Raw genomic sequence first — 131,974 nt, 5'->3', positions numbered from 1 at the left:
AAATACCAATAACTTTTGAGGCTGAAATTTTCTCTTTTTCTCACTTCTTTCTCAACAAACGAGACTCTGAAATGTTTGCTTTTTAAACGTAAAAAGAACAACTTTTGTCCTGCGTTCTGACTGTGACTATCCGTTACTCTGTATTTTTATTCAAGAAAGATATTTGTTTTTCATAAATAATATATTTTAAGAAAATAAAAAAATATTATTTTTACAATTACAGAAGAAAAAAAATCATTCATTTACAACTGTAATGCAATATAATATAATTTAAAAAATTATGTCATTTTAATAAAAAATACTTTTCTTTCAATTATAATCCAATACAAAATTATAGCATATCAATACTCAAACTAAGTTTGTCTATTACAGGAATGTTGACACTCAAAATAAGTTTGGTCTAGAAGAACTTTATTTTCTCAAATCCCATTAAATATTTGATTTTTGTAAAATTAAATTTTCACCTCAGTTTTAAGTTCGTTAACCTTTACCTTTACTAAAATGTAAACTTTTAAATTTAATATAATTTTATAAAATAAAATTTATGTTTACTTATATTGATTGATATCTCACATCGATATTTCTTTGTGTATATATGGTATATAGTGGATACGAACGTTACCTCATGAATCGATTTTATGTACCGATTTTATAAGATTGAGTTATTTTGATTTGTAATATGGTATCAAAGTTATTTTGAGTCTATCTTATCGAATGTTTATTAAGTTTATCAGACCATCCGGATCACTTATAATATATTATCTCATAAATTATTTTATAATTTTTAAAAAAGAATGTTATTGATGTAAGATTTTTCAAGAAAGAAGTGTATTTTTTAATTAACAAAAACATTAATATTCTTTAAAAACCTAACTAATAAATATAATTTAATTATAACTGAGAGAAGAATGTGGATTATTATTAGTGTTCAGAATGTGCAGAGTTTGAAAGAGCACAAGGTGATTAATTTGTTGACCCATTGACTGCAATAAGTAGCCACTCTTCCTTGAATGAAGCATAGAGGATAATGTGAATGAATAATTGATGATTTGATAAATGAAGAAGTGGGTCCATTTCTGAGTAAAAATAAAAGATGCATTATGTTTAATCATTCAAAAAGGAATCCTATGAAAATAATAATAATTCTGGTGATATTGCTGCATGCACATAACATAATAATAGTGCAAATCTCTCAGAGAATCACCATCTCATTAATCCTTTCTTAAACCACAGACAAAGATTCCTTTGTTCCAATTCTTAAATATGTTTTCCTTTTCAATCCTGTTCCATTATTTTAGGAATCCTGCTGCAGTTCCACCTCATCCAATTCATTTTCAAGAATCAACTTTCAACTTCATTGCCATTGATAAAGTAGAGTAAATATAATAAAGAAAATTTACCTATTATCTGAAAGTTGAGTTAGAACTTGTAATCATAATGAACACAGATTTTAGGTTTTTATTTTGACTCTTGAATAATTTCTAATATGGTTCTTATATTTTATGTTTGTTACAAAAAATCATTTTGGTATAATTGTGTTGCCTTTACGTATCAAAACTGGTGATAATATATTCTATGAAAATGAAAGCACTAGTTTGCAGATCTTGCTGACCACGTGTTCTTTGGAAAGTAGATTTATCAAAATAGTTTTTTATTCACTGTGTTTTCCACACAAAATTAATATAATTTTTGTTAAAGAAAGCATGTTTTGGGACTTATTGGCGCATTTTTAAATTAAAACGAAAAAGAAAAAACATTTAACGCCTTAAACTTTCTTTCGTTTATAAATACATATTTCAAACTTTAATTTTACATAAACTTTCTTTTATTTATTTATAAATAAATATTTTTGTCCTGCACTATACTAAAAGATTTGGTATTCCATTTGTTCGACTGACATGTTCAAGTTAAACTGTACGAAAAAATTAGGTAATACGTTTTTAATAATGATCCAAACTTTAATCTGGTCCAACGGTCCAATAATAATGGATCATATAAATAGTCACAAATTTTAAGAAAGATGTAAGTCATCATCATACATTAATTGCACTGAATACTTACTTAAGTGTCAAAGCACCTTTTGCAGGTGTCATTAACTGAATGCCTACAAAGAAATAATAGCTTAATTAGAGTGGAGGAACGATAACAAAAGAAAAAAGAATAAGTCAAACTAGTATGAAAAGTGCAAGGAGAAGTGTGAACCCACGTGAAAGAATAAATTGTATGGTAGGTAAAGTTCTTTCAGTCTCTTTTATACGAGAACAACTTTTTTTTCTCTAATTCATTTTTTAAATTTAATTTGTTCTAAATAAATACCTAATTTTCCAATTTTATTATAATTTTTTAAAAATATTTTTTTTAAAGTTGAGTTAAATAAAAATAATAACAATATAAATAAGTAAGATTAATAATGATAGTGTAACATATCCATCTATTTACCACATAAAACTATAAGATACATTAAATATCAAATAAATATTTACATGCATATACATATTAATTATACACTATTTCAAAATATATCTCTCTTCATACAAATTTTTATTATATATACACATTTGTTCTGCTCACAGCAGAGTTATAGTTATGCTTATGTGTAAGTACATCACAAATAAAAAAAACACCAAACAAACAATAAGGTAAATTTGTTATTTTTAAAATCTCAAATATAAATATAACTTAAACTAACAAACATAAATGCATTCATCCTCATATTTTTTTTTTAACAAATCAAATATTTATAAAATTCATAATTTACATTTCACACAATTGCATACTTCAGCAATACATCATTAACTCACAATCATGAACTCACATCAAAGTTTAAATATTTAAAATAATTTAATATATATCACAAATTTTACATAAATACTAACTTTTAATCACATAATTAAATAAAAATATAAAATTATAATCAATAACAATAAAATTATTATTAGTAGTGAAGATAGTAACTTAAAATTTTGAAATGATAAAAAGAATACATTATAAGGATTAAAACCAAACTTCAATATTACAGTCAGTTTTTATAAAATTTACAAAGATGACCAAATTAAATAAAATTATAAAAATTGGAATAGAAATTTAAAGTATACTCAAGCCAATTTAGAAGTGAAAGTAAAAAGTGAAAACTTTCTAAAAGTGGATGTGTATATATATACAAGAGGGAGTAGAAAAATATTAAAAACCATTATATATGACAAAATCATCACTTTGACAAATCCCATTATGTAGGATAGAAATATTACTTTCTTATTATTTTTCTAAGAGGACAAACAAAGGAAAAAAAAATCACATGGGATTTTTAAAAAAAGTCTTCTCGTCAAATTAACATGCAATGCAGAAGAAATAAACACCTCTATTTTGCAGTTATACATTTTTTAGTTTCTTAAAAAAAAATTACTCTTTAAAAAATCCCATTTTAAATTTATTATAATATTTATTTATTTTCACTTCACTCGTCTAAAAAGGTATAGAGATTTTTTTTTTTTCATTTTTTCCATTCCTACAAACAACATATTTTTTTTATATTAATAGTATATTTTTATTTTTTTATATTCAACTTTAGCTGAAGTGATACTTTCACCACCACCCATTTTTTTTTCCAAATTAATAATGCAAAAAATAAAATTCACCAAAAGAGTTTTTAAGACCTTTGCACCCAAATAAGTGAGATTATGTAATTTTATTCTATTTCTTTTCGTTTTCGTTTTATTTAAGGTTATTTCCATTTACTGAGACGGTATTAAAAAATACCATTCCCAAACAATTATGTTCCATCAGAATAAAAGACAACTAAAACATTATTAAAGTAATTAATTATTAAATAATTTGTACAATAGATTGAAATTGGTTGCGATTTAGTAATTTGCATCTCATATTGATTGTTAATGCATCTAATTTTCTGTTAAATATGAAAATTAATTCAAGTTATTGTCACACGAAGAGTATTATAACGGATAATTATTACTTAGGGTTGTAATTTTCTTTTTATCAAACATGAACATACCAGTTTACTTTTACTGTTTCAATTAAAAAAATTAATAGAATGACATCTTTTGAAAAAAAAAATCATTATCAGCAGTAAGTATCTGCCTATAGTCAGATTCGGAAAAAAAGACCATAATAAAAAAAAAACATTAGAGATAATCTTCCACGTATTTCATAAATTAATTAATTAAATCTACTAAATTATAAGAAAAACATTATTTAAAATTATAAAAGATAAAAAAAAATAACAAACATAAAACACAGCACACCTTCTTCAATTTTTCATCGCTTTATTAATTTATGTGGTATAGATTATTAGTAAAACCATGATAACTTTTTTTAACTAATTTTATGTTTAATATTAAACAACATCATCATTCATATATATACCTAATTTTTATTAACTGTTCTTAATTTTTTTTCCTATTTTATCCTTATATTAATATTTAATTTTATTATTGTATTATGGTCATTGTGTCATTTCTTATTTCCCTCTTAACTGTTCTTAATATTTTTTTCATTTTATCCTTACTTAATAATTTATTGTATTAATTTATTTTGGTTATTTGGACATTTTATAATTTTAAAAATTAATAAAATATTTTTTAATTTTAAAATTTATTTTATTTGTTATTATTTAACTGGAGAGTGGAGAGAATGTAGAGAGTGGGGAGAGTGAAGAGATTGATTAATTACTTTTCTATTTTAAAGATCTTCTTCACTATTAAATAAAAAAATTAAATTAATATTTTGTGGACCACTTTAGCAGGAGAGTGAAGATTTGGTACGTTACTTTTCTGATTTAAACTGATTTTTTTTTTATTAAAATTGATTTAATAAACAAATTTTATGATTCTCCACTACACATAACCCATATATCCTACTTTCCACTCTCTCCTATATAGGTACCTATTTTCCATTTTCTCTCTCCACTACTCTTTAACTTCTCATTTTAATGTTATTAAGAGAAATTGTTTTTGAAAAATAAAAAAAATACTAAAGAAATAAAAAATGCGGATATTCCCGCTAGTAATAATAGTCACAATCCCATATTACGTGTATACATACATTACAATATCGTACAAATATTTATATACAATATTTATGACATACCATACATATTATTATCATCATATATATATTTCACCAATTAATCATTGTGGGTGGAGAGGAGACTAATATCAATTTGTTTTTTAGGTGCCGAGTTGTTTGGTTATTATGAAATCATTGTTGTGCATGGTTGAGAGCGTGCAGAGGGTGTTTCACAACGTTCAATTGTTAATTTTTTTTTCAATTTAGGATGAGCAATGCGCCTGCTTCGGTAAATGAGGTTTGGAAAGTAATTTGGATCGCAATAGTCAACGAGATTTGGAATCATAGAAACAAGATAATCTTTAAAAAATGAGTAGTAAATGTACTGGAAACTTTTGCTTTAGTTTAATTAAAAGCTTGGTCATGTGTTACATCCAAGTCACAAACTACGCACTTTTCATTTTCTGATTGTTGCATAGATTAGTTGGTTTGTATGAGGATAATCTCATTATGTATTAATTTGAGTTGTATGATTGTTTGCCTCAGGTGTCTTCCTCTGAATTAGCTATGAGAGTTCTGTATAGATAGACATGAGAGTAAGTCTAATAAAAAAAATTATGGTTGAGTTCATGTATAAGGATTAGATTATCTTTAAAATGATTCATATTTATTCATTTGTTTATTATCGATAAAAAAAAGCAATTAATCGTGATAACATCAAAACATACATCACAGTTTGGACAACCTTAACCCCTCAAACAAGTAAAGATTTATTTTATTATAAAAATAAATTTGCAGCTAAGGTGTTTGAGTTTTGGTTGAATTGCAGCCAAGGTGTTTGTGAAAAAGCTTCAATACGGAAAAAGGATTATTGAATTCTGCTGGCACCGCTGGCATGGTGACATAAACTACTGTTGCAAAGCTAGTGTAACTTTTGGTGCAGTTTTTGTTTAACAAACTGATTTAAAAAAAAAGATTATACAACAATGGGATTTCGACATTCATTGGTTTGGATTAAATTCTTGTTTAGAAAATTGATTCTGGTGCAGTAGAAAGTTACTAATATGAGATTTAGCACTTGGTTGAAGTTAAAATTTCATTAGCAACATTATGGTGGGGAACCCACGCGATAAGAGAAGAAAATTTTGATACAAGGTTTTCCATTTTGGTCCATTGACACCATTTTTGTGAGGCTACGATTATGTTAAATTAATAAGTTGCCTAAATTTTTGGCTTCATGGGTCAATGATAAATTCTTGTAATATTCTATGTGATATCTTGCAGCACACATCTTCGTTGGTTAGTTATAAGCAATGCACTATACAATTTTTTTTAAAAAAATACCCAAAATACACTTGTAATCTTGATTTGAAACACAACAAGAGTGTGAAGTTTAGTTGCTGGCAATGGTTGATTTCAGCGTAAGTGGAGGCATTAAGAATGAGTCTTTGAATAAATAAAATAATTAATTAGTTTTAATAATTAATTTATTAAAATAATAAATTCTGTCAGTATAATAATTTATTATTTTTTTTTTCTTTTACTTTCCAATTTATCAGTTCATCGATGTTTTTTCTCTTTAATGCTATTGTAACAAAGTAAATTAAAAAATATTAATATTTAATATTTAAAATCCAAAGTTTTATTTAAAAGTGGAGTCATCACCTTATGGATATTTTCATAAGTGAGCTCAATGTTATTGTTGTCAAGCCAAAATTCAGCAGCACTTTAGTGTCGGTTATACACAACAAAACTTATGTGTCCACGTATCTAAAGCTAAGCCCACACTTTATTCTAATTACACTCTTTACTCAAAGCTAAGCTCTCACTTTATATTTATAATTTTATTGCCTCCTATCCACGACTAAGCTCACACTTTATTTATAAATTCATTGTCCCCTCCTCTACGACTAAGCCCACACTTGTGTAAATAAATAATATAAATTATAATTTTGTTCGGGCAACTTATAGGCTAGGCCGACGCAAAAAACATCTATTGTAATGCTCATGTGACTGTCTGGCCAATGGTAATTGTGTCCCAGACACCTGCCAAGTTTTTGCGTTGAGGATATTAGGTTCCCAAGTTCGGTAAATGCAAAGGTCACGCTAATTACATCTTTGTGTCCGCTATTTATAGCTAGTGTCTGCTTTTGGCCCATCCTAATAAGCATATTTTTTGGAGTGTATGAACATAATTGGAAAAGTCAAGGAAGACGCTAGGCCTTTCTTTTTTTTAGATTTATGTTTGATGGTAAGTGCATTTTTTATTTTTGTTTTCATGTCTAGACTTGTGATTATTGTGATGTTTGCTTGTGTATCACTAATGATATGTATTATATTGTTAGTAAAATTAGTAAATTATTATATTGATTTAGTAAAATTTTGAAAACTAGTATAGTCATGCCGCAAAATGTTGGTTTTCTGATACTTTTGTTCAAAATGACGAATCTTCACTCAAGTGAAAACATAACATGAAAATTAGCAATTGCCTTTGAATCGTATCTATGTTAGAGTCAAAGTTTTTCACTTCAGCAAAAATGGAGTAGGAAATCAGTTTTGCTCTGAACCCTATTTCAGCTTAAGCAAAATTTGTTTCGCTCAAGCTTAAGTAAAACATAAATTCAATCCTGCTTCTACTATATTTTCTTCCAAAGGCATAAGTTTTCGTTCAAACGAAACAGTTTTCACTTAAGTGAATATATTTTCACTCGAATTAAAAAAAAATATTTTCTTTTGGCGCTCTAGTGGATTAAATGTGGATGTTAAATGTAAATATAAATAGAATATTGATCACACACACACACACATATATATATATATATTAAAATAGTTTTTTCCATTGAGAGAATAATGCATTAAGATATTTAAGTTGGGTATTGGATTTGACTTTCGATATGAAATATTCTGACTCTATCAATATTAGACTCGCATAGGTGATGAGAGTTAAAAGAGGTTCCTATGACCTAGTATGCGGTGTTAAAATGACTATGTCTGGTAGGTCATAAGGATTTTCTTTGTCATACGAGTGTACTATGTTTCTATTGTGTAACTTTGTTTTCATGACAACTTAGTGAAAGTGCATGACAAGTCCATTTAAGCCTAATTCAATATTCTGATTCAATTTTATAAATTCAGTTTATAAAGTGAAATTTAAAGTTAGTTATATAATTTGAAATATCTTGATTTCTAGTGGATTTGAGATATTTAAGAGAGTTTCTCATGCTAAGACTGTCAACTTATATTTGAACTATATAATGAATAGTTTAACAGTAGATGATCTAATCAGTTAAACAAACTCTCGCTAATATAGATTTTAAAATTAAGAGATAAATTTTAAATTTAATTCAATATTATAAAATCGATATATAATGTGAAGTTTACACTCACTTATATTATATTATATACTATAAAATATCACTTCAAGAAAATCATGAAATAAAAACCAATTTTAGAAACAAAAAATAATTAATTACTATAATGACTAAATTAGAGACTATTTTAGAAACTAAAAAAAATTGATTTTTAAATTAATTTATATTATTATTAAATACTTTCTAAATTATTATCTAATTAACTACCAAGTTTTTTGCTACCAAATTTAGAATCAAAATAATTGGTAATTAAAACTCGTTAGTTAATTAAATACCAATTTAAAAATTATTTAACAATGATAAAAATTAATTTAGAAACCAAATTTTGATATCTCTAATTTAGTTACTATAAAAACTAGTTATTTTTAGACTTTAAAATTAATTTATATTTTGTAGTGTATCTTTATCTCTAATTAATATGTTAAATATCCTATATCCTTAACCAAATGAATATATAAAATGAAATAATGTTAAAAACCGATCAAAATTTGGTTTATGAAGAGTTAAATAATTTTGACAAAATTCTTTTGACATAAAAGTATATTTACCCGTAAAATAATTTTGGCATAAAAAAAACATTTGGATATTTATGAAAAGGTATTTGAGATGTCATTATCATTATCCACTGAGAAGCAGGAGCAGGATTCAGTGACAGAGGTTTGGTCATGTTGCATTGCATGCTCATCACTAACAATTACACAAAACAAATAAAAGAGTTTATTTGGACCCTTCAACCCAATCTCATCAGTACCCTACACGTGTACCATCACCCATCACACGCACATCACAGACGCGCCCGTGATACAATCCATCACTGTACGGTTCGAGGCGCTCAAATAAAAAATAATGTAAAATGCAAATAAATTACGCAACGGTACAATGAATCTTCGAAACTCTCAAAGGGAATCCAATGTTCTTTGCTCATTCAAACATTAACCATTTTTCTGCATTTTTAAAATGTTTTTTATTCCCAAACTTTTTTTTACAATTATATACTTAAACACTCTTAACATATTTAAATTGTCTAATGATTGTAAACAACTTTATCTTTAAATGTGTATTTCAAGATTTAATCTCTATTTTGCATTTATAAAAAAACCACATTTGGTAGAAAGATTATTCCATGAATAAAATTGTTACTATCTTGGAAATTTGAGGCTCAACAAATATATTTTTTCATGTTTCACTTACCTTTTAAAAGATCACAATTCTCAATTATGTCAATAATTTCTAACTAAGCTTCAACAAAAATAAATAATCATATTTTAAAAAAAAAATCGAACTAAGTTTTCTATGGGTGTGTGAGAATATTGCATTATTGTTATTAAAATCCTTTAATGTATAATAAATTAAACATTTTATTCACATTTTTATTCTTTGATTTATTTTTTAAATCATGGTACTAAACATAAGTTGAAAATATTAGTTTATACACAAGCGAAAACAAAGTCAAGAGTGCAGAGTTTAAATAAAGAAAGTTTGTATAAATTAGTTTATATGGGAATTAATTTTAATTAGGTCTAACATGAAGTTTGAAAAAAATATTTAATTTATGATAACTATCACATCTCATACACCCATAATTCATTCGTAATCTTAACTTATAAACATAACTTTTATAAAAAATTAGCTTGAACTTATTAACATGTTAATTTATTTTTTATTTTTTATAAGTCCTTATGAAAAAATTGTTTATATTTATAACTGAAAAATCTTATATATAGTATAATTATATTGTATTTAATGACACGTATCCTCGTTTTCCTAATTATTTTGTGAAGAAGAAAATAAGTAAAGTCTACATTTTTTTTATTACTTGACACTTTTACCGGTATTATTCACTTCATCTCTTTTGTTTCTTCTTCCCTTTTTTAGTTTTTATTTCTTATCAAATTCATCATAAGTGAGTTATTCTTGCTCCTAATCCTTCAAATTCTCATACCTTGTTGATGAGAAATTATAAAATTTCAAGGTATTTTGAATTAGTTCGATTTGAATTAGTTCGATTTGTATCTAAATTTATGAAAATTACTTTAATTTATAGGATGTTACCATATTATTTATCATTTATCTTTATTTATTATTTGACGTGACTAGTATTATAAAGTGAACTTTAAACCTAACTTATTCTTATAAAATCGGCTAATGAGATAAGGTTTGTCTTCACTTTATATAATGAAATACTCTAATTTTTATCCGATTTAAGCAACCACTAATTCGACTCGATAAAATTAAGGATATATATATATATATATACTTACATGTACAATCTTTTATTTCTTTAATCACGCAATATACAAAATACAAAAGAAAATGCAACCTTTCATACATAACTCCAACACATGAATTATAGAACGAACCAAACAATAGTCATATTCTCGAACCTTCTGTCTATCTTGAATTTTCCATAGTAATGAAATATAATTAAAAACTATAGCATTACTAAATGAAATAATTAATTTAGTGAAAATCTAACCTAATTAATGAAAAAATTAGGTCAATTTAAAACCTTCTGGCCCCTAAAAAATGTAGGTTTTGTGGATTGAAAAACACTTAATTTGACAGATTAAGCGGTGAAATTAAGTACCCAATTATTTAATAAGAAGGAACTTTCGTTTCATTTGATTCTTACAACTATGACATAAGAAATTTCTCTTTCTTCTTCTTTAAGCCTCTTTTTCCTTTTCATATTTTTGCTTAAACAACTTTATCATCATTGTTCCTTTACACCATTCCTTTCGATGAATAAATGAGAAAATGGTTTGTTTTGTATAATAAAATTGTGCATGAACACCTATATATACAAAATGTTGATTTTTCAACATCACCTATAATGCACAAACATATCATGTTCTTGTGTCAGTGTCGGTGTTTCCTCCAAAGGACACAACACTGCTTCATATAAAACCACATTTATACAAACAAAAAATCATTACAGACTATTTTGATCGAATTTAGAAGAAAGAAAAGTTCGAACTAATAATTTCTGTTAGTTTATTTTTTTGAAAATTCAATTATACATACATGATTTCATCATTAAACCTCATAATATACAAATATACAGTGGATATTAACTTTTAAATATATGATTTAACTAGTTTAATCTAGTTTGATTGGATTATATATTAAAATTAAAACATGAAATAAACACTAAAAAAAATTATTAAATCTAAAGACAAAAAATAATTAATCAAAAAATTAAAAAAATTATTAATATATAATTTTTTTATTAATAAAATTTTATAAAATAGTTTTTAAATTTGTATTTAAATTAATTACCAAAATTTTACTTACTAATGTTTTAGATTTTAATCTTAAAAAATTAATAGAGACTAATTTACAATATAAAATAGTTAATAATTTTAATTTAGATGGATAATAATTAAATATCAATTTAGAAACTATTTTAATTTTTTTTATTAATATTATAAAGTATTTTACATGTCAGATTCTTTATTTTAGTTTATAAAATATCTATAATTTAATTAATATAGTAATTAATTATTTTTTAAAAAATAATTTTTATTTAATAATTTTCTTATAATATGAATGAATTGTTTTAAGTTGGATTCTTAAGTTAATTAAAACCCTTTAAAAAAACAAAACATACACTGTTTAAATATTTCAAATATTGTAAAGAAAAATGAAATAAAAAAATTAGACAGAGAAAAGAATTAAAGCAAAGCCGTAAAGGTATTGACACAAAATCGACTTTATAAAATTATTGTGCTTTTAGGGTTCTATAATGGTAACCAAGTTGGAGACTTTTTCAAAGGGTCCTAGAAAAAGCTTGAAGGTGGGATTGAAATATTGTTTTAGAAAAGAATGTGGCATATGGAAAAAGTTTAGGAATGCATAAGCTGGAAAATTTGATCATAATAATTGTTTGGGGTCTACACTTTTCCATCTTTTTGAGTTTGCAAAGTATGGTTTTTCTTTTACCCCAAAAAAAGGTTTATAAGGAATCATGATGATGGTGTGTTGATGGTTATATGATGATTACAAAATGCATTTGTACTAGAAGATATTGGAAAGTAGCAAAGCATTTGAACAACTTAATTATTAGCAAATATGGTAGGTTTGGTTGGAAATGAATGAACCAAAACAATATTCTTCTTCTTCACATAGGATGTGGACATTTTATTCTTCATATCTATGCTATTTGCATTAATGTTACTGGAATAAAATAAAAAATCGTTTTTCAAATATTTTTTTAGCAAAAATGTTAATGCTAAATAAATAAAGAAGTATATTGTGAAAGAAATGTATTACGAAATGGACTTTAAGCCTAACTCAATTCCATAAAACCAACTCATAGGGTTGAGGTTTGCACTCACTTATATATAATGAAAGGCTCTAATTTTTAGTCGACGTGGGATCTCTAACAAAATATACAAATGGGTATTTTTTTTTACTAGATTTTAATGTGTACTTTGGTAGATACATGCTCCTAAGAGGCAAATAATGTTATGTTTATAGTTACTTCAATGATTCAGCAAATGACATTCTAATTAATAGAAGATAATTACATCATTAATAGACTAGATTTGTGTGTGTGATAAATCTTATGGGGTTTTAAACGAAAATTATTAAAAAAAATCAAATTTTGTTTGTAAATGTTATACAATTTAAGAATATTGAGCAAAAGAAAAAGAAGGTAAAGTGAAGTAAAAGAACGAATTTTATAAGCTTTTAGATAGAAATATGATCAATATTATATTTTAATTGGTAATATATATTTATATTATTATTTTTAATTTTGACTTTTAATTATTGTGAGACTTACCATTAATCACATATTAACATTTTTCAAAATTAAAAAATAATTATAATGCTAACATTAACTTGGACTTATATATTAAAATAATATTTTTCATGATGTATGAGAAATGATATATTAATAGTCAGAACTAGGTCAAATGTTAGAGAATTAACAAAAAAGAAAATAGTATTTACTCATAAAGTTTATGGTTGATTATTTTTCCGAAATGGTGTATGATTGAAGTTGAAAAGGCACATAAAGTTAAGAAATAGTTTTTGAAAGTTTTGGATTGATGAATTGATTTGGTGTGTGAAATGCGTAATTGGTGGTACCCATTCATTCGCATTTCATAGTCAACAAAGTCTTGGGACTCACCCCACCAACCAGAGACAATACTTACTCTACTTTAAAACCTATTCTTTGTAAAACTTTTTTTATTAAAGTATATTATCATTATATTCGATTATAAGAATAAAAAAAAGTATTATATGCTAACAAATATATTTTTTAATAATTAAATAAAACATTAATAAACTATTGTCATACTCTTCTCACATATTATACTAAATTTAAGATTTATGGAGTTATTATTTTATTTTAGAAATATATCAATATTTTGAGCGGTCAAAATATAGTTCTACATTTTTTTCCTTAACTTACTGAGACATCTTTTAAAGACAAAACTGTGACGGAACACCGACTTCTAAAGCGGACAATACATTGGATGTAGTGATTGACTCTAACGATGTTATCTTTTGAATTTGAGGTTGGAACATTGGTGTCGTATGTGGGAACGGAAATGTTCCTTAACCCTTCAACTAAGGGGAAGCCACTCCCCTTAGACCTCGACTGAGGGACTTGTTTCGGTACCGCCAATATAGTCTTATATCGTTCAGGAGTCGAGGCCAAAGACAGTCTATATACTCATTTCTCCTCCAATTCACTAAGACACCTTTTAAGGACAAAACCGTGATGAAACATTGACCTCCAAAACAGATATTTTTCATAAAAAAGTAAAAATAAAAATAATATAACAAAATGGATTTAAAAAATAAATTAAAATGAATAATTTATAGAGTGACATATATAAATAACATGATGATAACCATAAAAATAAAAGATTTAATTAAACATATAAATACAATAAACATATATACATATATTCCACTCATAAATCTGATGAAATATTACAAGTTTTTTTCACATAATAATAGTTTAATGTTTTAAAAAAACTATTATTAAGTTTAAAGTTACTTTCTAATACTGTGATCAAAATTTGAATACTTCATACTTATATCATATAACAAAATTTTAATAAAACATTTCCTCATTATTCTTTATACATATATTAATCATAGGATAAATATCACTTTGATTATTACTTCCAAAATTTTACAAATTTGTTTCTTGATTATTATTAGCTTACTCAAACATATTTTTAATGTTAGCAAAAAATATAATATAATATACGAGTGACGATATATTCTTTACTTAAGCAATACAGTATATATCTTGAATGACATCTCAACACTTCAGTGTCTTCTCTCATTCCTTAATTGATACTTCAAAAAAATGAAAGAAAATTGATTCACTATTAAACGAATTTGAGGGTCAAAAAATAAAGAGATAATCAACACAAACTATTGTTCACTAAAACATAATTTTATCACTTAATGTCTCAACTTTTGTAGCACGGTCCAAAGTTCTAAATTCTGCTTGCATAACCAAAATATGTATGTTTTTTTTGCAAAACAAACCTAAAATCTCAATACCAATTATTAAAATAAATCAAAACAATAACTATACCATTAATTTCTTATTATATTTTGAAAATCTTAAACGAGTCCAAAAGAACATACTACCTCATTTAAAATCACACACTTACGAAAATTTATTCTTATACAATTTTTGTTGTAATTTCGGAAGAGATATGACAAAAGATATCACTTTTATATGTGAACGTTTGTACATCGAACGTGGATATCGCAAGTAGATTGTCATTGTTGCGTCTTTTCTGGCAACCTCTTTGCACATGTTCTGATTTTCTTGGAGTGTTTTATGGACATGAGATCCTCTTCCACAAGTCTCGATCTCCCTTGGAGTTGGATCTTCGATGCAAGATCCTGTCTTTTGAATCTCCTTTGTTGGAACTGGATTTCATGCGCTTTTGAAATCGGGAATGGATCAACGACAATTGTTTTCTTCTCCCTTTATAAAAGAGGTCTCCTATGCCTCTTCAACACATCTCACTCATGACTTCCTCTTTTCTTTTTCACCCCTTCATTCTTTTATTTTACTTTCTAATATTTAAGTGTTATGAGTTCTTATTCTATAGGAGTTTATTTACTTGTTTTGGTACTCGGTATTATTCAAGAAGTTTATGTTATATCATAAAAAAATTTGTGCAATACATCGCATATAAGTTTTTATAAGACAATAATCACTCACACCTCAAAAAAATGATTTTTGTTTTTGGTTTTTAAGTCTATTTTAACTACAATTTCAATAAATACAATTACTTTAAAACAACATCATTAATCATTAATGCAACTACCCTTACATTTACAATTGTTTGTTTTCCAATCAATAACAAGTCCAAATTGGAATTGGGAGAAAGAATTTAAAAACTTTCAAAGTCCTCATAACTATAAGTTATACCATATAGATAACCAACCAAAACATTAATTAATGAAAAAATAGACCAATTAAAAGAAAACATTTTCACCTTGTTAAACATGTGAAACCCTAAAGTATTATGAGACAAGCCCAATTAAAAAAAAACATTCTTAATTGGTTAAACATGTGAAAACCTAAAATACTTGGACATAAAGTTAAGAAAAAAACATATCCTAAGTGGATCTAATCAATTAGGACCAATCTAATATTTTTTTTCTAGTATAAAATATTTGATGAAAAATATAAAAAAATAACTTAAAAAAACAAGAGAGAGAAAAAATAACATAGAAAACTATTAGTTTTAAAATTAAATAATTAACGTTTCACATTTTATAACTTTTTACCTTTATATGTTTTAATGTCCTCTCTACTTATCTAGAAATGCAAAATCCGTATGTGCATTATTTTAATATATATATATATATATATATATATATATATTTTTTGCTTTGTACTTCCTTTTAGCACACTGTATTGACCACTTGATTTAAAATGTAAGTATTAATATTTTAGTATACGTTATTTTAAAAGAACTAATCTTAGTTTCTTTATACATTTTTCGTTAAAAGATCTACTTATATTATTAATAGATTGCAAGTCATTTTATTGGCAATTTTCGTATCATATTTTTTAAAGTATTATTTTGGTTACGTTTAGAGAGAAAAATCAAAACAGTTTTTTTAATAATAGAAACTACAAAAGATTAATTTTGAATTTAGAAAACTGAAATAAATTTATCAAAAATTTAAAATACCAACAAAATATTTAAAACTACTAATATTAATGCAGATTGCTGAACAATATGTAATTTCATAGGACAATCCTGAATAAAACAGTTACATAAAATGAAATTAAGTCTATGTTTAGAATTACAGAGACTTTATGGAAGGAAGAAGAATATTGTTTCCTAAGTTTTGTATAAATTACACGTAAGAAGAAAAAACTTAGCATAGAGTGCGATCACCATTTATAAGTTTCGACTTTTTAAGAAGATTATAATTATATTTTATTTTTTTAAAGTTAGTTCTAAAAACTACTTATTTTATTTTTAAAATAAACCAATTTAAAAAATTCCAAGGGTATAATGCTATATAAAAATAATATTAATGTCGTCACTTTTCTTTCAAATAGTATCATAAATCATAATTGTTAATCAACAGTTTTAATTTTTGCATAACTAGATAATGAGAGATATATAATGACAATTTATAAAACCCGTCAGTTTTAATGGATAAAAGAGTTATTATACTATATTTTTAAAAATGGAGGAACTTCATTTAATCTTGAAAAAGTTCTATGCTTATACTTTTAAAACTGAGAGATTTAATTAAATATTTTATTAATAAAAATTTTAAATTGGAGAAAATAAATTAATATAAGGAAGAATAATTAAACCTAATTTTTAATTAGACAATAACGTAAAACTATTTTATTCTATTTCATTTTTTTACATTATCTTCTAAATCTTACATATAGAAGCTAGATCAGTTCTCACTCAATAAAAAAATGAAGTTTGGGTTACCTATTTGTTGGGCTGAGTCCAATAACACACATAAATGGGCCTATTACTGTACATATTAGCCTTAAGGGTATTGCATTCCGCACCCCACACATTATAGAATTTGAAATTCCAAATCTATTATTATGAGGCAATTACCTCCTGCACCCGATCTGCTTCCTGTACCCGATGTAACTTTTTAAACCCAACTTTGCCCTTGTCACAAATTTGCTTATGGATATTAATATCCGAAAGTGACATATTTGCTTATGGACATCAATATCCAAAAGTCACATGCCTATGGATATTGACATCCGAAAGTGTCAGTTTTGCCTATGGAATATTGACATCCGAAAGTGTCAGTTTTGCCAATGGACATTGGTATCCAGAAGTGTCATGTTTGTCTACGGACATTGTCATCCGAAATTGTACTATTTAACTACGAACATCTTTATCCGAAAGACACTATCATACTTCCGAATATACATATTCAAAAGTCTATAATTTTGGTGTTTTTAATGGATTAAAACCCACTAAACTAAACAAATTTAAAGAATTAAGTTTTGGACTTTAATAAAAAACCATTAGAAAAGACAAAATAAAATTGTGAAACCATGTGCCTAATTGTCATTGAAGTAGCAAACCAATAGTTTGGTAAGCACTCTCGAAATTCTTGGATGGAAGTGCAATGAAAAGAAATGGTTACATTCCTCAAATCAATTAGGCCAAGAGAGTGATGTTTGTAGAACCTTTTATCCCCCAACGAATGTGTGTCATGTGTTGGGAGGGGCACATGAGATTCAAAGAAAAAGTTAAAGGGGTTGAAAGGGGCACATTCCGAATCTTTTTTATTCAGAACAAATCAAGCAATATATATATATGGAAGCCAAAAATTTTACTGTTTTACTAGATGCAATTAACTTTAGGCAATTGCTTCTTGCACCCGATCAATTGTGACTGGCACCCGACGTTTTTTTTTTAAAAATCCTATTATGCCCATGTCTTCTTCACTTTTGAAAATATTGAATGGTGAATGTGCTACGGATAAAGATATCCAGAAGGCAATGTGCTACGGATGAAAATATCCGAAAGGCATGAAATGTGTTACGAATGAAAATATCCAGAATGCATGGAATGCGCTACGGATGAAAATATCCGGAAGGCATGAAATGTGCTACAGATGAAAATATCCAAAATGTATGGAATGTGCTACGGATAAAAATATCCAAAAGGCATGGAATGTGCTCCGGATGAAAATATCCAAAATGTATGGAATGTGCTACGGATGAAAATATCCAAAATGTATGGAATGTGCTACGGATGAAAATATCTGTAGCTCAAACCATCAATTATGGATAAATATATCCGCTATCCAAAGTTGAATTCTGGATAAATATATCCGGTAGGCACAAATGAGTTCCAGATGAATATATCCGCAGGCATACATGAATTCCGAATAAATAGATTCGCAGCACTTACCTTGTCTTCTTCGACGATGCTTCCTTCTCCGAAGTTCATTCCTGGGTTTCGCTGCCTCAGAGGTCCTGCTTTGCCTACGACGGTGCTGCCTGCAACGGTAGCTGTGATGGACGAAGATGAGTGTTGCGTCGTAAGGTTCACTGTAGAAACGAAGAGGTCCTGCTCTCCCTACGACGGTGCTGCCTGCAACGGTAGCTGTGACGGACGAAAATGAGTGTTGCGTCGTAAGGTTCACTGTAGAAACGAAGAAGAGAAAAACGTTGGGTGCGTGTATTGGGTGCAAATCTCTCACTAACCTAATGTCAAGTTCATTAAGAATAATTTAGTTTTCCTGTTTACAATTGGGTGCCTATTCAAAATAATCGAGTGCAGGAAGAATCAACCTTCTTCTGAAAGTAAATTATCAATATGTTCTCATATTCCAGATTCAATATTGTTCTCATATTGCAGATTCAGTTTAGGGTTTAGGAGTATGCAATCTGCCGACTTATTTTGAAATATATAGTCCAAAAATAAAAAATTGTTTTTTAAATTTATAATCCGGAATACAATTTTTTATTTTGAAATGTCCATTCTAAAATATAAAATTTACAAAGAAGAAAATAACATTTGTCCTCTCATTTTACCTCCCATTCAAATTTTTCAACTAAATGCTATATATATATATATATATCTTCGAACCAAACACAGTAAAGAATACTGCACATGAATATTGTGATAATATTTATTTTATTCTTTAGCTTCGTGAGCAGATGAGCCTTATATATGATATACTAAAGGAAAGAAGCATGAATATGTGATGAGAAAAGTATATACTGTATACATATTTACTAAACAAAGTTCAGTTTTGAACTTATATCACAACACCCATTTCAAGGGCACCTTAAAATTATCTTACCACTCACAAATCACTCTTTACAAGGGTATAAAATGTGAAGAGATGAATCAATCAACTGCAATCATCTAAGTGTAAAATATGCTTTTATACAATGGAGGCAGCTTGAACACTTCTAAAGTCCTTGGTGTCATCTTATTCTGAAAAAGAAAAGAAAAGAAAAATATTTCACCATCTATTACCACAAGGGACTGAATGAAAACCAGAGACAGCAATTGAGGATCTCGTGTCTTACCACCCAAAGTCTAATTACATCACTTCATACAGATAATTAGCAGGCAAATTCCTATCCAAAGGGCACAAAGCGTGGTCAGTAGAGACACAATCAAAAGTCTAAGGATGATAACTTGCAGCAGATGATCTCAGAATTTGTACGACCAACCAAAAGTCCTACTTGTATCTCTCACAATCTAAATTCCCAAAAGAACTTTTCATCGAACAATCAATGGTAATATATAAACTCAATTTCTAGCATGTCTAAAGTTCTGACTTCTAAAATTTCGCTTAACTGCCGGAGTAATCACGACAACATACATCTATTGAGTAATCAACAAGGCGAACACACATTGCAGACTATTTGATAAAATTTTCAACCATAAAACAGCAGCTCTTGTGATAATATTGACAATACAATAAAGGAAATGGTATTCTGTGGATTTGTATATGAAACTATTAGCTAACTTTTGGTTCACTGGAATGGTTTTGACGGAAAGAAAATGAATGCACTTCTCACTCCTCTTATTATCTTTGGTATGGTCAGGAAAATAATCATTCCGAAAGTTGCCTCGGTGGTGGTGGTCCTGACTGTGGTAGTGAGTGATGTTGTTATCTAAAGAAAATGTACCGTGGCAATTGAAATGATTCCAGGAATGGTATTCCCTTATTCTGAGGGAATGAACTCAAGATAACTACCAATTCACTATGAAAATTTTCGAAAAGTGGAAGTCAGAGATCTTATGCCGTCACTGGATTACTAGTGCAATTTACTAAAAAATTCTATCTTTCTGAGAAGGCAATAGATGAACAAGGATTGACTTTATTTGAGAATAGGAATAAATCACTGGATTGCTGATGCATTTGCATCAAATTCTTATGCTAACTCGAGCTTCATAATTGAATAAAGTACATAAAATCTAGCCAACGGATCTTAAAAATGCTAAAATGAGCCAAACTTAGGCATGAAGAAATTCTTCCTGGCAGAGAGGATAATAGAAAGATTCATCTTGCACCATACTGACAACATCAGGCACAAAGAGAAAGCTTCCCAGATCAAACCGGACACTGTGCCTCCAACCCTCTTCCAAAAAACTATAAACTAAAATCTTTCAGAGGCACAGCTCACCCCGAAAGAAGAGACAACATACACGCTAACCTAAAAACCTTCAATATAAAATGACACTACACTCTTTTCCAATAAAAGTTGTTAATTTCAACATCGTTCTACAATGATAAGTTTCATCTCCTTCACACACCTGATAATGGAATTAGAGTAAAAGTAGGTGTGCATCAAATAGAACTATTTTTGGATAAATTTGAATGCACAAAATATATTTTCTTTTGCTGATAAAAAAAAAAACCAAAATATATTTCCTGGGATCAAAGTTACATATTCCCCTCCCTCATGAACAAACAACAAAGCTTCTACCTTTTCTTTTTTCGTTTGTTTTCAACAAAACTTAGATGCAATTCCTTTAAAGAGTTTTTAGCATTGCTCTGTAATCCAAATTACGATCTGTGTGACTAAATAACAAATACTTACACAAAGAGAAATAAAAAAAGTTCTCCATAAATTAAAATTAGTTTTTATATAAACGAGTTTGAAACAAACTCAATTTCACCACAACTAATTTTAGCTTATGATTCTATTTATTTTTTTCATTTTGGATAATTTTATCCAGAAATATCTCTATGTTCGGTTCACCTCGATAACTTAAACACAGACTTTTACTTAGCAAACTACCGAAAAAAAAGTAAAAATAATGCCAAAATCATATAAAAAACCACATCTAAGTTTTTCTTGTATTTTATCTTCTCCTCGAAAAAAAAAAAGATAAAACCGTAAAGACTAGAGAGAAAGTAAAATACCTAGTCTTATGATAATCCTAATTTCAGAGTCTAATTTTCAATTATCGAAATACAGCCAAGCGTATCCCTAGATTGCAATTTGAAATTCATGAAACGAAGAAACACACATTCGAATTGCACAAAATCTTGAAGCAAGCATTTGCCTAATCGAGATAAACGCCGGTAAAATTCTAATCCAAACACAGCGTAGAGAAATCAGATATAGCGTTTGCGTGAGAGTGAATGAACGAATAAAACAGAACGAATAAGAAAACAAGCGGAAGAAAATTGAAATAGAAGGAATACCTATTGAGTTGAGTCGGAATAGGATTGGTAGTAGTAGTCGAAACGAGAATAATCATCATCGTCATCGTCGTCGTCGGAATCAGAAGGGAAATAGGAATAATTGAAGTGAGGAGCGCAGAAGAAGGAGTAGAGACAGAGAGCGAGTTGATGCAGAGGGAAACAGCAAACCAGATCCAGAATCTGGTCACTGCTCAGAGGCTCCGCAATGCATTCCCAGGCTTCCGCTGACGCACGTGCCACCGCCAACACCACCATGCTGTTCCACACCATTTCCGATCGTTATTATTCCCTTTCCTTTCACTCAGTCTCACCATCACAATCAATCCACCACCATCATCCCAATTTGACCTACCCAATCTCTAACTTCGGATTTCATCCTCCCACTTTATTCTTCACGTTTCTTCCATGGAGTTGTTGACTAGTCTCAATGGTCGCACTTTAATTAAACACTGTACATTCTAATAATATTACTTATTATACTCTTTTATTTCAAGAGTATTCGTAATCGATTTTAATCTTTTATTTTTTTTACATAATTTCAGGTAGACTTATCTATTTATCTTCGTTTCACTAGTAATACAATATTTTCATTTTTTATTAGCAGTTTTTAAAGAACAATTTTATTATTTGAAAGAAAATATACGAGAGGATTCATTCTAACATGTACTTATTTTTGTCCATCATAACTTTTTTTTTTATTCTTAAACTTTTAAAAAAATAAAAAAAAATAAACGAACAAAAACACAATCATCAATTAAAAAAAAACACTATAAATTTTATTTTAATTATTATTGTTCGCCACCAACTACCATAAATAATCACTATTTAAAAATAACAAGAAACCGCCACATTCTCCAACGTCCTTATAAGGGTATTGTTGAAATTAAAAAAATAAGAAGATGTATGAAATATTTGCCAAAAATACTAATGCAAGTGTGACCAGACACAAATGTGTGTCTTTTAAGGTCCATAGCAAAAAGTCCATAATTATTTATTTCCTCTTTCTATTTGTATTTCACGTCATGGGTGGTTGAAAAGATACTCCTACAAGAAATACCCGAACACCCTATATATCAAATACATCACCAAGAAACCGAGCTGCTAAGATGACAGTACAACTTCCTAATCTCGAGTCGAGTAAACGAAGTGGTTTGCGACTGTCTTTCGAGAATTCCTACGAAAAATATCCAAATATCCCGTATGTGAGACATCTCACCAAGAAATCGAACAAGTTATGACGTAACATACTAATTAATTAAATTTTACAAAATAGGAGGGAAGTTTTTATTTAAATTATATAAAAAGGAGATAGAATTATAGATTTTAATATTTATTTTTGTTGAATCAGTGTGGTGTAAGGTGTGGTATGTAATTAAGGATAGAAGATTTATAGAAAATGGAGAGTCAACGAATGGATTGTGACCACATATATAGAAGGGAAGGGGGGGTTTGAATTAAAGGTAGATTCCAAGAAACGAAAGAGAATGGTTTACAAATGGTTAGGTGTGGTGGTGATCTTGGCTTTATGCATCACATTGGTTCATGGGGCTGAACAAGTTCTTACCGGAAGGATATCCTTCTCTGCATGCTTGGGAAAATGCATGAAGATATGCATGCGCATTAAATATGCAATAAGGTTAGAGTGTCAAAGTGGCTGCAAAATGGGATGCAAACAATTGCAAGGCAAAGGTTCTATATTCTACAGAACTATAGCTTAATCCATCAATCTTTTTACCTTTATACTTACCTCTCTTCTGTAATCTCCTACTCCCATTTCATCTCCATATATTTATACTACATCATTATCTTTCTTTTTCTTCTTCATCATTTTCACATCTTTATAATAATAATTTCCTTGCATAAAACGTTATTAATAATCTCATCTGGACAAAATTATCTGATTTTATCTTTTATTTTCTCCCTTCACACACAAAAAACATCACCTCACTTTTTAAAATGTTTTACAAAAGCAGCAAATATATATTAAAATCAATCAATATGTATTTTTATTCTGTTTTATCATCATTAGTCTAAAAAATACCTAAAATCAATAAATAAAGTATATATTGAAATTACAGACAAAAAAATATGTTCTTAATTTCTTATCCATTAATAATTAACAACACCCTTGAAGATAGAAATTGTTAACCATTGCACATGACACCACTTTATGATAAGTGGTAGAGAGCAAAACTCCATCATCACGTGTCTTTGCAACACCACAGAATAATCTAAAAAAAAAAAAACAAACACTACTAAAGTCACCATTTAACACCACAAGGTTAGTTATGACATAACTTTTCATATCACCAATTTTTAAACAACTTACATTTCAAGAAAAAAAATTCTATTTTCTTTTAAATGATTCCCAATTTTATAAGCGTATATATGTGGGTAAGAAAGGTTTTGTCCACAAATATATATATATTTTTTTTACACTTAATAGGTTTGACTATTGGTTTTTAGTGAGAGGAGGAATTCTTGTAAAAGATTATCTGATGTTTAAGTTAATAATCGATATTCGATGGTTGAAGATAATCAATATGACTAAGTGTGTACTTTTACTTGACGTTAGTCAATCTATTTTTAAAGATGAGTTGGATCTAAGAGGTGTTGAGTTTAATTAATGCTAATATTGTTAAGTATTCGTATTAATCTAATATATGATATCTAATTACAAATTAATTATGTGGTTAAAAGATATGAACGAGATGTGTACTTGACAATAAAGTGATACACTCTTATTATGAGTGCAGTCGGCCACAACTCAATCATAGAATACTATATATATATATATATTCAATTTTAAGTAAAATATTACTTTTTTTCTTAGTTAAAAGTGTATTTTAAAAAAATTAACAAGTCTAAATATTATATTAAGAATGATTTAGTAAAAGAGTTGGCAATTCAAAATTCAAAATTTGTTGAAAAAACTCCAAAATATGGGCCTCAAGAAAAGAGACGATGATGGTCTTGGAATCCCACTAAGCGTACTGTTCTATCCTTAACCCCCATTTTCTTTAGTGCTTTCTTTGCCTCCATTTGTCGGTTCACCACAGGTATACAATTTCTGTAATGCATGTATACTTCTGTTTTATTCTTCATCATTCATTTCCAAATCATCAAAATATAAATTAAATATTATATCTGTTCCTATGTTTAACATTAATATTTAGAACACATAATAATCACACTAATAAAGATTTATTCAACTTTTTTTCTCATTGTCATAATGTCTAGATACCAGATTAAAGAAGGTAAATGACTGATTAAATTCATTAAGACATATGAAATCTTACTTACTGATGAAATAATGACATGCAAACAGTAAACCAATTATAATATTTTGGAATTAATTTGCTCATTTTATACATTTAAGAATCATATTATATTTATGCAAAAAATTATCATGATTAAAAAAAATATTATTAGACCTGTATTTCTTTTTTATTTTGAAAAAAAAGAATACCTTGACATCTTATTTAAAAATTCCAAATATCTGTAGATCTAGTTGACCATTTTAAAGAAAAGAAAACTGCTATCAATCATTATATAAATAACATTTTTCTTAATTTTTTATTTATTTTTAAACCTTAATGGTCTGCCATGAGGACTAGTTTGATGATATAATATTGAAGTGTCACTTTCTTGTTTGGTGATTGGAGGACTAATTTTTTCTTTTAAAAAGTTCAGGATGAAAATTAACTGAAATTGCAGTTCACAGTTGAAGTGCTTGTCAAATAGTTAGAAAGCTTGAAAGTGTAAAAATGTCATGTTATGATTGAATCACATATTTGCCATAAGCTAAGTTTTGAAACTTTTTTCTTTTATATATATATATTCAGTCCTATTCCATAGAGCAAGCTCTCTTTTCTCTTTCATCCATCTTACATCAAAGTTTTTCTGCTTCCCCCAATTCTCTTTCTTGCTCTCTCTGCTGTGTTGTTCCCTACATCAATAGTTAAGGTCTTAAGGACACTAAACTTTATGGAGGTGACCAATATGGTAGTCTTGTCAGCAGTTTTGGCATTCTTTGTGCTTTGTCTACATTTCATCACAAGGAGGGTCAGACTCAGAAACCTGAATCTTCCTCCTGGAAGATTAGGGTGGCCTATTGTTGGAGAAACCTTTGAGTTCATGCATGCAATGCTTGAGGGAAACGTGTTAAGGTTCCTAAAAGAGAGAGTGGAGAAATATGACTCAAGGGTGTTCAAGACTTCAATGTTTGGAGACCCTGTTGCTGTGTTTTGCGGACCAGCTGGCAACAAGTTCCTATTTAGCAATGAGAACAAGAATGTCCAAGTGTGGTGGCCTAGTTCGGTGAAGAAGCTGTTAAGGTTGTCCCTTGTTAACAAGGTTGGTGATGAGGCAAAGATGGTGAGAAAGTTGCTCATGAACTTTCTTAATGCAGAAACACTCAAAAACTACTTGCCAAAAATGGATAGAATTGCTCAGCACCATATAGACACTTATTGGAAAGGTAAGACATGTAACACAATACCTCAATTTGTTTGCTTGGTCATATGAGAATTGTGCTACCAAAATCAGATAGTTAAATGATACTTTGGTGATTAAATATTTGAATCAATGATCAAGGGAAATCTTGGAGTTGGTGGTCCTTTTTCAGTTTTGGTGGGGAATACCACGTCTTTGAACCTTATTGGAAACTGTCATATCCTCTCTTACCATGCTTACATAGTTACTAGTGAGTGTGAACAAGTATCACAAACAAATCCTAAACAATTTGTAGTGGTAGCCCAACTTGCCTACTGACACTTACACAGATGAGAAGTGTCAAATTTATGATCAAAACAAATCTAGCCAACTGGACTTCTTACTGTGCAATCTCTAATAGGAATCTTACATATTTTTTCAAATCTCTCATCTTTCAAATACATCCTATACCCTTTTGAATATCTCTCACATATATTTTGTTAGTAAAACCAATCTTACATATTTATCAGTATAATAGTAAGGATTTAGCTCTGATAATACACAAAGAAAGACACCAATAATCATTTAATTGAAAATACTGTAAAATCAAATATATATGTATATATATTGAAATATAAAATTAATCACAATCTCAACTTTTAACTTTTTTTATTAATGTTTATTATTGCACTTTATGTTTTAAAAGACACTTTTCCCACTTAGAAAAAGCCAAATCCTATAGCAAACTATGGATAACAATCTTCAATGAAATTTGGGTGAGATCCAACACTTGCAATTGCATAGGATTAAGCATTATACATAAGGTTATATTCTCTTGGATCAGAGCTAGTCTTAATAGAGGCTACCTATTTTAAAGCTTTTCTAATGATTAAAAGTGTTGATTGGCTATATTATTTTGTTTCATCAATAAAAACAGGTTATTCATTGGAAACGAAACAGAAAATTTATGCTTTGATCAATAGTTTAATACTTTTGTTGACTTGCAATTTTGTAGGAAAGGAGCAGGTTTTTGTGCATCCAACTGTAAAGCTATATACGTTTGAATTGGCTTGTTGCTTATTTTTAAGCATTGAAGACTCTGATCAAATATCAAAGCTTTCGTTAAAATTTAATGCATTTCTGAAAGGGATCATTGGCTTCACCCTCAACATTCCTGGAACAAGGTTTCATCGTGCAATGAAAGCTGCAGATGAAATTAGGAAAGAAATTAAAATGATTCTAGAGAAAAGAAAAGGGGATTTGGAGGAGAAGAGGGCATCACCTACTCAAGACCTTCTATCACACATGCTTGTTACATCTGACCCAAGTGGAAGGTTTATGACCGAAATGGAGATTCTTGATAACACACTTCTTCTACTTTTTGCAGGACATGATACTGCTAGATCAGTTTTATCATTGGTCATGAAGTATCTAGGACAGTTGCCTCATGTTTATGAACATGTCTTGAAAGGTTAGTAATAAAATCCTTAACCAGTTTATTTGGACAAGTTTTTCCATAAACACTTTTATAAAAGAAAATAAGATGAGAAAAAAATAAATTTCTTCATAAGCTAAAACTAGTTTATAAACAAATTAAAAATAAGAATTTAAAGAAGATGTGTAAGAAAACTTATGCAAATTAACTTATACATAAACTAATTTTAACTCATGGATCATGGAGAAGTTCATCTTATTTTTCTTGTTCGAACACACCCAAAGAAGATTGTTATAGCAAACTGTTGCTGCTGACAACTATTTTTCAGCCACTCTTATCTAAAACATGATCAGGATAAATGTTGAAGTTATTTTTATGACAGAACAACTTGAAATTATTCAAGGGAAAGAGGTAGGGCAGTTGTTGCAATGGGAAGATATTCAGAAAATGAAATACTCTTGGAATGTTGTATCTGAAGTCATGAGGCTGTCTCCACCAGTCAGTGGTGCTTATAGAGAAGCTATAAAGGATTTCACCTATGCTGATTATAACATCCCTAAAGGCTGGAAGGTATTTTTCCTTTCTTTTGTAGAACTTCCTTTGCTATAACCATGCTTTCTTCACTCGGCATTCATTGGAATCACTTTTAGTTCTTGAGACTTGTGAAAAACTTGTCTGTGATTGCAAATAGCCAAATACTATTCCATCTTAAACATTGTTAGAGAACTGTAAAGAAGTATAAATAAGTGTAGAGATGTTGAGTTCAATTGGTTTGAACTTTTTGTACGATAATGGATTCAAATATTACTCCACGTATATGATTAGTATTCTTTTCTTACATCGACCAAAAATTGTTTTAAATCAAACCACTAATTCAGTTCATGTTCCATTTAACCTTGTTTCAATCTCTTTATTTTTTTTGTCCTGTTTGTTTCCATGAACTACTTGAACTGTCTAATGTTAAATTAGACCAAAAGCTTCCTTCATTTTTTGAGACTCAACAATACTTAAGTCTTGCCTTTTCAAGACCATTGAAAGAAGTTCTTGTATGCTAAAGGAGAGAACCTTGTCTGATGTTGATCATGTTATCTATGATCTTTTATGACAGTTGCATTGGAACACTGGTTCATCACACAATGATCCAACAATCTTCTCGAATCCCGAAACTTTTGATGCTTCAAGGTTTGAAGGATCTGGGCCTACACCCTTTTCACATGTTCCATTTGGAGGTGGCCCCCGAATGTGTTTGGGGCAAGAATATGCTAGACTAGAGATACTTGTGTTCATGCATAATATCGTGAAACGGTTCAAGTGGGAATTGGTGATTCCAGATGAAAAGTTGAAGTATGATCCCATGCTAGAACCAGTAAAAGGACTTGCAGTTCGACTTCATCCTTCTAGTTCCTAGTCAAATAACTGGGCTATAACATAATGCATGGTTTAGAAGCTTTCTAAGTAGTCATCTTATTTTACTATATTTGAATAAAAAAAATTTGCTTCTTTGTAAGTTTTTTGTATCTGCTTCCATGATTATTCTGTTCTGTATTCAGTACACATATAGTTCATGCCTATGCTTTGTGATGCCAGCGTTTTGGAGTTGTTTTTGTATGGGAGCAAAAATCTTAGTTGATAATTAGACACCAATTTAAAAACCATTTAACAATAATAGAAACTAATAAAAACCATTTAACAATAATAGAAACTAATAAAAACCATTTAACAATAAAAACCATTTAATTGATTTTTTTAGTCTCTAAAATGATCTCTAATTTAGTCATTATAGCAACTAATTATTTTTTGTCTCTAAAAATTGGTTTTTATTTCATGATTTTCTTGTAGTGATTTATAAAATATGTAAAGTTTTAGAAGCATATGGGATTTTGTATAATGAATTAAAAGTTGAAATCAGTAAAAAAAATTTGGCAATCTTATAGAAAGGTAATTGTTGATGGTTGAAAACAGCTACGTGAAACATCATTGAAAATAGTAACTTCATCAAAAGTAAGGCAAAATCAATGCAATTTCATCAAGTTAGCAGTTAATAATGATTTTAAGAATCACAACCTAGCAATAAAAAATACAACTTCAGAGTACAGTTTAATTGGATCAAACATATTTTGAGGAATCAATATTATGAGAAATTCAAATGTAAATTCACAAACACATACTCATTGTGTTAAGGTTTTGGTATACGATCTCTTATGTGGATTGGCTCATAACTCCTCGTATTCAAATCTTTTGGATTAAGTATCAGACATTCTTTTTGGTGTCATATGAAGGAAGCATGCAACAAAGTAGAAGGTGATAGAAATGCACAATTTTATTGATCATAATAAGCTTCTTAAAATTTTGCTTGATTATACTAGTAGTACATAAAGCAAAATCCCAGTGCAGGGACAAAAAATGAGGAACCTGTGTAATTAAACTATAAAGTTATACATACACGGAAAATACTTACCATATTGCTCAACCAACCCCTTGGTCAGCCAAACAGTGTGCTTGTGTCCACACAACAGGTTATTTCTTACCAAATCCAAAAAGAGATTTAATGGCATTGATGGCATTCTCATTGATAAAAGATTCATCAAATCGTTTCAATAAAGGATCAAATTCCTCTGACGCCCTGGCGTTAGCCAGGTCAGGATCAGTTCTCAGTCTCTGTCAAAATAACAACAATGTTAGATGGGTTAGCCAATATGATAATGGAATAGCTTCAAGTAGGTTGATCACCTTGAAGTCTTCAAAACCAGAATTCAGGGCTTCTTCCAGTGAAGAAAGTGCAGCTTGAATCTGTTAGAAATTTATTACTCTCTATTAGTGTAAAAATAAAATTTAAATCCAGGAATCAGATGCTTTTTGTAGAGATCAACAAGGTGAACAAAAGTAAGATAATTGGAGACTTAATTTTCACAGGTTTTGTTTGGGATGGATTGGTCAATGGTATGGAACTTTGGTGAATCACTTAACCTAGAAGGTGTACGTGTGTTTGTGCGTGTGTATAAGATTTTATCAGAAAATTTTACAGCTAGTTTTGATAAGTGGATCAGTCCCAACCCAAGACAAATTAAACAATTACGTCCTTCATTAGTCTAAAAGTCTGATTTGTTAGTCCATACACATAATTATGTCCTTATTTATACATGCTAAGAACTGATAAACTTTTAATTGATTGGGCAAATTAGTAAGACACAGACATATATAAAGGGATTGCATCTATTCAGCAAGAATAATAAGGAACTAATCCAAAATCAGGTCAAGTTACATGTTCCAAGTAGCAAATGGCAGGAAACATATACCTGGTTTAGCTTAGAGTAACAACAAGCAACGTTGTAACTTGCAACTGCTGTTTCCTCAGGTTCTGGCTTTGATCCCAAAATAGACTCAAATTTCTCTAGTGCTTCGTTATATTTCCCACTCCTTCAGCATTTAATCCAGCAACAGAGTGCACAATAATAGTATCAGTGAGATAGCATCACTTGTAAGACTTTTAATTAAGATATGGAGCAAATTTAGCGTTTGGAAAGCAAAGCAAGTCTTTTCTTTAACCAGTTGTTTAGGCCAAGGCCATAATTAGATCAGGTTTCAATCAGTTAGACAAATGACTGAGAAACAGAACAGCATTTAGGATTCAAAACTAAAATTCCCAAAAGAATTGTTAATGAAGGACAATATATCAATTATCAATTTAAGACCATTGCCAGATACTAAATGCAGATTAAAATTTTATATATAAACCTTTTTTGCCCTACCATGTCTCTTGTCAAAATAAATTTCACACATGGTGCAAAGTGCAATAATTACAGCTATTGAATTACAATTGGAGATAAGATGTTGCATTTCATCCCTTTGGAAGAATAGACTAACATTCTGAGATGTTAAGGGCTAGATAAACAAAGGACAGAAAGGTTAATCCTTACTGGATACACTATAAATGGTAAAAAATAATGATTTGATTTGTTAATCCTTACTTATATAGTTGCAATCCTTCTCTCAAATCCTTTTCTCTGCGTTCTTTTTGTTCCTTTTTCCTCGAAGCATTGAGCATCTGAAATTTTGCAAGTTTGAGAATTGGCAATGAATATTTGTACCCGCACGTAGCAGTGACATGTCTATGTAGAAATGAAAACATCTCATACAAAATGGTTGGTGAATGTAAGGACTACAATTTTACAGTTTAATCATTACGATAAAACTTACTTGAATTTCTCTCACTCTGTTGCTGATTACCCCAGAGTTCCTCTCAGCCCTGATAATCTCTTTTTCAGTTAACTCACCACCACTATCAATACTCTTTCCTGTCAAAATGAGAAACCACGGCTCTGAGATCACGAGCAAATTTCACAGGTGTGGTGTCTACTCACTATAGTAGAACTCAAACATAGCAAAATTAACACATTGAACTAACCATATCTCTTCTGCATTTTCATGAGCAATGGACCAATTCTTTGGCGAATTGTGTACATTGTCCTTCCATATTCCGCAGCTGGCCAAATTTCAGTCCCAAAAACTGCACTGCGGATATTGAACATATTGGCCATATCTCAACGACTCAAACACAATGAGACAAACATAAATACCACAAGTTTACTTCTCAAAAGAATTTCGAAGCACATGATATACATGTAAACTTTACATTAACAGTGACTATAAATTAAACTCATCAAAATCCACATCCATAAACCAACCAAGAATAAATAAGACCTCCAATAAGTCTCTTAAGCATGAAATGAAAACAACCCCTAAACTAAAAGCTATACCACATCCTCCATAAACCTTGTATCTAGTTCTCCAAATAAAGAAACTTACAGAAAGAGAAAAAAAAAACATGAAGAGCATACCTGGTGGCAATTACTTTATCCCCAACAGTGAAAACTCCAGCCTTATCAGCTGATCCTCCTGGTGCAATAGCATCAATGTAAGTTCCCCCATCCCTACCCTTTGCAAATTTGATTCCAAAGGGCTGCTCAATTTCCACCTCGTACTCTTCATACGGTTCCTCTTCTTCTTCACTCTCCTGTTTGGATGCTTCTGACCCAACTCCGGATGAGGCCTTGACAGCAAAAAGCAACGGTCTTGACAAAAGGGTGTTTGAGAAACAAAAGGACACACCCGAATACAAGGGGCTTCTGGAAGAAAAGAACTTGGTAGAGGAAGAAAACAAGGTTGGGTGAATTTGGGTGGTTCTTGGCAATGTTAGTGCAGAGTAAAGAGATGAGTGACCACTAGTGGTGGTTGGTAATGACATGGTTTATGGTTATGCACAAGACTTTGAAAGTGCCAGTGCTAGTTTCTATGTTGAGTTTCTTCTATGAGTGGAACATCCCTTAGGTACTTGGAGTTGTGCTTGTGCATAGTTAACAAATGGAGGTTGTGTTGCTGGGGCCACAAAGACATGGATGAGAGGTTGTGAATGTAGATTGCTGAAGTGGTTATGAAGGCACATCCATTCAGTTCACTACAATGATGCCACGTGTACTTTTCGATTTTGCCATGTTTGCTACCTCTTCTACTACTCCAACAATTTGCCCAGAGATATGGAAAATTAAAAACAAAAATCAAGAACCTTGATCATTCTTCCAGGAATCTATTGATACATAATCGATATTTGGAATGAACAAAATACTTCAAATAATAACATAAAATTAATATTATAATTTTGATAATAACATTTTGTATAGACAAATTTAAATATTTAATAATATTATTCAAATATTAATTATCTTATTTATCATATCAAGATATTTTTCAACATTATTAAGACTTTTTTAGGTGTTTTTTACAATTTTTATATTGTAATAAAAAAACAGAAAAACTAACTACACTTTTTTTGCGCGGAAAATTGTAAAAAAATGTTTAAGTGTTTTTTCATGCAACACAAAATTTGTTTGAAAACAAGCTAAACATTTTAAATATTATAAGAATATATCAATGCAATTAAGGAAATGGTAAATTTTTTTATTGAAGTTATCGCAAATTTTGCAAGAAAACGACAAATTGATAAAGAAATCTACAAAAATAGACACACACAAAATTGTAAGTTCAGTTCATATTGCATAAGTATTTCCATACAAGAAGGAGGTTATAAGAATCATAGAAAAATTAAAAAGATAAATGGTTTATATTATGAGAAAATCAGTAATTGATCAAATGCATAAAAATTGCATTAGAATATGTTTATACAGATCATACAGTAATCCAGTTGCCTATATGTCATGTTTATAAACACAAGTTAAGGCAAAACCTCTCTCCCAATGAACATGAGAAATGAAACTGAGGAGAACCTAACACAACACCCTCTTTAAAGTCATTTTGCATCTTTCATTTTCAGACCAGATTCAGGAACATCACTGATTATGGTCAGTGTTTTAGGGGCCTCTGTGTGTGCCTGCAAAGGCTCCAATGAGTCCACAATATCTCGCATCAGAGGCCTTGCTTTTGGATTGCGGTTCAAGCAATGATATGAAAGCATTGCAGCCTTGTGAACTGCTTTAATTGGATAATCTCCATCCAACCTTGGATCAATTATGTTTAGAAATTTCTTCTTTTCCTTGAGCAAAGGAATAGCCCATTCTGTGAGGTTCTGCTCTCTAGCAGGTCTTAACTTGTCTAAAGATTTTCTTCCTGTAAGAAGTTCAAGAAGAACAACCCCAAAACTGTAAACATCACTTCTAGGAGTCAGATGACCTGCACAACAACGTATGATTATGTTGTCAATTTTTTCAAACATATGATAGTATTTGTGACTGATAAGTTTGTTGATTTTTACAAAGATTATCTTAAAACTCTTTGTTTATGACTAGTGAAAATAATGAGTGGGGCATCCATAATTTCTCTACATTGATCTTTGTTTATGACTAGTGAAAACATGAACTTGGTTTCACATGAATCCAGAATTCAGAATATACTTTACCTGTCATTATGTACTCAGGTGCTGCATAACCATATGTTCCCATTACTCGAGTAGAAACATGTGATTTGTCTCCAACTGGTCCATCCTTAGCAAGGCCAAAATCAGAAAGTTTTGCATTGTAGTCCTGTTTTTGAAACATAAATGACCAAGATGGTTAAAAGCTGGCTTATTTTGGAACCACTGGGGCTTTAAAGCTAAATGCTTTCTGCTTGAACACCTGAATTCTAACCATAGATATCACAGAAAACTAGCTTGTGTTGTGTATGAAATCATAAACATCAAAGGTGATGGAAATCTAAATAGTTTATCATTGAACTCAATAACCAACATGACCTCAACAACAATATTCTACAGTTTAGTGGCCTTGTAACATTGAGAAACTTTGCATTCTTAACTATCAAGTAAGAACTCCAAAGAATCAATGAAAAGCACTATTTATCCACCTCCTAAAACATACTCAAATGGCCATAATTTAAATCTGTGTAGTTTCTACACAAAATTTGCTGACCTTATCCAATAAAATATTTGATGTCTTGAAATCACGATAGATGACAGGTTTCTCTGCTTCATGAAGAAATGCAAGTCCCTTAGCAGCACCAAATGCAATCTTCATTCTTATGGACCATGGCAGGGGAAGCAAGATTTCTGGAACAATTAAGTGAAGACACATTAGATGTACAAACAAAAACACCATAATAAACATTAAAGTGTCTCCTTTTGTTGATTAAAGACACAAATAGTCTTGATTTTTTGGTATAAGTAGTGGATTTTATGATTATAGCGTTCGTGGTGAGGTCCTTGCAACATTAAATCTTAGTTATCTTCCTCCAAGAAAATAACATTATAAATTCAAGTAGCTAATATTTGATTATATAATGCTATATGAAAATTACACGGTAAAAGTTGTAAAAAACAAATTCAATGTGAGAGTATTTTAAATTGAGAAATAAAAAAATACACATACTTTTGAAAAAAAAATTGATTAATATTCCTTACATCAATTCATTTAAATAAAACGACTTGTCCAAATTAAAAAAAAAATAAAAAAAATATATATATATATCAACTTTTAAAAAATAAATAGAAGTACTGAAAATTTTCATAAAAATTAATTATTTAAAAAAATATAAAATTATAATTACATGATAATATACTTTTGTCTCAAAAACACAAATTTTATTTATATAATCAAGTTTATGTGATTTTATATTTTTGTCATTATACATTTGTGAATTAGTTAATCAATTAATTTAAAGAATATTTCCAATATAATAAATTAGACTTATAAATTAAAATTTATCATCTAGAAGTTATTAATTTTGGCAAACAGATTCTTTAGTTTTGTTACTTTGAAATTTAAAGTCATGTACTCAAATCCTAAAAATAGTTAGGATTAAGACGTCTCCTATTTTTTTCAATTATTTATTGGTAGGATATTTTGTCTAATTCAAACATAACCGTATTTTTAAAAGAATAACATTAAATAATGCTTTAAAAATTGTATATTTAAGCTAGTTATTTTTTTATTTATGCCCAGGAATACTTCGACATTTTACCTCTCATTATGTGTCACTAGGGAAAATACAAATTTCTGGATGTCTGATTTTTATCATACTACTTTATTTTATTAAGTTAAAATTTAATTGTTGTAGAAAAAATTATTATTTTACATATTAATTTTAAATTTAATATATATTTATTTATTTTTTATGTTGTTTTGTTTAAATTTGAGATATTATTTAACAAATTTAAATTTCAAGAGTCATGCTAATTTTTTCAGTGATTAAACCAGTTATGCTTATCCTTGGAATTTAAAGTTTGTAGACTGAAGTTAAATAGCTTGGGTATCCATATAACTGTGTGTTTCAATGTAATAATATTAACTAACCATTTCTTCAAAAAAGTATTAGAAGAATATAATTTGTAATTATTGGACAGCATTTAGTATATAAATACTTAAATTATTATTTGATATATGCAAAGTTGTAATAACCAAAATTATTTTTAAAAAATATATGCTTATATACGTATGAACTAATAATTTAATTATTCAAAAGATCTTGTGATAAACCGTGATTGATTAAGAAGTTTTTTGGATTAAAAGTAGCTTCTCAAAAGATGTAGGTATTATGCAAATATAAGTGATTCTACCCAAGAGAAAACCCTTGTTTAAAGGGCAACCTCAGTGACCCTTTGATCCCAAAGAAATAGTAACTCAAACATGAATAATCTAGAATAAAATGGTTCTGAAAAAGTTGTGAAAGCAGAAAACTTTGCAGCTAAGTGGTCTTCTGAGCACATGAATACTTCTTGGTTCATTGTATTGGACAATTGTGTAGGACCTACCAAAGTTTTACACTAAGAAATCTCTCAGATGCTCACTGAGGTAACTTCTATTGTTTCCTTATGTTTATGTCAAACTTATGTCCTTATCAAACCATCTAAAGCACATGTCTTGGTACTAGGTAGTTTTCCACGAAGCTACCAAATGGAACCAAAATCACTTCATCTTTAAATTCCTCACTTTAAATGTCAACATTGTCGGAGAAAACATAAAAGGGAAAGCAAGTAAAAAGTAATGACAGATGCTTCTACAAAACCAAAACAACATTTTTCTTTACATTGGTTAAGCAAAACCAAAACAACATTTTTCTTTACATTGGTTATATTAAGAATGGTAAGGCTAACTCAATCTTATAAATTGCACTTACTTATAATATGAAATGTTTTTATTTTTAGTCGATGTAAGATCTCCAACCAATTAAACGATTAAACAGATAAAACAATGTCTGGATAAGGTTAATAAAGGTTAAGAAGGGATGATATACTTACTTGAGAACAAGTTGTGCTCCACACTTCCCCGGGACATGTACTCGTATATCAGTACCCTATGTTGATCCTCGCAGCAGTATCCAACTAATTTGACTAGATTTGGATGTGAAAGCTGCCCCAAAAATATGACTTCTGCCTAGAGAAACCAAAATCTTAATTTAATCAACCTTACAACAAGAAGTTTGTTTTGTAACATTAACAACTTCTAATAGTATGTGCCAGTAGTAGAATAAACATAGCATGTGAAGCATCATGATTTTGCAGCTAGATAATTGTACATAAAGACAAAAAGTATACCAGCCATTCTCTGTGCCCTTGATGACTATTGTCACCATCATGAACCTTAACAGCAACAGCAAGGGTAGGAAGACCCTGCCTTAACTCCTCAGAAATGAACCCTTTGTACACACTTCCAAATCCTCCTCCCCCCAACACACGATCTGGCCTAAAATTTGCAGTGATTGTCTTCAACTCATCATAACTGAATACAATCAATGGATTTGCAGCTGAGTCACGGCGTAGGTCTTCTACTTCCTCAGGGTTTGATGGTAACTTGCTATCATAATCATTCCTTTGCTTGGTTACCTGGTTTTGTTCTTTTCGTGAATCAATAAGAGAAATGAGAACAAAAGATGATATGCACATTTAAACTATGAAAACAGATTAGTTATTCTTCTTATTCATATCTACGTTCATCCTTTTTCTCAGAAAAACTAACCAGATGTTACATTAAGCAGTCAAAACAAATGCAATGGTATGATATATAGATCACTGTTATTTTGTTCTAAATAAAAAATTTAAACACTGCTTGGGGACTGAAAGAGGAAAATGAACACTGTAACGTGCTCAATATCATGCAAAAAGATTAAGAAGTCTGCATAAACATCTTTTCTCTTATTGTTGGATGAAGAGAAGAAAATTAGTATACTGTTTCAAAAGCAATGGATGGTGGAAATATATTATAATTGTGAAGGAGTGAACTATATTTTAAAAACCCTCAACCAATTTCTTAGAAAATTTAGTTGAGATGATACTGAACCAACTAGAGTTAAGAGTTTTCACTAATCACGTGTCGACCTACTTTTGAAGTAGACACATCAAGAAAAGGTGATTAAGGGTCATATTAACAGATTCTACAATAGAAGTGACTTTAGAAAAGTTAAAAAGATTTAAAGACAACATGTAACTCATATATGCAGATTTTTGTTATGTTTTGTTCTCTTTGTCTTTCAATGATCTGCATAATATCAACTTGCCTACAAGATTGAGATATATGAAGCTAACACTAGATTCAAATGATTTAATAACCTCAACACACAAATTTTCAATGAAAAAGAACCTGATGAAAGGGTGATCAAGAAAACCAGGAGGGAAAATTGGAAGGTTCCAAAACATGAAATCCTTGAAAACATCATCCATCAAAGACAAAATAGTGTAAAATAAAGGAAGATAAGAGATGAATAAACAACTTTCAAAATAGAACGAAATCCAGAAGGAGGAAAACAAGGTTGTACCATCCACCAAAAAAAACGATTTTGCTCAAGAACTCAAAGAAAACATGCACTAAAAATACTTGCCCATTCAGGAAATGATAAACAATAAAAATAAACACCAAAATCATAGAAAATATCCAAAACAGAAAAAGGAAAGGTTTTTTTTTGTTCGTAAACCAACCTGACTTTACATTGGATGAAACTCTATAATCTGATGACTCCCATCTACACCAGCAATTACCCATTATACCAAAATACAAACACACCCTTTGCAGCAGCAGCACCTCCTTTAGCAACCCCCCATCACAAAAACCAGACTTTTTGACTTCTTTTTTCTTTTTTGTGTGTTGCTATCTCACTCCTCCTCAAGAAACAAGGCTTAGATTTAGGAGGAAGTAGAGACAGAAATGAGAAAAGCAAACAAGTACAGAGGAGAAAAACAACATGGTATCTGCTATCTAGTGGTTAAGTGTTGTGATCAAATGTGAAAGGGGACAAGTCTTTTGGTGACAGAAAGGTAGGAGTGGGGGATAATTCAGAGATGGCAATGATGTTGATGAGTTGGGTGTTGGCTTGGCTATGGGGGAAGATGGAAGGGCCCACATGAACTGAGGTGTAGTGATTCAAAATGTGGCTTGGTGCACTTTGATGCTAGTGCGCACATAGAAGGTGCATGTTTATGATAATGCACACCCACCAATCTTTTTCCATCACTCTCACTCACTCTTAACCCTTGTTTTTCTTCTTCTTCTTCTCTTTCTCTTTCCCTTTGTCTTTCTTCTCACTTCTCTCCAATTACTCCTTCATCTCTTCCACACACAAACTTGCAACCACCACACCCAACCACCCTTTTTTTCATTCTCAACCTTTTGCTTCCTTTCATAAAATATATTTTTTTCTTCTTTTGTGCTAAGCCAATCAAAAGGACCATGACTCATAAAGTGGTTTTTTTGGTTAGAAAATGGCATTAGAGTATCTGTTAGTATCATCACTTTCATTAAATGCTTATATTAAAAACATGTGTCTATTAACTATTGTGTTCATATTGTGTTTTTCCCCCTTAATTCTTATTAAATTGTTGCTCTTACAACATGCACTTTTATGGTTTATCCTTATGTAGCCAATGACATTTAATAATCTTTATATATTAAATGTAGGACAAAAAACATATGGCTATTAATTATTATGATGGTATTACATTTTTGCCTTAATTGTTTATTATAATGCTTCTCTTAAAATATACACTTTAATGGTTTATCCTTAGTACCCAATGACATTTAATAATATATATATATATATATATATATATAAAACTTACATACATGTATCGTGCTTTTGCTGTAATTGAGGGTTGTTGAAATGACAAAAGTTAAATACATGCACTGTATAATCAGTCCAAAAAATCATGTACTATATAAAATTAATTTGTATTATTCATTATCTATTTATTAGTATACTGATGTTTCAACTTGTGACAGGGCGGTGATATATATACTTTTATATATAAAATAAAAAATATTATCTTTCAAAATAAATGTAATTATAATAATAATATTTTTAAAATTGATAGGATAAATCACAATTATAAAAAATTAGGACATACAAGTGAAGTGCTTTTAAATAAACATTTTCAAATATAAATTTTAAAGTTGTACCTACTCTTTTAGTTAAAGTTTTGAGGGTGTTGGAAAATAAGTTAGCCACTAAGGCTAACTCGGAAAGACTGGAGATCACAGTTGCAAGCTCCACGTGTAATCTTTGTGTAGTCGAGGAGGAGACTAACACTCATTTGTTTTTTAAGTGCAATTTGCTTGGTTATTGTGAAACCATTATTGTGTATAGCTGGGCGAATAAAGCGTGTGTGAAACATCCTTGTTAAATTTTTCCCAGTTTAGAATGAGCAATGCGCCTGCTTCGATGAATGAGGTTTGGGGAGTTATTTAGAAAACAGTAGTCAACGAGGTTTGGAAGCATAGAAACATGTTAATTTTTAAAGGGAAGTAGTGGATGTACGGAAAACTTTTGCTTTGGTTCAACTAAAGGTTTGGTCATGGATTACATCCAAGTCACACTTTGCGCATTTTCCTTTTCTGATTGGTGCATAGATCCGGTTGATTTGTATGAGGATGATCTCATGACGTATTCATTTAAGTTGTATGATAGTTTGTCCCAGATATCTTTCTTTTGGGTTAGTTAGGAGAGTTCTATATAGGCAGACTTGGAAGTAAGTCTAGTGAGAAAAATTATGGTTAAGTTCATGTATAAGGGTTTGATCATCCTTAAAGTAATTCATATTTATTCATTTTTTATTGTCTATAAAAATATATATATATATATAAACAAATTTTAAAGCTAATTGATGTAGTTCGGTATCACTTTTTTTTTCAAGTTCGTCCTCTTCCAAATTTTATTCTGATTTGCAGCACTAATATAATAATACTTTATTTTCCTTATTGTATCTTACATTTATACATTTATAAAATTAATCTAGGTTAGATTAATTGACTTCAGTGAAACGTAAATTTCTTCTCTTCTTACCCAAACAGGTCATTAGTTTACCGTAGAAAACGTAAATACCCGAGCACCAAAAAAGCGCGTTACGAATACCTTTCACTAACTTAATTCCTTCCTTGGATCAAATTATTTTTATTTGTTTCTCACAACAAAAACTCATTGACCCAATAGCTTTTTAAAGCTTTTAAAATGTATTTTCAGCACCCCTCAGTCAAACAGTGCCCATGGCATCCCCATTTACCAACTTTTGCCTAACAAATATCTTCACATTGCTACTTTATTAACCAATTAAAAAATTATTATAAAGGTCGTTAAACATACCACTGTTATCAAAAATATGTTACTTTTTATTATTTTTTTCAGAAAAGTGAAAAATACATTTTTCTTGATAATATGAAAAAACACATATAATCACGAATCAACCGCAGAAAATAAACAACACAGAATTTTTATTTTTGTTCTGTATTACAAGTACAATGATATTTTTAAATAAAAATTATAAAGAAAAACTCACTCACTAAACATAGTGTTTAGTCAGTCTATGGCTTCATACCCAACCCTTGACTCACTTTCTATTCCCGTTGAAGTTAGGATTGTAATAAAAAAAACAATGATATTATGTACAAGAAATTTTGAATATATTGATAAAGATAACATAATTTTTACACTTACTCATATGAAATATTTTTATTTATAATAAAGATGAAATATGCAACATATTCTTTCATATACTTAAATTTGTAACTATATATTTATGGATGGTCTGATAATAAGTGATAAGTCCAACTAATTATTGTTACGATAAATTCTAAATGGTTCTAATATCATCTTACAAGATGAATCTTAGATCTAACCCAACTTTATAAAATCGGTTTATAAAAAAACTTAAACCAAATAAAAAATAAACATTCATATAGTTTGAGTTATATTTAAATGATTTAAATAATTTGTTTTCATGATAACTATAGGAAAAAAAATCTGCATTAACCTACTCATATTAAACAAGATAATCTGTTTGTGAATTCTAACTTCATCACCAAACTAGTCGTAGGAACTGATTTTTTAATGATAAATAAATAGATAGTCTATAAAGTTAAATATATTTCATTTCTAACATTCTAAAATCGATTATAGTCTTTAAAAAAACATTTTTGTCTTTTTAATTTGAAAATACAATTGTAGTTATAAAAATTTACGCTATTTAAAAAATAACAACAAAGCTAACTAACTATTTTATGATTTTTTTTAGACTTAAAACAAGGTTTAATCATGATTTAAAGTTTTGAAATAAAAGTAACAATTACGGATAATTTTTAATTAACACAAAATAAATAAGCAATTTTAAAAAAACTTGTGAATATTAGATGACAAAATTGGTGACATGTTTAATCTATCTTTACCTGTTTTGTCAAGCTCATTAGTCCACTGAACCATAGGAGCAGAGTAGGTTAGTCCTAATCCATTTATATTATTTATTTATTTATTTATTTATTTATTTTGTGTATTTAATTTTATTTATTAAAATTAAGATATTTATAATGTTTATACTATATTGTTTGAAAGGTGTAGATTTCCAATAAAACTATAATTTAAATTATAAATACTTATAAATTTAATTTAATTATTAATTTAAAATAAATAAATAAAAGTTAAAAATATATTTTTAATATATATATATAATTCAAACAAGATTTTAAAATGTGGTGTATCAATCCCTCCTACTCTCTAGTGAGGCAAGTAAAAAATAAGAATGAACTTAAATAAAATATATGAGCTCATTTTCTCATTTCCAAAAAAAATGTCATAAATATCCATTTAATTAAATAGACATGTGAATTATAACAAACTTCTGGGATATGTTTTACTTTTACTAGTTAAAAAAAACAAGTAGAAACAGAAATTTAAAAAACACACTTAATCAATCTGCAGAAAATTGTGGAAGCGATTTGCATTTCCATTCTGTTAGAAACTAAATCACAATCCCAACCACAAAGATTCGTCAATATAAATTTTTTAAAAGTTAAATATTTTAGAAATTTAATGAAGACGTGAAATTTTTTTAAAAAAAAAAACTCAAGTAAACATTTTAATTTAATTTTTTTTAATAGAATGAAAATTGTTAAATGTTTTCATCTCTTGTATAAAAATATTATATTTTTTAATGCTAGATCTCTATTTCTTTTTTTTCATTCTCTCTCTCATATTTACATTTTTTTTTTATTTTTAAGTTTTTGTTGTGCCTTCTCTTTGTCTTTATTTATTCAAACTTTATTTCTATGAAAATTTGGTCTCTCCTTAAAGAAGTAGTTAGACAACTAAGGATTGATTAAACTTTAATATTTTTATGGTTAAAATTTTAAAGTGTTGTTTCTCTGTTTAAACTAAAAAAAATTTATAGAGTGAAAAGTTTCAAGTAAGAGAAGCTATCCTAAATTATCTCAATCGATGAAATTGATATAAAGTTTTTTTTTTTGTAAAGATTTTAGTAGAATGATCTTGTGTTACATGTTGAATGTGAAGTTCGTAGGTTACATATAAGTCAAAGGCTCTTCAACTGAGTTTGAAGATCTTTTGTCGTGTGTGAGTGTAATGTTCCTTAGTTATATGCTAAGTTTGAAATTCATTTGTTGCATGTAAGTTTGATGTTCTTTAATGGTATATGTATGGAGTTCAATTGTTGCATGTAAATATGTTCTTCGATTGTGTGTAAGCTTGAAGTTCACCCATTGCATTTGAGTTTGATATTCCTCAGTTACATATGAGTTTGAAGTTCATCTCTTACATGTAAGTCTGATGTTCTTCAATTATACGTGACTTTAAAGTTCATGTGTTGCACGTGATTCTAATGTCCTTTAAGTGTGTGTGAGTTTGAAGTTCATTTGTTACATGTGAGTCTAGTGTTCTTCAACTATATATGAGTTTAAAATTCATATGTTTTTAGGGGTTTTAATCTCAATGAGGTTTTAGACTCTCTTTTCTAACTCTATCATTAACTCTCTAGAAAAAATATTTACAAATAAATATCACCAACTATTCATAATTTATATGTGCGTGAGTTTCAAATTTTTGATAAATTTTTAATGAGTTTTTTTATGTTTATCTCAAAGAACTTGAAGATTAAACAAGTTTTACTTGTAAATTTATAGGTTACTTACTAAGATTAATTTAATCTAATATTTAATGTTTTTATTTTTATTGATTGTACATATTCTTTTAGTATGCTGATGTTGATATATAAATAAATATTAAAAAAATTGACGTCTTTTTGTGGATGGATCTACCCATTTAAGTGACTCTAATTCTAATTAATATTAATGACAATTTTAATAATAGAAGGATTTAAGTAATAAAATTATATAAAAAAATAATATATATATATATATATATATATTTATTTATTTATGAAAGTGTATACAAACTCCGTTCATATAAAATAGAAAATAAAATTTTAGGGAAATACGAGATAATCTTAATTAACATGAATATAAAGTTTACAATTAAACAAAAGTAAATTTATAGATTAAAACATTTAAGCAATATATTCAAAGTCTAACTGGGTTTGGTATTTTTTTCACATTACTCATTCAAATTGAAGTATTAACTATTTGCAGATAAAAATAGACAATAAGGTCCTATGGTCTAGTGGTTAGGACATTGGACTCTGAATCCAGTAACCCGAGTTCAAATCTCGGTAGGACCTTTATTGAAACACTACGTTTTTTTTTGTTTTGGTAATAACAAATATAATTAATTTTAAAATACTAATGATCAATTAATACATTTTTTACCTATAAAAAGATAAAATAATTTGCCAATTATATTGAGTAAAAATAATTTTGTCTGTTATTTAACTTTTTATACTTAAAAATAATAATATGCTTATATTTCTATATATGTGATTTAAATAATCACTGAAGTTAGGCTTTTACAAATTTCATTTCTATATATATTTAAACGATGTTTCAAATATCATTTTAGATTTGTGATATTAATTTTATATATTTCATACATGTATATATTCATATCTATTTTTATAGTTATTTACATTATATATTTATCAATAAACCTATTTTCAAACATCTCCCCAATATTCTCAAACAAATATAAGATTGTGGTACAAATTATATTGTTGAGTGAAATTAACTTATAAAATCATTTAATTGCTTTAAATTAAATTCACTGTACGAATTTAAATCTATTAAGTATAATTTGAAAAATCTACTAAGGATATTGAAATTCATTGAGATGATTCCAATTTGAGAGTAAACTAAGTGAAATTTTATTTATGGAGCAAAACTATGCCAAATAGAAGGGAAAAAAAATATGCATGACTTCATTTTCCATAATTTTAAAAACTAACTCCAATACTCAACTCAATAATTTTACACATTATGATAAGTTTAAAATATAAAAATACTATGATATATACATAAATTTCATATCCCACAAGGTTTCAAAACCAAAAATATCATTCAAATCTCAAGTTATACTTCTTTTTCTAATCACCACTTTACCACTTACCTACTACTTATTACCTACTACCTGTTATCTACTACTTGTTACATCTTACATGTTACCCCTCACCTGCTAGCAGTTACCTCTCACCTGCTAGCAGTTACCTCTCACCTACTACCTGCTACCTACTACCTACTACCTGCTATCGGCTACCGGCTACCTGTTACCTATTACCTGTTACCTGCTAGCAGTTACCTCTCACCTACTACCACCTTATACCTGCTACCCTTTACCTGTTACCTGCTAACAATTACCTGTCACCTGCTACTACCTGCTACCTTGTACCTGCTACTTTTTACCTGCTACCTTTTATCTTTTACCTGGTACCTGCTACATGCTACCTTTTACCTGCTACTTGCTACCTGTTACCTCATACTTGCTAAATGTTACCTCCTACTTGCTACCTGTTACCTCCTACTTGCTACATGCTACCTACTACATGCTACCTGTTACATGCTACATGCTACCTGCTACCTTATACCTGCTACCTTTTACCTGCTACCTGTTACCTACTACCTGCTACATGTTACCTGTTACCTGTCACCGGCTACCTGTTACCTGCTACCTGATACCTGCTACCCGTTACCTGTTACCTGCTAGCAGTTACCTCTCACCTACAACTACCGCTACCTTGTACCTGCTACCTATTACCTTCTACATGTTACCTCATACATGTTACCTGTTACCTGCTAGCACTTACCTGTCACCTGCTACTACCTGCTACCTTTTACCTTTTACCTGCTACATGCTACCTTTTACTTGATATCTGCTACCTGCTACTTGCTACCTATTACCTCCTACCTGCTACCTGTTACCTCCTACCTGCTACCTGTTACCTGTTAGCAGTTACTTGTCATCTGCTACTACCTGCTACCTTTTACATGCTACATTTTACCTTTTACCTGCTACCTACTACCTGTTACCTGCTACCTTTTTCTATTACCTGCTACTTGCTACCTTTTACCTACCTGTTACCTACTTGTTACTTGTTACCTGTTACCTACCTATTACCTATTACCTTATACATGCTACCTTTTACCTGCTACATGTTACATGTTACCTCCTACCTGTTACCTGCTACCTGTTACCTGTTACCTGCTACTAGTTACCTGTCACCTGCTACCTTTTACCTGTTACCTTTTACCTTTTACCTTTTACTTTTTACCTTTTACCTTTTACCTTTTACCTCTTACCTGCTACCTGCTACCTGCTACCTTATACCTGCTACCTTATACCTGCTACCTTTTACCTGCTACTTTTTACCTTTTACCTGGTACCTGGTACCATTTACCTGCTACCTTATACCTGTTACCTTTTACCTGCTACCTGTTACCTCTTACCTGTTACCTCTTACCTTTTACCTATTACCTGCTATCTGTTACCTGCTATCTGTTATCAATTACCCATTACCTGTTACCTTTTACCTATTACCTGCTACCTGTTACCTGCTACCTATTATCAGTTACCTATTACCTGCTACCTGGTACTTGTTACCTGCTACCAGTTACCTGTCACCTGCTACTACCTGCTATCTTTTACCTGCTATCAGTTACCTCCTACCTGATACCTGCTACCTATTACCGGTTACCTGTTACTAGTCACCTATTAGCAGTTACCTGTCATCTGCTACCTGCTACATGTTACCTACTACCTGCTACCTGCTAGCAGTTACCTCTCACCTACTACTACCTGCTACCTTATACCTGTTACCTTTTACCTGCTACCTGCTACCTATTACCATTTACCTGTTACCTCCTACATGCTACCTGTTACCTGTTAGCAGTTACCTGCCACCTACTACCTGCTACCTTATACCTATTACCTTTTACCTTTTACCTGCTACATGTTACCTTTTACATGTTACCTTCTACATGTTACCTGCTACCTTTTACCTGCTACCTCCTACCTGTTACCTGTTACCTGCTAACAGTTACCTGTCATCTGCTACTACCTGCTACCTTATACATGCTACCTTTTACCTTTTACCTGCTACCTGCTACATGTTACCTGCTATCTACTACCTGTTACCTGCTACCTACTACCTACTACCTGTTACCTGATACCTTTTACCTACTACCTGCTACTTGCTACCTTTTACCTGCATGTTACTTGTTACCTACCTGTTACATGTTACCTTATACATGCTACATGCTACCTGTTACCTCCTACCTGCTACCTGTTACCTGCTAGCAGTTACCTGTCATTTGCTACTACCTGCTACCTTATACATGCTACATTTTACCTTTTACCTGCTACCGGTTACCTGCTACCTGCTACCTTTTATCTATTACCTGCTACTTGCTACCTTTTACCTACATGTTACCTACTTGTTACCTGTTACCTACCTATTACTTGTTACCTTATACATGCTACCTTTTACCTGCTATATGTTACCTGTTACCTGCTACCTGTTACTTGTTACCTGTTACTAGTTACCTCTCACCTGCTATTACCTGCTACCTTTTACCTGTTATTTTTTACCTTTTACCTTTTACCTGCTACCTGCTACCTTATACCTTTTACCTGCTACTTTTTACCTTTTACCTGGTACCTACTACCTTTTACCTGCTACCTTATACCTGTTACCTTTTACCTGCTACTTGTTACCTCTTACCTCTTACCTCTTACCTTTTACCTATTACATGTTATCTGTTACCTGCTATTTGTTATCAATTACCCATTACCTCTTACCTTTTACCTATAACCTGCTACCTGTTACCTGCTACCTATTATCCGTTACCTATTACCTGGTACCTGTTACTTGTTACCTGCTACCAGTTACCTGTCACCTGCTATCAGTTACCTGCTACCTGCTACCTGCTACCTGTTATCGGTTACCTGTTACTAGTCACCTATTAGCAGTTACCTGTCATCTGCTACCTGCTACATGTTACCTACTACCTGCTACCTGCTACCTATTACCTGCTAGCAGTTACCTCTCACCTACTACTACCTGCTACCTTATACCTGTTACCTTTTACCTGCTACCTGCTACCTATTACCATTTACCTGTTACCTCCTACATGTTACTTGTTACCTGCTAGCAGTTACCTGTCACCTCCTACTACCTGCTACCTTATTCCTATTACCTTTTACCTTTTACCTGCTACATGTTACCTTTTACATGTTACCTTCTACATGTTTCCTGCAACCTGCTACCTTTTACCTGTTACCTGTTACCTGCTAAGAGTTACCTGTCATCTGCTACTACCTGCTACCTTATACATGCTACCTTTACCTTTTACCTGCTACCTACTACCTGTTACCTGTTACCTACTACCTGTTACCTGCTACCTTTTACCTACTACCTGCTACCTGCTACCTGCTACCTTTTACCTGCATGTTACTTGTTACCTACCTGTTACATGTTACCTTATACCTGCTACATGCTACCTGTTACCTCCTACCTGCTACCTGTTACCTGTTACCTGCTAGGAGTTACATGTCACCTACTAATACCTGCTACCTTTTACCTGCTACCTGTTACCTACTACCTGCTACCTGTTACCTGCTACCTTCTACCTACTACCTGCTACCTGCTACTTGATACCTGCTATTTGTTACCTGTTACCTACCTGTTACCTGCTACCTTTTATATATTACCTACTACCTGTTATCTGCTACCTGTTATTAGTTACCTATTACCTGTTACATGCTACATGTTACCTGCTACCTTATACCTGCTACCTGCTACATGTTACCTGTTACCTGCTACCTGTTACCTGCTAGTAGTTACCTCTCACCTACGACTACCTGTTACCTTTTACTTGATACCTGCAACCTGCAACCTGCTACCTGCTACCTTTTACCTGTTACCTCCTACCTGCTACCTGTTACCTACTAGCAGTTACCTGTCATCTGCTATTACCTGCTACCTTATACATGCTACATTTTACCTTTTACCTGCTACCGGTTACCTGCTACCTGCTACCTTTTATCTATTACCTGCTACTTGCAACCTTTTACCTACATGTTACCTACTTGTTACCTGTTACCTACCTATTACTTGTTACCTTATACATGCTACCTTTTGCCTGCTACATGTTACCTGTTACCTGCTACCTGTTACTTGTTACCTGCTACTAGTTACCTCTCACCTGCTATTACCTGCTACCTTTTACCTGTTACTTTTTACCTTTTACCTGCTACCTGCTACCTTTTACCTACTACTTTTTACCTTTTACCTGGTACCTACTACCTTTTACCTGCTACCTTATACCTGTTACCTTTTACCTGCTACCTGTTACCTCTTACCTATTACCTCTTACCTTTTACCTATTACCTGCTATCTGTTACCTGCTATCTGTTATCAATTACCCATTACCTGTTACCTTTTACCTATTACCTGCTACCTATTACCTGCTACCTATTATCAGTTACCTATTACCTGGTACCTGTTACTTGTTACCTGCTACCAGTTACCTGTCACCTGCTATCTTTTACCTGCTATCAGTTACCTCCTACCTGCTACCTGCTACCTGTTACCGGTTACCTGTTACTAGTCACCTATTAGCAGTTTAGGGTTTGGAACTGGGGAAGGAAGATTGTTGGATTTGGAAGGCTGGGGGGTTCAAAACTTTTACGGTTAACTCAGCCTATGTTCAAGTTAGGAAGGATACAGTTGGGGAGGTCCCTCCAGTTTACAGTAAGTTGTGGAGGTGCAAAGCCTTGCCTTCTGCTTTGTTCACAGCTTGGAGGGTGATAGAGAATAAGGTTGCTACTAGGATAAATTTGGAAAGACGCGGGGTGGTGATTGAGAATCCTTTGTGTTGTCTGTGTGGGATGGTGGAAGAGTCGTCCAGTCATCTGTTTTTCGTTTGCGATTTCGCTTGGCGTGTTTGGTGTTTTTGTTTTAAGTGGCTAGGCGTATCCTTCGTTATTCATAAGGATCCTTTGGCAAACTTTCTACAGTTCAGGTTAAGTCAGGCTTCAGATTCGGTTAATGACGTTTGGGGTGCAATTTGGGTTGGAGTTGTGAGTGGTATTTGGAATCACAGGAATGGTGTGTCCTTTGATAGGGGGGTGGTAGATGCGCTCGAAGTATTCGCCTTGGTACAGGTAAAGGTTTGGTCGTGGATTTACGCAAAGTCTCATTGTGCTTCCTTCGGGTACTCTAATTGGGTTTCGAACCCAGTGGATTGTATGAGAATGATAATTTAATGTTTTCCTATAGTTAGTCTGGTTGTTCCTTAGATAATCAGGTAGGTGTTTCGTGGTAGGAGTATGGTAAGGTGTTTTGCTCTTTATGTATAAGGGTTGAACCACCCCTGAAGTGGTTCCCATTTATTTATTTTTCATTGCCGATAAAAAAAAAGTCACCTATTAGCAGTTACCTGTCATCTGCTACCTGCTACATGTTACTTACTACCTGCTACCTGCTACCTATTACCTGCTAGCAGTTACCTCTCACCTACTACTACCTGCTACCTTATACCTGTTACCTTTTACCTGCTACCTGCTACCTATTACCTTTTACCTGATACCTGCTACCTATTACCTTTTACCTGTTACTTCCTACATATTACCTGTTACCTGCTAGCAGTTACCTGTCACCTCCTACTACCTGCTACCTTATACTATTACCTTTTACCTACTACATGCTACCTTTTACATGTTACCTGCTACCTGCTACCTTTTACCTGTTACCTCTTACATGTTACCTGTTACCTGCTAACAGTTACCTGTCATCTGCTACTACCTGCTACCTTATACATGCTACCTTTTACCTGCTACCTGCTACATGTTACCTGCTACCTGCTACATGTTACCTGCTACCTACTACCTGTTACCTGCTACCTACTACCTGTTACCTGCTACCTTTTACCTACTACCTGCTACCAACTACCTTTTACCTGCATGTTACTTGTTACCTACGTGTTACATGTTACCTTATACCTGCTACATGCTACCTGCTACCTCCTACCTGTTACCTGTTACCTGTTACCTGCTAGCAATTACATGTCACCTACTAATACCTGCTACCTGTTACCTGCTACCATCTACCTGTTACCTGCTACCTGCTACCTGTTACCTGCTACCTGCTACCTGCTACCCGTTACCTGCTACCTGCTACCTGCTACCTGCTACCTGCTATTTGCTACATGTTACCTACCTGTTACCTGCTACCTTTTACATATTACCTACTACCTGTTATCTGCTACCTGTTATTACTTACCTATTACCTGTTCCATGCTACATGTTACCTGCTACCTGCTACATGTTACGTGTTACCTGCTTCCTGTTACCTGCTACCTCCTACCTGCTACCTACTACATGTTACCTGCTAGCAGTTATCTCTCACCTACGATTACCTGCTACCTTTTACTTGATACCTGCAACCTGCTACCTTTTACCTGTTACCTCTTACCTGCTACATGTTACCTGCTAGAAGTTACCTGTCATCTGCTACTACCTGCTACCTTATACATGCTACATTTTACTTTTTACCTGCTACCTGTTACCTGCTACTTGCTACCTGCTACCTTTAATCTATTACCTGCTACTTGCTACCTTTTACCTACATGTTACCTACCTATTACTAGTTACCCTATACATGCTACATTTTACCTGCTACATGTTACCTGTTACCTGCTACCTGCTACCTGTTACTTGTTACCTGCTACTAGTTACCTGTCACCTACTATTACCTGCTACCTTTTACCTGTTATTTATTACCTTTTACCTTTTACCTGCTACCTGCTACCTTATACCTGCTACCTTTTACCTGGTTCCTACTACCTTTTACCTGCTACCTTATACCTGTTACCTTTTACCTGCTACCTGTTACCTCTTACCTTTTACCTATTACCTACTATCTGTTACCTGCTATCTGTTATCAATTACCCATTACATGTTACCTTTTACCTATTACCTCCTACCTATTATCAGTTACCTATTACCTGCTACCTGTTACTTGTTACCTGCTACCAGTTACCTGTCACCTGCTACTACCTGCTATCTTTTACCTGCTATCAGTTACCTCCTACCTGCTACCTGCTACTGATAAGTGTCTAATTTCAGTAATATTTCATATTAAAATATAGGCACTTATGAGGATTTATTGCTAATTTACATATAAAATAATCCCTAATTTATGAATTTATACCTTTTTACATTTTTTATGATCTTTATTTGAATAAGAGTATTTTATTCCCAAATTTGGTGTTAATTGCAGATTTCTAAGGAAGATTGGAGATTTGGGTTAAAGATGAATGATTTGAGCTAAAAAGATAAAGATAGAAGGTCCCAGAATGGAAAAAGATGTAAAGAAAGATTGGGCCTTTTTTATGTTTTATCATTTAGCCCATTAGCGCGACATAGGAAACAACCTAACCCTAGAAAACTGGGATAAATGGAGGGCTAGAGGCTCAACCTTAGTGTGCCAGATTGAGAGTAAAACACCATAGAGTGAATTGTAACCCAATTGGGAGAATGGAAGGTGATAGAAGTATGCGTGGCTAATTCTACCCTTTGGGATTGGGAGTAATCTGCTCAAACTCTTATGTATTGAGGTGATATTTTATATATTAATATTCAGTTCTTGATTGATTATTGGTATTGTTGTTTTACTTTTAATTCTCCGTGACAAATTGAGAATCTTAAATCTGACCGGGAGGTATTTTTAGAGTTCGGACCTAAACAACAATACTTAACATATTTGAGTGCTAGGAATAGACTTGAAATGTTAATTGCTATTAATGTCTGAGCTTCGTTCTAAGTTGTTCTTATAATTATGCGAGGGATCGATAGTTAGGGAACATTCTTAAGGATTTTATATGCGAGGAATCGATATAAATGATTTTTATACGGGCATCAATTTCAATTAAAGAACTTAATATTGACATGCTAATCAAAATACATGAGAGGGAGAGAGATGAAACCTAATCCCTATTTTTCCAATTGAAACAATTAATTCTTTGTCTGTTTTCTTATTGATCATCGCCAACACAACCACTTTCAATATACTTTTAATTGTTTTGTTCTATATTTAGCGATTATTGTACTTGATAATTCACTGTTCCTTGTGGGATCGATATCCGTCCTTAGGGACAATTATTACTTCTGACAAACGCGGTGCACTTGCCGTAAAAAGTCATCAGCTACCTGTTACTGGTTATCTGTTACTAGGCTTTAAAACGAACAAAAAAGTTTCCCGAGGCGTGAGTAATCACTGTCCGTAAGGACTTATCCGCGGTGTATTCCGCAAGTCCCCCAGGATACAACAGGAACTTCCCGGTAATTTCCGAGGATCAGAACTAGCAAGTTTCTCTTTAAAAGAGTAATATCAAATAGAACCCATAAATATTATAATATTAAAATAAAGAGGAGAGAGAAAGTGAAAAATGGAAATGGGGGGAAAGGAGAAGATGGTTCGGAGGAAGAAGATGAAGAGGTGTGTGGGAGAGATGCGATATCTGAATGAGGGAAACCCTTGCTTATATAGGGAAAAAGGTAGCAGCCCAAACGAACACAACCCACGTTCCAGCAGCCATTGGTGGCGCGATTTCAGGTTCCAACGGCACCACTTCTTCAACCTCCGAAAAACCAGCAAAGCAGGGGCGGAACGACTTCTCCACTGCAGCAACGATTCCGAAAGACCAGGTGAAGCAAAACGTGCACTTGCAACGGTAACATTTCAGTTTTGGATTTCGCAACAAAAAACTCAATGCGTTTGATTTTAGGGTTTTCTCGCATGCCCTGTTTTTATTTGCAATACCGGAGGTTCGTTTTACAACAATCCCCCACATATTGAAAAAGATAAAACATAGAGATATTGAAACAAAAGGAATATTCTGGGTTCATCTAAGATGTAATGCATCAGATCTGGTATAGCAAGCTATATGAACCAGTCTTAGATTAATGAACGTAACACATAGTGTAGTTGGTATAGCAAGCTATATGAACCAAGACACTTAGTATGTGTTAGAGGTTTATCAATCACAATACACCCCCACATTACTTGCTGTTATCGCTGTGTTGCGCTACTAGGCCATGCGCGTGCCCGGTATTCATGAGTGCTCTAGAGATCTTGCCAATATCTCATGCAAGCGGCCCCACTTGACACTCATATAAGTGATTTCATCAAGTGTATGCTACAAATCATACACCACCCATAAGGGATATGAAAATCATTAGAACTTTGTAAATCGTTAAAACTCTTTTACCTCTGAATTTTTTAACCACAAAGTTTATCCTCTCGATAATGTAGTATCTAGCACTTTCACACACACCATAGGAATGGACAAAATTGATTTAAAATCAATATTAGTGCTAGCAGAACTAACAAGTGACTTGTTTTTACCCATATGAACCTTATTCATGGGATCTCCAATCACAAAGGTTGGGTTTCCATCTCTTGTTTGTTTGCAAGTGGCTTAAGTCCCATTCCCCTCGATGTTTCTAAAATCATTTTTCTCCCTAGGGGTTTTGTCAGAGGATCTGCCAAATTCCGTTATGACTTGACATAGTCAATAGAAATCGTTCCACTCTTTAACAGTTGTTTCACCAAATTGTGTCTTAATTGTATATGTCTATTCTTTCCATTATAGCTCTTATTTTTAGCTATAGCTATCGCCAATTGGCAATCACAATGCATTGATACAGATGGGGTTGGTTTCATTCCTAAAGGAATGTTTGCTAAGAAATTTTTCAACCACTCAGCTTCACTACCAGCCATTTCTAGAGCAACAAACTCATATTCCATTGTTGATCTTGCAATAATAGTTTGTCTGGCTGATCTCCATGTAACTGCACCACCCCCAAGTGTAAATACATAACCACTAGTGGATTTTGTCTCATCTGAATCAGAGATCCAGTTAGCATCACTGTACCCTTCTAGCACAGCGGGAAATCCACTATATTCAATGGCATAATCCATTGTACCTCTCAAGTATTTCATGAGTCTCGCAAGTGCTTCCCAATGATCCTGACTAGGACATTGAGTGTATCTACTTAATCTACCTACTGCATAAGCAATATCTGGTCTAGAAAAGCTCATTAAATGCAATAAGCTCTCAATTATCTGGGCATACTGAGTTTGAGAAATAGATTCTCCTCTATTCTTCTTTAATTTAGAGTTAGCATCATAAGGGGTACTCACTGACTTAAAGTCATAGTAACCAAACTTCTTTAGAAGTTTCTCAGTGTATTTTTCTTGGGATAGTAATATACTATCTCCCTTCCTTATGATTTTAACTCCTAGAATCACACTTGCTTCACCCATGTCTTTCATCTCAAACTTAGATCCAAGAAACAATTTTGTTTTAAAAACTATATCATTTCATGTACCAAAAATTAGCATGTCATCCACATACAAACATATAATGACATATTCACCATTCTCAGATCTAGAATACACACATTTATCAGCATCATTGGTAGAAAAACCTTCACAAAGTAAAACATTATCAAGTTTTTCATGCCATTGTTTTGGTGCTTGTTTCAAACCATACAAAGATTTTAAAAGTTTGCATACTTTTTCCTTTTGACCTAGGACTACACAACCTTCAGGTTGAGTCATATAAATTTCCTCTTCTAATTCACCATTCAGAAAAGCTGTTTTAACATCCATTTGGTGAATTACTAACTTATGGATAGATGCTAAGGCTAGCAATTCACGAATAGAGGAAATCCTAGTAACAGGTGCAAAAGTATCAAAGTAATCTATGTTATGTTTTTGAGTAAACCCTTTAGCAACTAATCTTGCCTTATATTTCTCTATGGATCCATCAGGATGATACTTCTTCTTAAAGATCCACTTACAACCAATGGGTTTTGCTCCTTTAGGCAGATCTACTAAGGTCCACGTATTATTTTTCTTTATTGAATCAAGCTCAATTTTAATGGCCTTATCCCAATGTTTAGCATCAGGAGCACTAGTAGCTTCTACAAAACTTATTGGATCATTCTCAACTAGATAAGTATAAAAGTCATCTCCAAAAGATGTTTCCTTCCTCTGTCTTTTACTTCTTCTAACATCCTCACTCAAGGTATCACTAACCCTATCTATAGGTTGTTCAGATGTACCACTACTCTTTAGAGGAAAGATGTGTTCAAAGAACTCAGCGTTTTTTGTCTCTACTATAGTGTTGCGTTCAATTATATCACTATTAAGAACTAGAAACCTATAGGCAGCACTATGTTCTGCATATCCTAAGAACATACAATCAGATGTTTTAGAGCCTATTTTCCTTTTCTTAGGATCAGGTAACATCACTTTAGCTAAACTCCCCCACACTCTTAGGTATTTCAAATTAGGTTGATAACCTTTCCACAACTCATAGGGTGTTTTACCAGTTTTCCTATGTGGTATCCTATTTTGTAAAAAACACGCAGTAAGCAGAGATTCACCCCATAAATTATCAGGAGCATTAGAACTAATAAGCATGGCATTCATCATTTCTTTAAGAGTCCTATTTTTCCTTTCAGCTACTCCATTAGACTCAGGTGAATATGGTGGGGTTACTTCATGAATAATACCTTCTTTTACACAATAGTCATTAAATAAAACATATTCACCACCTCTATCTGATCTAATTCTCTTAATTTTCTTATTAAGTTGATTTTCTACTTCCGCTTTGTAAGTTAAAAACATGTCAAAAGCTTCATCCTTATGTTTAATTAAATACACTTTGGTGTATCTAGAAAAATCATCTATAAAGGTTACAAAATAATTTTTACCACCTCTAGACATGGTTTGTTTTAAATCAACAAGGTCGGTATGAATTAAACCAAGAATTTCAGTTTGACGTTCTACAGAGTGACATGTTTTCTTCGTTATTTTAGATTCTACGCATACATCACATTTACTACTTTCTTTGTCATGCATGTTGATTAATCCTAGTCGTTGCAATTTTATAACATACGAAGAATTCACATGTCCTAATCTAGCATGCCATATATCATATGAGTCAACAATATAAGCAGAAGATGTAGATTCATTCATAATTTCAGAAATGTTTAATACAAAAAGGCCTTGATCACAATATCCCTTTCCCACAAAAACATTGTTTTTTGTCATAACAATCTTATCAGATTCAAATGACACTTTAACCCCAACTTTGCTTAGTAATGCCACAGAGACCAAATTAACTCTAATTGATGGTACATGTAGCACATCATTCAAAGCTAGAGTTTTACCAGATGTGAGCTTCAGAAGAACTTTTCCTTTTCCTAGGACAAGAGTTGTCCTGGAGTCACCGAGATATACTTGTTCTTCTCCACCCCCCACACTTGTGTAGGAGGTGAACACATTTCTGTTTGCACAAATGTGTCTGGTAGCCCTAGAGTCTACCACCCATTTGCTCACATTTGTCACAAGGTTTACTTGTGAAACGACTGCCACAATAGTATCTTCCCCTTCGGCTAGATTTGCCTTAGGAGGATAGTCGTTTTTAGCCCTATGTCTGCACTGAGGTGCATGATGGCCTGGCTTTCCACATACAAAGCAATTACCTTTTTTCTTGAAAGTGGGGTTAGTTCCACTGGGACGAGAGAATTTGTTATTAGGTTTCTTTTTGTGATCAAATTTTTTCTCGTACCTTTTTGGAGCTGGTTTGTCTTCTATCACGTTTGCTTTGGCAGACAAAGCTTTGGCCTTTGCAGCAGCGCACTCCTTTCTGTTTGTGTCTTCAATGATGATGTGGGTGATCAAATCTGATAGAGACATTTGTTTCTGTCTGTGCTTCAGCTGTTGTTTGTAATCCGTCCAAGACTGCAAAAGCTTTTCGATCAAGAGTTCGGACACGAATTCATCTGGCAATTTTATGCTTTCAGTTTTGATATCTTCAATCAGCTTGTGATATTCGTTTATTTGGATTTTGATGTCTTTGCCTTCGATCATCTCCCAGCGGTAGTATTTTGCAATTACGAACCTTTGTCTGACGATGTCTTCGGCAGTATATTTGAGGATAAGAGAATCCCAAATATCTTTCGCATTCTTATAAGAAGCATAAACATCGAACAGATCGTTAGATAACACACTGAGTAAAGTGTGACGGCATACCTTATTCGCATGGATCCAGTCGTCAACTTGTTTCGCAGCCGTGGTTGAGTCGGGTTTGGCAGTTGTAAGTGCATGAGCAACTTCGTACATGTCCAATAGGGTGGACACGCGTTCTTGCCAACGTCGGAAGTTCTGACCGGTGAAGACTTCAATTTTGGAGACGTCTGGAAAAGGTTTCGCAAAAATGGTTTGCGTTGCGGAAACAACATTTGATGTTTCCGGAGCAGTGTTGTCGTTGTTGTTCGGATTTTCAGCCATAAGTCCTTACGATTGTAGTAAATTAGGCTTTAAAACGAACAAAAAAGTTTCCCGAGGCGTGAGTAATCATTGTCCGTAAGGACTTATCCGCAGTGTATTCCGCAAGTCCCCCAGGATACAAAAGGAACTTCCCGGTAATTTCCGAGGATCAGAACTAACAAGTTTCTCTTTAAAAGAGTAATATCAAATAGAACCCAGAAATATTATAATATTAAAATAAAGAGGAGAGAGAAAGTGAAAAATGGAAATGGGGGGAAAGGAGAAGATGGTTCGGAGGAAGAAGATGAAGAGGTGTGTGGGAGAGATGCGATATCTGAATGAGGGAAACCCTTGCTTATATAGGGAAAAAGGTAGTAGCCCAAACGAACACAACCCACGTTCCAGCAGCCATTGGTGGCGCGATTTCAGGTTCCAACGGCACCACTTCTTCAACCTCCGAAAAACCAGCAAAGCAGGGGCGGAACGACTTCTCCACTGCAGCAACGATTCCGAAAGACCAGGTGAAGCAGAACGTGCACTTGCAACGGTAACATTTCAGTTTTGGATATCGCAACAAAAAACTCAATACGTTTGATTTTAGGGTTTTCTCGCATGCCCTGTTTTTATTTGCAATACCGGAGCTTCGTTTTACAACACCTTTTACCTGCTACCTGCTATCTTATACCTGCTACCTTTTACCTGGTACTTTTTACCTTTTACCTGGTTCCTACTACCTTTTACCTGCTACCTTATACCTATTACCTTTTACCTGCTACCTGTTACCTCTTACCTTTTACCTATTACTTACTATCTGTTATCTGCTATCTGTTATCAATTACCCATTACATGTTACCTTTTACCTATTACCTCCTATCTATTATCAGTTACCTATTACCTGCTACCTGTTACTTGTTACCTGCTACCAGTTACCTGTCACCTGCTACTACCTGCTATCTTTTACCTGCTATCAGTTACCTCCTACCTGCTACCTGCTACCTGTTACCGGTTATCTGTTACTAGTCACCTATTAGCAGTTACCTGTCATCTGCTACCTGCTACATGTTACCTACTACCTGCTACCCATTACCTGCTAGCAGTTACCTCTCACCTACTATTACCTGCTACCTTATACCTATTACCTTTTACCTGCTACCTACTACCTATTACCTTTTACCTGTTACCTCCAACATGTTACCTGTTACCTGCTAGCAGTTACCTGTCACCTCCTACTACCTGCTACCTTATACTTATTACCTTTTACCTGCTACATGCTACCTTTTACATGTTACCTTCTACATGTTACCTGCTACCTGCTACCTTTTACCTGTTACCTCCTACCTGTTACCTGTTACCTGCTAACAGTTACCTGTCATCTGCTACTACCTGCTACCTTATACATGCTACCTTTTACCTTTTACCTGCTACCTGCTACCTACTACCTGTTACCTGTTTCCTCTTACCTGTTACCTCCTACCTGCTACCTGCTACCTGTTACCTGCTAGCAGTTATCTCTCACCTACGACTACCTGCTACCTTTTAGTTGATACCTGCAACCTGCTACCTTTTATCTGTTACCTCCTACCTGCTAGAAGTTACCTGTCATCTGCTACTACCTGCTACCTTATACATGCTACATTTGACCTTTTACCTGCTACCTGCTACCTGCTACCTTTTATCTATTACATGCTACTTGCTACCTTTTACCTACATGTTACCTACTTGTTACCTGTTACCTACCTATTACTTGTTACCTTATACATGCTACCTTTTACCTGATACATGTTACCTGTTACCTCCTACCTGCTACGTGCTACCTGTTACTTGTTACCCGCTACTAGTTACCTGTCACCTGCTATTACCTGCTACCTTTTACCTGTTACTTTTTACCTTTTACCTTTTACCTGCTACCTGCTACCTTATACCTGCTACCTGCTACCTTATACCTGCTACCTTTTACCTTTTACCTGGTACCTACTACCTTTTACCTGCTACCTTTTACCTGTTACCTGTTACCTCTTACCTTTTTCCTATTACCTACTATCTGTTACCTGCTATCTGTTATCAATTACCCATTACATGTTACCTTTTACCTATTACCTGCTACCTATTATCAGTTACCTATTACCTGCTACCTGTTACTTGTTACCTGCTACCAGTTACCTGTCACCTGCTACTACCTGCTATCTTTTACCTACTATCAGTTACCTCCTACCTGCTACCTGTTACCGGTTATCTGTTACTAGTCACCTATTAGCAGTTACCTGTCATCTGCTACCTGGTACATGTTACCTACTACCTGCTACCTATTACTTGCTAGCAGTTACCTTTCACCTACTATTACCTGCTACCTTATACCTGTTACCTTTTACCTGCTACCTAATACCTATTACCTTTTACCTGTTACCTCCTACATGTTACTTGTTACCTGCTAGCAGTTACCTGTCACCTCCTACTACCTGCTACCTTATACTTATTACCTTTTACCTGCTACATGCTACCTTTTACATGTTGCCTTCCACATGTTACCTGTTACCTGCTACCTTTTACCTGTTACCTGTTACCTGTTACCTGCTAACAGTTACCTGTCATCTGCTACTACCTGCTAACAGTTACTTGTCATCTGCTACTACCTACTACCTTATACATGCTACCTTTTACCTTTTACCTGCTACCTGCTACATGTTACCTGCTACCTACTACCTGTTACCTGCTACCTTTTACCTACTACCTGCTACCTTTTACCTGCATGTTACTTGTTACCTACCTGTTACATGTTACCTTATACTTGCTACATGCTACCTGTTACCTCCTACTTGCTACTTGTTACCTGTTACCTGCTAGCAGTTACATGTCACCCACTAATATCTGCTACCTGCTACCTGTTACCTGCTACCTGTTACCTGCTACCTGCTACCTACTACCTGCTATTTGCTACCTGTTACATACCTGTTACCTGCTACCTTTTACATATTACCTATTACCTATTATCTACTACCTGTTATTAGTTACCTATTACCTATTACATGCTACATGCTACCTGCTATCTTTTACCTGCTACATGTTACCTGTTACCTGTCACCTGCTACCTGTTACTTGTTACCTGCTACCTGCTACCTGCTAGCAGTTACGTCTCACCTACGACTACCTGCTACCTTTTACTTGATACCTGCTACCTGCTACCTGTTACCTGCTTGCAGTTACCTGTCATCTGCTACTACCTGCTACCTTATACATGCTACATTTTACCTGCTACCTACTACCTGCTACCTGCTCCCTTTTATCTATTACATGCTACCTTCTACCTTTTACCTACATGTTACCTACTTGTTACCCGTTACCTACCTATTACTTGTTACCTTATACATGCTACCTTTTACCTGCTACATGTTACCTTTTACCTCCTACCTGCTACCTGTTACTTGTTACCTGCTACTAGTTACCTGTCACCTGCTATTACCTGCTACCTTTTACCTGCTACCTGCTACCTTTTACCTTTTACCTTTTACCTGCTACCTGCTACCTTTTACCTGCTACTTTTTACCTTTTACCTGGTACCTACTACCTTTTACCTGTCATCTGCAACTACCTGCTACCTGTTACCTGCTACCTGCTACCTTTTATCTATTACATGCTACTTGCTACCTTTTACCTACTTGTTACCTGTTACCTACCTATTACTTGTTACCTTATACATGCTACCTTTTACATGCTACATGTTACCTTTTACCTCCTACCTGCTACCTGTTACTTGTTACCTGCTACTAGTTACCTGCCACCTGTTATTACCTGCTACCTTTTACCTGCTATCTGCTACCTTATACCTGCTACTTTTTACCTTTTACCTGGTACCTACTACCTTTTACCTGCTACCTTATACCTGTTACCTTTTACCTGCTACCTGTTACCTCTTACCTGTTACCTCTTAGCTTTTACCTATTACCTGCTATCTGTTACCTGCTATTTGTTATGAATTACCCATTACCTATTACCTGCTACCTGTTACCTGCTACCTATTATCAGTTACCTATTACCTGCTACCTGTTACTTGTTACCTGCTACCAGTTACCTGTCACCTGCTATTACCTGCTATCAGTTACCTCCTACCTGCTACCTGCTACCTGTTACCGGTTACCTGTTACTAGTCACCTATTAGCAGTTACCTGTCATCTGCTACCTGCTACATGTTACCTACTACCTGCTACCTGTTATCTGCTAGCAGTTACCTCTCACCTACTACTACCTGCTACCTTTTACCTGCTACCTGCTACCTATTACCTTTTACCTGTTACCTCCTACATGTTACCTGTTACCTGCTAACAGTTACCTGTCACCTGCTACTACCTGCTACCTTATACCTATTACCTTTTACCTGCTACATGCTACCTTTTACATGTTACCTTCTACATGTTACCTGCTATCTGCTACCTTTTACCTGTTACCTCCTACCTGTTACCTGTTACCTGCTAACAATTACCTGTTATCTGCTACTACCTGCTACCTAATACATGCTACCTTTTACCTTTTACCTGCTACCTGCTACTTTATACCTGTTACCTTTTACCTGCTACATGTTACCTGCTACTTACTACCTGTTACCTGCTACCTTTTACCTACTACCTGCTACCTGCTACCTTTTACCTGCATGTTACTTGTTACCTACTTGTTACATGCTACCTTATACCTGCTACATGCTACATGTTACCTCTTACCTGCTACCTGTTACCTGCTAGCAGTTACATGTCACCTACTAACACCTGTTACCTTTTACCTGCTACTTGTTACCTGCTACCTGTTACCTGCTACCTGCTACCTGCTACCTGCTACCTACTATCTGCTACCTGTTACCTGCTACCTTTTACCTATTACCTACTACCTACTACCTGTTATATGCTACCTGTTATTAGTTACCTATTACCTACTACCTGCTACCTGCTACCTTTTACCTATTACCTACTACTTGTTACCTGCTACCTGTTATCAGTTACCTATTACCTGCTACCTGTTATCAGTTACCTATTACCTGCTAGCAGTTACCTGTCACCTGCTACTACCTGCTACCTTTTACCTGCTACTTTTTACCTTTTACCTAGTACCTGCTACCTTTTACCTGCTATCTGCTACTTGTTACCTGCTACCTACTACCTGCTACCTGTTACCTGTTACCTCCTACATGTTACCTGTTACCTGCTAGCAGTTACCCGTCACCTGCTACTACCTGCTACCTTTTACCTTATACTTGCTACCTTTTACCTGCTACCTTTTACTTGTTACCTGCTATCTGTTACCTGCTACCTGTTACCTGTCACCTGCTACCTACTATCTGCTACCTTATACCTGTTACTTGCTACCTGCTACCTGTTACCTGCTATCTACTACCTGTTACATGTTACATGTTACCTGTTACATTTTACATGTTACCTGCTACCTGTTATCAGTTACCTATTACCTGCTACCTGTTATCAGTTACCTATTACCTGCTACCTGTTATCAGTTACCTATTACCTGCTAGTAGTTACCTGTCACCTGCTACCTTATACCTGCTACTTTTTACCTTTTACCTAGTACTTGCTACCTGCTACCTACTACCTTATACTTGTTACCTTTTACCTGCTACCTGTTACCTCCTACCTACTACCTGCTACCTGTTACTTGTTACCTTATATGTGCTACTTGTTACCTTCTACCTGTTACCTCCTATATGTTACCTGTTACCTGCTACATTTTACCTACTACCTGTTACCTGCTACATTTTACCTACTACCTGTTACCTGCTACATTTTACCTACTACTTGTTACCTGCTACCTGTTACCTGTTACCTGTTATCAGTTACCTATTACATGTTACCTGTTATAGGTTACTTATTACCTGCTAGCAATTACCTGTCACCTGCTACTACCTGTTACCTTATACCTGCTACTTTTTACCTTTTACCTAGTACCTTATACCTGCTACTTTTTACCTTTTACCTAGTACCTGTTACCTGCTACCTTTTACCTTCTACCTGCTACCTTATACTTGTTACCTTTTACCTGCTACCTGTTACCTCCTACCTACTACCTGTTACCTGTTACCTTATACGTGTTACCTGTTACCTTCTACCTGTTACCTCCTACATGTTAGCAGTTACCTGTCACCTGCTACTACCTGCTACCTTTTACCTTATACTTGCTACCTTTTACCTTTTACCTGCTACCTTTTACCTGTTACCTTCTACCTTTTACCTGTTACCTGTCACCTGCTACCTTATACCTATTACCTACTATCTGCTACCTGCTATCTACTACCTATTACATGTTACCTGCTACCTACCTGTTACCTGTTACCTGCTACATTTTACCTACTACCTGTTACCTGTTATCAGTTACCTATTACCTGCTACCTGTTATCAGTTACTTATTACCTGCTACCTGTTATCAGTTACTTATTACCTGCTAGTAGTTACCTGTCACCTGCTACCTTATACCTGCTACTTTTTACCTTTTACCTGCTACCTGCTACCTTTTACCTGCTACCTACTACCTTATACTTGTTACCTTTTACCTGCTACCTGTTACCTACTACCTACTACCTGCTACCTGTTACCTGTTACCTTATATGTGCTACCTGTTACCTTCTACCTGTTACCTGCTACCTGTTACCTCCTACCTACTACCTGCTACCTGTTACCTGTTACTTTATATGTGCTACCTGTTACCTTCTACCTGTTACCTCCTATATGTTACCTGTTACCTGCTAGCAGTTACCTGTCACTTGCTACTACCTGCTACCTTATACCTGTTATCTGCTAGCAGTTACCTGTCACCTGCTACTACCTACTACCTTATACCTGTTACCTGCTAGCAGTTACCTGTCACTTGCTACTACCTGCTACCTTTTACCTTATACTTGTTACCTTTTACTTTTTACCTGCTACCTGTTACCTGTCACCTGCTACCCATGGTTATCAAACTCGCGAGTCAACTCGTTGACTCGTCCGAGTTTACGTGCCCACTTTGCCTTACCGAGTTAACTCGGTAGTAAACTCGTTTTTTGAGTAAACTCGGTGGACTCGGCGCAAACTCGGTGAAATCGCAGTGGACTCGCGACTCTGGTCCGAGTTGGCGAGTCCAACTGGGTCTTTTTTAAACCCCCAAAACGGTGTCGTTTGTCGAGTTCTTCTATGGAGTGCGGCGGTAGATCGAGCGGAGCGTGCGGTGGTCGCGGGTTAAAGGTGGTTGCGTTGCGGTGTCGCGGGTTGCAGTGGTGGCGTCGCGGTGGTCGCGGGTTGCAGGTGGTGGCGTCGCGGTGGTCGCAGGTTGCTGCTTAGGTTAGAGATAGGTGGTGTGAAATTAGGTTAGGGAAGGGATTAGGGTTTTGTGCTTTTTTATTGGGCTGCTGCAGAATGAAGGCTGTTTTTTTAATTGTGTTTTTTTTTTAATTGGGCTTGCTGCACATTTATTTTTTTGGCAAAAATTGAATTTAAAGCAGCAGTATATTTTTTAAGGAATGTGTGGGAGGGAGGGGATAAATTCAAGTGAGGTTAATAAAACTGCATCTTCTAATACAAGTAAAAATCTCTAGGAAACTATTAATTTTTTTTTTAATATAAAAGTAGACTCTTACGAGTCTACGAGTCGAGTCTACAGAGCTCCCACGAGTCTACGTAGACTCGCGAGTTTGACAACCTTGCTGCTACCTACTATATGCTACCTTGTACCTGTTACCTGCTACCTGCTATCTACTACCTGTTACCTGCTATTTGTTACCTGTTACCTGCTGCCTGCTACCTACTACTTGTTACCTGCTACATGCTACATTTTACCTACTACTTGTTACCTGCTACCTGCTACATTTTACCTACTACCCTTTACCTGCTACCTATTACCTGTTATCAGTTTTCTATTACCTATTACCTACTACCTGTTATCAGTTTTCTATTACCTATTACCTACTACCTACTACCTGTTATCAGTTACTAGTTACCTGCTACTACCTCCTACTTGCTACATGCTACCTGCTACCTACCTGTTACCTGCTACCTGCTACATTTTACTTATTACCTGCTACATGTTATCAGTTACCTATTACCTATTACCTACTACCTGTTATCAGTTATTAGTTACCAGTTACCTGCTACCTACTACCTGCTACCTGCTACCGGTTATCTGCTACCTAGTTGCTACCTGTTAATTGTTACCTGTTACCTACTACTTGTTGCCTACTACCTACTACCTGTTATCAATTACTATTTACCAGTTACCTATTATCTGTTACCTCTACCTACTACCAGTTACCTGCTACCTGCTACCTATTACTTATTACATGTTACCTGGTACCTATTATCTGCTACCTTCTACTGCCTACTCCATTATATTTGCTACGTGTTACATGTTTCCTGTTACCTGCTACTTGTTACATGTTATTTATTAACTGCTACTTGTTACCAACTACCTACTTGATACCTACTACTTTCTATACTACCTGTTAAGCTACCTATTAAGCTACCTGATCTTAAACCCTTCAATAACAAACAACACTCTCAACAAAAACATAGATCTCAAAAACACTATATGAAATTGTTTACAACACATAACAATATAAAAGAATGAATTTATAGTGCACCTGGATTTTACACAAATGAAGAACAAAAGAAAATATAACCTATGAATCCTACTTCACACCGTATCAATGATCCAAGATTTTAAGAATGATTCTAAAGCTGATTTATTTGTTGTCTTGAAAAAATGTATTATGTAATCTCTTTAGTTGTTTTTAAAATGACGAGAAAACTATTTTTATATAGAGTTAAAAGATGGTTAAATTAGTTTGATTATTTAAAAAACAGTTTGAGAATCATAACAAGATTCTTTGTTAAAATTTCTTAATTAATTCTTAAAACAAATTTATTGTTTTCATTTTTTTTTTGAAATCACAACATAAAAAAATTTCATTTTATGTTGAAAGCACAACATAAAAAAATCAATTTATTTATTAAAATAATTAATTAATTTTACTTAAAAAAGACAAAAGGAAACAAAACATTTTTAAATTCTTTTAAAAATCTAAAGTGTTTTTCAATCGGTTGATACGATAAATAAATGTTAAAAAATTTGTTGTAGTCATCAAACTTAAATAAAAGTTATTTCAACTAATTTAAAATACAAATCAACTAACTAAATTTACCACATATTTAAAAAACAAAACTTTCAAAAGATAATTCAAATCATATGAACTTGGATCGTAACTAGATGCAAATTAGCAACTCAAAATCTACCTAACTAGACACACACAACAACATATTCTTCATGACAGATTTGAAAATCATCAAAATCACTTTATTTAACATGTAAACATAATCTACGTAATCAGTTGTAATCCTAGAAGTTTTATAATTAAAACAGAAGTTTATCAAGTTTATGCGTTTAATTTGCATATAATGACTAAGTCTTCAAACATAATTTACACATAAAAATACAATGTTTTCCCACATTCATATTGAGTTAAGAAGTAAAATAGTTAAATGGATTCAATCATATTACCCCTTATTTTATATATTCAAATTGTTTTTATGATGAGCTTTGGAACATCTATGGAAATGCAACATTCCAATTTCTTCTTTGTACAAACAATAATAAAGTCATGCAACACTTATTTTAAGACATTAGCCAATATTATAATATTAAATAATTACTTGAAATCCATACAAAGCAAAAATTAAAATCATGAAGACTATATAAAAAGAATCGTGTCTCGAGAGAAGAAGACACCCATGAAAATAACAAGCTTACATATTCTACTTAAATATTTAAGTTTTATGAGAAAGCTAAAACCTTTGTATTATTCACTTTCTAAAGTTCTTTAAGATTTTATTTTTTTTACATTTTCTTGAGATCTTAATTTCAACGACAGACTAAAATGGGCTAATCAGGATTAATTTATGTGTTTACTTATAATTAATATTTAATTAGTGAAATATTTTAATAATATAATTGTACATAGTTTGTAAGTTTGGGCAAACTAATATAAAATTGTTGTACTTTATTGGTTCGTTAGACGATCTATTGTCTCTGATAAATAGTTTAGGACTTTACCTAATTTCGTTCTAAAAACAATTGTTACTATAGATAGGTCATTTATCTTATGTTGTCATTAGAAACTCAATTCTTTGTTTATTAAAAAAAAAAAAAAAACAAACAAACACAATTCAAAGAAAATAATATTCGTAAACACCAATTTGTTGTATTTGAATTTGAATAACAATATGAATATGTGACTTTTGAAGCTCATTTAACTAATTAGGACAAATGGTCTAACACGCTCTCTAATAAGCATACTAACAAATAATATCCAATGAGAGATTTTAATTATTATTTAAAAATAAAAAACAACTACCAAAAAAGCCTAATAAAATATAATACATTATATACCAGATTTACTCTGCTATTTAAATTCAATGCATCCTTAAGTTTTCTTCTTTTTTTTTCACAACTATTGGTGTATTTTAATTTTGAATCTATTTCGTGGGTTAAGATATGATAATATGAATATAAAAACTAAATAAAAATGGGGCAACCCTCGATCATAACTAATGTTTAATATTGAACATAACATGAATAAATAAATGATATGTGGTGGCGTGATATTATTAATAATGACAACAACATTAGCAACAATGAGTACATTGATAATGTTAGAAACATGAATGTAAATTAGGCAAACTATGTGTGAATTACTTGAATTCAACTTGTTAATTACTTTTTCAATCTCTTTTATTAAGTTAACTAAACAATCTTAAAATTCGATTAACTTTAATTATTTAAATAAATCAAGACTAAAATTTAAAATTTTGACTTTAAAGGCTCATATGTAGTTCGTGTGTATTTATTAAAAGGTGTTATATGTTATGTTTTATTAAAATGTTACTATATTTATTTCAAAGTTAAGTTTTTTTAACTATTGTTAGTGCATGTTTTTCACTATTAGATTAATATTAAAAATATGTATTAGATGTTAATTGATAATTTTTTTTTAAATTGATAAAATTTTTAAAATTTTATTTAAATTATAAATGAGTTAAATAAATTAAGCTCAAGTTTAATATTTAAAATCAAAGTCAAGTTTAACGTTTCATAGCTTGATTTGACCTCACTTGTTTACATCTCTACTTAGAAGTGACATGAATTATCACTAGTGCATAAATGACATTTTACACCGGTTATGAGACATTTTACGTCGGTCCTGCCATCAATGTAGATGTGGACGTTGTAAAATGTGAATTACATATAACACTTGTTAAGCCACTGGTGTTATATGTAGCCCCATATTATACCGGTTACTCGAGTCAACCGGTATAATATAGGGTCAACTTTAAGTTATGAATGAGGCCACATATTACACCAATTAAGGTAATAATCGGTGTAACGTGTAACTCTGAAGCACATTTTTTAGTGAATTGAGCCCCCATATTACACTAGTTATGGTCATAACCGGTGTAAAATGTGTAATTCTTTTATAAATTTAATAAAATGTGTTTTTTCCCAAATTTATAAACTTGTAAATATAATAAAACCCGAATACCAGCCAACTTGATTTATATATGTAGAGAAATATAAAGATTGATATTAAAACTAATCAAAATTGCATAATTTACATATAATGAAAATGTACATATGTTAGAAAGTTACAAATCATTGTATGTTTTGATTCCTAATTTGTAGAAAGTACTTGGCCCATTCATGAAGAATTTCTTCAAGACTCTACGTGCTTAGTGGCTCATAATCTTAAAAAAGTTGAGAAATGTAAGAGTATATTATTGTTCATACTAACTTTAAATATCCATAATGAGAAGTTAGAGCATTTAAAATCACATAATACCTGCCCCCAAGAGTTTACAATCCTCACACGTGCTGTGGTCCACATCCAATGTATCACATAATAACCACATTCAAAGTCCCCTTGTTACTTATTGCACTATTGTGAAATATAAGTAACAATTAATTTAATTGAACTTAAAAAAGTAAAACCTAGTAGTTTTAATGAAGAAGTGAATAACCTTAGGATAAATCCAACGTAGATTTTGTGATGATGAAGTGGACCTACCCCTTAAGACACTGCATATATTGATTGCACTAAAAAGAGAAAAAACATTAGTAATTCACAAGAAATTATATAATTTACAATAACATACTTTTGTACTGTAGTTTTCATATCTTGACTCAACTTCCTATGTAGTGAACAAAATTAGACAACAATGTTGTCTATGAGGCAAATAAGCATCAATTGTCAATGAGACCTAGTGTAAAACATTTCATTAGTCATTTTTATAATTACGTAAACTTTAAATGTAACAAGTTTTACCTACTCATTTATAAAAGGAGCAAAATATTTTTTTTTTCTTTATGTCTGAATCCATCTTTGAATGTAAGTCTGACAATCAAGTTTTTTATTCTCAAACTTCTGTATGGATTGAGGTTCAAGGAAACCATAAGTATAAAAAAAATTCCATGTTCATAATTATTTGATTTACATACCTGCATTTTAATATAAATATGAGTGATGTGATTCATGAATATACAAATGTGCTTGAAGAACTTCTTGTTGGTCTTTTTGAACCACCCTCACACCTCGTGTGCCTTTACCTTCACACATTGCTTGATGCCTGGACTTTGGAACTCCTATGGCTTCTACTTCTAACATATATGCTGTACAAAACTCAATTGCTTCCTCGACAATGTATCTCCCAACAATAGATGTTTCTGGAATGTACGAATTCTTCACATACCCTTTGAATATCTTCATGCATCGCTCAACTGGGTACATCCAATGTAAAAAAAATGGATCTACATATTATAATTTCCCTTACTAAATGAACAATTAGATGAACCATGATGTCAAAGAATGAAGGAGGAAAATACATCTCTAGTTAACACAAGATAATGATAACTTCGTTTTCTAATTCATCCAAGCTATTAGGATCAATAACTTTTCTACAAATAGCATTAAAGAAGATGAATAGGCGAGTGATCACTTGTCTAACATTTTTTGGTAAAATTCCACGAATAACAACTGGGAGAAGGTCTTGCATGAGAACATGACAATCATGAGATTTTAAGCCCACAAGTTTCAAATCTTGCATCGACACAAGACTTTTAATATTTGAAGAGTATCCTTGTGGTACTTTAACTCCCTGCAGACACCTGCAAAAACTTAACTTTTTTAGATTTTGACAAGTTATGACATGCTGAAGGGAAATATGTTCGTTTACCATGTGGTTGTGGCTGCAACTCCAGGCTAACACCCATCTCAGCTAAATCTTTACGAGCATTTATACCATCTTTCGTCTTTCCTTTAATATTCAACAACGTGCCAATTATTCTATCACAAACATTTTTTCCACATGCATTACATCTATGCAATGTCTAACATCTAACTTTAACCAGTATGGAAGTTCAAAGAGTATGGAATTCTTCTACCAAATGTTTTTCATAATGTTTTTCTTATGTGTTTTTCCAAAAGTCATATTCACATTGCAAACTCGGTCGTGCACTTCCTTGCCAGTTAAGGGTGGAGGTGCAATTTTTTCCTCTTGAGATCCACTAAAAGCTCTCTTTAACCTATGATAAGGGTGATTACGCTTAAAAAACCTTCGATGCCCAATGTAAGAAGTTTTCCTCATGGTAATTTGTGTTCTCTTCACATATCGGGCAAGCATTATGTCCTTTAACACTATAACCACTCAATTTCTCATATGTTGAAAAATCGTTAATGGTGCAAAATATGTAAATTTAAACATGAATAAACGTAAATTGAACACATGCAATTATGTTCACAAATAGATCTTATCATATCATGATTCTCATACAATCAAGAAGGAATAGACACTTACCTTAATCCATGAGTGATCCTAATTGAGCAGTTACTTTATCTCCTTTATCCCAATTTATCTCTTGCAATTCCGTTTTTGTCACACACTTTCGTGATGGTTAACAGTGAGACAACTATTATTTGCAGAGACAGAACCCTATAGCCTTTAGTACCCAATCTCCATCAGATGTAGGTTTTCATTAGGTATATCATCAGATATATATTTCTCACATTAACCAATGGGCCTTTAATTCTATTATTATTATTAAATCATATTTGGGCCCAAAGCCCAAACTCTAAGTCATGTGAGTCACTTTATAGAAATTAATTTACATAATTTCTTACAAAATAACAATGCCCCCAAATTGAATTTGACCTTCTCATATGCATCAAATACTTCAACTCCTTGATCCCATAAAAGCTTAAAGTCTTCGATCAATGGACTTAAGTAAACATCATTGTCATTTCCAGGTTGTCTTGGTCCTGATATCATCATAGACAACATCATATATTTTCTCTTCATACACAACCAAAACGACAAATTATAAATAATGACTAACACGGGCCACAAACTATGTTTGCTACTAAAATTACCATAAGGATTCATATCATCTGTTGCAAGACCAAGTCTAAGATTTCTTAGATCAATCCCAAACTCAAGAAACAAATAATCAATTTTCTTCCATTGCAGTGAATCGGCAACATGTCGTAACAATCCATCAAATTTTTTTTCCATTTGCACGCCACTTGAGGTTTTTTGCATCATTAACATTGACAAACAAACATTTAAATAGCGGAATGATTGGAAGATACCATAATGCTTTTGTAAGAGGACCCTTTTTCACATAATCTTCCTCACTATCATCATCCTTCACTTTGTATTGTGATACTCTGCATCTTGGACACTTGTGCAATAATTCAAACTTTTTGCAATACAATATGCAATCATTGGGACATGCATGTATTCTTTCGTAATCCATACCCATCGGACACAATATCTTCTTTGCCTCATAATGACAGGTTAACAATGTATTATCTTTTGGAAGCATTTCATGCAACAACTCGAGCAACTCAGTGAAACTTTTATCGGTCCACCCATTTCTTGCCTTAGTATTAATTAATTTTAATACTGTTGACAAACGTGTGAAACTTGAACAACCGAGATAAAAAGGTGTTTTGAAATTATCTTTTAATGAATCACACATATGTGCTTCCTGGAATTTATCTTCTATAGTGTCACGAATCATGTCCTCCTCTTCAGAATGTATATTAGAATATTGATCAATATCATAAAAACTAATCTATCGATATCAACTAATTTTAGTTGATGTAAACAAAATACAAATTGTCGAGGGACGATCACCCCCGAACCCAATACCAAAGCGTTCAACATATAAAAATTAAAACAACATTATATTCCAAACACAATACATTATAAAACACATTACAGTTTGTTGAGGGTCGATCACCCCCTAATCTAATACTAAGACGTTCAACATAATACAATATATTTAAAATACAAATAAAACTAATCATTTATATAAATAATTGTGAACTAAATTAATAATTAAATTTAAAATTAATATGTTTGAAAATAAAAAAACTAACTTGGAGCGTGAATTGATGAGTTGTGGCGGTGGTAGTGAAACCAAGCAGAAAAAAATGATCTATAAAAATAATTAAACTATATTAATAATTAAAATTAAAACTAAAATTAAATTTAAAATTAAAATTAAAACTAATATTAAAATTACAAATTACAAATTAAAAATAAAATTACAAATTTGAAAAATAAAAAAACTCACCTTGGAGCGTGAACAAATGAGTTATTGCCACAAAACAAAGGCAATGTGGTGTGATAATGGAGGCACAACGACGAAAGGATTGGTGACAACGAAGAGGAAGAACGGTGACACCGAAGAGGAACAACGATGGCACCGAAGAGCAAGAGTGGTGGTCGCGAGAAGAAATAAATTTTTGAAGGGGTGGTGAACAAATAGGAGATTAATGAATTTGAGGGCAACAGTGGAGGAAGAAAAATGGAGGCACACAGGAGTAGCAAAGAAGCAAGAATGAAAACAAAGGAAAAGAATGGAGAATGAGAGCACGAAGGAGCAACGACGGTGAAAGACAAAGGAGCAAAAAAAATAGTATCGCGAATGAGCAGTGAGGCACGAACTTGAAAATAGGTTTAGAGAATATATAATACATCAGATTTTAGTAATAACTGGTATACTTTTTTTTTACTCAAAATGGTACATATTACACCGATTGGGCCACCCAACCAGTGTAATATATGCTGTCCAAAGTTAATTTTTTTCCTTGTTCTAGGCACCATATATTACACCGATTGGATGTCCCAACCGATGTAACATACCAGACTCACAATAAAAAAAAGGTTTAAAAAAGCTTAAGTGAGAGCGTGGTATATTACACTGGTTGGGCTAACTAACTGGTGTAATATACCACGCTCTCACCTAAGCTTTTTCTTAACTTTTTTTTGTGAGTCTGGTATATTACACCGATTGGACTATTTAACCGGGGTATAATATACCATGGTAACACAAAAAAGAGTTTTAAACAAATTTAAGTCTTAGACCAGTATATTACACTTGTTGGACTATCAAATCGATGCAATATGCACCATATATTTACAAAAATGGCACCACATTTTTGTTTACACCGATTTTCGTTTGACCAGCCTAGAAAGTCGTTGTAGTATACGTTTTATGCACTAATACATTAACAATAATGATTAATATGAAAAAAAAGAGTAACAAGACAATGAGAAAAGTGATAATGATAAAAAGAGAAAAAAATAAAGTAATTATCAAGTTCCAATGTATTTTTTTTTAAATGTACATTAAACTAGTTATAATAATAAATAAAATAAGTAAAACATATTTTATGAACATATCAATAATTTATCAAAATATAATTAGATAATTTTTTTATACTTATTACTAACCGTTGGAGTCTGTTTAACACAATAAACAGTTTTTCACATTTGAAAATCATAAATTATAAAAATTATGTTTTTTAGAAAATATTAAATTTTGTTTAATTGATAAAATAATTTATTGATAATACATTCGTTATGTTTCTTAATAAAGACTTATTCCATCAGTTATTTTGACACTTAACATCAGTTCAGTTTAGTAGTTCAGTAACCGGTGTAGAAATTATAAAGATATTATAGACTGGTCAACAACTAATATAGAAATTATAAAGATATTATAATTTGATTAATAACCGATGTAGATTGTGGCATTCTACACTAACTATAAGGAGAAATTCATATAAATATTGATTACTAATTATAACCGATGTGGAATACCACATTTCCTCTAAACTACAAAGAGTAACGCATGTAGAATGAAATACATTTCATATTTGTTTTGCTAATAATGAATGTATAACGTGTCACATTCTATGTAATATAATCATTTTTTATTTTTTACTTTAAACAAAAAAATATTTAATTAAAATAGAATAACAAAACTCCTACTCGTGAATAATACTATGTTTAATTTTAAATGCAAATTTATGATAATACTTCATATACTTCAAAAGGGTTTTCTAGAAACAACTATAGTACACTAAAAGAAGACAAAATTGACACCACCACCACCACACTCCATTTTCATTTATATATTATAAATTGACTTGATTTCTAATCATTGTGAGATCTTTAATACTCTCTCATACTCACATCGAGGTATGTATACCTCGAGCATGTGACTATATATTTGTGAATGATTCGATTGTGAGTGACACAATATACCAAGAAATCTAATTAATTTTGGTATTATATTAAGAATTAAAATTTAAGTTTAACTCCATAGTATGAAATTGACTTAGTAAAATGATGATTATTTTTACTAATATATTGTAAATTAATCTTATTTATAATTCATGTAAGATGTCCAACCTAATGACTCAAAGAACAAATTTTGTTAGATAGTAGAAAAAAAAACACTTTTGTTTTAAAGTATGAAGAATACAATTTTTCACGAAGAAAAAAAAAAGAAACACGAGTTGGTGCCTTAACCAATGACATTTACATAGATTGAACAAGAAATTCATATAATATATATTTTCTAGTTCGATTACAATAATTATTGATATTGTTCATGTTATGCCAACCACATTAGTTACTTTTACCACAGTGTAAAAAATATATATTTCATTGATTTATTATTCAACAAATATAGTATTTTTTTACATCGATTACAAGAATAATCAATATTAAATTTGATAGTAGTATCTACAAAAAATGCACCACATTTTTTTAATAACGTTTACTCATTAATTTATATAATAAACATGATATAAAAACATAATGTTACACTAATATTTTCCATATAATAGAAAATACAAGTAATGCATTATTTTTGTGAAATCATTAGTTTATTACAACATCAATGATCTGATAAGAGTAACAATAATTTTTATTAAATTTTTGTCTTATCCCAAAAAAATTAAATCTATAAACGTATTTTTTTCACTACAAGAAGAATATTGTTAAATAAAAATTATTTTAAAAATTGAAATAATTAGTTATTTTTGAATTAAATTATAAACTATTTTATAAGTTAAAAGATTATTGATATTTAAATTAGTTTATATTATTAATAAAAAATTATAAATTATTATCTAACTATTAACTAAAAAATTATTTTATAAATATTTTTTAATAATAAAAATTATTTTAAATACTAATAATATTTTAATCTCTAAAATAATATTTAATTTAGTAAATATAGTAACTAATTATTTTTAATTTTTTAATTTGTGCTATTTAATAATTCTTGTTTTATAAAAAAGTTGAAAAAAACATTATAACAAAGCATTATTTTCTAAAATGTTATTTTTAAAAAGTAAGTTATTTTCTAAAATGTCATGGTTTTATTTTTCAGTGCAAATCCTGCTTCAATTTTACTGAAAACATGAAAGGTAAGGTTGCTTTCAAGTTAATGATGTGAAGGGATGTTATTGAAATTCAATGAAACAAGAACGAATATCTACATTATTTTTCAACACATGTTTTTATTAATTTTGATGGAAAGTTAAAATACTATTTATTCTCTTTAGCCAATACTTATCAAATAAAATAAATTTACATAACTATTGTAATCAATAGTTATCTTATTATCCTACCAAATAATATTAAATTAAACGACGATCTTATATCTATCTTTTTTTCTCTTCCTAATTTTGACCAACAAATAGCATTGAAAAAGTGGTATCTTAATATCGAAGTTACCTACTACGCTTAATCTTCCAAGGCATGTAAATTATTAATTATTATTTAATAGTAATAGTTATTTTATTTTATTTAATTCTTAAAACTAAAAAAAAAGCATTGTATTAATTGAAAGGAAAAATAGGGTTATTTAAGAAAAATAATAATAATTATTTGTTTTTTTGTTTTGTTTTGATAAACTCGAAATGAATTTGAAGAGTATGTGTGGTGGAGCACATGACAGAAGGAGGCAAAGAAAAAACCGAAGAAGGGTTACCACAAGTACAGCTGGACGAGGACATTTCTGTCATTTTCTAATTAGGGTTTCCATCTTTTGCCCAAACCCCGCATCTACAAGATTCACAAGGGGAGTTTCTAAAGTCACTAGAAGACTCTACCAAGCGAGTGCGACAGACCAATGATGACGCGAGAGGGAAAATAATTTAGAAAAGGGAGATCGAATGGGGGAGCGCCACGTGTAGAGATGGGCGAATCAGAGAGGGGGAATGAGATCACGGAGTGACCCGCGGGTGAGAGAGGAGAGTGCGAAAAGAGAGCGTGGTGGTGCTATTTGAATCACTGCTTTTGGAAGAGCAAAACCCTCTCTCCCCAAAAACCCAAACCCTTGGCGGCTGCGAGACCCGTTGTGTGTTGTGTTGTGTTTTGTTCTCTCTCTATTTTTTTCTCTTTCCCCCTCTTCTCTCTCTCTCTATCTCTTTCTTTCTCTCTCTGTTTCGCTCCCTTTAGGGTTTTCTCGACTCTTCGATTTTGGGGCTTAAACCCTCGATTTCGATTCGGATTTAGGGCTTCCGTTTCTCGCTTCTGTCACGCAAGGAGCACCAGATCTCGTGCTTGATTTGAGATGGCTACCGTTGCTAATCCTGCGGATCGTATCCTTATTATTTTATGCAATTTATATCTCGTGTTTGCTTTCTTGATCTGTTCTGGTGAATCGCTGATTGGATCTGTTGCGTATTCGTTTCTAAACCTAATTTTTGGGCTTTGATCTTTTAGGGTTTGGTGTTCTGCTTGCTGATTTGTGATGGCTGCATGATGGGGTTTTTGTATGCTTGAGTTTTTTACGGTGTTGACTTTGCGGTCTAAATTGACTCGTTTGAGTTGTTGGGTATTGAGGGTTTGAGTTCTTTTGGAATTTTGTTGTATGTGTGACGAGTTTTAGGTTTTTTCGTTGTTGAATACTTTGATTTTTCCGGAGGTTTTTTGTGTTCCTTCACTGATTTGCTACAGAAGCAACTGATTTGCTGCAGAAGCTATCGCTAGAAACTCAGCCAAAGCCCTTGGAGATGCCTGAACCTACCAAGAAGGTAAAATCTTGTGTGTTTTTATGTTTGTTATATAAATTTCACGATTTGACTCACTGTAAACAGTAGTATAGCTTTTGATATGTTAAATGAGATGTTTGCATCTGTTTGCTGTGTTCTGTTAGTGAATTGTATGCTGAGTTGATTTGTTCAATTGTGTAGGCCACTGGGAATCAGTATGGATCAGTTGATTCAGGAAATGGTGCTAATGGCCAGATCCCGTCATACGAACGGTCTGTGACCCCAGTGTTGGATTTTATTGATCCTGCTATGTGTTACCTACCAAATGGTTATCCGTCTACTGCATATTATTATGGTGGTAAGTTTATGGGTAAATACTGCAAACAAACGACATGGATTCCTTGTTAGTGAGTTTTGTTACTGCACTATATAATTCTCATGCAAGCTAAATGGTTTGGTTCATTGCAGGTTATGATGGAACTGGTAACGAGTGGGATGATTATTCCAGATATGTGAATTCGGAAGGAGTTGAGATGACTTCGGTGAGAATTTTTACATTCCCGTTTTCTTCCATCTGCAGCCCTTTTGATCCAATTGCTAATGCTTTTATCTACTCTATTTTTTGATTTTGTCAGGGAGTTTATGGGGATAATGGGTCTCTAGTTTATCACCATGGATATGGATATGCTCCGTATGGCCCATATTCCCCAGCAGGGTCTCCAGTACCAACCATGGGAAATGATGGCCAGTTGTACGGGCCTCAACACTACCAGTATCCTCCCTATTTTCAACCGTTAACACCAACAAGTGCGCCATTCACACCTACTCCCGCTGTCCTTCCTCAGGGTGAGGTTTCTACCTCTGTCGCTGCTGATCAAAAGACTCTCCCTGTTGAGGCAGCCAATGGAAATTCTAATGGTGTCGCAAACGGTGGCAATACTAAAGGTAATAATTCTGTTGCTCCTGTTAAACAGGCCAATCAGAATTCATCTTATAGTTCCAAAGCTTCAAATGAAAGGGTTGCTATGCCAGGTCGTGGTCCAACTTCAGGTTATCAGGATCCAAGATTTGGTTTTGATGGAGTACGCTCACCAATCCCATGGCTAGATGCCCCACTATTTTCAGATGGGCAGCCAAGGCCCGTGAGTAGCACAGCTATCACTCCTTCAATATCAGGTGGCAACAACAGTGCTTCTAGGAACCAGACTTTTCGCCCTAACTCTCAATTTATGGTATGCACAATATTTTGAAGTTTTTGTTAGTTTGTTATACTCAACTGTTATCGAGCCTAATGTTTTTTTTTGCGTGGTCCACCAGTTAAAGTTCTGCTTACTTTGATAAATTCCTGTGTACCTTGACTGCTGTTATGGTTATTTATACCCATGTTATGTTTTGTCAGGGCTTGCACCATCCGAGACCAATGCCTGCCATGGGAGCCACCCATAACTTTATAAATAGGATGTATCCAAACAAGTTATATGGTCAATATGGGAGCACTGTCAGATCTGGAATGGGTTATGGAACACATGGGTATGATACTCGCACTAATGGCAGGACTTGGTTAGCTGTTGACAGCAAATACAAAACTAGGGGAAGAAGTGGTGGGTACTTTGGCTATGGCAATGAGAATGTAGATGGTTTGAATGAGCTGAACAGAGGACCTAGGGCGAAGGGTGGCAAGAACCAAAAGACTTTTGCACCAACTGTTCTAGCAGTCAAAGGGCAGAATTTACCAGCAACTCTTGGTACAGATGAGGAGAAAGACAAGACCAGTACCGTTCCTGATCGAGATCTATATAATAAAGCTGATTTTCCAGAGGAATATGCTGATGCCAAATTTTTTGTCATCAAGTCTTACAGCGAGGATGATATTCACAAGAGCATTAAATACAACGTGTGGGCCAGTACACAAAATGGCAATAAGAAGCTTGATGCTGCATACCAGGAGGCGCAGCAGAAGCCTGGCGGCTGCCCAGTATTCCTATTCTTCTCAGTAAGCATCTCTGTGTATGGTGTTGGCCTTTTTGTATTTTCTTGTATGGTAAATTTAATCTAATTCGTTGTGTATTTTTATGCAGGTTAATACCAGTGGACAATTTGTCGGGCTTGCTGAAATGGTTGGTTCTGTTGATTTTAATAAGAGTGTTGAATATTGGCAGCAAGACAAGTGGAATGGTTGTTTTCCCCTCAAGTGGCACATTGTTAAGGATGTTCCTAATAATTTGTTGAGGCACATTACATTGGACAACAATGAGAACAAACCTGTCACAAACAGTCGGGATACCCAAGAGGTAATTATGTGCTGCTCATTTAGTTGTCAGTTCCTTTTAGTAGCGTCCCTTACTTTAATCTGATCAACCAAGTTTATTCATGCATGCAGGTAATGTTGGAGCCCGGGCTGAAATTAATCAAAATCTTTAAGGAATATACCAGTAAGACATGCATTCTGGATGATTTTGGATTTTATGAGGCCCGTCAGAAGACTATTTTGGAAAAGAAAGCAAAGCAACAATACCCAAAGCAGGCAAGTGATATTTCATCTAATTTAGTTGTGTGAAATTATTAGATTGTGTGCTGATGATTATTTTGTCATGTCTATTAATGTAGGTGTGGGAAGGGAAACCTACTGATGAGAAGGTTGAGATAAACGGTGAAGTTAATATTCAAAAGTCTGAATCAGAATTGCTCAAGGAGTCTAACCTTGTTGAAAAGGATGGTGATGACCAGAAAGTTGCCGAGAATGGATCTGTTTCAAAAACTGGAGATGCCCCAAAGGGTGCTAAACCAGTAGTTTCTGAGAGTAAGGTTGTGTTGGGCAGCAATGGGATTGCTAATGGTTGCTAAGCTCTAGTGTCTGAAGAAGGCGGTCCAATGCAAATATTGGTTCTTAGGAATATATTTCTCAGCAACTGGGTTCCGCCTCATTTGATCTGTCTTGCCTTCTCTTGCAGTCTGAAGATAGTGATTGGTTGCCTAGTGAAGATAAAGATCTGTATATTGAGATTGGCTGGGCGGAGTTAGTTCATAGAATTCTAGCACCAATCCCTTCTCATTGGGTTTTGTTTACAGTGGTTAGCTCCTAACAGTCTTTACTCCTAGGGTTTTTGGGTTTTAGGTTTTCTGCCTAAGATGCTTATCTTTTTGGTTTTTGTTCGGGCTTTTTATCCTTCTCTCTTTGCCTTTTCTCCTTTCTTTTACTTGGTTGGTTGTTCCTGTCTTGTAAATTTAGATCTACTTTGTTGCAGAGCAGCTTTCTTTGTTTCTTTCAACAGGGGTAGAAGCAAGGTGGGAAATACTGAAATATAGTTGGCTTTTATGCTTTTAAGTTTTCGTCTTAATTTAGTCTGTTTATTTTCTATCTGATGATTGACATGGGCATACTGGAGAAAGAATTATATTTGTGGACAATCTGTTATGTAATAGGGTGTTTTCTGGCTTATGAAGGTCACCATATTGTTTAGTTTCATTTTTTTTCCTTGTTAGATTTTTTCTTCATTTTCAATTTATATAGTCTCAGCGATGATTTAATTGCTTCCAGAGTCTCAATGATTTATAATTACTTCAATTAAAACCAAAATTGTGGTTTTGATGTTATGTTATTATTCTCAAAATCTACTTCAGCTCTGTTGTGTGAGCAAATGAAAAGTTATTTTAGAAAAAAATTTAGCACCGAGGATTATTACTACGGAAATACGAAAATAATTTGTGCGTGGTTTTGCCTTGTTTATATATGGTTAACGTGGTTTTGCCTTGTATATATATATGGTTTACGTTTCTTGTGTATATTTGAAATTGGCGTAGAGCCATCTGATTTTTGACAGTCCTATGTTCCGAAATTTTAGAATGGAGAATGCTCGAATTTAAAATAAAGTTTAAAGATTGAAACTATTTTATAGGAATATGCCGTAGACTTTTTGTTTTTAAGTGAATATTTTAAAGGAATAGTGTTAAATTGTTTTATTCATAAATAAGGCAAGACCTTTAAAAAACAAATTGTCCTATTATTACTTTTGATCCTAAAATTTTATTTAAAGCATTTTATTGTACTATTCGTAAATTTATTAGGAGCATCAAATTAAAGTAAAGAAATCAATAATTTACCAGCAACCAAGATTAATAAGTGTAATGAAAGCAACAGTTTCATATATTGTTCTAATGGTGTTTCTGATAACGTTAGTTACTTGGGCATTTCAAGATCTGGTCTCTTATCATCAATCATTTCGCCCATTGAGTCTTGAGGAAATGCGTCAGGATAAGTTGCCATAACTTTTGACTTCATACTCCTGCGAGGGCCCAAACAAGAAAATAAGTCACAAGAAATAAAGATGTGTGGGTGAGTTGGGATACACATTATTATACATTTATCAATGTAGATACTAGCAATCTAGAATAAGATTTTACTCAATACTTGTGAGAAATAGAAATTGTGCTTCTAAGAAATTAAAGACCTAATTCCGTAGTCATCACCACTTCCATCTCTTCATTTATTAGAAAGCCACCTTCAGCATTTGCTGACAAATTTGGATTCACCCCTACTGTTGTTTACTTGGTTCTCTTTCACCATTTCCTGGCGTCACCAATACATCATTGTCCTCACTAAATACTTTTTATCTTCAACATTCTCAATCACCATGTTTCAAACCCATCCTAGGATTGTTTACAAAAACCCTAAGCAACTGAGTGAAAATTTTGTTTCATCATTCAGCACTTGTTATTACACAACGAAAAAGTTTGATAATTACCATTATAGGAGGAAGGGAACACAAAAAAAAGACACAGTCTTTGTGTACATATGATGTCAATAAACACAACAATAGGAATTAGTATTTTACTCAATTATATTTGCCAATTTTGTCTAAAATCGTAACTGTCGATTGGTTTTTGAAGCTACTCACCAGCTAGCTAATTGTCAAGCCAGATCAAGTCCATAAACGAGGAAGTGTTGAAAGCAAAAAATACAGTACTAAATGACAAAAACATGAGAATCGTGAGACAAATACAGTACTCTTACAACAATTGAACTAAATCTATGTACTATTGTAAGCTATGTATTTGGGACATCATTGAAATTCAAGTTAATCGTGAGACAGATGTAGATTATAAACTTGGTTTGCTTGAGACAAAAGATAAAGGCCTTAGATGGAGTATAGAGAGAGAACTGACTAGAGGAGACATTCATGGTTTCCATGGAAACCAACCACAGCAACCATCACACAGAAAAAAAGTGTTTTTTTTTTTGTAACTGAAGATACATATCTGAGGAATTGGTTATGACTTGAAAAGGCCAGTTTCTTCTTCTATTAGACAGAGGGTACAGCATGCCCGTCTCCATTAAAAGCCCCTTTGATGTTAATCAGAAGAACGGTTGCCAATTCCCTAGGAGCGTATCCAATGAGGAAGGAGCCCTCTCACATCACATGAATATCTCTCTAAAGATTTTCATACACAAGAAAAGTGTACCACATGAACATATGAAAGAAATTTCCCGAAGACTTAAGATGTTAGGTAGAGCACAACACACAAAGGACTTCATATCTGACACACGTTCCTTCACAATAATACTTCATTCAAAATATAAAATAAAATCATCCATTTGTTTCTTCCTCCGTTCTCTCAACTATCATCTTCAAATTAGGCCATCTTTACATGTAGGTACTAAAAAATAGTTGGAGAAAAAAATTTAAGCTATAGAAAAACTAATATAACAGTCTTCGACAACGGAGAATAACAAGGAAGCCAATATCTTATTCCTAGAAGATAGGGATGCAATAAATCATATCTTAAGGTTCAACGTAAAAACTAATTCAAATATTAACAATTTAATATTCTCCCTCAACAAATAAAGATTTATTAAGTTTTCATTTGGGCCAACACACAGTCCTAATAGACCTCAAAGATTTACAAGGAAATCATGCTATAATTGGTCATGTCATTATATCAGCAAATTGTTCGTGATTATGATGGTGGACTAACTAGACAACTACATCCCCTGTGAGATGACGAAGAAAGTGAAATCTGGCAATGAAAAAAAGGATTCTTTGAGGACTCAGAATTAGTGTCACTGAAAATTGTTGTGCCACCACCTTGATGCACATGAGTTGACAGGTGCAAGAAACTGCAGCAACAAATCCAACTTCAATGGATTACCGACCGACTAACGACATATGCTAAGAAAAAAGTAACAAACGTCTCAATACTAGAAGACTGAGATATTTCTTGTACACGGAAACACTCCAAGTATTTAATTTTATTTATTTTTTATTATTGACAAAAAAAATACTAGAACACTGCTTTGTAATTCATCCCCTTGATTCCTTAATAAAACATATCACATAATTTAACCTAGGCATCATAGATCTTAGTATTTTCTCAATGGCTACAACATCGTCTATCTTTGCCTTATTGAGTTGTAGCTTGTCAACAATGGCAAGTGTGTTAAAAAAGATTATTGAAAAACTTCCCTTTCAGCATCTCTATCCCCTCCTTAAATGCTGGGCATTAGGCTTGCTACATGTAGAAGAAAAACCTCGCAGACAACAAATATTGATGATAGGATCATGCAAAAAATCCATTACTGATAGACACATAATTTATCGTGGTTTGACACTAACTGCCTACAACAAAAAACATCTCAAATGAGAGACTACAATTTTTTTGGACAAACTTGAAAAAGCTCCCCCCAAAATGTTTATAACCCTAGAGACAGACTCAGCCTCCCACTTAATGATATCACATCTCTACTATTTAGGATTTTCTTCCCTTCACGTGATCCCCCTTCAAGGAGTCTTAGATGCTTTTAGGCACATCTTTGTTCAAAATGATCTCTAGAATTCATCTATCATTACCTTGGAAGAGATAATTGTTTGCCTTCATATTTTTCAATCTTACGTTCTCAATGGCTTTCTTTTCTGCTTAACTATTTTGAACTCCTTTTGCCTTCATATCTTTGTGTCTTGGAATCACTGGTGGTTCAAATACATTCTTAGTTGCCATATTCTCTCCAAGCCTCCATATAGAATCAGGCCCTTTTGGTGAGCGCTCTGATACCAGTAGCTACGTACTCAAAATAGTAAAAGAATAACTTGACCTATATTGATAAACTAATATGGTCATATCCGCCTTACAAGAACAACAGAGAAGTTGTAGTCTATGTTTCACATACTTACTAACATCGAGATTAAATAGAAAGCCAGTTTCTAATTCCGATAAGATAGGGATATTCAAACCACTAACTAGCAGATCTATAAACTAGTATATTAATTGAAAGGGAAGAAACAGTGAAATTATGCAAGGTTCTTGTTACTTGAATTGTTAAATAAAATAGAATAAATAAAGAAACTTGATGAAATGCATTCCGTTCCTGAATCCCATATTTTTTTTCCTTTCCTCTAATTTGATGCTAACAGAACAATATTATGCACAAGGATAAAGAGAAGAACAAGCATAGGATGAGGATTGTCAATATTATTTCCTTGTCATTTTTCCACCCAATCCCACCACTATATACAGCTCCGCGAGACCATCATCCAATTCCACTCTTGACTAACAATTCCTAATTAACACATACTTTCCCAGACAGCCTAGACATATGTACAATCATGCAAAATCCTTCACATATTTCAGCCCTGCAGTGTCTCATTTGGAATTTTTGTCAGCTTGCTGAATATCCTTGATAGGTCCAATGACATTGCTCCTATTATCCATCCTTCGAGGCAAGAGTTTGTCCTCAAGGTGAAACTGGAGTCTATAAGTGTCATGTTAAACTTTAGGAAAGAGAGAAACATAGAGCAAAAACCGTGTGTTTCTAAGACAGTAGGATTACTTTATTTATATTGAGAAAAAATAATCATTACAATAAATAGAGGAGCTTTGATATTCATTAATAACATAGATATGATACAAAAATAAATAAAAATACTCTTATAATACATAAATACTCTAGATAAGTTTGATTATGTAAGATCGGTTTTTTAATTCTATAATTATAACATTCTCCCTCAAGCTGGAGCATGTAAGTCGTATATGTCTAGTTTGTTGCAAATATAATTGATCCTAGGTTTCCTTAAATACTTGGTGAATATGTCAGTGAATTGTTTCCTAGAGTTGACAAACCTAATGGAGATGTCTTCAACTCTACTTTTTCCTTTATGAAATGACAATTCATCCCAATATGTTTGGTCCTCTAATGAAAGTTATGACAAGATGCAATGTGTAATGTTTTGCCTGATTGTCGCATACAATTGTCTCATTGCCTTATATTCTGCTGTTGAACTTGATCTTGTCACAACATTTTGTGTCTGACTTCTTCATGATATTAAATTACCTTCAACAAGAACACAATACCCAACTTTTCATGATGTGGTTGCAACTTTACATACCTAATGACCAAGAACAATGTTGACAACAAATCTCCTTGTTTGTCAGCATAATTCTTTATAATTTCTTAAGCTTTCTAAGACATTTTTTTCCTCTCCAGAAGACAAGAAGGAATCCACGACTACAATTGCAAAATTGGCCTGTATATAATTCAAGAGGGAAGGAGGAGTTCTTTTGTGACTGCAAATGGAGACATAAATGTAGCAAAATGCCATTGCGCATATTCAGCCAAGGCAAAAACTGACCCTATGAAGAGGGCTTATGGTAGCCATGGCCCTTAAATACTATTGCAACATCCTTAACAACCATGGTAGGCAGAATTCATACAAAGCTTGGTTCCACAATGCTGAAACAATTCACGCAACAGATGGTTGATGAAAGCTGGATCAGAGTCGAACACAATACTCTGAGTCACGTCTGAGGCAGTGAAATTTGACAACTTATAAAAATGATCAACAAGTGATCCACTATCCTTGGAATGTCTATTTATCCTTGGAAGTGGGGTAAGCCAGTCCTAAAATCCATCCACAAATCCTGTTAGGAATTGGTAATGGTTGTAAAAGGCGTCCAAATTTCTAGTATGGCGACTTGACATAGAGGGCATTCCATGCATATAGCCACCCTCATATTAGGCACTCTTGTGCTTAAATCTTAACAATTGATACTTTCATGAGAGTTGCCTACTGAAAGGAGAACTCACATTTAGAATTTGTCAGGACTTGTGCACAAGAGGAGGTTCCAACCCAAAAAATCAGTCATTAGGTGGAAGAATCTCACAACTAAAGTACACCACACTGACTATTTTATTCTACACGACGTGGTATAAAACCACTTCGTTCCGCTGGCCTCGAATATCCAAACAACAAGTAGAAGATGCGAAAACAATGTATGAAAGATGAAGCAGTAATAGCAATAGACAAAACAAAGAACACACAACAATGAACAGAAAAAAAAATAAAAAAAACCTGAGTTTCTGAAAGATGTAATCAAGGTCAGACTTGACAGACTTCAATACGCGCGTGTTTCTAGCAATGTCGCCGGAAATCTCAGCAAAACAGTGTTGAGAGAAGTCGTTGAAATGCGACAACACCGCATTGCTGTCCTGCAACCGTCCCAATCTGAAACACAATCTCAATCGATCAATAAATAAAATGATCGAACACACACACACCTCAACTGAATTATTGCATAGCAGTGAAACTGGATTACGACACGCACATGGTGTGTTGCAGGTGGTTAAGGTAGTGAAGATCACTGGAATTAACTAGGGTTTTGAATTCGCGCGAAATCTCCTCCGAACCCAATTTCCGAGACTCCGATTCCTTCTCTGACGACATTCTCTACCAACACAACTGCATTTGCCCTATCCACCTTTTTCCCTGTCTTTTTTTATCAATGTCGTTTTGACAAAAGCATTTAGTATATCACAACACTGGGCCCACAGGTTCTGGGTTATTTCTTCCTGCACCCCTACAGTTTGCTTCTGCATCCCTACATTTTTTTTCATGGATCTTTATATTTTGCTTCCTGCACCCTACATTTTTCTTTCTGCACTCCTATATTTTCCGAAAAACCCAAATTACTCTTAATAATTTTGGGTGATTCTGGAATAGGTTGTTACATTTTTTTCTAGAATATGAAATCCAGAAGAAAAAAAAACTGAACATTTTTTTTAACTTTTAAACTAAAATGTTCAGAACTAAAAAAAATTTATTCCAAAAAAAGGATAATCCGAAATAATTATGTACTTTCCAGAATAAAATATGTATGTACTTCACTAAAGCCGTATCAAAATCATAAATAAAGGACTCTCACTGCTTGTTGCTGGTGTTTATGAAAAGTCAATTTCTTTCTGTAACATATAATTATAATCTGCACCCTATCATTTTTTCAAAATTCTAAAATTATCCTTATTCCAAATTTGAAAATCCACAATAATAAATATAATTTAAAAATAAAAAAAATACATTTTGGACAAAAAAATTCAGAATACAAAATTAAAAATGTGTTCCAGATAAAAAATTTCAAAATTCAAAAATGTGCTCCAAAAATTAAAATCTGAAATATTTCTTAATAAAAAGGTTTTGAAAGTAATTTTTATGTACACTCTTCCTTTTGTGTAAGGTTATTTTCATCATTTAGAAATGATATTTTTATCATTTTCAATAATAACAGATTGAGGCATGTTAGAATTAATATGGTACATGAGAAATTGCCCTATGAAAATACAGAGAAGAAAGAAGGAGAGTGGTCTGTGCTGACTTTGGAACTTTTAAGAATCCTAAAGTTAATTTTGCAAATTCACATGAATGTAAGGGTGTATGAAAAATAAATTGTAGGGATGCAGAAAGAAACACCCTCCAATATTTTTGGGTCGAGATCCCAATCTTCAAGACCCATTTTTTTCTTCATTTCTTTTAAGGCTTCTTCTTCCTGCACCTCTACGTTTTTCGTCTTGCACCCCCACAAATTTCTAAATCCCAAAACTGGCCTTAACCTTTTATTTGAAAAACCATAGTTACCGGAAATTGGGATCTGGGTGTGTGCTACGATTCATTAATCTGGAACTGAATCATTTTTTTGTCCAGATGAGGGAGTGTTTCGAAAGTAAATTTTGCATAAACTATTGATTTTCGGATTGTTGAATCCGGAAGCCTAATTATGTTATGGATTGATAGATCTGGAATGCTTTTTGGAATTATGGATTGATGGATCCAAAATGCTTTTTTTAATGACGAATTTTTGAATGTGAAATGCATATATTAAATTGCGGATTGGTGGATCCGAAATTTTACCAGAAGTGTCAATCCGAAAAAATTTTGGATTCCATAATCCAAAATGCAAAAAAAATAAATACAGTTTAAGTGCATTTTAGAGTTTTTAAAAAATAATAGAGACATTTTGATCTTTGAATAATGGGTGCGGGAAGAAAAATGTAGAGGTGCAGGAAGAAACTGCCTTCTTTTAAATATTCTTAAACACGACGTGGGTGCTCTCATTCAGTTCAGACATTTTCTTAAACATATATAATATATGTTTTAAGACATAATTTTTAGAATAGTTGATAAAGTGAGTAACCTGGACCAACACAAAATCCCAAAAAGAACAGAACAAGAATAATTATTAAAAGTGTAGAATCGAAACAAACAAAACAATCCAAAATGTCCCATTCAATTCAGACACACGACGTGGGTGCTCTCATGGCATCACCTTATACCAACACTAAAACATCTCTCACTCACTTGTTGCACCACTCAAACGCTAAATTACATATTATATACACACATTTATTAAATAAATGTAAGTAAATCTTATTTTCTAACTACAGTGTGAATGAGTTACATTACTTAGATGCAAAGTTTGCTTTATTTTATTTTAACTACTTATTGAGATAGGCAACTCAAATGAACCCCTCATAAAACCGTATATGCGAATTTCACCATATCTGTAATAGAAAGTTTAAATTTTATTGTCACATAAAAATTAAATTACATATCACATTTAAATTCTGTAAACAATCAATTCCAAATAAGTATGGGTCATTGTACGGTATTCTACTTCTGCCAATAATCTTGATATGTTTGTATGTTATTCTAACTTTCATGAAATAATATAATAATCAATAAAAATGCAATAAGTTGTGAATGTGAGATTTTATAAATTAAAAAATCAATCCCATATTATAAAATTTGATCTAATTTTTAGTTAAGATAGTGAAATTATATTATATGTAAGGATATTGAAGCATTGGAATTGACTTGAGGAAAGTCTTCAAAAGAGTGAAAAGTTAATAAATGATGATGACAGAACAGAGCACTATTTCATCTCTTCTTCTCCAGTGCTTTCATTTGTTCTGATTAGTCTTTTGATATCTGCATGCAAAGCTGCGAGACAACGATGTGTGTTTCTTTTTTGGCATTTGGAATCTCACTCCCTACCCAACACTCAAATGCATACATACACATACATCATCATTCATCATATATAATTCCTTGGATTTTCAACTTTTACTTCTCACCAACTTCTTAAATAATGCATGCAAATTTGTGCTGCTTAAGTTAGTTTTCTATCAGTACATGTATGCTTTCTTTTTTATGTGTATTTCACATCATCTAAAAAATAATATAATTTAAAAAGTATGAATTGAGATAATTTTTATTTTATAAGTTAATTTTATAAGAATAAGTTAAATTTAATTTTTTTATATATATAATATTAGAGTTTATTATAATGATATTTATTGCAACTGTAAATCTTGTATCATATTTAAATGAAACACTATATTATTGTTTTAAAAATTTATTAATTGTTTTACTCAACGTATAATATTTTAGAAAAAATAATTAATATACCATTCTATGTAACTATAAAAATGTATGATTTCCAATTATTTAAGCTTTTTGTGGTTGTTTTCAGAGGAATGATCTTAAAGTAACTCCTGTAAGAAATAAAGGTTTATTTGTAGTTTTGTATGTTATATGATGTTCCATTTCTATAAAATAAGTATAGAAAGAAAACAACAGTTTTTGAAAGAACCTTACATACAAATACGTATTCAAAACTAAGAATTACAAAATTTATATTTTTACAGGTTAATAATATTTAATCTCAAAATTGTAAACTTGTTGGTCTTTTAAATTAAAATTATGAACAGCAATTTTCTTTTTGTATGCGAGGTACCTTTAATTGGAGACAACAATTAATTTTATGAGACATTCTATTCAAGAGAATGATATTTTTAACAGATACTTATATAAATTATAAAATTTAATTTTTAATATCTAACAATATATAAATGCTAACTGTAATATCTATATTTTTACTCATATTTAATAATATATTATGCATGTAATAACATCTCATATTTTATCTCAAAATATATTCTTCTTCATATGGATTTTAATATATACACAAAAGTTTACCAACAAAACATTCAAAATAAAAATATTTGTTCCTTTGGCGGCTCATTGACTCACTAAGGAGCTCGATCACCTGTAACTTCATCTGCTTCCGTGAAAATTAACACAATCATCGCATATTATAGAAAACAAACACAAAACAAAGTATATGGTAAGCTAGCTATTTTTAAGAATTCTAATATAAATTTAACTTTTAAGAACAAACATAATCTATCAAATTCTCATAATTTGCACAAAGTCATCAAGATATCACATTTATTTTCCACATTATTCTTGTTAGATTTCTACGGACTCACATACTCAGATACTTAACTATATTTTTAGAAGACTTGTATATTGAAATTAGCATCCAAAGACTTGCATCAGTCATACTATGTTACGATGCTAACTAATGAGTGGTGGATTTCTTTTTTTGAAATAGTCTTATAATTAGTTGTGCTGAAGTAAAGGAGATAATGGGATGCCCACGTTTCCATTTACAGTTATTAGGTCACGTTTTTCATTTACAGTTATTAGAAGTAGTTTACGTTTTCCCTTTAAATTGTAATGTTTGCTTTCAGAAAGATATATGAGAAAATTGCCTCAATCTCTCTTGTTTCTTCTCCTTCATCTTTTTCTTTCTTAATTTCCTTTGGCTAGTGGTTCAGCCGTTGACCACCTACCATACTACTCACTGTGAATCCACACAGTCATGCTTAAAATCATCTCAATATCTCATCATCTCATCACCTCATATGACAGGGTCATAATTTTAATAATCTACTCATTAAATTAACAATTCTTACTCATAGCTTTCTATGTCAATCATAATTTAAGATCAAACAATCAATTCTCATCACATCATGTAATGTTATGAGATCTAACATGAAATCTTATTATTTCAGTCTTATTTCAGTGCTTGTTCAGTTGGAGGGGAAGTACATATGCAAAAAAAAAAAACTCACTTTAATGCACCTTAAGATATTTAAAGTATATATTTGTTCACTCATTCCAATGTGTCTAATTCACTTATGTTGACTTGCAATGCAATAAATAATATGAAAATTATTAGTGCGATTCTATGTTATGCAGTGAATGTCAATGATTGTGCGAGTTAAAATTGATAGACGTTTGGATCAGGTAATACCTCAATACAAACAAAAAACACTTGTATATATGAATTATTAAAATGACATTTAATTTTTTCATATATTTGTAGAACCTTTTGTATAATGTTATATGTATTAATTTATTGTATGTAAATTACATGCATTACTGTTAAGGATATTTGATATTTTATGTAGGATTAGAGTATATATATAAAAATATATATTTTTAAATGTATTTATAATGACGATTCCAGGAATCATCTTTAAAAGTCATTCAAAACCATTTATAACGACAAATCCAGGAGAAAACCATCGTTAATAACAATAGTTTTTTACATGTGTCGTTAATATGATTTTATTTATTGGACGAAAGAATTCAGGTTGAAATGATCATGATCATCAAATCTCAAACTTAGGGAGATAGTTAACTATAATCAAACTATAAGATCTATAACAATTTTATTTTGTGTTCATTTTTATATATGATATAATGTGCACAAAATTGATTTTGAAAGAAGTAGAAATAAATTTATTTAGCTTCAGCATCGTTACCTTTTTCAAAATTAAAAGTGTTTTTAATTTGGTAGCCAAACATCTTATAATTCAAGGCAAATTAAGCAGAGTTCTTGCAAATTCAGTTTTTTTGTCTTTCACGTTTTTAACTACGAATTTACTGATAAACAGACACACTAAGTCTACTTATTTAGAAAATTAACATGGTGAACAATTTGATTATTAACTTTAGCCACAACAATAATAAAAAGTGAAAAGTGCACATAATAATTGCTTGTATTTATAATTACCATTATATAATCTTTGTCGTGTACCGCAATTAAAAAATAGGGTTATGTTACTAAACGCAGAAATTTAAAAAAGGAAAAATGTGTGTATAATATATATATATATATATATATATATATATATATATGCATATGATCATGAAACATGATTATAATATGGAATGATATATGGTAAGAACATACTCATGCAAATGCTATGTACATACATTCATATGTGGTACCATTAATGGGTATTTGGTTTTTAGTTTTTGAAACTTTTTAATAAATTGAATGAAAGTCGTCTATAAAAACACACTTTTTTATTTTTTATTTATTTAGTAGAAGTCATGCCATTATATAAAACTTCTATAAAAGTAAAAAAAAAAAAAACTAAAATCGTATTTCCAACTTTAATAAATAAATACTTAATTTAATTTAAATAGAAATCATGTTGGATGTAAGAATTTTTTATTTTAAAGTCATTTTCATAAAAAAAAAAAAGGTATCCATTTGAATAAATCTCAACAAAAATTGCAGAATGAGTTAGTGCGAAAATGGTAATGAGCCATGCTGTGTGTAATTATTAAAATGGTAAAATCATGAATTTTGGAGTGAAGTGGATTTGATATGCTCAGAATTTCAGTCTTGATTTGACTACATAGATAAGAGTAATAATGATACCTATACACATCAATTTTCTCATTATTTTCTCCTTTTATCAATTTCTTTTTTCAACAATTAATTAGCTATGTTGTAATTTTGTCATCTCATTCCTCATGTAGTTTTTAATTTTAATTTTCAATTTTTTTTAAAAATGTTGTAATTTGAAAGATGCTGGGGGAGATTCTATTGTCCCCACAAATCTGTGGTTGCATTTTTTTAACAATTTACTGTTATTTATTTTTCTATTTTTAGTAATTCTAATTTGAAACAATTCACTTTTAAATTTTCAACATATAATGATTTTTGAAGAAATATTTAAAGAAATATTAGGAGAAAAAAAGTGCATGCACATTACACTCAAATTGTAATAACTTAGACAAAGTGATGAGTTGATTTCTAATTTTTTATATACAGAAGATTTAGACTAGAGAAGATGTTTACTTATCAAGTGTTTCTTATATATTGGAGAAATAGTGTTCAATAATAAGATACTCCTTAATAATGAAAAAAGATAGTAATGGGATAATGATTACAAAATAAAAGAAATTAGAAATTGAACATATCATATATATGAGAAGTTATTCATTTTTAATTAATTAAAATTAAAAAAAAATAGTATAGTTATCGACAAATACTTTAAACAGCAACCTTTTATTGGTGTGGATTTTAATTGCGTTTTTTTAAGTTGTGTGCGTTGTTTGGTTTAGATTTTTAAAATTTAGCATTATTAGATTAGACATATTAATAAGGAGTTGAAGAAAAATAAAATCCATATTAGTATGACAAATGAAGATTTATTTCTTTATTGAGAAATTCATTTAAATTGGTATTCATAATTAACTTTATGCAAAGAAAATATATAAATGGTTAAAATGGGTGAAGAAGAGAATTTAGAAGAATAGTTAAGAATTTGAGATGAGTTGTGTAGAGAGAAAGAATAGTGACAGAAAAAAGTGGGAGACTTAAAATAGAAATAGAAAGCATAAATGGATAGAAAGTTAGTCATAAAACATTCCTTGTAAAACCTCACTCATAACATTGATTTTTGTTGAAACCGACCCACACTTACTTCACAAACAAGTCAAACACAATCATAACATTGTAAAACCTCTCTTTTCGATATCTTCTTGGGCAAAATTATCCATTCTTTACAACAATTTAAGAGTTTAAAAACACTCTTTCCAACATTATATCCCCAACTAGCACTTTTTTTTTTCCCAATGAGTCTCTAAATTTTGAAAATTGTCACCAACAAAAAAATAGTGATAGTTGAAGAAATAAATAAAAAATGTTAGTTTTCTTTCGTTTTTATTTTCTCAACTAACATTTTCTTTGCCACGTAAAAATTATTCCCAAATTTTGAAAATCGTAACCATAAAAAATAGAGTAATAGTTAGAGAAATAAAATAAAAAATGCTAGTTTTCTTTCGCTTTATTTTTCCAACTAACATTTTTTTGCCAAGATAAGAATTCTTCCCGAATTTTGAAAATTGGATTGAAGAAATAAATAAAAAATGTTCGCTTTTATTTCTCCAACTAACATTCTTTTTGCCACATTAAGAATTATCTTCAAATTTTAAAAATCGTCACCATGAAAAAAGAGTGCTAGTTAGATAAATAAATAAATAAATGTTAACTTTTTTTTGTTTTTATTTTTTCAACTAGCACGTTTTGTTGTCAAAGTAAGAATTATCCCAAATTTTGAAAAAATTGTCAAAAAAAAAAGTGATAGTTGGATAAATAAATTTCTTTTATTTTTCCACCTAGCACTTATTTTCCAGTGAGAATTGTCCCCAAATTTTGAAAATTATCACCAATAAAAAAAAAGTGTTAGTTAAAAAAATAAAAAATAAAAAAATGCTAGTTTCATTTCGCTTTAATTTCCCCAACTAGCATTTTTTTTTTTGCTATGTAAGATTTGTCCCTAAATTTTGAAAATCATCACAAGACAAAAAAGAAAATACTAGTTGAGAATATAAAATGAAAAGAATGCTATTTTTTTTTTTACACTTTTTGGCACGGTAAAAATTGTTCCCAAATTTTGAAAATCGTCACACAAAAAAAAGTGCTAATTAGATAAATAAAAAGAAAAAATACTAGTTTCTTCGCTTTTATTTCCCAACTAACATTTTTTTTTTGCCAGTGAGAATATTCCCCAAATTTTAAAAATGGTCACCAAGAAAAAAAAGTGTTAGTTGAAGAAATAAAAAGAAAAGAATGCTAGTTTTCTTTTGACTTTTATTTTCCCAACTACCAAATATTTTTTGCCACCATAAGAATTCTCTCTAAATTTTATAAATCATCACCAAGGCAAAAAAAGAGTAATAGTTGGAAATATAATGTAGGAAATAGTGCATTTTAAACCTACAATTTTTTTACTAATCATAAAGGTTGTTTAAAAGTAAAATATTACTTTTAAAAATAAATAACACGATAGATCCAACCTATTACTATATATTTTTAATATATATTTTAATATTATATTAAAAAGTAAATTTAAATATAATTTATTATAATAAAACTTAATAAACATCTTTATCTTTAATCTAAATAAGATTTTAGTCATATTAAAAACAAAAATATTGTCTATACCGACTAGTCTCTTTAAATTAATTAAAATTTCAAGTAAATCGTTTATGAGGTGTCAAACCTTAATATCTGACCAAAATAGTTTTATTAGAATATCACAGTTTATAAGGAAAAGTATAGTTTTATTGACTAACACAGTTTTAATAAAACCACTTAATTTTGATAGGTAAAGATAATAATAAATGTTACTAATTTAATTGTCATATAAGTGTGATAAACAAATTATTTAAGAGCATGCAATCACCATATTTATTTTTCTAACTTCACTCGTAGGGAAGTTCTTTCATAGAAAACTTCTTTCACAGAAGACGTGACTATATTAATAAGACAATAACATTAACAAATACAATATTATAATTTAATAAAAAACTATAAATAACAAAATTCTTGAAGTTCATAAACTAGTCTAAATAAATAAATATTAAAACTAAAAGGGTAGTGAAAGATAATTTTGTTGATTAAGTAGGATGTAGTTCACCAAGGAGTTTGTTGATACAGTGAGAAAGGAACAGAAACAGTAATAGTTAAAAGCATGAAGTAAGGATTAATGGCACACAGAACCATGTGTCATGAAATGCAGACATTGTAGAGTGAGTATATCTGAGTAAAGTAGTTGATATAAATTAGTGGATATAATAATAAATATCTCAACCATGGTTCTCCTTGTTAGACAAAAGACCAGTTCATGAACACAAAGGCAAGGCAGTGATTGGAATCATGATCATCCAGAACTTTGCATACTATGGCCTGTTCATAGGACACTGGTCGATTCATACTTGATACACATATTCCTGCTGGAAGATATGCAAACCCCTGAAATGAAAAGGACAGCATAAAGGATAAGCACATATTACAGTTTCACAATAAAAAAGGCACTAGTTATGGATAGTTTACAAGACTTAAAAGGAATATGCAAACAAGTTTCTGTAAGTAAAACTAAGATAAGTACATGATATGTGCTATAGTTTACTAGGGAATTACATTACCTGTTCCATTATCTTGGAGAACTCAATGCACAGAACCTTCCTGCCAGATTCATCAAGAACTTTATCCAGCATTATGTCTTGAAGAGCAACAAGTGTGGTTTCAAGCATATCAAGTCCAGCTTGGTTTGCAAAGGTGAACACCGGAGATGCCTGCATGATTTTGGCAGTCAACAAGATTACTTAATGGAGTTTATTGGGTTCAGGACAAGTACTTGCTGAAGAAAAATATTAGTGAGGCAGATTTGGCTAATATAGAAGCAGAGAGTGATTACATTAGTTTTTACAGAACAGCATAATACTGCATCTGAATGGTGCCAAAGTTGCTTCAAGATTGCATCACCAGATGTGGACTCAACTCTAAAAAGATCTGAACAGGTGTGCAGCCTGAAAGAAACAGTCTTTATTACATCAGACCAGACAGAGGAAATAAGAATGTAAAATTTCTCTTTCATTCTGTCAAATGAGTTTAATTTGTCTCAAAATAAGCCTTTTTCAGACAATAACAGAACACAGCTCAACCACAAACCACAAGTTAACTAAAAATTCATAAATCGTCACATTTTTAGGTACTTTCACTGACCTTGAAGACTAATGAAGACAAGAAACGCAAATGGTTTTGGAAGCTACATTCAGCCTAGCAGAAATAGACTTGAGAGACAAGATAAAATAGAAGACAGACCTGTAGCTTCTGCAGATCCATCTTGCCAAGGTAAGAGCCTCTGGTGGACTAGTAAGTGACTTTGACCCTAACTCAGTAGTACTGAGCCGAGAGGGTGCAATTGCCATGGCAACCCTCTGAACTGATCTTACAACATTGCGCACATATTGGCGAGCCATAACAGCCACGTTGTCCCGCAAATGGTTCTCAAAAGTAAACTGGAATGCAATTGTGAGGACTGACCTAAGGTTGTAGTTACTCAAATCACTTTCACCAGCAGGACGGGCATTACCAGATCCTATGTCTAGTGCTGATGCCAAATCCAATGTCCTAGTTGAAGCTGGACCATCCTGAAATGCAAAATATTCAGAAACACATGTTCATATGCAGTAGGATAGTAGCATGGGCTAGAAAGGCTCATATGCTACTTGCCAAGTCCCTTCAAAAAGCTATTTAAGAAAATAACTTCATGACCATGTCAGTTCAAAAACGAATGCACCATACCGTTTTAGGATCCAATGGTATGATGCAGAAACCAGAAGGCAGTAACAAAGCATCATCTGCAAAAGATTCATCGATAGGTGCAAACACAAGCTGTGCGCATGCTCCAATTGCATTTTCATCAACTCCACTGCACAGCTGTCACACCAAATTGCATAATAAGTAAAAGGCGTTCACAGAAACAGTGGCAAACTCCTACTTAAGTAAGATAAAAAAATCAACATCTCACAAACACAAAAATGGTTTTACCTGCAATAGATACATATCACATGCTAAAGCTACATCATCAGGGGGGAATGCATTACCCTCAATACGAACTACCTCCAAAAACTGCATTATTGTAGTGGGTGGAAAATGAGAATATAAATGGGAAATGTAGAATGATGGTCATCAATCATAGATTTAAGAAAGATCAATACCTCCTCATGCTCAATAGTATGAGCAAGCGGTAAAATGACCTGGCTGCTTGGGAAACCACTAGGTCTTGCACAGGGAACTGCATAAGGACTAGCTTTGAGACATGCAGCAGAGTATGCATCAACCCCATAATCAGCCCACTCCGAACGATGTTCCCTCAAAAATCGAACAAGCAAAGCAGGAGGAACATTCTGCAAACCAACATTCTGTGAGATTCTGCTATGTTGGGAGATGGGGGCACAAGGACGAAGAGTTCTTGGAATTGATACCAGATTTAATTTACACAAAAATGATAATTTCGCATGATTTGATCAGAGATGTACCTGCAGGAGCATTGAAGCCTTGGCGCACAGAACCCCACCACCCAATGTTGGAAGCATTGATGTATTGTAATGGGAACCATAAAACTTGTTTGGAGATGAGTTTATGGCTATGGTCACATCTTCCACCCCATCATTACCAATCAGCGACCAACCATCATCCACAAACCCATTGACAGCATCATTGAATCCTCTAAATCAAATTATAAACAAATAAAAATAATTGCTCAATAAGGATTGATGAAGACAGAGTCATTAATCAAACACCCAACAACACAATGACCTTAGACTCCAAATACAAAGTGCCTTACTTGCAAAGTCTTTGACTAAATGTTCTTAAGACAGCAGGTTGACGACCCCCACCACAATGAACTTCTCCACTTGATTCTTGTGCAATTTGTCTTACATGTCGCAAGGCCTGTACAATAAATTTACAAATTTTAATTCATAAAATTTGACACGGTCATACATATAAATAATTGTTACTTATAAGGAATCTCACAGAAGTAGTCAATTTCTGAGCCAAGAATTTTGAAGATTCATAGAGAGGCCTTAATACTTCAGGAACACTCCAAACCTACATCAACAATGAAGTTAATATACTCGAAAGATGGAGTTCAAAGATATGGAAATTTCGAAACTGATTCCAATTGCATCGTTGTACACTTACATCCAGATCCATGTGATCAACAATGTGAATAATAGATCCACCACCCTCACAGGATCTAATTAGATAGCCACTAGGAAGGACTTCAGCTCTTACAAAGTTTAAGGCAGGAGGCCCTGTTGGGCCACCAGTTGAAGAAGTCAAAGACCTCTCACAAATCTGCAAGGTGAACAACAAAATAGACAGTTTTGTCAAGACTAGTTCTCCTTATAAAAGAAGCCACGTCCTAAATCAAGAAAAACACAACAATCAAGATTCTTCTCAGTACCACAAGACTTCCATCTTCCAAAGTTGTAGTGTATCTAAGAGTCCAGAAGTCTCTTGCAGCTGCCAAGGTTGTCGGTGCATATGTCTGATAAAAATCAAATTCAAAATATGAACATAACAAAAGAGGAAGTGAATCAAAAGTAAATTAAAATGCAATTCCACTTTCTTTTGCATAAAATAACCACCAGACCTGCATGTACATGAGCTCTATTGTGCCCCCATTCCCTGTGGGAACTACGCTTAATACATTGAGGCATCGACAGTCACGATACCATGATGGACGATCTTTGAGAATCTCCGCAACCTGAGAGGATTTGGAAAGCAAATAGGTCAATGAAGCAATGTTTCTTTGTTCAGCAAAGAAAATAAATCTTCAGTAGCCAAGCATTACCATTAAAGCTAAATACCTTAGTGGGCTCTAGGCTCACAAGGCCACAGGCTCTTGCTGCTACCCCACTACAGTTGGGGGAAACAGCAACGATTCCAATAGAATCCGGACCAGGCTACATAAGAAGGAATGAAAGACCAAATATAAGTATAGAATTTATGCAAGCTATGACCATGAAAGTTATTGATTGAGTAGGTCATACCTTCATCCCAATCATTTGAACCCAGTTGATAGCAGTTCCAGTAGCTTTGGAAAGGAACGCTGCCAGGGTCTCTTGAGCAATTGCAAAAAGACTGGCAGAATACAGAATTAGGAACGCATGAAATAGGTGAATGAATATAAATTGAACAAATATATAAGTACTTACCCAGCTGGGTTGTTGGCATCCCACTGGGGATGCTGAGTTTTTGGGTTTTGCTGTTGGTTCTGACCACTCACTACCACAGACTCACAGCTATTGTCAGTAGTACTAGCAGATGCCTATTAAGAAACCACGAAATGAGATTCTTCAAACAACACTTGTATACATAGAATGGTACTCCAATGAACATTCAGAATTATAATTTAGAAGAGCAATCACCCAAAGAAAGTTACTAACAGTGTGTATTTGTTGTTTCATGTATCCATTATCATAAACCAACTGTGAGACCTGCTTCTGCAGACGGTCATTTTCTTCCATTAATAACTTGTTCATTGCGGACAGCTTTCTATTCACTGTCTGAAGACGAGAGGCCTCCTTCCGCTGCTTCTCGCGACATCTAAAGAAGAACATTGAAAAATGTAAGCAGGTAAAGTAGGCCATTTTTACCATACAACCACAACATTGTATGATGGTCATTCATCATTTCATTCTTTTGAAGTTTCCTAATATATACTTGGACAAGTCCCTTAATAGGCTATCATGTCCTCAAATCAAAGACATGTGAAATGAGAATAAGAATAACGAGAAGTGCATACTAAATTAGGATACCTACCATCGGACCGAAACATGTTGTTTGACTAGGTCAAAGCAGATAACAAGTTGGAAACATGATAGATACACACACATATGTATTTAGAGTGTACAGAAAGACATAAACTTGTTTCTGTCATAAAAAATATTACCTAAATGAAAACAAACGGGAAAATGAAACAAAAAGAAAGTTAATGGTGAAAAGTAATTCATAGAGAGAAAAGTCATAAGAATCAGCTGTCACTTTCCTTCATCTTATCCATGACCAATCCCAAAACTAAAGCCAAATGATCATATGAACATTTCTGTTAAAGCCTCCTCTAAAGAAACAGCATGAGATGGTCTAAAAGAAAAATAATAGAGGTCAGGGGAGAGCAGTTCAGAAATATTCACCCACAAAAATGAACAACTAGACGTCGTTATCTCCCATTAATCACCTCAAAAGAAGAAACCCCTTTTATGAAGAAAAGAATTAAAAAGATCGATCTTAACAACTGTGATATCTACAAGGAAAATGACAAAAATGGAGTAACTTTCCCAGTAGATCTTCCTTTTAAAAGGGATGTTTAACGCTTTTCTCTCTAGCAAGCATGAATCTTTCTGTAAAATCGAACCCATGTAGCACATTTCGAAATACAAAAAATGCAAATAACGAAACCCCTCTTATGGCATCCAAGTTTGAAAAAAGGGAAAAAAAATAAACTCAATGAATAGCAAATATACTAAAAAGAAGCTCAAAATCCACATTTGAGCATTCCCAACAAAAGAAAAACAAAACAAACAAAAAAAAACAAAGGGAAGAAGGGAGAATGCCAACCAGAAAAAAACAAACATAAAAACACTAACAATGACTGTTCATTTCTCTTATCTACCTGCGATTCTGGAACCACACTTTGATCTGCTTCTGTTCAATGTTGGAAAGGATGGGGCACTCCCTAATGAGTTGTTGCCTTCTGGAAGAACTAGGCTTGGGGCACTCAGCATACACCCTCTCCAAAGCCTCCACCTGTTCAGGTGTGTACCTCACATACTTGCCACAATCCATGAGCCTGTTCAAAACTGAATCTCTCTGCATACAAAGTGCCATAACAACAAAGCCAAAACGTTAAGCGATTCAAAAAGAGACTTTTTTTGAGTCCTCTTCTTCCTTGCCCTCTTCACCCAGAGAGCCTCCACACTCCTTCATCAGATGATGCTCCCTGAACTCCCCTCAAAATCCAAACTTTGAAGCCGGTTAGAAGAGTTAAAGAAGAGAGAAGTAATGGGTTGTGTGTGAGAGAGAGTGAGCTTTATCTTGGTGCACACACCAATCTCGAGACGGAAAGAGATGGAACGAAAGAGCTTTTTTTGTGTGGAACAGTGAATGCAAACACGAAAAAACAAACAGGCACTACAAAAATGAAAGGGCTGGTTGGAACAGTGGTGGCTCCTTAAATTCACTTGGATTTTATGCAAAACCGCTTTCTCTTTCTCTCTTTGATACTGTGTGATGCCAAAACCAAAAGCAACAAATTATATGAAAGAGAGAGAGAATGGCAAATGAAAGGACATGGAGCTTATTTTTAGGCCCTGCCAACAAAAGCAGAGCAGAATGCAAAACAGATTTTTTTGTTTTTTATATTTCAACTAATGATGACATCTTTTAATTCTAATTTTTCATTTTTTATACAATTTACTTTCCTTTCATTTATTTTGAAAAAAAAAAAAAAAATTAAATATGTTTAGTTTCATATTTTAAGTATAGATTAAGATGGGAATATATCTTATCTTTATTTATTATTAATGTGAATATTATAATATAATTTATATGTAAGAAATGAGTTTTTAAGTGTGAATTAGTATGTAAGTATATTTTATATTTATTCATTCCAACTTCGTGTTATAGTATAAAAAAACATATTTAATTTATAAAGAATTACTTCTTTTCATTTGGTTATTATCAATTATTTATCTAATTATTTTTTTGGATTTGTGTTCAAATTCATTGACATTTTATGCAAAAAAAATTCATAAACTACTTAATGCATTTTCATTAAAAGATAGTACAATTTTAACCCTTGTATACATTATGATCTCAAAATTCAGTGCCAAAATAAACCAAACACATTTTAAATTAATAAAAAAAACGAACTGAATAGAAACTGGGGAATTAATTAACAAATTAATGTAAAAAAAGGTTAATTAATTAACAATCTATTTCCTGAATAAACCAGACAAAGATATTGGCGAAGTACATTTTGTCCTTGGCTCAATTAAAGCTACACTTGGTACAATATATTCACTAATTTAGAATGTTAATTTAGAAATCAACATAGTAAAATTTTTATAAATGAGAAAAAAAATAGTTAAAAAAGGACAGACTTTTACAAAAAGTAAATGCCAAATTTTGAGATAAATATTAGCTAATTAACCAAATTGATAATAATTCTTACCTATGAGAAAATGGAAAAAATGGTTTAATTTGGATAGTGTGATTTGATGAGAAAAAAGGTTAGAAAGTGAATGGTGATGTATGATGAGTGGAGAAGGCATGTTATGTGAAATGTGATGTGATGCATGTATGATGGATGTGCATGATGATGATGAGAGATATGGGGATGTGCATTGAAAGCAGGTTTTGAAAACTTTGACTTGAAAACAACATTTGAGGGTTAAGAGAATAATGTAAATGCAATGAAGGTACATTCACAGGCCAACAACAACAACATCTATTATTAAAAATTCTTTCTACCTACCAAAACTTATTAGCCCTTAAGTTTCTTGGAAACTGGATTTCTTAATTAACATTTATATTCAAAATTTTATTTATTCTATAGAAAATTATTGTTCAGGTATAAACAATAAATAAATAAATGTATTTGTGTAAATAACATTTATTCAAAGAAATTGTACATTTTGGTATCAATAAATTGGTACAAAATAACAAAGAGTAGCATGAGAAGTCCCACATCGGTTTTGTTAAGGAAGTGTGTGCAGTTGGAGAGTGCACCCCTTAACATTATTACTCATTTATTGTATTTTTATGTTATGCATTTAATTTTCAAGTACACTTTCCTCCTTGTGTAAGATTTTCTTAGAAACTCATTTTTGTTTTTTATTTAGCTTTTTAATTATTTATTCTATTCATTATTCTTTTATCTTAAACAATAACAAATGCTAAAAATTAATTAGATCTTTATTACAGGAGGATCATTAATTTAATATTTGGGTTTTGTACGATATCTCTCTTAAAGTCCACTATTACGTCATCAAATAATTTAAAACCTTCGATTTTAAATAAGATTTTAGATAATAAGAATTAAAAAAAAAAACATTTTTCTATCAACAAACAAACAAAACATTAATTAAAATATGTGTCTTATAAGATACATTACATTAAAATAAATATTGTAGAAAAATATTAAAAAGAAATTTGTGTATATTCTAACGTTAGTTCAAAAGTGTAAAGGATGGAAATAAATATTGGATTATTTTTCTAATAGTTTTGAAGGTAAAATAATATTATGTGATGTTACTAGGATGTTGAGGAGTATTAATGCATGACCTTGAGTAATATATTAATTTGATTCAAAGGTTTCTGACTTAGTTCTAAACCTACGAAGTCACAATGTAATAATATTTGTTATAATATTTTATTATTAAACTATAGAATTTGAATGTGATCAAATAAATACACTTAAAACATATTAAATATAAAAAAAAAATAGAGGAGAGAGAGGTATATGTCAGCAACAAAAAATGTTGATATAATTAGATACAAAATATATTGTGATTTTCAAATTTTGTTATATATTTAGTTATATATAATATAATGTAATTTTCTGGTTACAATGGAATTTATTTTTCTTAAACATTGTAAAAGTAATTTGTGGGTTACATATTAAGTACACAATTGTCACTCTCTCTTTCACTTTTAGAATATGAGTATCAAAATATAATATTTTAAGATATTGTTTTTATGTTTGTTTCATACACACTGATAACAAAGGTTAATCTTGAAGTGGGAACACTTAGAGTTTTCACATTTATTGAAATTTTTCTATGTTTTAAAAGTTTGTAAATGGATACATATCCATATGTATATCCTTTATTCATTTATTTTATATAATCTATGTGTAAAATAAATTATGTACTTTGTGTTGTATTATTAATACTATGATTTTTATCAATTGGTATAAGAGATACGAATCTTTTCGTGTTTAAATTTTATTTATTTTTTTTAATGGAAATAGATTACATTTTTTAAAGATGTTACTGGTGCAATAGATTGTGTTTACCCAATTCACTGAATGGTTTAATGGATTGACATTATTTTGAAATGTTATAAAATGCAAAGTTTCATTGATTTCTAAGTTTTTATTCAAAACGTAGAGTTTCAATATGCAAATTCTTTAAACAAACGTAGTTACTTTTCAATATCTTACATGCTTGTGGTGCTTTAATGTTTTATGTGATTTTTTTGTTGATATATATATAAAAAAATAAACTATAATTGTTAATATATATATATGGTATACGTTGAACTTAATATATTCTTCCTAAATTAATATCTTAAACACGCTTTAAATTAGATTAAAGATTTAAAAAAAATCAAATCACAGCTATTAGTTAAAGTAAGTAAAATTTGTTTGAGGTAAAATTTATGTTGTCTTTATTCGTTTCTATTAAATAAAATTTTATTTACTTCAAATTTGTCTAACTAATGCTTGGGAAAAAGAATATCCAATATAAAATAATATTCACACCACATAAAATTTCAAAAATTTAGGATTGAAATCAAGAAATTCCTTTGGACTAAAATGTATTTTTCCAAATCATATCAATCAATTATTGCTGGAATTGAGTCAAGTATTCACACCATAATCTTCATAATTTGGAATGTGCTTATAATAATGAATAATCATAATTAATTTCATGTTATTTAAAGAATGGTATAACCATGACAAAAGGTTATAAATATAATTAAACTTCTTGGTCACAAATGATTATAAGTTGTTGAAGTCAAAAGCATTAATTATTACTTTATTTCTGAATAAGATTACCAAACATGATTTTTTAGGTACTCACTTTTGGAAATGGTTACAAACTTTGACTCTATCAATTTCCAAATATTGTTATACTACCTCCTCCATTCTCCTATATTAAAAAATACATATTATAAAAACATAATCAAAGGTTAACATTAATTGAAACTAAGGTATTTAAAAGAATATAAATAAAGAGTTTAATATGTTTTTCGTCTCTGTACTATAACACAAAATATTTTTTTTTTATGCTCTAAATTTTAAACTTTCTGAATACTTGTGATAAGAAAACTATATAAATGAGTTTTTCAGTATTTATTTTTCGTAACAAACGAATTTTCAGCATTTATTGTATTATAATATCATAACATTCAAATTAACGATAAGTAAATATGAAATATTTTAACATCCTAATCTACATCATGTAAAAAAAATTGACAATTATCCGTTTTAATAGTTTCCAACAAATATAAGAAAAATTTAAAATTTAGACTAAAGACAAAAATCAATTTCGTATAAAATTACATAAAAACATATTTAAATATATAAATATAATATCATATTAGCTCTACTTATTTCTAATTCAAACCCTTTTTTGGTTGTATTACATTATACCAAAATTCAAGCTTAGAGTGCTAATTAGGGCAAGTCTATAATTCAATGATGAAAGCAAATTATATATTGAAAATTTGTTGAAACATGTGATGCAACCTTAAAGCATATTAATGATAAGAATAAAATGATTGGTGAAGAAGTTTTCTTTGTTCCAACATGTTGTGGTAAATAAGAAAACAAAAAGCTTGCACTTTATGCAACAGTGAGCCTAATAATCAATGTCTGTTGGCTACACTCCATGGCTTGGTCATCACATATGTACAAGAAACATGGCAGCACTTCCCTTTTGGATTTTGAGAACCCTAAACAAATAATTCACAATATGATTTTCTTTAATACTTTATCATGTTTTTACAGCTTTTTCATAAATCCTTATAAAATATAAAATAAAACAAATTTCTTCATGGCTTAATACACCAATTATTTACTAATATAAATAGTAGTGCCTTTACTTCAATATTTAGAGTGAATTAATGACATTTAAGACAAAAATTAAAAATTGACTTAAGTTACAGAAAGTTTTTGCAAGTAATAGAGAAGACACATGTGAAACAAAAGACAAATATTCCTTAGTATTTGTAAGTACAATAAATAAATAAAAAAGTGTTAATTTTGGAGATATAAACTATATATGTTTGTATAAATTTCTTCCTAAACACTTTTAAAAAAGATATACATAAAATAAACAATTTTTTCATTTATAAGAGATAATCTAAACCAATCGAACCAACTTGTGTAATCAGATATATGAGCCATAGTATATCAAGAGTCAAACTCTATACACATTTAAAAGATACATTTATGCTTTATTTAAAGTTTTTATTATAAATTTAGACCTTAGAACTAGACTTATATTATACTTAAATTCAAAATTGAATAATATATCAGTGTTTAGTAATAATATCACGTTCATGTGTAGACTAAAAAAATACTTAATATTTTGGTTGTTTTCTATCTTTTTAAGAAAATTAAATTAAATTATGGTTTATCAATTTTTCTATTAAATCAATTATACCGGTTTGACATCGATTTTATCAGTTTGATACTAATTTTATGCATCATAACTTTTACACCACAATCCAATCTAAGAAAAGAACACAAAACTATATAAATTAATTCAAGGATAAATTTATGTTATATTTAGAGTTTTTATTATAAAATTAAACCTTAAAATACACTTATATAATATAAATAGGCCAAACCCATCTCTTACAAAGTTTAGTGTACCTATTTATAGTTTGTTTTTAACATTACGAAAAGAATATTTCAAGGGAAAATTTGTATTATAGAAAATGCATTACAGAAGAGGAAAAATTGCATTACAAAAAATGGAATTTGAAATTAATTTTAAAATGGAGGTGATATTGTAGAAAGCAAAATCCAGAAAGTAATTATGAATTCCAGAATACAAATTTTGGAAAAAGGGTTTTTGACTTCCCGATTTAGGTTTCCAAAATACAAAATGCGAAGCTAATAGTGCAAATACATTAAATTTACATTACATTACAGAATGCAATTTCCAAAAAGCCTAAGCTTAAGTCAACTTTCAAAAAGCCCAACAATACTATAAAAAGTCCATAAAAGTAATGGACTTTATTTATTTATTTAAATTAATCACACCTGTTTAACAAAATCTCATTTAGTTCAAAGTACTCTTGCCCTCATTCTTAAAACAACTTTAAAAGAGTTTAAAAGGCAAGCTTTAATATCCACCTTTCCCCAATTCCCCCATTTTTTTAGATAAAAAGACTACATCTATCTTAACAATGTTTAAATGGGTTGGAGCAAATTTGACACAAAGGATGAACAATGTTATACAGAAGTGATAAAAAAGTAAATTTTGTTTGAACTTGCTTATTTGATTTATTAATCAAGTTTTGACATTGTTCAGTACATGAGCCATATAAGGAACTTGTTTAAAGATTTACGTATGCACATTTGTTGACTTACACCCCCACCACTTCCTATAAAAAAGTGTTTCTTCCACATCAATCTTTTCTCACTCTATAAAATGGGATCAAAGATCCATATCAACTGAATACAAATGACAATACTGAATTTTCCTTTATTCCCTATCAAACTAGATACAACTCCTTATCATTCTTCCTCCACAAGCTTCAAATTTACCACTGATTCATCCAATACTAATAGTACTTGAACGAATTAAATGAATACAGATACCTCACATAGCGTTTCAGTCCATCTGCAGAACTCGGAAAGCTAAATGTCAATAGACAAGCATTGTTACTATAATATATAGATATCTAACTTAGATTTCTTTTTTTACATTTAATAACTACAATGTTAGCATAAAAAAATCAGCCAGCTAATAAATAAATCTTCAGTATTATCACTTTTAGGATGATTATTGTAAAAGTCAACAAACTTTCTTTCATCGTGATTTATGATAGAATGATAGAGTAAAATCACTGCAGAATATATTCTCTCAAAAAATTAATCATGCACTACGAGCATTTAATAATGTTTGCAATAGTTAAGGATAAAGAAGTTGACTATACCTGACTGTAGATAGATCCTACTATGATGAGAGAATCTTACGTTTTACAGCCTCTTGATAAACGATAGTTGCTACAGTATCATTTCTTTTTTTCGAGGAAACAATACCAAGACATGATTCCTAATTCACGTACAAAACCTTTCCCAGAACTGGAAGAAATTTATGCGTTCCTAAAGAATGCAGCAACATGCTAGAGATTAGGAAAAGAAATAAATGAAATGGAGTTGTAAACCACATTCCGGACCAGTCAAGCTAGGCTTAATAATCATACTAATACATTATTTCAAACAGGTGACAATGTACAACCAATAAACATTAGTTATATTATTGCAACAAAAGAAAGAGACCGGGAAAAGCAGCACAATTTGACATCAACATTATTAAAAATTTCAATAAGATGCTAACATAACAACTACGAATAATCAATTCCCTGTAGGTTCCATCTCAATTTGAGTACAATTTTCAGGCACATAAAAGCACTAATACAGTAGTCTAGAGGAATCTAAAATCGCTTATTATTGAAGACAGTCTCATGAAAAGAAGCAGCATGATATCATAAGCTAGTAATCTACTTTTCCTTAACCAGTAACGCAAGCAAAAGACGTAATCTAATAGATGGAATAATTCTCACTAGCCCCAGGCCAGAAGTTTTTGTAGATAGCCTTGGCAATCGGAAGAATAGCAACAAGGGCAATCTGAAGCTGGTCTGAGCTACTTGTTCTCACACTGATCTGTCCACTGAGCTTGTTGTTCAATCCAGCACGAACAGCCATCTTATAACTACGTCCAAGGGAAAATTGGGACTGAAGATTGGCCCCCAACGCCAGGTCTCCTCTCCACTTTACCAGAGAAAGGCTCAGTGAAGACTGGTCCTGGCCAATTGGAAAATCTGCCTCTCTGAGCCGCACTTCAAGATTAGCACCACAAGCAGAATCGGTTTGTGACTTCACAATCCCTGTGCTACCCACTAATACCAAGCGTTTCCCCACAGCAATCTGATCCTCAATTTTCAGCCCAGTAGACACGTTTTCGCCCAAAAATGTCACAGACACCCCACCGGAAGTTTTATTTCTTTTGAAATTTTTGAACTTTGTCTCTCCTCTAACAATGTACGCTAGCTGCTTTCCAATGTTTTGAATGTCAAATCCTGCCATGGATGATCCATTCTCTCCAAGTTTTGCAGCTACAGAGGAATCCAAGTGGATGCTGAAGTCTTTCTTATCCTTTGTTATCTGAACAGTAACAGCAGCTGGGAATTTATTGATGATGGCTAGGCTATGTTCAATGTTTACACCATCATAACCACAATCATGGTCCCAGCCGTGGTTGTCTAAGACTGGCCTTGTCAGGAGCTGGGAAGTTGGCTCTAAGAAACGGTACCTGTAGGCTGGATTGTCACTGTCAAAGGATTGTGGCAAGGCCATATCCGGCAATGGAACTGGCACTGCAGCGGGAGTTCCATTCTCTTGATCATCTTCTTCTGGGTAACCATAGTCGTCTACTTTTGCATTACCTCTTTTCTTCACTTCTCTCATCCTTCTCAATTCGTCTCTCCATTGCTTTTTCTGTAGAAGTTTAACCCGATAGTCGTACTCCTCAATATATGCTTTCTTCTGTTCGTTAGTAAGCTTAGCAACCTGTGATTTCCTCATAGGCTTAAATGGTGGGAGCTGGTCATACTCATCCTCCTCTTCATCTAGATCAGAATCAGATAAGTCAGCCATTTCAGTATCAGAATCACCATTGTCAGCCCCAGCCTGATCAGCGGGAAGTTTTGGGTAGGTACGTGACTGCAATAACCAAGATAACAGGTATGGAAGTGGTGGGGAACGAGTTCGGAAACCAAACAGCCTACGGTGGTCAAATGATTCTTGAGCCTTTGAAGCATTACCAGCTTCAGAGAGAATCTTCATTGAGAAGCATAAGAGCAACAAGAGAGGTCTCCAACTTTGACCATTAGGAAGCACCTTCTGGCCATCTCTATTTTTGCGACAAGAAGGATGGTTTTCAACAAGAGAAACTGGATTCATTAAACTTGGATTCATGAGACGTAGGTCCCCAACAGCTTGTCCAATGGTTTGTTGAACTATGTGAGATCTTTGAGCAACAAATACATCATAACTCAAAGGAGCACCTGACGGCCCATCTGGAGGAGCAGAGGCACCATGGGTCAGCGTGACTATAACATTTCGCCATATTGACGAACCCAGGACACTAGTAATTGATCTTAACATCGGCAGATCATTCATATCTCTAGTCTGCAGGTCCAGGCGATCCACATAGAGCACAATATCAGGGGGGCATTTTTTAGTCAGTCTCTTCACCGCAGACAGTACTTTTGTATTGAAATTTTGTTCAAATGCAGAAGACTTGAGGCCTGGTGTGTCAAAAATCCTTATCTTCACTCCATCAACCACCCCAACAATTTCTTTCACAGCGGTAGTAGCAGGCCCACAAGAATTAATGCATGTCTTAGTCTCACCAAAAATTGAATTTATTGTAGCACTCTTGCCCACACCTGCTTTCCCAAGAACAAGTATATTTACAGAAAAATCCAAATCATCTCTTCCCTCCTCTTCAAGCCGGATAGCAGTCTCCTTTGCAGACTCAAGGCTAAACATTTGACCACTCTGCCTCCCAGCAACAAGTGTCATCCGGTACAGAACCTGTGCTGCTATTGATTCTTCTGTAGTAAAACCCAGCCTATGAACAAATCTCAAGTATTTTACCCTAATATCCTGCAATGCGCTCAGTTTCTTTTTCTCCTCTTCACTCATACTGCTATCAGGGACGGCACTACCTCTATTAATGGAAGGACTAAAAAGATTTGGACGAGTTGGCCTCATGGCAGGTTTACCTGACTGGAGAGATGAGCCCAAACCAGCAGGGCGCTCAACAGAGAATAGCCTCGATCCATCTTGAGAGGTTATTGTGATACTGCCACCATCTTGGTCCGCACCAGACGCCGCCTTCAAAAGAGCTGCCAATGTAGCAGTATCAAACAGCTCCTTCCCATCTCCTTCTTCATCAGTCTCCTCCTCTTCATCCGTGTCAGTAACAATCTGGCCATCAATTCCCTCATCCGGCGGAATCCCACTGGCGCGTGATAGTTGCTGCAATTCCAAATCCTCCAAGAACTTATTGGCGGCGGCAGCATTGCTTCCATATACCACTTCTTCAACCTTCTCATCCGACACCGAACCATTAATCTCCCTGTCGTCATCATAACTACCATCATTCTCCACCTCCTCAACCTTCTCGTCAGAGCTCCCAATATTCTCATCCCTAACCAAACCATCAATCTCCCTGTCACCATAATGACCAACCTCCACCTCATCGCCACCCTCCTCCTCCACATGGTTCTCAATCTCCCCTTCCACATCACCCTCCTTTATCTCATCTTGCTCGACAAACTCCGAACCTCCTCTTTCCTCATGAGGTACAACAATGTCACTCTTCAATTCATCTCCACCAACTCCATTTTCTCCAGACTCATCATCCCCACCAATAACACCATCGGAGTCATCGACATTCTGAACAACAGACTCATCGCCACCAGTAACACCATCGGGGTCATCGACATTCTGAACAACAGACTTATCCCCACCAGTAACACCATCGGGGTCATCGACATTCTGAACTACAGACTCATCCCCACCAGTAACACCATCGGGGTCATCGACATTCTGAACAACAGACTCATCCCCGCCAGTAACACCATCGGGGTCATCGACATTCTGAACAACAGACTTATCCCCACCAGTAACACCATCGGGGTCATCGACATTCTGAACAACAGACTCGTCCCCACCAATAACACCATCGGGGTCATCGACCTTTGGAACAACAGACTCATCACCACCAATAACACCATCGGGGTCATCGACATTTTGAACAACAGACTCATCACCCCCACCAACATCATCCTCCGCGCCACCCTTTTCAATGGCCTCAAAACCATTATCCAAACTCACCCCAGCCGCCTCATCTAAGCCTTTAATCTTAGACTCCTGAACACCCAGCTCATCCCCACCACCAACAACACCAGACCCCAGCAGATTAACCTCCAAACCACCACCACCATCCTTTTCAACAACACCACCCTCACCCTTCTCATCAACCACAGAATCCAAATGATTTGTCCCACCATCATTAACTTCCTCCACCGCCTTATCCTCCTCTTCTCTCTCATCCAATCCCACACCGTCACCCTCAAACCCTTTATCAGCACCCACTCCATTCTCAACAGCAGCAGCACTCTCAGGCTCTCTATCATCGCCGCCAGAAGCCTCCACAAACACCTCGTTACTATCGCTAAAATCCCCGTCCGTCACCGATTCCCCCCTTTCAGCGGTATTCTCCCAAACGACACCGTCGGCGTCAGGCTCAGCAACGTCGTCCGCATCCTCAACGGAACCATCATCGTCGTCCTGAGAGACCTTAGCAATGGGCCTGTGGGCCTCCTGGAGAGGCCCATCGAGCTTGGGCTCCTGAAGCGGCGCAGAAGATTTGACAAGAATGGGCCCGGTGGAGTCGACCTCGAAATCCCCCTCCTCACCACTTGCAAAGCCCTCGTTCTCAGAGTCGTCTGATGCGACGTCAAGAGAGGGCGATTGGTGAGAAAGGAGAACAGAGGATTGGGGAAAAGAAGATTGAGAGGAATCCATGGGAATTGGGAGAAGAAGAAGTAGAAGAAGAAGATGAAGATTATGAAGATGAAGAGAAAGAGATAAGGTTTTAGGATTGGGTTGAGGCGCAGTGAAAGGGTTTTAAGGCTCTTCCCAAAACTACTACGCCACTGTTATATATTCATCCATTTCAATTCTATCTATCTATCTATCATCAAATGTTACCCAATCAACAAACATATAACCAACCTTTTCTTTTGCCTAAGGATATTTATTTTGTTTTATTTCTTTTTATTATTATTATTATTATTTTACTTCTTTTATTAATAATTTCGCACCAAACGCTACTGCGCCACCCCCCACTCCCCACTCTCCACTACTATTCATTCATTTATCAAATCATTTTTTAGTATATGCTATTTTCCATTTTTAATTCTTAAAAAAAAAAGTTCGAAAATATATACTAGCATATATTTTTGCAGTCATTTTATGGATATTGTAATAATGACTATTTAATTTTTAAAAAAAATTCATTTCTTTCCCCTCTCTCATAAATAAACTATTTAATCACTTCTATTTTTCTTTATAAATAAACTAATTTTTAGGTATATTCTACTCATATTTTATATGAATTTGTAAATGTTCGTATATGTCAATTATTTAAGAACACATGATATTGATATTTATTCAAACTAATACTTTAAATAACTAATTAACAAATCACTTATTATAAACAATAACTAGGCTTAGTTGTGTAAATGTGTAAAAGTCAAATGTAAGAAGCTACTTCTCTAGTATTTCTAATAGTTTTATTCACTATCTAAATAAAATATTTTAATTTGGTGCAAACTATTTTGCTGAAAAAAATAATAATTGATTATCATGTTAGAAAAATTAAACTGTTTTAATTATTTCCAAAATAAATTAATTATCATTAAACATAAAACTATAACTAAGAGCATGATTAATTATTTTCTCTATCCATCATAAATATTTAATTACACAGAAATAATCTCAAATTCAAGTGTACTTGTTTAAAATTCATCAATGAAAATGTTCTAGTCACAATTACCCTGACACGTGATAAAAAAAAACAATTACCCTCACATGACACGTGTACTTATTTTTATTTTATTTTTTTAAATTGATTTTACACATATATGTTTTTTCTTTTAACACTATGTAGAACCCCAATTGCTTGTGTGGGTAACATTGTTTATAAATTTTTACAAAACAAAACTAAATTATAGAATCAGCAGAACAGAAAATACAATTAAAACTATAAAAAATAAAAACTAATATCTCATAGAAAATAAAATCAATTATAGGTCCAAAAACTTAGATTTGGCAACTTAATTTAAGTGAATTTTATTGAGTAGTACTTTAAATTTATAGGACATCACATGACTCAAAAAAATAAGTTAAATAATCTATTTAAGCAGATGCATTATAAGTGTTATATATATATATATATATATTCTCAAATATTCTATAATGATTTACTGTATACCAATTAATGTTGTATTTAAAGTTTTTTTTTTCGGATAGGAAGATGTTGAAGAAATAAAAAAAAAACTAATAAGAAAATTGTTAACTTTTTTTTATATAATATGAGAGATTGAAAAAATAAAGACCGAGTAAGTTTATAATATCTTGAAAATGGATTCATAAAGAGGGTAATATTAATAAAAATTGTCAATGTTTTTATATTTAGGTATAATAGTTTATTATCTCCTGTTATTATGAAATTTTTATTTTAAAATTTTTAATTTAAAAAAATAGTTAATATAATTCTTTTGTTTTATCACAAATACAACACAACTTATTCATGATAACTTTAGATGATGATATATTATGTATTTTTCTTTTATCTAAATTCTTTTTTTTACTCATCTAAGAGTCATCACACTTAACTCTGTATTTGTTTAATCGTTAATTCATGAACAATTTATTTTCCAACTTCATTTTTCAGAAATGGATTGTAGGTTTCCCATGCAACACTACAATCTGAGCTTTTCTTTTTCGTTCATCAAGATTTTTTTCTTTCACATTGTCAACATCGTTTATACATGATTTTTTTGTCTCTGTCATTTATCGTAATGACTCCACCTCCTCATCATTAAGGTCAACTTCGTCAAATTCTTTTTCCAAATTTTTCTCTTTCTTTTTTCAAAATTCAATTTACCTCATTGTCACTTCCTAAATATTTTAGATTTTTATGATTGAATCTAAGAGGAGTTGCTTATTACTTCATAGTGAACGAGGATGGTGGTCAATTTTGACATAAATGGGTATTGTGGACCACCCTCTTACTATATGTAGACCATTTATAATAAAAACCTTTGACAGTTCTTAAATTATGTTTTAAAATTGCATTAATGAACTTCATAAAAGTTGTTTATTACTTGTAGTGTATGAGGATTGTGTCAACCTTGACACCAATGAGTCTTCTAAAACAACCTCTTACTACATATAAACCACCGATGATAATAAACTAGCTTAAGCATTTTATTTTGACATTTTTCTAAATAATTTCTAAATAAAAGTAGTGGGACTATATTGGTAATCACATGACTCAACAAAGAGAATGAAGGGTGTGATTCTCTAAGATTGGTATCAAAAGGATTATAGGAAATGGAGAAATGAAAAAACAAAAACAAAAAGATGATTTGTCTTGAGCTAGGATGAAGAGTGTGGTATGGAATGTAAGTGAAATTATGACAAAAAACTAGAAATATGATTATGAATGACATGTTCATTCAACTAATAATTGGGGATGATAATTGAACATGTCCTCGCAGTATCACTCAAACTCGTCTCAATTTTGACGAGGAATCCCCACATTGATTGTGTCTGATTATGTGTATGTCGAGATGAGAATGTGTATGTACATATTCGAGAATAAAAATGAGTTTTTACTTTTTGAAGATGGAGATAAAATAGTTAAACTTCACCGTGATAATCCATACTAATAACATATCATCAACTAAAGTTTGTCACATCTATGTCATATTATCATTACGCCAACATCATTACCATCAATTAGTGAAAAATATTACATTGTCTGGTATTTAAATAAAAATACTACATTGTCTCGTATTTATTTGTTGATTGTAAAAAGATATAAAATATTGATTTAAAATTTATTAATTTTATTCATTTCCTTTTAATATGTACCTAATATTATAAAAAAAAACATGAAATTGTAACATATATTGATGCACTCATGCATGATAGACGAGGAAACTTTTCTTTGCTAATTTTTTATAACGAACAATATAATAATAATAATAATAATAATAACTAATTAAAAATAGTTATATGTGTATATATATATATAAAGATAATAAATCTATAATCATAAATAAATTAAATAAATATTTTTAAATTTTTTACACTATTATTACACTATTAATTAATTAATTAAAAAAATGAGATTAGATGTAATGTTTAAATTAATTATTACAAGAAAACAACAATTTTATTATATGTAACAAACTATAATATTAAATGAGAATATGAAATTACAGTATATTATAATTAAATTCTTAAAAAGAATATAATAGGAAAAAATAAATTTACTATTTCCTATTTTTTAAAGAGAATCCACACATATAACATCTGTTAATCCACATTCACTTTTTTATATTAAAAACATTATAAAAAGATTGTATCACATATTTTATGAAACAGAGTTTTGCTATTTGCACCACTCTTTAACCTTTCCCCAGTTTTTTTGTTGACATACCCTTCCCTGGTTTTGTGGTATATATAAATTATTTATTTATCTACGTTACAAATAACTAACGAAAACACATTTCGCCCATGTTTACATTTTTATTATATTAAAAAAAGTATATTTTATTATTTTTATGAATAATTAATTAAAAATATTTAATTTTATGAAAATAATATTACAAAAATTATATAGTCATTATTTTAAAAAAGGAAAATATTTAATTATTTATTTTATTAAATAAACAAATTATTTTTATTTATTAAAAGATAAATTTATCAAATTATTTAATTATTTTTAAATTTTATTTATTTATTTTATAAATTATTTTTTTATGTAAGTATTTACTTTAATTTAAAAAGTAATTACTCAAAAAATGAAATGGTAAGAATTTATGTACATGCAAAATCTTTTTATTAATTTTATAGATATTGATCAATAAACACATATATTTTATCCTTTCATAAAATAATTGTTGCAGTCACTTATTGAATAAAATAAGGCAGACAATATATTTCAAAATACAATATTAAGCACAGGATTGACTTACATTAGTAACAAAAATACAGATATTTAATTAAATTGATCACATTGATTAAAAAAAATGACACATTGATAAAATACACAATATAAGTTTTTTATGTGACATAGTTTATTTCAACTGTAATAGGTCGCTGGATTTTTTTTTATTCTTTTTTCTTGTTTTTTCCCTAGTTTTCTTTTCTATAGTATCTCTATTTAATTTTGAAGTTGTTTTTCATCTATTTCTTCAACAAATTTTACTGGTTAGAATTTGATAAAGTCTTATAATAATTTAAAATGGATCAAAGTTTGAAATAGAGTAAATATCTTTTATTCTAAAATATTCATACTCATAATCTTTTAACCTTGTAATAGTTACCAATCTAAAATTTTCTTGCAGAATTATCTCTTTTAAGAGTAAAGTAATATAATGAATGAAAAAGTTGATTTTGAATATTATTTAGTGATTTTTAAGGTGAATAAGTTGATGAAAGTGTTGTGATTGAGAAATGAAAGTGGTTGAATGGTCATATAAATAAGTTGAATTGTATTTGTATAGTTTGTTGAATTACTTAAAAGGTGATGTTTGATGAGAATCAGTTGTTTGAATTTAGATGATGTTTGACTTAGTAAAAATTGTCATTTTTAATGTGAAGATTATTAAATTATGAGTTGAATGATATTTGATCAGGAATATAATATAATTATGCAGATTTCTCTGCATATCTCCCTCAAGTAAGCTAATTCTCGCTCAAGCAAGAATAGAATGGAAAGATGGGGTGCTCTCGGGCCCATTCGCGCTTAAGCGAGAAGGAATCTCATTCCAGCGAAGCCTATGATTAAATTTTGGGTGCTCTCGGGTTGCATCTCGCTCAAGCGCGAGAATTTTCACTTGGGCGAGACCCATTATCGCTCAAGTTAGACTCTATGTAAAGGAAAAAAATTATTTCTGTTTTTGAAAGCCTAGTTTATTATTACTTATTGTTTTAAGTGGAAAGTATACATTTTATTTAAAAGTATGATTAAAGGAACTTAATTATATGTTAAGTGAATTTTGAGATATGTTTGGATTTTTTAAAAAGTTTAAAACATGTTGTGATTGAATGGTGTATTGATGTGTTAAATGAAGTGTGCAATGATGTGAAAGTGTGATCAAAACATAGTATTTTCAGGAAAGGAAATATCGTGTTGAGATTGTTCTTAAGGTGTATTGATTTGTGAGTATCCTTTTAATGAGACGATTCTGACCCTACTGATATAATGGAATCACATAGATGAAGTTATTCAGTTCGTGAGAGTCGAAGGAGGTTCATTTAGCTGAGTTTGAGGTTTGAAAGAACTGATCAGAGCATATCAAATGGATTTACCATGTCATATGAGATTATGAGATATTAAGATGATTATGCGCATGACTGTGTGAATTTCACAACGAATAGTATGACAAGTGCAAGTCTCTGAATGTTAATTTCAATACACGAGTGTTCTGGAAGTAGAGTCAAGTGTTTATGTGTTGTGAGTCAGTAGAAGTTTGACACAAGAAAGATCAATTGTGAATTTTGATAGACACTTGATGATTATGTGGAAATGCATGAAAATTGATGACTTTATGTGAATATTTAAAATTATATCTATATTAGAATTTTAAAAATAATTAACTTACATTTACTTTGTTTTGTGGTTGTTTTCTTTAATCTATGATGATTGTGTATTTATACAAAAACAAATGATATTACAAGTGATAGAATTCCCTAGTGAGAAGCTGGTGGATGAAAATATTTATTTTAGTTTCAATATTTTATTTTAAACTATATATTTAAAATTCCTATAAAAAAATATATTTTTAAAATATTGTATGAAAGAATTATAATTATATTGTAAATTTTAGTTATTAGATGTGGAAAAATATAGAATTGTTACATTAATATTTGAAATGATAATAGAATCAAGAGTTGAAAATTCTGAAAAAAACTTAATATCAAGTAATCCAATTTTTTTCTATTGTCTCACTTTTAGTATTTCAGACGAAGATTATTTTGATAAAATAAATACAATAAGTCATGAAATTTTTAAATGTGTTTATCTAATTAAGATCTCAACGTTATTTAATATTGATTTAAGAAAATTATAACATAATATAAAATTGTTTACTAAGTGGGTTAATGTGTAAGACTCTTGCGACAACTCTAACGTAAATTATATTGATATTTATGATAAATTATTTATATTATGATAAAAAAAATGGATTTTTTTAAAAAATTTCATCCTCTGTCCATGTAAATCAGAATAATTACTCTGAATGCCAAATTTATTCAGAAATTATTCTTCATCAAGAACATTTATGAGTTTTTCTTCCGCCAGAGCATTTTCAGATTTTTTTTTTACTTTTTATTTCTTTTACTCTATTCTACTGCTATTCCTGAATATAATTTTTATAGGTTTAATTAAAATCAACACTGTATTATAATCCTAAATTTAAAAAATGGCTGTATAAAATAAAATATTAATTTCACATACTAAAATAAATATTAGTCTATCTAGATAACTATTGAAGTCTTCGTCTTCCTCCTTCTTTCAGGCAGGTTGCTAGAATTTCACTAGGATCCTTCTCCCCTTCATGCTACTCCTTCGACATTCCGACACTCAAGTCAGTAAAGGGTGTTCGGTACTCGGGTATGTGTACAGTAATAATGACGTACCTTGTTCTTCGGAATGTGTATTATTTATATTATTTTAATGAACTTACCTCATTGGACCTGATTAGTGAAATGGATCACACTTATGGTTGCATTACCTAATTTTTAATGGTAGTTTAACTTCACTGACCTTGGTTTGGACGTTAATGGTTATATGTGTCGGTCGGTCAAGCGTCCGTAGGTGTCTCGGTCAGGGAGATCGAGCCATGTCAGCATGCTGGTTGGCCATGCCGGTACAGTTTAAACATAAAAACGACAAAAAATATTGAAGTCAAGAAAAACTAAAAAAAATTAAATATTTTTAGTTACTATCATCTAAGAATTAATATTTTTTAGAAATAATCTTATTTTTAGAATTAATTTTTCAGACTTGAAGTATTTCTTTTTATTAGAAACATTATATTTAAACAACAAATTAAAATTTGAAGTAAAAAAGTTAGGGATTAGCAAGAAATTTGAAGATGTTTGGTAGTGTGGAAAGGATAACGTAATGAATGAGAATTCTTAAGAAATAAGTTTTGTTTGTTTATATATATTGCATATGTTTGTGTTGTTCTTTTCTGGTTCGTACGTGTTTCTACTTTCTTCCTCTTATTCCTCATCTTAATTGAAAGGTCAAAATTCCACACAATATTCTAATTATCTTTTACTTTCTACAACAAAAAAAATCTTTTTTTTTTTGGAAATTATTAAATTATAGATGTATTATTTTTTATTTTTAACATTAATAAAAAATTTGGAGCCCTGAGAAATTGGTACAGAAAACAATTAAATAAATAAAAAGTGAAATATTAGAAAACCCATCTTCGACTGTAATGGATGAGGATGGAGAAAAGAGTGAGAGAAAAGTAAGAGATGTAAGATAAGGAATATTTTAACTCATGAATAACTTTTTATTTTCTTTTATTAAACATTTAAATATCAAATATAAAAGAGGATGTACTTTGAAATCTAATAAAAAATATTGAATGGAAAAGATGAGATTAAAAATATATTGATGATGACAATTTTAGTACAATAATTTTATAAAACTATTTCTATTTTCTTTATAATATGACAATTTGTTAAATAATTGTTTTTTTAACTTAAAAAATAAACTATGTAATAGAAAAATATACCAATTAAAATATTAAGAGTTCTTTAAATTTAAAAATATTAAACAAATAAACTAACAATATATTATTTCTTAATGATTATATTTGTAAGTTTTATAAATCTCTAAAAAAATACAATAAATAGTGAGATATTGAGTTTTATAAAATTCTGTATCACCTGTGAAACCTTTTCACAAAGAACATTTTTATAACCCTGGTTAAAATTAATATATCAAATAGATTAGAAAAAGGAACAAGATTATTTAAACAAGTTGATGAGAAGAAAAAAATACTACATGATCTACAATATAATTTACTTAATCTATCATCTTGAACCATTAATTTAATAAAGTAACTCAAAGAATTGTTTTTCTAGTTCGTAGAGCTTGTCTTAATATTTAGAAATGGTTCAGAACTTCTTTCAAAATATATAAAATGGTCTTGATGATTTTTAATCAATTAAAACATGTTTTAAATAAATTAAAATGTCATTCTAATTTATTAAATTAATTAAACTTTGAAGTGTGTAAGGGATTCTAATAGATTAATTTATCATTTAAATTAATTAAAATGTTATTTATTGCAAACCCAGCAAGTTTAAGAATATTTTTAAAGATTAAAAACATATTAATACGTTCTTTAATCTATTAAAACAAAACTTAACACTTCAAACAAGACTAAAACAGTTACAAATGAATTAGATACTTAACCAAATAAGATAAAGGATAAAGAAACTAATTACAACACATTTAAATCACAAATTATAACCTAAACATAAAGATCATCATCTTCAACACTTGCCTCATCATTAATATAGGATATTGTGGTTAAAAATATCAAATCTTCAATCTTTAAAGAAAAAATCTTTAAACTTAAAACTTATATATCAACGCAAACAAGCGTAAGTTTAGATTTTAAAGTCTCGCTAAAAGCATTATTAATTATGATGAAAATAAATAATATCATGTTTTGATGGGTTAACAAAGCTACTTATAGTACTACAAATCCCATAAGTCTATAAGTTTGAATTATTACATAAAGTATTAGATGCAATCTAAATGAACACTAGACATACAAAGATCAAATAAAGTCTAAAGAAGGGTTAGATGTAAGTACATGAAGATAAAAAAAAAGTAACAAAGCATTAGACGCAAGTATATGAAGATCAGATAAAGTCCAAAGAAACGTTAAACACAAAAAAGACAAGGATCAAACAAAGGCATGAAACAATCATTAAATAAAATATACAATACAACATAGTTGTGAGAATGATTACAATTGAAGGAAGTTGAATCACAACTTTAAAAAATAATATGACAAAGAATTCAACCCTTTGAGTTTGTATGCTCAATATGGTGTTTTAAAAAACATAGAAGAATATGTAAAGTAAAAAGGGTCCTTCCTCATATACGTTAAGTATAATAGTGGTTTAAGGATGACTTCACAAAAGAAAAATAAAGACATGCAATCTACAACAACTCCATTTAGAAAATTAATAAATAGAAATAAAATTATTCAAAAGAAAAAAAAAATGAAAGAATGAAATGTGTGATTTAGATTAAACTTAAGTGAAAAAATATTACAAAGATCGTTTACTAAGCTTCATAATAAGTTATTTGACAAGTCAATCAAAGAATTTTTGGATAACTATTACTAAAGAGTCTAAAAAAAAATTTACCACAATATTTTAGAATCCTCCAAAAATGAAACATTAACAACTCAATAAATTTTCATGAAAATCCCTCATTAAAACCATTTAATGTTGTCTCACAAATAATTATTCATACAAAATAGTACATGAAACAATTACTATTATGAGTTCAAACCTAATTTCTTCTACAAATAGTTTGACAAAATATATACAATAACTCAATATATATATATATATATATATATATATATATATAATATCACTTGGAGTCATATTAACAAAAGATTCAAAAACTCTTTCATCTTTGTTAAAACTATCATCTCAAATATATTGTTCACTTATTTAAACTACTTTCAACTTAGATTCTAAAATCATGAGCTTGTATACCTATCCTAATCCAATATATTTAAAACATAACTCGAATATTCTATAAATTAATTATTATTAATAGTTCAGTTGATAGCATATTTCTGGTCTATTATTTAGTGAAAAACAATATAAGACTTAATATAATTATGCAGACTACGAAAAATTATGTAAGAATACTTGCACTAGAAATACTCACTTCAATGCACTCTAGTTAGATGTCAAAACATCATTCGAAAGTAAACCTCCAGGTAGTACTTTACTCATTCCTCATTAAGAATGTTAGTGCTTTACTCATTCCTTATTAATGTCTATAGATATAGTAGATAAGCAATTTCGCCTCATTAAGATCTAACCTAAAGATGTTTAATTTTCTATAAGAGTTCTAACTTTTTAAAAATTCAAATGCAACCTTTTTTTCAAATAAATAATGATATAAATTATATGTAAAAGCAGGCGTAGCAGGAGAAGTTCTAACCAAAACAAGGATAAGTTTCAATATCAGAAAGGAATGTTGACCTTATTTATCTTACTATCAACAAATTACTGAACAAAAACAACTAATAATATCCATCACCAATCATGGTTGAAACTTGAAACTCCTTCAACTGCCTCCAGCAAGGTAAATAAACATGATCCAACCAATCGAAACATGGCTTCTGACAATCTCTAATCTCTCTACAGTACCAAATACAAAAGAAATGCTCACCATAAAAATCTCACCTACCAAGGGCCAATATTTGATAAATCACTTCAATTTACATTTTACCTGCAACATGCAACATCCTAACGTACCTACCACACAAAACCTAGAGTGTTTGTACAAAGCCAGAATGAAGCAATGGTGGGATATCCAAGGCAGGTATTATTGATCCTCTCAAATACAATACATCCCCCCACTGTCTAAGATATAGTCATTTCTGTAGTTTCAGGATGTCCTATCTGATGACGTTTGATCATTTTTATCAGAATTGAGATTGATATTGGATTGTGATTTCTCAGCTGATGCCACATCATTATGCTCATTCTCTTCTTTCTTTGAATTCAGAAACCGACCACCACATCCTCTCGGTCTTCTCAGTGCGTGCATGTGTCGAGATTCATGCAAGTATGGCTGCAACATTTATTACAACACAAGTTGTACAAGTAAGGACCTCTAGAGAGGAAGTGAAGCAAGAAGCTCACAACAATAACACAACTTTTGGTGTCATTAAAACGAAATATAAACAAGCAGACAATGATGTACCTTCCTATTTCTTATAGCTTTATTTTCTGATTCAGCTTTAGCACGGGATTGTCTACGTCTCAATATACCGTGATATTGTTTTGCATTGACAAACACAGGCTCCTCTACTGCATCAGTTGGCAGAGGGACGCCAGCTTGCTGAATCCCCATTAACTGAAGATGAACCTGGAACAGGACATGGTTCAATAATTGGAGGATAGCAAAAGGAAACAAGAAGAAACCAGAATATTAACAGAATCAACATGAAAAAATTAGAGCAAACCATTGGCTGTCCACTATAGGCTTGTGGGGGATAAGGTTGAGTATCATAGGGAGCAAAGATGCTTCTGTAATAAGGATCTGGATATGGATACACAGGTGGTACCTTCAATTATATAAGAAAGTAACATAAATCAGTAACATTCATAAAACATTTTCATTCTAAAAAAATACCAAGAGCAGTACTAGCGCAATCGGTGATTCGGGACACACTTTATTATCATGTCTAAATAAAAAGTGACACCAGCATTCGCTTGGGAAATCATTCTTTTACCTCAACAGCCATGACAAAAAAGCTATGGTTTCTTCAAAATCAACCTTAATTCCCCAAACACAACCACTAAAGAAAACTAATGTATAAGAAAAACTTAGGATTGCATAATTATTTGCCAGTCCATCCAGAAGCATGGAGTTTTCTGTTAACTATGACAAGATCGATAAATCTATGGCACCCAGAAATCTTTTCATATTATAGCTGCTTTGAAATCAGCTTCTTGTAGCACATGGGGAAAGCTCACCTTCATGGATAAAACGTAAATGTGAAAATGTCAATTTATTCATGAATTAGAGGAAAAATAAACCTGGGGAAAATTTTCATCATGATTTGCTAATATTCAGAGTCAATTTGCTTCAATGCAAAACAACGGCAATGTACGTCTATCTTATACCTACAACACGCAAGGCACATTGGATGGTATCTAATGGCTATGGCCTATACATACAAACCATTCCTTAGCATCTCTGGAATTAATTAAATATTAGGATGGTGATTCAATGTGAACTGATGATGTCAAATAATTGAAGAAACATGTCTCTTTTAAGACAGTCAGAAGAAAACCCAAAGAGACGTGAAGTTCTTACCATTGCATGCCCAGCTCCAAGCTGGCCAGGTGTTGCATACTGTACATTGACATTCTGGGTACTAATACCGGAATCAGAAATTCCATTAGCAGATGGGGACTGCACTTGGGATTCTGACTGGTGCTGCCCATCATCTTCATTATCTGCATAAACATTTTGCTACAGAAGTTCAGACAGTAAATTTGTTCTCGGAATAGAGTGAAGGAACAAGTAAAATGCTTCAATTTAAGAAAAAAATCAAAGTTCCAATAGGATTAATAGCAAAGAAGATCAATCCAAAACAAACAAAATATCTTAAAAACGAACTTAATATTTTATAATGCATGTGCAACAATCAGAATGCAAAAGCATCTATCATAAACAGAACACAAACTCCAGATTTATGTTGAGTTTGTAAATACAGAAGAAACAGAGATTGTCAAAAACATTAGTTTGAAGTGAACTTTTCTACCCAAATCCGTCAATTGCTAAACATGAGAGAACTTATAATTTCATTCTTTTCATATAAAAAATGTGCACTTCTTTGGTAGAGGACAATTTCCTCCTCTACATAATGAGGATCTTGCTACAAACTCCTGCACACTAACTGCCTTTACAAATCTTTAAAAAATTAGCTTGAATGAGGGAAAATTCAATAAATCACTCAAGAAAACAGATAATTATAAACAAAGTTGGAAGAAAAAAAATACAAAGGAGAAGGGAAAAAAGCATAATTTATTCATAAATACTTTTCACCAAATGAAAAAGCAGTAGTCTAAACCACCAGCATAGAAGCCAGATGAGAAGAACTGAATTTGCAAATTTGATAATTGCAACTATTGTATTATAGGAGGAAGTGAATAGAGTATCATTAAATATTCTCAAGCAACATATACAAAAAATTCTTCATTTCTTACAAAGTTAGAATGCAAAGGAGTCTAATATTCAAAGAGACGGCTTTAGGGGGAACTGATATTTTCACCCGATACAGGGAAATGAATAAAGCAGGAAAAGAAGGTGACTAATTACACTATAGATGGATCATGGATATGAATAATATCTAAAGGCTAACATGGTCTAAACTCCTTCGCAATCCGTACCCTCCTGTGAGGCAGAGTGAGGGAAAACATCAAATAGACATTTATTTAGGCTTCACTTATTCCAGGTATCAGCATTAGAGTATAGCAAACAATACATAAATATATTCATAGTCCTTACAATTTACATTTTTCACATGATAATGTTTTGGAATCTAAAATGCACACTGGAGTTGCTGAGGGAAGGCTCAATTCTAATGAACGACAAAGCAATAATAATATATCAACGGTTTAAATATGTTTTTAGCCCCTAAAATTTAGAGTAGGTGTTTTTTACTTCCAAATTTAAAATTGATCATTTTAGACCCTGCAATTTGAAAAATGTTTCTATTGGTTCGTCTGCCATAAATATCATTAAATATTTAACTTATACATAATTAACAATTACAAATTGCTATTTGAAAACCTATTTTGATTTTGCATTCTTATCATTAAATACTTAAGCACATGTTTATTTTTCTTTCAAAGTATTCCTTGTGACAATATTTATGTATAAGACATTTGGGCCAAGTGACTAAACAAGCTTTGTTCAAATTACAAGGACTAAAAAGATTAATTTTAAATTTGAAGAACAAAAAATAAACTTAACTCAAATTTGAGGGACTAAAAATATATTTAGCTGTATATTAACATATTATGTGGGACAGAAAGGTGGCCAGTGCAGGAGTTAGTTAAAAACAAAGTTAAGGGATTAGAGACTTACAGGACTCCCTAAAATTTAAAGAAGTTTAGAAGTTCAAATTTTGTTAAGAATAACAAAATGAGATACCATGAAAATAAAAAATAAGATATTTATAAATGTTTTAAGATAGCATGAAACCATATTTAAAAACTAAAAATATAATAACTAGGAAATGTTGATTGCAGTCCCTAGGCAAGACATCAAAACAAAGATGCTTCTCAGAAAACCAGCAAACATACACCATAATAGAAAAAGAAGAATATAAGAAATAAGTCACTTTATGCAGCTTCAATGCAAGAGTATGAATTCAAAGACTTGCGTGATTAAAAGATAGGCAACCTCAAAAGACGGGGAGCTGTATATCTACGATACTGAGTGGTCAATATCATTTAATGCAAAATAATAATTTTCACGAGGTAACAAATACAGAAAGGGTAACATCCAGTGTAGGTGCCTGTATGAATTGCAGCTAAGATTAAAGGTTACTAGACTGCTAGAAACATAAGTTTTTATGAAATAAAGATCTTAACTTTCTGTTTCTAAAAATTATCCTTTTTTCTTAAAGAAAGGTACTTTTCACAAAAGAATAATTCCATGACACAAAATAATATTAAAAACAAATTTACTACACTCACAACAGTAGTTATTCATCTTTCCCTTTCTCAACTTATCGAATTTCTGTTGAGTAGAAACTTCTCCATTAACAATTCCTTAGACAGAGACGAGCTATTGTTGTTGTAACAATTCCATTAGACACAAAAACACCAATGATATTGCTCCATATGCTGTTAACTAAACTTGGGGCATGCGGTTAATCCACTCGCCATAAATGGGAAAGTTACAAATAATAAATTGCACCAAGGACTTTGTTCATGTAAAATACCAGTAAGGTTGTGAGCAGAGGTCATGTTTCGAGAAGGGCGTAACACTGTTCAAACCTGGAACCAGAACAGAATTGTAGACAGAAGTTAGGAGTATTACAGCCACATGCTACACAGAGAAAACAGAGTAATAGAAACTGAAACGAAAACTAAAACAGAAACGGTATACACGATTTATAGTTCTTCAACTGAACTTACATATTGGCTATACCATAAAAGCCAGAATAAAGAGAGACAAAAGCACATAGCAGAGATGGATGTACTATAGAGATCACACCACAAATAAGAGAAAATAAAACTAATTTGCTACTATTTGTTACAGTTGTTCACTGGCTCTTACACCATAAAACATAAAATTTCAAATAAAGTGATACCAGAACATATGAATACCATGCAAAACAAGAGAATTCCCCCAAACCAATCGAACATACAATTCCAAAATTGCATGCAAAACCAGCGAGAGTGAGAAAACAGCAGTTGGGGTAGTTACAGAGCACCCAGAAGCTCAAAATAAAAAATTGCAAACAGAAACAACCCCAAGAACATGTCAACCCCAACAAATTCACTTCTTTCTTGTGATTACACATGAGCGATGACCGAGAAAAATAAAAAGTAAGAAACAGTAAAGGAAGAAAAATCGTTGGGAGAAATAAAAAAAAAAGGGAATTTGGTTGAGGGAAGAAAAATTAGGGTTTAGGAATTGAAAATTAACCTTGCAGCAGTTGAAATTATTGTG

At 31.8% G+C, this 131,974-nt stretch overlaps 9 protein-coding genes, 1 long non-coding RNA gene and 1 other non-coding gene across 16 annotated transcripts in view; 3 read left to right on the top strand and 8 right to left on the bottom strand.

Annotated features, from left to right (window-relative positions):
* Positions 1 to 19,605: 19,605 nt before the first annotated feature.
* On the bottom strand, positions 19,606 to 19,995 carry LOC137812228 (uncharacterized). Its single transcript, XR_011081242.1, has 2 exons — positions 19,939 to 19,995; positions 19,606 to 19,843 (listed from the first exon to the last, which is right to left on the bottom strand). It is a non-coding gene; the product is annotated as an uncharacterized lncRNA (long non-coding RNA).
* On the bottom strand, positions 19,996 to 22,532 carry LOC137809505 (uncharacterized). Its single transcript, XM_068610612.1, has 2 exons — positions 22,076 to 22,532; positions 19,996 to 20,601 (listed from the first exon to the last, which is right to left on the bottom strand). The coding sequence occupies exons 1-2, from the start codon at positions 22,341 to 22,343 to the stop codon at positions 20,240 to 20,242; spliced, it is 630 nt and encodes a 209-aa protein (XP_068466713.1). The 5' UTR covers positions 22,344 to 22,532; the 3' UTR covers positions 19,996 to 20,239.
* Positions 22,533 to 25,778: 3,246 nt separating this feature from the next.
* On the top strand, positions 25,779 to 29,523 carry LOC137812224 (beta-amyrin 28-monooxygenase-like). The gene is made up of 4 exons (XM_068614145.1): positions 25,779 to 26,553; positions 27,523 to 27,978; positions 28,325 to 28,512; positions 29,051 to 29,523. The coding sequence occupies exons 1-4, from the start codon at positions 26,061 to 26,063 to the stop codon at positions 29,348 to 29,350; spliced, it is 1,437 nt and encodes a 478-aa protein (XP_068470246.1). The 5' UTR covers positions 25,779 to 26,060; the 3' UTR covers positions 29,351 to 29,523.
* Positions 29,524 to 30,244: 721 nt separating this feature from the next.
* LOC137812227 (protein MET1, chloroplastic) lies at positions 30,245 to 33,441 on the bottom strand. The gene is made up of 7 exons (XM_068614147.1): positions 32,781 to 33,441; positions 32,348 to 32,454; positions 32,140 to 32,237; positions 31,911 to 31,987; positions 31,239 to 31,359; positions 30,673 to 30,732; positions 30,245 to 30,600 (listed from the first exon to the last, which is right to left on the bottom strand). Exons 1-7 carry the CDS (start codon positions 33,185 to 33,187, stop codon positions 30,460 to 30,462), a joined length of 1,011 nt encoding a protein of 336 aa, XP_068470248.1. The 5' UTR covers positions 33,188 to 33,441; the 3' UTR covers positions 30,245 to 30,459.
* A 594-nt stretch (positions 33,442 to 34,035) lies between these two features.
* Positions 34,036 to 40,040, bottom strand: LOC137812226 (probable serine/threonine-protein kinase PBL16). Its single transcript, XM_068614146.1, has 6 exons — positions 39,359 to 40,040; positions 37,982 to 38,280; positions 37,685 to 37,820; positions 35,361 to 35,497; positions 34,853 to 34,976; positions 34,036 to 34,626 (listed from the first exon to the last, which is right to left on the bottom strand). Exons 1-6 carry the CDS (start codon positions 39,420 to 39,422, stop codon positions 34,247 to 34,249), a joined length of 1,140 nt encoding a protein of 379 aa, XP_068470247.1. The 5' UTR covers positions 39,423 to 40,040; the 3' UTR covers positions 34,036 to 34,246.
* A 5,279-nt stretch (positions 40,041 to 45,319) lies between these two features.
* Positions 45,320 to 45,391, top strand: TRNAQ-CUG (transfer RNA glutamine (anticodon CUG)). The gene has a single exon. It is a non-coding gene; the product is annotated as a tRNA-Gln (tRNA).
* Positions 45,392 to 78,898: 33,507 nt separating this feature from the next.
* Positions 78,899 to 83,283, top strand: LOC137812222 (YTH domain-containing protein ECT4-like). 2 transcript variants are annotated; one of them, XM_068614143.1, is made up of 10 exons: positions 78,899 to 79,424; positions 79,783 to 79,859; positions 80,019 to 80,175; positions 80,286 to 80,359; positions 80,453 to 80,762; positions 80,850 to 81,049; positions 81,217 to 81,810; positions 81,896 to 82,108; positions 82,198 to 82,341; positions 82,425 to 83,283. In XM_068614143.1, the coding sequence occupies exons 1-10, from the start codon at positions 79,397 to 79,399 to the stop codon at positions 82,659 to 82,661; spliced, it is 2,034 nt and encodes a 677-aa protein (XP_068470244.1). In that variant the 5' UTR covers positions 78,899 to 79,396; the 3' UTR covers positions 82,662 to 83,283. The 2 variants fall into 2 exon arrangements, with proteins under 2 accessions (XP_068470244.1, XP_068470243.1); XM_068614142.1 differs by having other exon boundaries at positions 78,942 to 79,424; positions 80,453 to 81,049.
* Positions 83,284 to 83,892: 609 nt separating this feature from the next.
* On the bottom strand, positions 83,893 to 89,595 carry LOC137812223 (kxDL motif-containing protein LO9-177). Its single transcript, XM_068614144.1, has 3 exons — positions 89,412 to 89,595; positions 89,159 to 89,311; positions 83,893 to 84,100 (listed from the first exon to the last, which is right to left on the bottom strand). Exons 1-3 carry the CDS (start codon positions 89,528 to 89,530, stop codon positions 83,995 to 83,997), a joined length of 378 nt encoding a protein of 125 aa, XP_068470245.1. The 5' UTR covers positions 89,531 to 89,595; the 3' UTR covers positions 83,893 to 83,994.
* A 9,072-nt stretch (positions 89,596 to 98,667) lies between these two features.
* LOC137812219 (homeobox-leucine zipper protein ATHB-14-like) lies at positions 98,668 to 104,987 on the bottom strand. 2 transcript variants are annotated; one of them, XM_068614136.1, is made up of 18 exons: positions 104,260 to 104,987; positions 103,034 to 103,193; positions 102,803 to 102,915; positions 102,638 to 102,728; positions 102,455 to 102,550; positions 102,238 to 102,351; positions 102,049 to 102,132; positions 101,784 to 101,939; positions 101,616 to 101,690; positions 101,425 to 101,531; positions 101,117 to 101,306; positions 100,796 to 100,984; positions 100,626 to 100,706; positions 100,380 to 100,514; positions 99,897 to 100,225; positions 99,490 to 99,601; positions 99,218 to 99,367; positions 98,668 to 99,044 (listed from the first exon to the last, which is right to left on the bottom strand). In XM_068614136.1, the coding sequence occupies exons 1-18, from the start codon at positions 104,472 to 104,474 to the stop codon at positions 98,898 to 98,900; spliced, it is 2,544 nt and encodes an 847-aa protein (XP_068470237.1). In that variant the 5' UTR covers positions 104,475 to 104,987; the 3' UTR covers positions 98,668 to 98,897. The 2 variants fall into 2 exon arrangements, with proteins under 2 accessions (XP_068470237.1, XP_068470238.1); XM_068614137.1 differs by lacking the exon at positions 104,260 to 104,987 and adding an exon at positions 103,825 to 104,077 and having other exon boundaries at positions 103,034 to 103,730.
* Positions 104,988 to 111,908: 6,921 nt separating this feature from the next.
* LOC137812218 (translocase of chloroplast 159, chloroplastic) lies at positions 111,909 to 116,379 on the bottom strand. The gene has a single exon (XM_068614135.1). The coding sequence runs from the start codon at positions 116,209 to 116,211 to the stop codon at positions 112,153 to 112,155; it is 4,059 nt and encodes a 1,352-aa protein (XP_068470236.1). The 5' UTR covers positions 116,212 to 116,379; the 3' UTR covers positions 111,909 to 112,152.
* A 10,326-nt stretch (positions 116,380 to 126,705) lies between these two features.
* The window catches only part of LOC137812221 (nuclear transcription factor Y subunit A-7), a 5,535-nt gene continuing 266 nt past the window's right edge, over positions 126,706 to 131,974 (bottom strand). Inside the window, exons 1-7 of one of the 4 annotated variants that reach the window (XM_068614140.1) lie at positions 131,951 to 131,974; positions 131,241 to 131,295; positions 130,993 to 131,149; positions 128,600 to 128,742; positions 127,743 to 127,844; positions 127,481 to 127,645; positions 126,706 to 127,348 (exon numbers count right to left, since the gene is read on the bottom strand). The exon at positions 131,951 to 131,974 is cut by the window's right edge and continues 264 nt beyond it. In XM_068614140.1, coding sequence (XP_068470241.1) covers positions 127,163 to 127,348; positions 127,481 to 127,645; positions 127,743 to 127,844; positions 128,600 to 128,742; positions 130,993 to 131,008 — 612 coding nt within the window. In that variant the 5' untranslated portion in view covers positions 131,009 to 131,149; positions 131,241 to 131,295; positions 131,951 to 131,974 and the 3' untranslated portion in view covers positions 126,706 to 127,162. Of the gene's footprint in view, positions 127,349 to 127,480; positions 127,646 to 127,742; positions 127,845 to 128,599; positions 128,743 to 130,992; positions 131,150 to 131,240; positions 131,296 to 131,628 lie in introns of all 4 variants that reach the window. The other 3 variants (XM_068614141.1, XM_068614138.1, XM_068614139.1) reach the window with 3 other exon arrangements.

This window comes from Phaseolus vulgaris, chromosome 2 (assembly GCF_000499845.2).
Source record: "Phaseolus vulgaris cultivar G19833 chromosome 2, P. vulgaris v2.0, whole genome shotgun sequence".
Classification (NCBI taxonomy): Eukaryota; Viridiplantae; Streptophyta; class Magnoliopsida; order Fabales; family Fabaceae; genus Phaseolus; species Phaseolus vulgaris.
This window is presented reverse-complemented; position numbering and strand designations above follow the sequence as displayed.

Coding starts and splice junctions, on each gene's coding strand:
- LOC137812218 (XM_068614135.1), bottom strand. CDS start 116,211: ATGGATTCCTCTCAATCTTCTTTTCCCCAATCCTCTGTTCTCCTTTCT.
- LOC137809505 (XM_068610612.1), bottom strand. CDS start 22,343: ATGGTGTGGAACAGCATGGTGGTGTTGGCGGTGGCACGTGCGTCAGCG. Junction 20,602..22,075: donor CTATTCCGACTCAACTCAAT/AGGTATTCCTTC, acceptor AGTTATCTTGAG/TTCATTCCCTCAGAATAAGG.
- LOC137812227 (XM_068614147.1), bottom strand. CDS start 33,187: ATGTCATTACCAACCACCACTAGTGGTCACTCATCTCTTTACTCTGCA. Junction 32,455..32,780: donor GATAAAGTAATTGCCACCAG/GTATGCTCTTCA, acceptor CAATATCCGCAG/TGCAGTTTTTGGGACTGAAA. Junction 31,360..31,910: donor GAAGGATTGCAACTATATAA/GTAAGGATTAAC, acceptor TAAATGCTGAAG/GAGTGGGAAATATAACGAAG.
- LOC137812219 (XM_068614136.1), bottom strand. CDS start 104,474: ATGGCACTTTGTATGCAGAGAGATTCAGTTTTGAACAGGCTCATGGAT. Junction 102,352..102,454: donor TGAGCCTAGAGCCCACTAAG/GTATTTAGCTTT, acceptor AAATCCTCTCAG/GTTGCGGAGATTCTCAAAGA. Junction 100,226..100,379: donor TACCATTGGATCCTAAAACG/GTATGGTGCATT, acceptor TTTGCATTTCAG/GATGGTCCAGCTTCAACTAG.
- LOC137812223 (XM_068614144.1), bottom strand. CDS start 89,530: ATGTCGTCAGAGAAGGAATCGGAGTCTCGGAAATTGGGTTCGGAGGAG. Junction 89,312..89,411: donor AACCACCTGCAACACACCAT/GTGCGTGTCGTA, acceptor ATTGTGTTTCAG/ATTGGGACGGTTGCAGGACA. Junction 84,101..89,158: donor TACATCTTTCAGAAACTCAG/GTTTTTTTTATT, acceptor GGGCCCTCGCAG/GAGTATGAAGTCAAAAGTTA.
- LOC137812222 (XM_068614142.1), top strand. CDS start 79,397: ATGGCTACCGTTGCTAATCCTGCGGATC. Junction 81,050..81,216: donor GCCCTAACTCTCAATTTATG/GTATGCACAATA, acceptor ATGTTTTGTCAG/GGCTTGCACCATCCGAGACC. Junction 81,811..81,895: donor CAGTATTCCTATTCTTCTCA/GTAAGCATCTCT, acceptor ATTTTTATGCAG/GTTAATACCAGTGGACAATT.
- LOC137812226 (XM_068614146.1), bottom strand. CDS start 39,422: ATGGGTAATTGCTGGTGTAGATGGGAGTCATCAGATTATAGAGTTTCA. Junction 38,281..39,358: donor TTCATCCAATGTAAAGTCAG/GTTGGTTTACGA, acceptor ATTCACGAAAAG/AACAAAACCAGGTAACCAAG. Junction 34,977..35,360: donor CAAATATTTTATTGGATAAG/GTCAGCAAATTT, acceptor TTTCAAAAACAG/GACTACAATGCAAAACTTTC.
- LOC137812224 (XM_068614145.1), top strand. CDS start 26,061: ATGGAGGTGACCAATATGGTAGTCTTGTCAGCAGTTTTGGCATTCTTT. Junction 26,554..27,522: donor TATAGACACTTATTGGAAAG/GTAAGACATGTA, acceptor GCAATTTTGTAG/GAAAGGAGCAGGTTTTTGTG. Junction 28,513..29,050: donor ACATCCCTAAAGGCTGGAAG/GTATTTTTCCTT, acceptor CTTTTATGACAG/TTGCATTGGAACACTGGTTC.